Here is a 144,179-nt window from a genome sequence, read left to right as displayed (position 1 = left end):
AATGTATACTTACAAGTTATATACTCTAAAAGGGTATAGATATGCTTAGGTATAAATGTTTTTTTGTTGAAATGTCTCTGTAATCAAATGTTTAGGAAATTCCTGGTGGTTAACCCCTGTCTGCCTTTATCATGAAAAATGTTTTAAATATGAAAGATACAAAATCACTTACAATTATTGTAATCTCTAAACAAACCTATTTCTAAACTAACGAGATTTCATTTGTTAACCTGTTTGGTCTAAATATTGTCAACGTTTTAAGCAAATCACTCAACCAGGCAAGCAATAATTTTATGAATACGTAACAGAACATAAACGAAAAGGTTCGTTTATTATCTTGATGAAAAATGTTCTTTCCAAATCTGTACGTTTAGATAAATGCAGGTATTTTACCCGATTATGCAATATCGTTAGTATAGTTTGAACGTAGTTCGATAGACGGCTGTAAGTATGGTTTGAACGTAACTAAAATGACGGAATTACAGAAATAATAATCAGGTTAAATATAAATACATTTGATCAAGCGTAAATATTATCGGATGAAACAAAACAATTCTATTTAGAATTGGATACAAGTAATAGCACTGTAAATAATTATCGAAAATTGTTAGATTTGCTAACCATAATTGTAAGGAAATCTTTATCACTCTCATTTACATGGAGATACCAAATATCACCAGTCTTACAGCAACATTAGTTATGCTGTGCAGACAGCATACTATTATCTGAGATATTTGAGAGACATTTGAGCTGGCAACAGAAGGTCACGTGACGGTCCCTCTAGGGCTCTCTAGAGAGTCTGTAAAGGGGTGAGGAATGATGAAGATCTGTGGGATTGTAGAGGGGAGGGGGTAGAAGGTTGCATTGTCTGTAATGGAGGTATTAATGATTCACTCAGGGCTTCTTCCATCTGGCCAAATTCTGTTAGAGAAAGAACCATATTTTAGCAAATATATAATTTTTTTTCCAATATTTTTTAGGAATTAACATTAAATTTACCTTTTGTAATTTTGTTGCTTTTGTTTTGTATTTTCGTAAATTTTATACATCTATAGCAGTACTTTAATTCAACAAAAAATGATAAGGTAACTAAATTTGTACGGACGTCTTATTTTAGACTAAAATTACCTTTCTTTTGGATTTTATGAACTTAGAATTGCATGAATTTGTAACTTTACCTCTATTATAAGGTCTTAGGGGGTTTTGGTTACATTAGAAAGTCTTGCGATAGGATACAAGAGTATTTATATAATAGTTTACCCTGTTAAAATTGTTGTTAGGGTTAAATAAAGCAGCAATTAAATATAAAAGACAACGATGCTGATAACACAATGATTGTTATAATATATGATACAAATTAAATATTACTATGTTAAAAATATGTTTTGTTTGTTGAAAATGTTAAAATTTCCCATTAGTTATTATAAGTGGCTGTTCAGAAAACCTTTAAGTCGTAAAACTTTCACAATATTTTTACCATATGATTGCGAAATATTAGCTTCAGTTTTAGTATGATGCATGTGTCTTTACTTAGGGGAAAACCATCAAGGATATATTTCCATAAGAGATATTCTTTCATAAAGTTCCTAATGCAAGCTGGCTTACTCGCGAATAAAAGCTTGTTTTATATCTTGAGTTTATTGTTCGGAAGAGTAAAAAGGAATATTCCTGCGAGTTGGAAAATTATATTTGCTCATAAAACACGACCGTGTCTGTATTTATAGAGTCGTTTGGAAATGCTATTGTATTTTAACAAAGGTTTTTTACAGAGCACGTTATTAAAACACAATATTATACTGTATGTGTTCACAAACTCATTTAGGTTTAATTAAATGTTCCAAAAACTTTATTTAGTGTAACTAAAATGATTCTAACAAAATTGTCTTGTAACAGCTGATTTTAGTATATCACTGTTGAACTGACTCCGTTGTCAAAATTTAGGTGGTTTTGGGGGAGAAATATATTCCCTCCACGTTTTAATTAGTCAATAAGTGTATACTGTTGTTTAATTTTAATCCGATTCAACTTCTTTTGAACTGTACTTAATAATTGAGTTTTAAGAGAGTTTTATTCCTGTTGTAAATTGGTGCACGCAATATTGAAACCTATTATGCAGCAAAAACTTAATATTATCTTTTTGCAGCAATGAAAAAAAAATGAAATACGATTTCTATATTCTATGTGCGATCTCTATTTTGGTTCACAGCAGCTGTTAACCAGTTACATCTGTCTGGCTTTGGATTCTTGGGCAGCTTTATAAACTCATATGAGTAATAATTTAGGCATATTTATCTGCTTAAATAATATCTAATTTTTTTTAATTCAACTAACCACGAATTAATGTGACTGTTTTATAGAACTTTTTCATATAGAAATGTACAAACAAAATTACAACAATATACAAAGTAAACAGAAAAAGAACATTACACAATGATTCTTGACAATTGCAACGATCAAACGGAGGATCATTTAAGCGATCAGACGACACAAGCGGAAGGAAGGCGGAAGTAGAAGGAGGAGAGGATGAGATTAAAGCCATGTCCGGAACTGACAAAGACAGCAATTTGCTTAGTTACAGTTGTGCTCGTGACACCGTCGTCAACATTCAACATTCGTCTTAAGGACTTCAACTCCTCTTTGGGTTTTATTGGGCAAATATTAGTGACAATTTAACCAATCGTTGGTACAAAATAGATTCTATTTTTCTTTGTGTTTTGGGAATTGAATATCTTTAACTGGTTTTGATTGAAAAAATTCTTTTATTTTCGTTTACCTTATTTTGTTTTTATGATTACCAATAGTGATTACATGTTAACTTTATTTATGCACTTTAATCATAGTAACAGTGTACAGTTAAGACTATATTCTACTCTTTTTTAATATACGTAATAAAAGGTTTATTAGAGGCATACTAATGATAATCATGAGGCCCTTATAAAAATAGGATTGTGTTATTAGGTCTGTGGATGTTTATTTAAAAACGCATTTAAAAATGAATGAAGAGCGATATGGAAAACTAATCACGTGAATACATATAACGTTAGCAAATTTCATGATCATTATTTGTTAACAGATTAAACATAAAATTTTACTTAAAAATGTACTTAAAAAGTTTTCTTGGCTATGTTATCTCGTCTGTAAGTATAAGCTTACGATAAATACAGCTAGTTTTTGTTCACGCATAGAATTCCCTAGAACTGTCTTTGGTTTGATTGCATGAGTCTTATATAAATACAACCAAAACGTATCATGAACTGAAAACCATTAATGGCTGGGGACAGATGAATTGAATTTAGCAGTAGGTTAAGGAGTATCAGGATGGTCGTGAGGTCTACTGATTTAATCTTGCCATTTACACAACTACAACTTCATAAAATTATTCCGGCTTAAAACTGTTGGGAATTTATTACGATTAGGGACAAATGGGTTAAGTTTAGCAGTAGGTCCAAGAGTAGAAGAATAGTCTTCAGGTCTATATTGACCCTTTTCATTAAATATCAATCCACCCAACTCGACTACATAACATGATTCCAGCTGAAAGATGTTGTAACTATTATGACTAAGGACAAATGAATTGAGTTTAGCAGTAGATCCAGAAATACCAGAATTCATGTCTACCTATTTATACTTACCTCTTACTATCTATAGATCAATACACACAACTCCAAATGGTTAATTTCATACCTAGGGCCGAAAATTAGGTTTTGCCATCTCGAGATCTTTTAACTTAAAACGATCGAGAGCTGCAAAAACCTTTCAGCCCGTGGCACGAACACAATTTTTCACCACGTAATAAAAATTTAGAAAATGTATATACAATAAATGCACACTAATAGTCATCACAATTAAAACTTAAAGGTTATGTGAAGAAATATAAGAATCAGCAGAAATAATAATAAATCGTTGTTAGGCAGTGGTGACAAGAAAAAAATTATTAGTGCAATACATATAAATACTGAGATAGATTTTTGGCCCTAGGGATGTAAAAACCTGCTCGGCCCCCAAATGACGACGCCATTGGGATTTCGGCCCTGAATAGTAATGCGTAGCTTTCAGCTTTCAGCCTCCAACTAACGTGTGTAAAACAGCTAAAATATCATAGTGTGGTGAAAACATGACTGCAGCTAAATTTGGAAAACCATTATGGCCACGTACAAATCCAGCAAAATTAGAAGTAGGATCAGTGAGGTTTAAGGGTGGTTGAGGACGCTGGGTGTACGTGGTGGGGCGGGGGGGGGGGGGGGGGGATAGTCACGTCGGGGCGATAGGAACATGCGGCAAAACAGGGAGAGAGCAGGGAGTGCGACGTGATCTGACTGGCGTTGACCAGCGATAAAACTGGGAAACAATCCACTGTTGTGATAAGCTACTGATACCCACGTTCACACTTGGTCGAATTTTATGTAATTTTATATGTTTTTTTTTAGAAAGTATATGAAGTAAAATTTGTTTTAGCATTAATTGTCATAGTAAGGGTCTTGTTTTAAGGAACCAAGTGATATGATATTTGTGGCACTGATACTAATGTTTACACTAGGTAAATATTATAAAGTTTTTTTCGGTTTTTCTCAATGGGTGCTTGATTGGTTTATACAAAGTAGATTGTGTTATTGAAAGAACCGTCTTATAGACACGCGCATGGTTTGGTGGTAGATTGATGCTTTTGACAATGACACTCAAGGTTACTCATTTATGGTTAAATGTTGTTTACATTTGTATAATTTTGTTTACAAGTTCATGATTGGCTTATAAAAACACAGAAGATACGTAATAGTTTGTGATAGTTGAAGATACGTACTCTAAATAATCGTGTAGGTAGATTAGTTTGAAGTGCTGATACACACGTTTCCCTTCAGCATATAATTCTAAAGTTATTCTACTTATGACCTCATGACGTGTGTAGGGTGTATTTAATGAGGTCCAATTTTGAATAGTTGCACTGTTTTAGTATTCACCACAAAATAAATTTGTAAAATTATCCCCATAATTATACCTAAACTAAAGCAAAATAAACAAAAACATAATCACCAAGAGTAGTTTATTTCACTAAAAGACTTGCCCGAGTAAGAAGAAAGTGAGAACATTTAGTCAGAAAATCATAGCAGGAGTGACTCAAGTAGAGTTTGTTTTCATGTCTGGTGGTCCTGAATTTATAACCGTTGACATTGGTGGGGTATTGTTCCCCCCTCCCCACCCCCCACTGAACCACGCGGGAATGCTAAGGGACGTAATTACCAGTTTCCCTTGATATTCTGAGGGTGCGTCGACACGACCGTGAATTTTCCTGTTTAAAAATCACACCGTTTGTCTTCTTGACGTTTATTAAGAAGCGGGAAGAATTGCGTAAAGAACTTCGAAAACCTCGATTAACCTTTTTGCACGGGACACTTACCCCACAATGTTTTTTTAGATTCAAAAGTTTATTGTGTACTGTTAAACTCACTCTCTTGCTATTTTAAATTTCTTATTTTCTTTGGTTAGCGTTTTCTCGTATTTTGGTTAGAAATACCTTAAGCACGATTGAGTCTTCGAATGAGTATTTTGCTATACAGATAATATAGTTACGAAATGGAAAATATATTTAAAATTAAAATTATTTATTTCGATAGTACAGTAGTTCATTTAGTTTCAAAATTTCTCTTTCAAATAATCCAATCCAATATTATGAAATATAATAATTATAAATGTTTTAATGAAAGTGATTTTACGCTCATATGAATCTACGCAAGTTTGTTATTTATATTTTATCAGATTTTTTGACACAATTCTATACAATTCCATAAGTATCTGCACCATGGAAAGCATAAAAGATTTTCTTGTCATAAATATGCAAATACCAATTCCCATAGATTGCACACAACCATAAAACAAATTACCGTTTTTTAGGTGGGCTTATTCAAGATATTTCTGTTTATGTTTTGCTGTTTTGTACCTATACATTCTGCCCCATAATTATGCAAGTGAGCTGTGAGTGAGCATGTAGCCCATCTGTAGTGAACAATTAGTGTTTGATCTATGAACTGAAACCATCAGTTAACATTTGTTGTTGTTGTCCAATCTGCAGTTATTTTAAATACATTGTCTGTTGCAGGTATGATTAATTTGAAAACCCCGAACAAGTAATTAATGGTGACACGGTGAGTCTAAGTAATAGTTTACACAATTTTAGACTAACCCAAACACTGGAGACTACAGTGTAAAGGTAATTTTTCAGTTCGATTACCCGGGTCGGTAATAAATTCAAAGACCGGTTGTTCCTTCTTTTCAACACTCCCGTCACGAACCTAGGCGCGATAACTCAAGGAATGTCTGTTTTCAATTTGCCACGGTAAAAGGAAAACTCCCCTGTCTTTATAGTGTACAAAAGTAACAGAACCTTTTAAATACAATTAGGATAAATATTTTTAATTTATCACTTTTGAACATGCACTGTTATTATTTAAATTCTAGTACAGGTAGTTAAACTCGCCCACTTCTTCTGAAATAGACAATTGTTTCTCACAATTTAAATAGTATCCTCATAATTCAAAAGATAGCACAATGAATTATTTAATTAGAAATAATACATCTTAGGTAATGTTAAGATAACTTAAAAGGAATAGTGAAACAAATTTTAAATTAATACATTTCACTTTCAGACCATTCTAAAACATCATTAGTTAATTTTTATCGTATAAGGGACTACTAAACAGCGCATTCAAGTAATAAGATTTTACTCCATATACGTATGTTAAGTATCTAATCTAATAAAATACCTTAGAGGTAACCTCTAATAGTAATATCGTACATGAAATTGTCTGCTAAAATATAATTTTAATTTTAGTTTATGGACTTTTCCCACACTAAGTTTCAGGAGATGAGGAAACTCCCTCCGTTTTCAAGTGACTAGCTTACCTAACACGCTATATAACCTACCCAATGTTATTTTCTTCCACATATTGACTACGTGTGTATGGTCCCGTAGGAAAAGTTTATATAAACAAATTAGAATCGTTATCCTTCGCGATAATTGTGGCATTTAATAATACAAAAACATAAATATTGTTTACTGAATTAATGTTACGTTTACTACTTGTGTACTACTCCTGCTTCCTTCGTATCTTTAATAAATCAGTAACTTCATTGTTCCATTCAGAAGGAATACCATCAATGAACAGTTGCTTGAATAATCGATAATTTCCACAAACATCCATCACTTGTATCATTATTCAAAAATATGTTCCAGAGTTACGTTTTGTAACTATTTTACTACAGTATGGGAAATCGAATTACTTGGCAACCGTGCTGTTTATGGCTGTTTCCATATGGCTGATACTATAATGTTGGCAGTTAATTAATGGAATATATTCATAGTATGTAGGAATATATTTTAAAAGTAAGTGTGTTTTGTATATTGACAAAATAAAGTGTGAGAGTGAAATTGAATATAATTAACCCGCATTACTTGAAAAGCATTACTCTATATTTTATCCAAGATCAAACTTTTTTCGAAAAATGAAAACCCAAACGCAGTAGCAGTTTCAGAGCATCAACATGGCATTGTATATGTGACGGTGACAAATCAATATGGATGCTCATACTGTTAAGGGAGCTAAGCCTGGTAGCCTTTGATTCAAACATGTGAAACGTGGGTAGGTGGAGATTGTGTGCCTAATTCAATGCAAGGACTAAGGAAACGCCGCGTCATCAGGTCCGTGGCGTCCGTGGTCCTGCATAATGTCCTTAGCTGCAAAGTCAGTGTTGTATCTGTTAAATCCAGATTCAACACCTAACTCTCCAGTAACGAATTGAACTAAAGGAATTCCTACATCTTTTGTTAGTGAATTATCTGAAATTATCACTTCAGTGTTAGATCGGTCACTACTAGATTTAGATTAACAAGTTATTACGTTGATGTGGTAAAAGAAATCTCCCGTGGCAGCAAATCTGCAAACTAAGCAATTCCATTTGACAAATTGGACACACACAATTTTATAAAAACTGTAATGAGTATTTTTTGATTGGGGAAATCAAGATTAAAATTTAATCGGCCCCGAGTCAAGGTCTTTCCATGAGTCCTCACGTCCTCGTGAAAGGGAAATTCGCTAAAATAGGGATACAAATATATTATTCATACGTGCTTATCAATTGCACTATCACGAATTATAATTGACCAGTCAAAACTTTGTTAAAAACTTTGACATACCCCTTAAAATTTATGAATTTTGCACGTTAAGGCTAATCTCATGAAATGTTAAAAGGAGCATATTCTTCTCCAGCTCATGATCTAGAACCAATAACAACGATGTTACAAAGACTTACAATATTTAAATAGGAATTTTTGACGCAGTAACTATTAATTACCCTGCTCATTATACTGTAATCAAATTTTTTTGGCCATGCACTTTACCCCTACCTGTATTTATTTCCAAAGAGTAAAAAAATAAACATAAAACTATTTATAGTGTACTTTATAAATAGTTTTATGATTAGTTTATTTTTTTACTCTTTGGAAATAAATACAGGTAGGGGTAAAGTGCATGGCCATATTGCTATATACAGCTATATTGTGTAAACATAAATCAACATATCCAACAATTACAATTTAGCATCTTTAATCCAAAGTAGTGTCTATTATTCTTCGCCCTAGAGGGGTATCACTGTTTGTAACCTTTAGGTGTGAAAGATTGCTATATTGTCGCGCTCCCCTCCAACCCTCTATGTTACCCGATATTTGCTGGGGATTGACAATAGGGATTATACAATCACCATACACAATGAGGGGAGTGAAATGTTATTCTAAGCTCAGCTTGGTGCTGCACTTTTGATTTGTAACCTAAGAACAACGTGTAGAAGAGTGTTTTTTATATTTCTGTCTATAAAAATACACATAGTATTTAACCATAACTACAGATATTGTGTTATTACGTGATTGGACCTATAGCACACACAATTTTGGAATTAAAAATTTTGTTGATTTTTTATTAGTAAAGTATTAGAAAAAGGTATTATTTTTTCTTGAAGAATTTTCGTAAATTAACCATAAGTAGCCTAGAGTAATTTATTTAGTGGGTTAAAATTCAACATGTTTGAGTAAATGGGTCAAAATTTTAGCTGTGCTTTACATAAATTTAAGTACTTTTAAGAAATACATTTTATAGTAATTTTAAATACAGTTAGGATTAGGATGAATATTTATTCATTTTCTAATTAAATTCAACGAGATACATTATTATAATATTTAGTTTAATTAAAAAGGTTTTACTAAACAATGATCACCTTAAATTTTAAATTTCCATTTTTTTTTGTTTTTAGTTACTTGCATTGGAATATACTTCTGGTTTTATCCACAGCGAGATCAATTCTTGAACCAGAAACAATTTTTCATTGGACTAACAATATTGAATATCTTTCAAAATGTCAACGTTACATGGTATTTGGCTTTTAACCGTTCCCATGCAAACGTAAAAAAGGCAATTCCGTTGCATCTTAAACATACGGTCCCTAATTACGTGGTTTAATCGTGAAACAGAAAACATACCTTTTAGTTTTAATACAAACACACACATTTTTTTTATTTAACATAAACAATTTCCAACATAGTAGTACTGAATTTAGCCTTACTTGGTTAGTATTCATAGATAAACGTACTCAGGGGCCAAATAAACACAATCAGTGCAAAGATTATATAACCGAATATTTGGACCGTGTCGGAGTGAGGTGAGATTATTCAGAGCTGCATGGCGCTCAATGGCGACAAGGAATTCCACTTTTCATTTCACCACGAAATGGGGTTCGTCCCCTTAGTCCACTAAATATTAAAATATTTTCATCTTTCCGTTTCTATAGGTTATATAAATTCTTCAATCATGTTATGTGTAGGTTCTTAAGTGGATTAATTTTATTACAAGCAAAACAAATTGGAAATACATAAATACATAGTTTCTAGTCTTCAATTTATTGTTAAAGGTAAATTCACAAGTACTTCAACTACCAAAGAGTTAAATTGTATTTATTTGTCTAGCCTATTAAAAACTCGTGTGCCAATTGTAAAACGGTAAAACACTGTTAATTGAATTTAGTTTGATTATTAATAAAGATTTTACTTTTTTATTATTTGTATTATTTTTATGTAAAACTAGATAATCCACATATTTCTCAAGGACTAAATTGGGTAGTAATAAAATTAATTACAACGCATGAAATTAGAGTTCATATTAAAGTAATCCTAGTTTTACATCGCGTCATAATGTCCTTTGCCCTTTCCCTAATGATAATCATTAGATTGAGATAAATGTTAATGTGTTAATACTTTTATGATGTTTGTGTTGTATTTTTACCTTTAAATTGCCTGTCCATGTTGTCCTTGAAGGTCCTGGTCATGGAACTTATCAGTTGAAACAATATGTTGTCACTTTGAAGGACGGAAACCCGTGTACAGGGTAATCAAAACGTTGGTTCTATAGTCTTGGTTTCTACAGCTACTGACTGAGCCACTGAACCACAAATCAATTAAAGCTATAAACCATCTATATGTTAATCTATTTATATAAGTAATATTGACGTTAAATATATTTATATCCTAACTATCAGTTATCAATTATAAATGATTTAAGATGGGGACGCCACTATGTGTCCGTATTTTAACCCAAATATGAGTGAAGGATGAGTGAAGGATGAGTGTAGGATGAGTGTTGGATGAGTGTAGGTTGAGTGTAGGATGAGTGTAGGATGAGTGGCACGATCTTATAGTCTAATAACACTCTACGTTTCTTTAAACAGATAAAACAAAAATAAACAGTAGAAGAGGTTTTTAAGAGGCGGAGTTTGTTTTCACGTCTGGTGATTCTGCATTCATAACCATTGACGTCCCAGCGCATTGTGACTTCTGTCTCTTTTCACGTAAAACCCTCGGTAAACCTGAGAAAAGTATTGGGGGTGTTTAACTGGGGTTCTTTTTACATCTCGACTGCAAGCAATGCCGAGGCTCTGTCGAGTTTGTTTAGGTATGTAGGTTTTGGTAAAACTTCGCAAAAGTTTTGATTTTGTTTTGATTTTTTACCTCGACAGCCATAGAGTACTGATTTTTGTGGTGTTCTACAAGAAGTAAAGTATCGCTATGGTTTAAGTCAGATGGTGGTTTAGGACCAGTAGTATATCAATCAGAGGGACTATCACAGAGCAACCGTGTTTGGAAACTGTATCAAAACCATCCAAATTGTTTGTGAGAAATACCAATACTTTAAAATTATAACAGTATTTATACATTGAAACTTAAAACTACAAGTGGGCTTTGAAAACATATTTGTTATTTTTAAATCTCCTCGATTTTTTAATTTCCTTCATTTGCACGTAATTACAAACCTCGGTAAGGTTAACCTTGATAACAAATCATTTTTGTTTACCACCGTTAAAGACTTGAAATCAAGGTTCTATGCCAAAAGAGTTCTGGCAAATATAACCCAAATACATAAACGATTAAGTGAGAATTGTAAAATTAGAGTTCTTAAAGATTCTTCCACGTCTTAGACAAGAGACCTGCTTTAATTTTAACGGCTTTCTTAGGGCTGGAAAATTAAGACTGTGCTGTGTTTATTGTTATGGCGCAAGTGTCAAAAACAGTCAGGGGCGAGACGGTGTGCGTGCTTGGAGAGTAAAGTGAAAACCTCCCTTGCAACTCCAATAAACTGCGGGATTACTGCACAGCTTATCACAGAGAAAATCACGCGGTGGATTATACGTTGTGTAATGCTTAAAGTGTTTTATACATTTGTAGAAAGAAAAGTCTTAAAAATTCTGAAGTTTCAAGATCGATGATGTTTAAATTGTCTGGGTAGCCGAACACAACTACTGTAGTGCTCGCTTTTTAATCAGTGCAGTAAGTGATGAACCCAGATACCTTTCGTCATCGGATGAAAATGAATAATCTTATAAAAATTCGTTACTTAGGTTGACGTAAGATCGCATAGACTTAGACTTAGGAAGAACGTGACACGACCTAGGTTTTGTACGTCCCCTTTCAGAGCAAATAAACAAACACACACATAAACAACAAACAATAAACTGATGAGACACATAAAGTAAAAAATCATCATCTTTTGTTCAATGTGGAATTCAAGCTATTTCTAATGAGTAGTTTAAAACAAACTTAGATTTTTTGGATATTTCCAGAAACAAATGCTATAAATTAGACAAAGGCTTGTGCAAAACTATAATTACCATCAAAAATTTACACAGAATAATTATTACAAAACCAGATTTCTATCAAGTTTGCTGAGCATTTAGCTGTAGGCTCCTCCTCAACACACTTTTCAAAGGGGCACAATTTGAGTAGCATTTTTAATAAACTTTCTTTTCTACTTCTTACTAACCATTGCACTAAATCATTTAACCTCTTGCATAAAATGTATGTTAATATTCTATTCTGATAACATAGCTCGTTTGCAAGGGATTGTTTGTTCAGTTTAAAACCAGTAACTTGTTGTATCAACAATTCATCTAAAGTACGCCTCGCTGAATATATATCGTGTGGAACATGGCCTCCTGTTCTGGAAGTAGACTAATATAAAACAAACTGAATCAGGGTAAATTCTCTTGCAACAGTTGGTAGCAGTGTGCCTAAGTCACGTGCCATGAACAGCTGTTAGGTTATTGTTGAGTAGTTGAATATCCATCTGTGATACGTACCCCTCATACTCCCAACAGAACTACGTGCTGTAAACATAGTGAGACAGATGGGAAAACTGAACTTTGTGACAAAAGAAATTATCATTTATTATTAAACTCACATCTATAAAAAGGTTAAAGTTTTCATTTCGAATTGCCGAATTGCAGTTAAATACTTTAAAAATCTTCTTTTAAAGTAAGGTCTAGATAAATTTACCAAGACAGCACCGCACTCCTGGGTATTTATGAAGTCGAAATATAGTGAATGTAAGAGTTAATCAAAAGTTCTGTGTAGCTTTGTAAATGACTAAGATAATTTTATTTTTCTTAAGCCTGAATTATTTATTGAAAATCTAATTATCGTAGATATCTCGGTTCATTTTCGAGCTATCAAACGACCAGTTACTACTTTTCCTTATGGTTTGACTGGCGATTACGAGGACAACACGATATCCACCCACCCATATGGATTAGAGTTAAGTCAAATTCCCAGTTTTAATATGCATAATGGAACGATCATAATTAATACATTTTCATTCAAAAGGAGTAAAAATGTATAACGTGAAAAGCTATTTATTTTCCAAAGCAAGATTACAAAATTTAAATAATATAGAACATGAGGAATAACTGAGTGTAGATGAAATATTTCAAATTGTCGTCGACATAAAGTATGTTTTGCCAACAATCACAGCTACGACAGGGTGTAATTATTCAGAGCTGCCAACCTATTCAACGCTGACAAGGAATTCCACTTTACATTTTAATACGGAAATGGCTCTTTTAATACGCTTAAATGAACCGTTTTATTTATTTAACATGACATCAATGAGTTGATTTATAACCAATAAGTTAATGATGAATTTGCTTTTAATTTTACACAATATTATTTATTTTGCGGGTATTTTATGGTATAGAACATTGCGGATACTATGTATCATCGATGGAATATATTAAAGTTTCATAAATAATCGGTATTAGCAATCTGACACATACTTTATCCCATTAGTTTGTCAACAGTTTTCATTTGGACAAGCGGTGGATGTTAGTGTGTCATATTTTATGGGAAATATCACAAAAGCAGCTATTACTTATGAACCATAATCTTTACAGAATTGAGGGTTGTAACTTTTTTTTAGTAAAAGGGCCTTATCGTACCGAATGTTAATCCAAATCGTCCAAGAAGTTTTTATAAAATCATTTGTTCCATTATTTTGTGAGTTTGTAAGGAAATGTCACAATAAAAAATAATTAAAGACACGCTTGCAGTTTATGCCATTGATGGACTCAGCCGAAACTGTGTAAATAATTTGTGTCTGTTGTTGTGTCAGTATTTGTATTCGTGTTCATCGTCTTATTATAATATGTGGCATACATTGTCAATGTGAGCTGTTCTAACCTGTATGACGCAACTGAAGATGTGTCGAAATTGACATGAAACGCGTACTGCAGAACTCAACTGTTGACACCTTAGGCTACCAAAAAAAAGGAAACTATACTGAATAATTGATAGGTGTCTAGGCTTAAGTAACAAACAATAATCTGCCCCGGGTCTAAGTTCTACCATGAGACCTACGGTAATAGCTTAAATTTGCTATTTCGGAAATTCGCTAAAAGAAAGCCAATAATCACCTAACTTATGTATCGAGATTGGGTATTTTTGTATTGAATTTAAATGGCATCACGATCATTTAGGACCATATTTACTACAGCTCTTCATCATCACACAGTACAGATATTCTTTCATATATAAAACCTTGCTTATTAGATGAGATTGACTCATGTTTCGCAAAATAACCTATTGATCACAACTTACATGCAGTTTTAAGGCATGGATTTCTCGGGAAACAGGTTATAGACCTCAGCTTCAAGTCACATTAACTGATTTACATAAATATTAAATACAGAGCCAGGATCCGTCGACGGCAAAGTCTCGTATATCTGACAGTAACAGATTACCTCTCTAGGGTGTGATTTAAATGAAAGGCCAATCTGATAACCTTTGAATGATGAATGATGTGATACGCGTGTTAGGGGGGGGGGCTAATAGGGGAGGTTTTACGAGTCACCCTTTACTATTACTTCCGTCAGTATTTGTTACAATATGTAACTTTTCATATTGTGATTAACCTTAGGTGTTGGAGGTATTTAAATTTGTTATTTATATAAATTGTGTTTGTGATCTTAAACCAGCGAAAAGTTCAATTTTCATGAAGTTAAAATCTAGTTTAGTATTGATAACGTCACTATAAACTACAATTTAATTTTAAAGATTAGCCCAACGTGTATCGTAAGCTCCCAATTATAAAACTGAACTAATATAATAATATCTTTACTATTAAGATACTAAAAAAGTTGAAACCTCAATTAAAAAACTATCAAATAACTAATGGTTACATTTTACATGAGTACTAACTCAGTACTATAACTTGTAACAAAATAATACAATAACTAAAGGCCAACAAGATTAATGGATGTTTATGCGGTGCGAACATAATGTAAAACGCACACCTCTGCATGTATAGTAGCGGGCGGATACAGCGCTGTAAGGGAGACGTTGATATATCGTCTGGGGCGAGACTCTAATGAAAGCCAAATCTGGCAACATTTAAATGATAAATGATTCGATATGCTGAGAAAGCATAGAGCATCGTGGTAAGGTAGATAGCTTGCGATGTGTAAGGTCACATTGGTAAAAATCGAAAGAGAAACATGCGATAGTTTCAATTAATAAACATGTATACCTAGTTTAGTTTGAGTATAAACATATATGTCTTGTTGGGGTGGTAATTTAATTTTTCATTGTTATTAAGAGGTGTCCTTGCATTGGGTAATGTTCTTTTGAGATGGATGGAAAAGTACAGGCCAATATTTAGAGGCGAAACCTATTCCTCAATATTTAGTTTACCTCAGGGGCCTCTTCTTGGTCCAGCCATGTTTTTTTAAATTTTATTCATTAGCATCCAGTTATGGTAGGATTTAGTTAGATGGAGTGATGGTGCACGATTTTCTGCTGTAGTGTAAACAATCTTAAGCCACGTGAAAGCCACATGACATTATTCAACGTTGTTTTAGAAAACCACTTAGAAACATGAAATTGACCTGCCTAAAAGCAGTTCCTTGATTATGTATTTACAACATTTGCTAACAAATGTTTTTATGAATGGCCTACTTAGGCTTAATATTCAGAAGCGCAAAAGATGTTTTCAAGAGCCTTTACAATAGTGGTTAAACTGCAGACTCTTGAGGGGATGGACATCTTCAGAGATGAATCAAAGTAATCAAATGAAAAATGCTGCTTTACGGATGAAAGAGCATTATAAATGTAGGTACAGAACTAATAAGACTTCCTGCAGAACAATCTATTTTAATAATCACATTCAATACTAAAACAATAAACATTTTATAGTATTGATCATATTTCATCTTCGTACCTTTAGTAAAGAAAAATCAACTCTAAAGCCTAAGAATAATCTGTGAAATCTACCTAGTCATGGGGGTTGGTTTGATACGTAAACTAATATCACTGTCTGAAGTGTTCGAGAACTCTCTATTCTACATATCAAACACCCTTAGATGTGAGTAGGTTGGAGATCTGGTTGTTCTGCTAACATAAAGTGAGCAGCAAACGTCTGCTTCTGACTCAAGAGTGAATTGTTTTGCTTCTCTGCCGTCTTTGTACTTATGTCATGCCTAAGATTGTATTTATGTCTACTAAATCAAATCGTATTGTACAATTGTTACGTGATTCTTGTAATTTCTTAAGGGAACTCTCCAGGATGATATTTTAACTTGCGAAGTCAATAAGTAATAAAGGACGTTGAGTGTATTCTAAAATTTGTATATGATATAAATAATCAGCAGCCTTTATCAAAATTTTAAGCGATATTTGTATTGAAATTTATTTATTTGTATTAATCTTTTATTGAATAAATAACCTGGGTAATTATTATTAAGTTTTAAAATTTACTAGATGGCTCTACTAGGATTTAGTCAATACTAAATCCTAGTAGAGCCATCTAGTAAATTTTAAAACTTAATAATAATTACCCAGGTTATTTATTCAATAAAAGTTGAATACAAATAAATAAATTTCAATACAAATATCGCTTAAAATTTCGATAAAGGCTGCTGATTATTTATATCATATACAAATTTTAGAATACACTCTATACTCACGATCGTTTAATACTCACGATATTAAAAACTTTCGGCAATTTATACGTATTCATATAGAAGTATTAATTTTGTGAACAGAGTACTTACATTGCACATCCCAATCGTCAAAGACAATTCTTTGACGATTGGGATGTGCAATGTAAGTACTCTGTTCACAAAATTAATACTTCTATATAAATACGTATAAATTGCCGAAAGTTTTTAATATCGTGAGTTTTCCATTAACATATAAGTTATAAACGGAATCCTAATTTGGCAACCAATTATGCCTGTAGTAGATTTTTTTTAGTGTATTTTTCTCTGTTACTCCAAGGTAACTTTTACAGAGTGTGTTACACATTTTCTACCAGTTATATATCTGTAGTCTATAAGTTAACCATTCCATCTAGCAGTAATAGTTCCAAAGTTAGTAAACAAAAACGAGAAATATAATAGACAACATCAACACTATGTACCCAAAATTATCAAATTAAGAGGATACTGCATCAAAAAGAAAATGTTAAATCAATAGTGTTAGTTTAAATTTGGTTCTACATGTAAAACTAATAATTGGAAATCAGTAATTATTTCTATTTTACAATATACTGGGAATATAAATATGTTAAATGGTTTTTGTGCTTTTACAGTATAAATGTATCTATTTGTTCTTTACTATTTTTTAAATAACGTTTCCTTGTTAAAAAAGCTTTTCTTGAAAATAACCTAGGTACTGAAGTATCAATTTGATCATAAAAACACATAATATATAATTGTGTGCGTCTTAAAGATAAGGTATACTGCTATGATAAAAGGGGGCAATACTAATTACGTTGGTAATTAAATGAAGAATGTCTTGTAGTGCATAAGGTTCTCCTACCCTGTATAAAGCTATCAAGCCCTGAATGATTTTTGTTTGCTAAATAGCGTTACCTACATGTTAGTCTGAGGTCCATACCACTGGATAAATATAAAATATATGGCTAAAAGCCATCACCTCTGGCTGGATTAGAACCGGAACATCCAAGTAAAAGCCCCAGGTTCTTACAACTAGACTATCTCCGTCCCAAAATGTAAAATTCTTACCTAAAATAATAAACCGTGCAAGGATTATGTTGGGAAATAATTCCAAGATTATATTTTTACAAACAACATCAAACGCAGTTCTATAAATCTTGTTAAAATGAAGCAAACATATCGATAAGGACGATAGACTGTATCAAGCTACTGGACTGTTACTCAGCTACAAGGGATTCCACTTTTCTTTTTAACATCGAAAGGGAATATCTTGTTTGGTCCACTGAATATTAGGAACACTTTGTCGTTCTGGATCCGGTCACGTATAAAGTTGAGTGGATTTCTCTTTTTACTTCATTTTTCACCTCCTTCACTTACTAAAGAAATAGTTTAGTTTGTGATTATTAAAAAATATATATAGTAAATATAGATAACTGTGTGATGGATTTTAATTTATAACATTTTCCGATGTGTTAATCCTCGTATATATAAACTCCTGGTTAAATAACTATTGTTCTAATATACAATTCCTTATAATAGTAAATTTTGTAAACATTTACAAGCTTTAATATTACTTAACTAAAAAATATAAATAACAGAATGTTTTTTATGTCTGTTTTCCCATAGAGAGATCTTATTCAATAACATTGCTACACATATTATCTCACACAATTTTACACTCATCCTTCACTCATATATGGGTCAATATACGCACCTAGGTGGCGTCCGTTTCTCAATCGCTAATGAAAATGTTCTGAGTGCTAAAAATGGAAACATGTCATCCTTTCAATATCACAATCGTTTAAAACATTTGATCAGCAACAAATTATACATTTTAAACTTTTACACTGCCAAAATCTGAAAATATTAAGAGGCTAGTATGTGTTACAACAAAGGCTTTTCAACACCGTCTCCACCACGGTATGGTGTATGCTGAATTGAGTAATGCTTACACGAATAAGCTCTTAGTGCTGCATCTGTTACCCCCCTTCCCCTCATACTGTGGGAGACCAACCCTTACTTTCCGACACACGCTCCCCTTGCAACATTCATTTACACCAAATATATGCATACTGTACGCGTATTATAAATGAATACACAAACTCGTGTAGACGAATGAACACCATCAGATGTAAAAGGAACGGATGTGGTATTTCGTGTTACACATCACTAGTAGTAAAAAATATTAAATACCATTTTTGGGGGATGCTTGGGAAAATAACCACGTTAATTTATTCTCTGTGTTTATTATATAACATATCGTTTTTGTAAAAAAAAAGTATTTACATGGTTTTTATTAACTAGTTCATTGCAAGTAGTTTTTATGTTAAAATCTTTATTATTTGTATGCATAATTTTCATTTAGTGTGTTTTACTTTTAGTGTGTTTTAGCTTGGGTCGAGTTATATGATTATGGTTCGGGGGTATAGTAAATAAGAGTTTTTTAAATGTAAAATTACTGCCAATCTTGACCGTATTTAATGTTTTATCCCTTAAATTTTCCACAGGTTTTAATATTATACAAATTAGAATAGTTTTGGGTTATTTTTTTCTAGGGGAAGAGAATGCAATTTAAACAATTAAAAGACACTATGTAAAGAATATAAAATCCAATCATACTATAGGCTTTATCAAAGAAAATTACGGAAAATGGGAAATTGGGAATTTAAAATGTAGGCTAAACTATTTCAAATTGCCAAAAGGCAGGTGTAACATGTTTTATTTTTAATGTTACACAATTAGTTTTACTTTCAATTGTTTTGATTAAATTACCGAATTTTAGAAATATTTTGTGCATTCTACTATACATTGTCTAATTAAATTTTCTAATACTACTAATTGACATATTATATCCTGCCGCAGAATTTTTTATTCAGTAGCCTAATAAGTTTTACAATAATTGTTTACGTAAGTGCCTGATTGCATTAGTTGTTATTTTATTGTACTTTATTTATCGTGCAATTAATTATTATTCGTGTTCTCATTCTGCCTTTTTATTACTTAAACGTGAAATATTCTGAATCTTGCTTTAAATTAAGGAAAGGTTCAACACATGCGTTTAGTAATTTGGAACATAGTTGCCTATTTAATATTGTTTTTATTATTTTTATATTTATTTAATTTATATTTTTTTCTAATAATATGTTAAACTACAAAACTAGATCATTCAGCGGTTATCTCTTAACGAAACGCTATACAAAGGGTTGTTATTGCCCACACTGCAACGCTGCACTCTGGACTGAGACTGGTGAAATATCGGTACATCCCCTAACATTACGCTATAATATATCTCCTGCTACCTGCCGCTCCTTCCCTTCTTGTAATATGTATTTTATTTATGAGACATTCTCGAGCCTAACATGACCGTGAGTATAACACATATTCGGTCAATTATTTATACTATGTAATGTTGTTACGCAAATGTGTATATAAAGTTGAGAAATAAGTTTTTAAATGCATAATGCATAATAAATACAATGCATCATATGTGCATATATGCATAATATGGTGCAATGCATAATATGTTTAACGTTTTAATTTATAGTTTACGAGTGGTCTAATCAAAGAATAAACTTCAACACTTTTCACTTAAATGGATCAAATATTTATAACAATCATTACTATCGAGTTGAGTAATTCGGAGAACTTATATACGTTAGTAGAAGAGATAGGTAGTGTAGTGTAACAAAAAAATACTACAGAATCAATTTGCATTTAAAATCATAAGCTGTATTACTTTTTTTGTAGCTATGCCATATAAAACACTTTTTATGTACCTTAACCACGTCCTAGGATGCTAGTCCGTAACTGTTTTACACATTACTTTAGGATAGTCCTATAGAGGGATGCGGCATTACCACATAAATAAAATATATTGGTGATTGGCAAGATTTGAACCCGGTACCTTTGGCTTAGGAGCCCCCAGCTCTACCACTAGATTAGCTTGCTCCCCACAATATATTAGGAGCCAAAATTAGGTGTCAGACCCTAATTGTAATTTAAATTGTAAATGTAAATTTACTACATTTAAAATTAATTGACTCTTTTTTGCAATACTCTGGTCAATTGTCAAGTAGTTAGGCTTAAAAGTATACAGTGCAGTTTAAATAAATGTAATGTTATAAAAGCTTATGACGTTTTCAAAGGTAAAGAGTTACATGGTAGGAAATATTTAGTTTAAACTACAGTATTTACTTTCTAAAATAAATTATAAGGCTTATACTGCACCCATGGCAGAGCCTAAAACAACAGTTTTCTAGGAGAAAATTATACCTATCATGTTTCTTTAACCGTATTTTTTCATTTATATTCAATTTTTAAAAGTTCAAAAATTTGTACTTGGAGCTATCTAAGTAAACATACAATTACATTTTTACCTATATATTATTATATAAAGGTTTTTCATTGTTGTTATCCAGTTTTTAAGTCTTACATAATTAAATATTAAGCTTATACGAGTAATTTTTGAAGGGTTTTTGGGACACCCAATCGATACTCATCCACACGAAAATCAAAAACCTTTTTTATGCCTAAACAAATTGAAAATTTTTATTGATTCATAAATTCAAATAAACATAATTGAATTGACTCCGTCATTTCTCTTTTTTAGCAACGCCTCTGTGACGGATCCACATAGAAGAGAGAACAGTATTTACTTGCGATGAGCAAACGTAGCCTTGTCGCTTGACTGAAGTGTTGACTCTAGGCGCTAACGATTCTGCGAACCTTACTTCGCTTGCAGGCTAATCCATCTAACGATTTGTGCAGTTTGTTTATAAGCTACATTTATGGATGATCCTTGGCTGGGTGGTTAGTGGCTGAGTGGTTAGTGTGCTTGCCTAGCAATCAAAAAGGTTACCGGTTCGATCCTGAGAAAAATCAGCAGTTTTTTTGATAGGTCGAAACTGGACCCAAATGTCTTGGATCATTTTGACGATGAAACAGATGATCTTATTCAGTAATAAAGCTACACAGATTATCTCATTTCATTCTTCACTCATCCTGCACTTATATTTGATTTAAAATGTGCACCTAGATGGTGTCCCCCCCCATACCCGTTGATAATGATAGTGAAGAAATAACCTTATAGTGGTCAGACTGTAATTCAGTTTAACAATTTTACCATGACAGTTATCAGTTCTTAACTGAAGAAAAAGCGTTTCCTGACTCTTGCAAAATGAGTTATTAATCAGATACAAGAAGGTTTGTACTGTACCTTTATAATGTATTAATGAATATCATTGCATTGTTATAGTCCCCATTAATATGCTATGTTACAACTTTTAATTTTTTTCCTTATACTAATGCATGAATTCACTTATACACCTCCTTAGCCATCCTGTGTTTTTATAAGTCGGTTTGTTACAAGTAAAAATTGAGATGTCCATTGGAATAAACAAATAAATAATGGGCAAGCCAGATACTCCATAATTTAGACACCATGATTTTACGAATTGAGAATAATTGAGATAACTAAAAGTATAGTGGTTACAATAAACCACATATCTAACTGTTTGTCCGAGTTAAATGAAATAGAAACAAAATTTACATTCCGGTACCCCTAGATATATTACGATGAAGTTAATCTACTCAAAGTATATTTATACTACTCCCCGGCGGGGAGCGAGCTGGCGAAGTGGTTAGAGCGCGGGACTTCAGTCCCTGAGGTCCCGGGTTCGATCCCCGCCAAGTCACCAATGGATTTGATCTAAGTGATAATGCCACAACCCCTAGGTGAAAACAAACACCTAGGGACATAGCGTACCTACATAAAACACCCACACAGAACAAAAACACACACAGACAGAATACGCAAAAATACATAAAACAATTACAATTACAATTACAGTACATACAATTACAGTAAATTACAGTAAATTACAGTAAATACAGTTACAATTTGAATTTGTATAAATTTGTTTGTATTTTTTACTTTTGTTGTTTAAACATTCCTGAAGTAATGTGAAAAACGATCCCAGGCTCGTGCCTAGCGTCCTAGGGGGGAAAAAAAACTCCCCCTTAAGAAAGACTTTATCCCATAATGGTTGTTAGCCCACAAAATATTAAATAAATATTTATTTAAAAAAATTAATACAATGGGGATATATGAATGTTTAAGTTTTTAACTATAGGAAGTTGAAACGTGAAATTGAATAATGACTTGTAACAACCCTCGCTACCCATAAGTGCACCTTCCACCTTCCTCTAGAAACCCTATTAATCATTGTTCCACTATTACTCTCTAAATTCACTATGAGGTGAAACGGCAGGTGTAACGTACTCGGCAAGGGCCTAAATGAATTGAAAATGCTAGAGCAACAGTTGGCAGCATTGTAAGCGGGTCACGTGTGAAGGTTTATGTTCAGTGGTAGAATATCCTACAGTGTTACCAACTTGAGTTAAACTCTTAGACAAAACAGTACGTGCTCTAAAGGCGCTCTTTGCTGAGTACTAATATCTAGAATGGATTAGGTCTTGAAACTGCAAATAAGTTCAAGAGACCTATGACAGACGTTGTAAATTTTAAAGCCATGATGTAGAATAGTTTTGAGAATGGGATTTAAAAGTTAAAAAATATCATTGAAATAAAATTTCATAACAGCGTATACAATCACATAGTCAGTGTCAAGTAAAAACTGACTTTATTTTCTTTGAACGAAATACTAACGAAATTAAAATAAAGATTGCTAGAAGAATATACGAAATATAAAACCTATTGTGACCTGAAAAGTGACGTAAATATACTACTATATGAATGCCGTTTCTTTAATATACAGGGTGGTAAGAAACGTACCTAAATATCATATTTAAATTTTCCGGAAGTCCTCAGTTACTCACACAGCCGCCATTTTGTTTTTTCAGTTATTAATTTTTTTCTAAAGAATGGTTAAACATACAAAATGGAAATTTTGCACAAACATTTATGACAACTAGACAAAGCTACAAAAAGATTATGAAAATTTTTCAAATTCATAAAACAAAATGGCGGTCATTTAAAATTTTGTTTCTTAACCCTTTCCACTCGTATGTCGCCGCTACCGCGACATTCACGTCTGACCGTTCCACTCGTATGTCGCGGCCGCCGCGACATTTTCAGCATCGGCTTTTTATTAATAAATCCCTTTTATATAGTGTTTGCATGTTTTGAATTTGTGTTGAATACAAACTTTATGATTTCCTTATTCATTTTACATGTCTTTGGTAGCTTGAAAAAAAATAATTGTAAGTTTATTTAGTCAGCTGTGGATTAAAGAATAGAGAAGTGTACCCATGACACCATGTGTCCACCAAGTGTGCAGTAACCATGACGACCAAAATCACCAAAAAATCTAAGTTTGAAAATGCATTTTTTCATTAAAAATACACCTAATCCTTCTTGTAATGGCTGATTTGAATTGGCAACTAGATATCTAATGTTGATAAAGTGTTTTACAAATCCTGAAAATGTGTTAACGTTTTTTAAAAAGCCTCCTAAAAAATATTTTGTACATTTTATTTTGCTTTTTTTTATATTATGACCACACAAAAAATATTTTATGGGTATATTTATTTTGATATTTTGTTTTACTTGTGTACAATTTTATGCTGAATAAGAATCAAGCCCTCAAGTACAACAAATAATTTATTTTAGTCAGTATATGTACACAAAACTTAAAACATGTTTTTTTGCATGGCAATAAATGCAAGCGTATGGGACAACAAGGGGTCAACTAATCCGAGTGGAAAGGGTTAAATAACTCAAAAACCATTGATTTTACAAAAGTTTTAAATGGCCGCCATATTGTTTTATGATTTTTTAAAATCGTGATATTTTTTTGGTAGCTTTGTCTAGTTGTCATAAATGTCTGTGCAAAGTTTCCATTTCGTATGTTTAACCATTCTTTAGAAAAAAATTAATAACTGAAAAAAACAAAATGGCGGCTGTGTGAGTAACTAAGGACTTCCGGACAGTTTAAATATGATATTTAGTTATGTTGTTTACCCAGGGGAAATGCCCTAAAATATTGGTAGAGAGTTCCGGGACACCCTGTATTTAAAAAATTACTACCCACACAAAAATGTGATTTCTATGTCCATGGCTTTATATTGCATAATGTCAATTTAAAAAATATTATAAAATGCTGAAAACGGTTATGTGGTGTATAAATAGAAATTCCTTTTTATTTTAATGGTTTCTTTAAAGGGATTCGCAACTAATAATTATAAACATTTAAACAAATAACTGGGAAATCAAAATACATAATATAGAAATACACTAACAATACATATAAATAAAATTAGCCCATACAGTAATTCCTTGCTTCAGTATGCTATCTATAATGTCATCTATGCAGTTAGTCCAAGTTTTCTTTAGTAAACCTCCGTCTTGATAAATAAAATTTCCAACTTGTTCAAAACTTATTGAATTTATTAGAGCAGTTTACTTTTGATTTGAATAACCTCCTTCCTTAGTAGCACGTCATTCCCCATGGAAAACTACCTGGAATAAAATATTTTGTTCCACCAATAGAGCCAAATTTGTTTTCATATACCTCACAAACATGAAGTTATCGAGTTTATAACATTAGCTGATTAACAATGCACGTGTAGATTTAGCTTCTTAGATCATTCTTACTTAACTCGCTTAAGACTTAAAGTTATGATCTTGTACGTAATGCTACCCTAAGGTGTCTTAGACCTCCCCTCAACATAGGGTTGGCAACACGTGCAAGCATAGGCCGTGACCAGGATAGGGGCTGTAGAGGGTGACTTACCTACTCAACTGTTAAAGTGCCTAATAGAGATAAGGTACCTAATACGTCTAAACTCACACATTCATATGCTATAATTGTTTTAAATAAAATAATAATTAAGAACTTTTTTGGAAAGCTCCCAACAACTAAACTATCAAAAGGTTAAGTCCACATTGCAGTAAACCTGCAGGTTCCTGTTGATTAGGTTTGTGTTTATTGAAAATAATTCAATCACTTTTTACCTAACCCAGGTATAAACAAATTGGCTGTACGAGCTCTCATATTAATATCCAACCTGAACAGAATAACATAAATACATATTGAATATAGTCAACATATATGGCCATAATTATAACATTTATGTTATGCTTCAGTGGCTTTGTACCAATACGGTTTAATTAGGTCACAAAGCCCTTTGTACACTCCAGCCAGATTTGATTAAGCATACTGTATTGGGTTTATTAGTTTTCTGTCATGTCCATATCGATATTTTCAACATAGTTATTTTTAAATCAACCTTCATCCAATGTACACCTATAGTATCAAAAATAGTTTTATATTTTTTAAATTTTCTTGGAGAAAGTTTAATTCCCTAAATTAGATCCCTATATAACACAACAATCTGTTCTTGTTTTTATTTAAATGATAAGATAACATGAATATAATATTTATTATGTGTTTTCATTATCTACAACATTTACATGCAATTTTTACGCTTCAAATAAATGGTTGATTACGGATTATAATAGGCTGTTTACATCGTTGTCAGTTTTAACTTTTGATTTTCGACATTTTGACTAATATGGGACAGGGAGGATTACGAAAATTTTGATCAATAATATTTAAACTCTCCTTCAGTTTTTACTGTCATAAAGAGCGGGAAATGTGAAACTTTTAAGGAGTGAGATAAAAACATGAGCAATTTTTTCCTTTTCTCGAGATAAACTCGTGGTCTTCACTTCTATAACCAGTATTTGCATTCGAATATTAACATTTTTGCAGCGTGATCATATGTTAAATCCGAAATCACGTGAGTAGTCCCATAGTTGGCATTCAGCATTTAGGAAGTGTTTTTTTCTGTAAGCATAAGTATCGTTGACAAACTAAGAGTTTATTGCTGAACTAGCTGTACCCGCGGGCTTTGCCCCGTTTAACTTCATAAGTGAGCTCGTTCGCATGGCTCAATCACGTCCTGGTTGAAGTTCGTTCGCTACGCTCACTCACTTTTAGGTTGGAGCTCGTTCGCTGCGCTCACTTGCCTTCAGGTTAGCTCGTTCGCTACGCTAACTCGCCTCCAAGTTGAAGTTCGTTCGCTACGCTCACTCACCTTTTGGTTGCAAATTAGCTGTTGTCATAAATGTAAAAGAAATAATAGTGCTGCACCCTGTTGGTAATGCTTGCAACTTTTAATGCTATTGAACATCATAGAACAGAACCAACATGTTTAATTGAAACAGCTGTTAAGATTCATTAATCCCATTTCAATATGAGAACTCATAAGGTTAACATGGGAAACTCCAGAGCCACTGGGGCAGAGCCCGAGAGTCCGATCAGAATAAAAACAGCTCAGTTTTCCTATTTAATGCCTAAAGAATCAGTGTACCAAATTTCAGCCTCCTAGGTAAATGGGAAGTGGGAGAATTAGTGATGAGTGAGTGAGTCAGTGAGGGCTTTGCCTTTTATATATATACTAGCTGTAACCGCGGGCTTTGCCCCGTTTAACTTCATACGTGAGCTCGTTCGCATGGCTCAATCACGTCCTGGTTGAAGTTCGTTCGCTACGCTCACTCACCTTTAGGTTGGAGCTCGTTCGCTGCGCTCACACGTCCTGGTTGAAGTTCGTTCGCTACGCTCACTCACCTTTACGGTTGGAGCTCGTTCGCTACGCTACCTCGCCTCCGGGTTGAAGTTCGTTCGCTACGCTCACTCACCTTTTGGTTTCAAATTACCTGTTGTCAAATATTTAAAAAAATAATAGTGCTGCACTCTGTTGGTAATCCTTGTAACTTTAATGCTATTGAACATCATAGAACAGAACCAACTTGTTTAATTGAAACAGCTGTTATGATTCATTAATTCCATTTAAATATGAGTACTCATTAGGTTAACATGGGAAACTCCAGAGCCACTGGGGCGGAGCCCGAGAGTCCGATCAGAATAAAAACCACTTAGTTTTCCTATTTAATGCCTAAAGAATCAGTGTACCAAATTTCAGCCTCCTAGGTAAGTGGGAAGTGGGAGAATTAGTGATGAGTGAGTGAGTGAGTCAGTCAGTCAGTCAGTCAGTCAGTCAGTCAGTGAGGGCTTTGCCTTTTATATATATAGATTAACCATTCTCTAAGGACTAAAGATTGTAAATTTGCAGATTATCGAAAATACAGTATAATTCAATATGTACATGAAGCTGATAGAAACCCTTAATCTTTTGGATCCAATTGAATACCTCTTACCCACCTCTCTTGTATGCGAAAGGGTTTAACCGTATTTATCGTAAACAAATTTATTTATTTTTATGCATAATATTGATGCGTTAATATAATATGCATCCACTAGTAAAGTATAAACAACTTGCATTATTTTTATTTTTGTTTTTACAGTAGTCCACTGATAATACAATGGAGCAGGCAATAAATTTTCATTTTCTTTTCATGGAACCGATGTAAAGAATGCAAAGCGGATTTAGAGTACCGGGAATTACGAGGGATTTCGATTTCATAACTGTAATTTGTTTCACTGAAAACTCAATTACTGGTTTAATTTGAAAATGCCTTGAACAAATCCTGTAAAATGTTAATTTAGTGTCGAACTATGACATGTCTGTGAATAAAAATCGAAATACTTAGCAGTTTTATTTACCACGGCTCAGAAGTTGTGTTATTTCTATGCTTATAGTTTGTAGCAACAGAAAAACATTCGAGAGGAATGTATTAAATATATAATTTCTAAAACAACAGTGTTTGTTGAGTTATCCTCATCGTTCCCATTACCATTAAAATTCCCCAAGGAAGTTTAACCTATTTGATGTTGTTAGTTTTCGTTGTTGGCACTTAAGACTTTTTGTGTAGTTGTAACAAATGTCATGAGAATATTAAATCCGACGACAATTTACGTTTACCTTTTACAAACATAAAATTCCATCGAAATTTGTTTTCTATTCTGGTAAACTTCGTAAAATACAAAAAAATAAAACATCTTGGTGCTAAGTTTTTTTGTGCTGTTTTGTAAGTAGTGGCTTCTCAACCAACAGTATTTTATATTTTATCTTAAAACTAACAAAATCCAGCCCACCTACATGGTACTTCAGCTGTAGTATTGAAATTCAATGAATTTGCATAATAAACCCAAGCATATATTGTTATGTGAAACTTTTGCTGTAAAAAGTAGATTGACTGCATTGCGGTCAGGATAATATTGCTATAAAGAGGGGAGCCGAGGTAATACCTTACAGTTCCCCACACTGTTACACGTGCGAGAGTCGTTGTTCTAATGCCCCGACTAAACATAATCCACGTACAACCTAAAGAGCAATGAGGCTACTGAGTCGATTCATCAATACCTAAGAATTCCCCACAACGGTTCATTAATACCTAAGAGTTCCCCACAACGGTTCATCAATACCTTACATTTCTTCACAACTCACAACGATTCAGCTATATCTAACAGTTCCCCACAACGATTCATCAATACCTTAGAGTTCCCCACAACGGTTCATCAATACCTTACATTTCCTCACAACGATTAATCAATACCTAACAGTTCCCCACAACGATTCATCAATACCTAAGAGTTCCCCCACAACGGTTCATCAATACCTACGAGTTCCCCACAACGGTTCATCAATACCTAAGAGTTCTCCACAACGGTTCATCAATACCTAAGAGTTCCCCACAACGGTTCATCAATACCTTACATTTCATTATAACGATTCAGAAACACCTAACAGTTCCCCACAGCGATTCATCAATACCTAACTGATCCTCACAACGATTCATCAAAAACTAACAATTCGTCACAGCGATTCGTCAATACCTAACGATTTCCCACAACGATTCATCAATACCTAACAGTTAATCACAACGATTCATCAATACCTAACAGTTATAATATTAAAGACTAATCGTAGGGCATACACTGTTAAATGATATTTCATATACATAACCGACCAACCGTTATAGCACAGAGCTCAATTTAAACGAAATACTATCTTAACAAACAAGTTTAGCCTAATAAAACTCAACTGAACTCATTAAAGGCATACAGTACCTTCTTGTAACACCAAACATATTATTTTTAAGTTAGCATTTAAGTGTATACAACAAATATTTATCTGCTGCAGTTGTCATTAAATCCTAGTAAATAATGTTTAACTGGAATCGAGAACGAGTAGATAACATTAAAACACTACAGAGTGCTAACCAAACAGCAATATGTCATGGAGATTTGTTTGCTGGACAAACACTGAAACGTTTCATCGTCAGCATTAAGCTCTGTGCTCTAGTGGTGTGAATGGACTGGAAAATACTCATGTTGAACTTATAAGTATTATTGTAGTAAAATAGCCTCGTTCTATACAGTACAGAATAACGTATACTTAGGTACAATATGTTTAAATTTGAATTCGTAATTCATATTTAACCGTTTTCTTAGTACATGTAATATAGTATAACGCTTCTAGAATTTATGGAGGCAAACATTGAGTAAAATTGACGAAAATACAAACATGTTAAGACAAAGTGGTAACTTTGATGTATAAAAGATATTTTTATTTGAGATTCACGAATTAAATTTCAAAGGCACCATTTTTGTCTGATAGAAATGGTACGGCAGTGTAAAAAAATGGATCTTTTAGTTTGAGAGTGACGTGATGCTTTTGAAAATCTTAGTAATCAAAAAGTTTAGTAATCAACTATAAATGTTTAATTTTTACCAACTTGAATTTGAAGCAAATTAATTGTCCATTATAAAAAAATATATAAACTTTACATATTTACAACACTTTGCAATATTTAAAGTAATTTGTTATATAGTATTTATTTTTATGAATTATTTAAGTATTGTCAATTAGCAAATTTATTCACACAAAGTCGTATTAATTTTCCATACGTAGCATATTACTAGAGTTCAATTACATTGATGGGTCTAAAGTGACTTTGAATACATGGTGGGTTAACCTACTCGATGTCCACACACTTAACGTTGATATGTTTGAGCTACATCATTGAACGGCATAACGACACCCAGCACAGAATACTTTACTGATGTTAGCCTATTTTATTTTTTATGAGATAAATTGAAACTTGTTAACTTCTTGGATAGCTTTACAAGACATGAACTGGTAATTAATTATATATTTATCCACCATAAAAAACCTAAGTATGAATACATTTACTGTACGCTTATCAACATATACCAATTACCACCATTACATAATTTGGTAAGATTAAAAGGTTTTCAAGAGGAAAAGTAAGCAAAGATGATAAATGTATATTTGGTTGTGAAAGATTCAAAGAAACTCCCAGCTGGGGTGATCCATCTTCTTTGTCTCAGACCTCTCACCTGGCCACCCCGTTACAACTGTAGTTGAAGAGCAAACCTGTAGCAAAATTCGGTGATATAAGGAATCTAAAAAAAATAAGCATGTTACAGTATGTCACCATGGGTCGTCTTGAAGTATACTTAGTATGTCCCATACAAATTATACTAATCGGATAAAGTAGTTATAATAAACAGTCGAAAGATGTCAACTCTACGTTATAGGATCCGAATCGTCTCATAATTAATGTCCCACGCTAATAAATAAATAATAATGTGCGCGCTAATAATAATGTGTGGTTGCTAATAATTAATATATCAGACACATCGAACATGCTACCAATTATAACAAAATGATGGAACATCCAAATAAAAAGGCATTTTTGTCAACGGAATTGTATTTAAATAACAATGCATAGTTTATTCTTGATATTTTGACAGTGTTACAAGTCATTTAAACAAAATTTTGTCAGTTAAAGAAATAGGATAGTGGCAAATTTTTAATGAAATAATGTGAATTCATAACTTATTAAATTGCAATGCACTTTTTAAAACGAACTAGTATTTTTTTTTATTTTGTTGTAATATTTTGTCCTATATTCCACCATTTTAGTTCGGATTTATCATAATTAAATCGGACTTGGAGTAAAAGTTTAATTACGACTACAAAAGCCCATAGACATTCAAGTGAAATGAAATTAAATGAAAATTTAGTTAAATGGATAAAAATTCTTTATTTATACAGTATACAGGCAAAGTTAGGGCCATATTTATGAGGTGTGCACACTTGTCTGTCAATTGTTATTTAAATAGACATAATTTGTATGTGGTTCTCTTCCTACAATAAACATTTTCAGTAGATTTTATGTTTGAAAGAAAACTACTAAACTTTGGTTAGAAATATTAGTCACACAATGTTCATTTAATACAGAAATCAATTTAACGTTACTAATAGGCCATAACCACATTGGCATCCTAGTATACACAAAAGATCGCACCTTTGCTACCTCATCTACACTTCAAGTGAGTTCCAAAATTGACTCGGTTATCGCAAAACTGACAAACTTTTCAAACTTTGTCTGCACACATAAATACATAAGCAGCCCCTCCTGCCCTTACACTGTTCTATGCCTATATTCACCCCAGGGCATACAGTATTGGGGGCTTGCTATATTCCTGTTTTCACTTTCTATGGTAAGAAACTGCTACCAAATGCTTTTCAGTAGCTTACAATCAAAATACTGAATATGTAGTTGAAAAAGTCTTATTTTACTTTTTACCGCATTATATATGTTCAATCGAATAAACTTTTTATGTCTGAGATACAGTTTAAAATATTTTCTGTATACTATTTACTTCATTTCAATCGTTTTGACTGAATTTGATTTTTTTTAAACGTCGACACTGCGTCAACTATTTGTGCGGAATCTTAATATAAATACGTCCAATAACGCTCCCATGAATAATATCTCCTTACTTATATTGTTACTCAAAAGAAGTGGTTATCGATTTCGGTTGGACACTCCAGTCATCATCAGACCCGATAGGCGAATGAGTGTAAATATATGGTTAGAGAGTATTATTAAATGTATTATTTATATTAACTTTCTAAAAACTTTATAAGAAGTACAATGCTGATCAAGAAGTTATTGAACTGATTCTGGTGAACACTGTAACACTATACAATATTATTTACAAAAAACATTCAGTAATTTAAGGAATCGGGTTGTTTTGTAGCTTTGTTGCTACTTTAATCAAGTATGCAGTATATTAATTCAATTATAATTAAACGTAATAATCATATTAATTCAATTATGAGCATATTAGAATTGTCCTCGTCTAGCGGCCATAATAAGGTGAATGGTTCGAACTTCAAAATTTAAGAAAATTCTGACTGGTTATAAATTGTACCCAGCTGTCCTAAAGTACTGGGGTTTTTTACAGTCCTAACCAAAGAAACATCCAGTCCTTGTCAGAACACAACGCTTTCTCCATTATACACTCATCTTTCAGTCTTTTAGGTTAAAATATGCAGGGTTGCGTCCCCATCTAGATTGGTAATATAATAATACATCGTCAAGATATTAAATCAATATTCCATACATTTAGATTTATTACATGAACTGCTTCTTACTTAACCCTTCACCCTACTTATTCAGAAAACATGGTAATTTTCATACGTGTGTAAAGCGTCGGTAGACACCTTTACTTTATATGCCTGTGAATTATCTCGTTCCTATTTTTTAAAGGTATTTGCAATTAAAGATATCATTTATGCTCTTCATAAGCTAAAACCTCATAACTTTAGACATTTTGATTCTATATGTGCTTTTATATTTTCTCAAATAACATTCGTAATTCAAAATTTCATTACCGCTTTACGAAGGTTAAAATTTCATATCGTTGTGGGTTAAACATATTGCAGGTTAAAAATGTACTCAGATTCAAAGGGAATTGTGTTTTAATAAATGTTATATTAATATTAGAGCTAGAACAGTATGTAATGGATTTAATAACTAATAATACAACAGCCCCCATGCATATGCAGTTAAAACGATGAATTTTCGTCTGAATTACCCCAACTGGCAACTGTTTAAATGAACATCCTTAGAATGGTTCTCGCAAGAAAACTCATTATCAAGCCACATTTAATAACAGCAGTTCCCTGTTGCATTTTCACAGGCCAGAGAATACAAACACCCAGCGACAACAGTGGTAGAAGTGGTTCTGGAAGTGTCTCTAGCTTGTGATCAATCTTTCAACTTGCCCCTAGCTGTTTGCTGTTTGCCCTTTCTGCCACTACTTAATATGAGTTTCAAAATTTACTCTGTCAACGTCAAACTTCCCACCTCGACCACTTACTTGCTATGAATAACAAAATCTGTGAGGTAGCCTAGAGATCCACTTTATTGAGTACAAACTGAAGCGTTTCCATGGACCGATTTGATGTTTTAAAATTTGTATTGTGGTCAAAATTGTAGTTTTAATATTGAGAACCGATTGGTAAAATGCTTGAATAATTCTCAGTCATTAAGAATTCATCTTCCTCAGTTATTAACTATGTCAGACAAATATCACGTCTACTTTTGAAATATTCAATTATCTCTCTTGAACCAGAGTTGAATAAATTTAATGAGTAAGTTGACTTATTTAATCAAATTAAATGTTAAACGTTAGATAATGTTTTCGTGACTCAAACCCCCACTTGATTTGCTGCAGTGACGAAATGCCGAAGGAACTTTCTATGAGTTTTTATTGAGACAAGTTTTACTAATCTGTAATTTAATGTGCTCCATAGTTTAGAGTGGTAGGCTTTGGGTACTATTGAACGTGTAATGGAGGTGCATGTTATACGTCGAGGTGTTTTGAGTTCTGATCTTTTTAATTATCACAGCGTGGTTACAACATGTACAGACCACCGCTGCTCTCATAACTTTACTGGTATTCTATGACTTAATAACAAATTGTATTCTAAAAATCCGGAGCTTTTAATCAGTTGTCTGCCACACTAGTCATTATTTTCTATAATACATACAGAAATACCGTGGTACCGTAAACAAACTCACACCCAATTAATATACAAAACCAATGACAGTCCTACTAATGCATTACAAATGCCAATTTTGTAATACACTACCTATATTTTGCACTTCTGCTACAAACGGAAATGAAACATTGCAAACAAAATGCTCGATAATTTGTACACAAGGTTCAAATAAATCATTTACTGTCAATAAATAGGTTTAACTTTATTCTGAACCTTAGAAGCTATATAAATTATTATATAAATAACTTTTAGAGAAATCTTTAATTTCCATGATAGGGAATTTTTAAGATCGTTTCATTCTGTTCTGCACATTTTTAGTAAACTATTTCGTAATCACCGTAAAAAGACTGTAGACTATTATTTCCATTAACTTCCCCTCTTTTTCCTCCATCGACAATCTTTCCGAGAACATTTTTAAAGGTTATCAAACGCACCCCATACCCATTGTTGGGATAGCGATCACAACATAAAAACTTTGCCCATCACGAGAGGTGAACATTATCATCCCCGTGGGTGCGATAACTCAGAACGCACTGCAGCACTGTTAAACACATTCACTGACATCACCATCAGTTAGTTACCTGTTCCCCGTGCTGTAAAGTAGTTTACGCAACGATTGTGTGAAGATAGTTTTAACTATACAAGTAGAAACTTTAAGGTACGAGCCTTGGCGAGTGCCTTAAAAACGTCTACGAGTGTCAAACTTTACCTACGACAGTGTTTTAATTACTAAAAATTGCCACTCATAACTTCTAAGATAGGTTATGTTTTCGTTTATAACCTCTCATTGCTACTGACAGTGATGCAACGAATCATTGTACCAAACACTAATTGCACCACCAAACAATTCAATTGGGCTGAACAGCTGATTAGTTGAAGTTCCAATCATTAAAATTTTACTTCTCTCTCAATCCTTGAACCTCATTGGTCCGTTACCAAAACTGTGCATTTATGTAAGTAAACAATGTTGCTATGTGAAACTTTTCAATTATAAGAACTGAAATGAAACGGCTACTTCTATGACTACTACTAAAAACGGCCGTAGGTAAAATGTATTACCATTATATAGTCAATGGTATTACCCCCTAAAATGTAACTGATGACTGAATACACCACGCTACGTTTTTAATACAGCTATGTTTTGGACTGTGTGTCTCATTCTATTGGATCTCGCTTGACAATAGAAGATGAATCGTTATGTTATTCATTGTTACAAATATGTTTTTCGTCATACTGCAGTACAAACAGCTGTTGAGGTTGTACATTAATACATAATACAAACATGTACAGTGTACATTATACAATACATGCGTTGAGGGCGTTAAGGTGATCTTTTACACCCTAGGGAGGAAAACACGTTTTTAGTCTCTAAATGTCAGCTGCTGTTAATTCGTTTGTATACTTACTTTGATTTTAAGCATACGCATGTATCGATAGTAGACTATGTGTCGAATATTTTAATCGGCTGTAACTCATAAATATACGCACCTAATTGGCATCCCCCTCTCTATCGGTAATAATACTGTATAATACTTATAAATAATATATTACTGATCCTATTTCCCTGGCCCAGCCTTGATATTGACTATGCAACGCAAAAGTAAAAACCAATAAAATTAAAATTAATGTCCATATATGTTTTTACTTTTATTTGTTTCATGTATGCACACAGGTTATTTTGCATGCAGCACGTATTAGTTATAAAATGATTCAATGCGAGCTCGACTTTAAAAGTTAGCGCTCCACGACTTTTGCCGACGTTATTCAATTGGAAAACTTCTCTCTCGTTTTCTCCAATTTTCAAACTGTTGATCTGATTCAATACAAATTGTTGAAACTTTCAAGACTGGTATTATTAAAACATTTTAGTCTTACCAACATTTATTTTAGCGTCATAGTAGGAACAAATCATCATGCATATATTACCTATGTTAAAATAGCTTTACTTGTCAAATAAAACTACTTTTATGGAATTATACGTTTATGTGTGGCCACATGCACTAGTAAACGGTATTTTTTCTTCCATTAGTTATTAAACTTACAATTTTGTTTTTAATTATTTTTGACAGTCAATAATTATAGCCCACACAAGGCATGGTGATAATACCAAGACTAATGGACTAATGGTATGGGTTAACACTAATAGTGATTCGTCTTAAAACAAATGTCAAGCTATCAAACATCTGAATTTAAAGTTATTTTGTATTGTTTCCAAAACTTCAAAGTGATGTAGTACCTAATAAATCATAATTGAAAACACGTGGTAATTGTACGTTGATTGGGTCGAGTAGATGTTCTAAGAACATTTAATAAGTGGGTTTTAAGACATTCTACCTACTGGTATCTTGAGACAAATGTTATATCTCTGTACAGCCAATAAATATTAGGAACATCTTCAGAGCGAATAAGATATCTCTTATAACGTTTATAAACTTACATTTAAATAAAAATTTATAGAATGGGAAAACCAAGAATTATGAATTCCTTTGTTTATTTATAAAACTGTTAACTCTTAAAGCCATCTTTACCTCGAAGAACACTGTTTGTCAACTTATTGCTACAGAAATGTTTACTTCGAAGCACAAACCTAAGATTAACAATTTGCCGAGTTATTCTCTGTGTACTTCCTGATAATCCAAGACTTTAAGGAAACTAGAGGAGTTTTCTTTGGTGATAACTTAAGTTTTGACTGAAGATGAAGATAAATAACTTTGCCGGCTTGAGGTTTGTTTGTTCTCTTGCTTGGATTCAAACTTTGTATACTGTGGATTTAAATAAAAAAACTGACTACTAAAAAATTAGAAATGTATTTAAAAAATTGTTTTTGATTGTCATGTATGGGAGTAAAGTAAAAAGATTCATTAATAACTATTTCCTATAAACAAAATTGTGGTAACCAATTAATATATTCCCTTGCTGCGTCCGTTTAAAGTTACGATACAGGTTATATTTTCCAGTTATGCTCGATGCAAGAAGAAATGTAGCTGAAATAATTAAGATTCACATGCGGAAATCTTACATAAAATAACCCGTTAGGTTATTTCTTTATTTCATCTACCGATAATTTTGTACCAATTTCCTTATAATTTTACCTACTAACTACGTTAATCGACTTGATCGGTTCATTGTGCTATCGACGCTACGGACGAGCTACTAGGGGTTAAGTCCTAATGGCCGCTATTGTTTAGCATTAGAGTGAATGCAATGCTATGGTTGATTACAATCAATATATGGGTTTGAAGCTCGTATTTCTTTTTGTGGAATACTATAACTAAGAGTCGTCGAGGACCAGCCTCCTCTGGACAGTCACCTCTCAATTATTATACTGGAGCTTTACTCTAGAATGTTTACAATGATAAATGAAACATCATAAGGTACTGCATTAACAAGAAATGTTGTAACTAGTTCTGAGATATAAAAAAGGCATAACAATTTGTTTACTAAGAAATAATAGCATTTTACTGTACCTCTGACTTGTCTATACGAATTTATAATTTGACGTTGTTTGATCAATAAAAAAATTTTATTAAAAGGATCCTATATTTATTTGACATAGCTTATTATTTTGCTTGGCACATATTTTACTTAAGAGTTCAATTTAACGTTTGCTTCCACTATCGTAATTATTTTGAATACAGAGTATATGAAAGAGATTACTTTTTGTTACTTTATTTATACAATTTATCTATAAAGAATATTTCTAAGCGATGAGTTGGGCTTGAGCATATTTACTATGTAATAATGATTATGGTTTATTTTTTAAATGCAAATCAAGAAGTTGTTTTAGTTTTAATTTTACTCGAGATTACCAATTATTTAGTAAATTTATATTTTAAAGAAGATACAGTACATTTGCCTAAAACGTGTTGTAATACCAAAGGAAAAAGTGTTGATATTCATATAACATTCATAATAATAAAATAAAACTTGAATTGATCATAGCAACATTGAAGGAAAGCCAATATAATAATCCTTGTTTTCTTCAAAGAACTTTCGCAGTAGAAAGCACATTATGTTAGTCAATATTCTCTTTGTTAAGATTATTTCTTCACTTGGAAATTGTTTACTCCATTGAAGAACATGTATAGTCCATTCTTTGATAAATATATTATCCTACAATATTGTTAATGAACTAAATTAAAACATAAGCTTACTGTCAACATTTCTAGTGTAGTATCTATACTTATTTAATACGCAAGCAGGTTTTTTGTGACAATTACTCCTCCGAAACTACTGAACCAATTGACATGTTTTTGGTGTCATTGGAAAGAGCGTAACGTGAAGTTGTGCAGGAAATTTTCTTTTTAAGGAAATAATTAGAGAGTGAGGCCCTGGGGCCCTTTTAAAGTTTCGTATTTATCCATAAGATTAACATGGGAAACAAAATTTGTTATGGAACTCCAGCTGTTGTCAGAAATTAAAAGTGAAATATTTATTGATGGTATACATGGTAACAAAGAACAAACCCACAAAATTAAAAAATGTAAACAAGCAGAACCAACTGTCAAATTAATTTTGATTTCACAATTCCACACAGCTGGTTCAAACATATTAAATACTGCATGATTAATAGAACAGGAACGGTAGGGATCATAAACATTAATAAAATATGTCACTCGCCCGAATCATTTTTGTCTATGCCCGAATGTATACATTTAACATTGATTAAATGGAACTGTCAAACTATATGTTAATGTCATTAGTATGGAATTCTTTCAGTTACATCATTTGTTGATCGAGTTTGTTTCAATATTTTTGAACTGCTGTAATAATATTTTACAGGAAATAATTGTTGGATAAATTCATGGATATAACTAATAATTCGGATTCTTCAATCTTTGCTGTTATTAAAATTGTGTATCCGCAGCAAACCTTCAGACTAAGAAAATTTCCATTTACCTGGCTTAATTTATACAAAGATATTCCCTGAAAATGGTCATTTTTTCCTATTTAAATAACATTAAGTTAATTTTAATATGAGTACTTAGGTTTGCTGCTACAGGGAAGGTATGTGTGTTTTTGTTGAAATGTTGATAGCTAAGTATGATTTTATTGGTCTGCAAATCCTGTAATACTTAACAATTGCTCGAATTCGAGCAACATGTACACTAGTTTCTATAAATTATGATGAACCAACGAATTTGTTGATGTAACGATCATAATAGAACAGACTACAATAATGAGGTATAAAAAAACCGTTTCAAATTCTATTTTGCTTAAATAAACCCGAATTAACGGTCGAGAGGCTTAAAATGTTTCATCAGCGATAAAATCTAAAACAAATAAACCAATGAATGAGGAGAAAATTTAACAAAGGGTGGCCGTGATTGTAGAAATACACACACGTCATCAACGCTCTCCGTTTTCACACAATCAAACCAATAATTGGATTAAGCCTTGGATCTAATGAACCGGAAGAAACGCTGAATATATCTGAATCGACACTTTTTTCTCTTTTATTCGTTCATAGGTAACTGGGCTTATATTCCAGCCACACAATTTCAGTCAAATAAGTCATTTTTAAATGTTGTCACTGTGAGAAATTCACTTCATTATTTTGCTCAACACACTAGCTGAACTATATTGGAACCTAACTGGTTCTTTTGCATCAGATGTACGATAAGAACCGTGTATTTTATTTAAATAATTCGTGCTTGACAATTGGTATGTTAAAAATTGTGGGATTACAAAACAAAACTGCTCCCATCAACTCTACCCAAATCTAACACCAATCAACTACAAACAATACAATAATAATTTTAGTACAAATTTATTAGTTTTAGTCAGTGGGAATAATGTATCAATCACAAATGATTTTTGTTTATAAATGTGATACAACATTTATTATCAGTTAGATATCCAGTCTGTCATAGTCTACTGCAATAAATCTAAATGGCTAGGGCTCGATAAATTGTTTTTGTAATTTTTATTTTATTTTTGTAACCTAGAAGTTCATGTATTTTTATTAAAGTAACAGCTGACAACTTATGACTCTATGTTTAGGCTCTATGTTAGCACAGAGATACGAAAGTGTATTTGATTTCGATGCCGGAGTGACTGGTTAAATCTTCAAAATACTACCAAAATACCCAATGTACAATGTAACACAAACTTCAGTCTGAAAGTGGGCAACTTTCTATGCCAAACGCTAATGATGCGGACATTAACAACAAATTAAAGTGTGTTTATTTGTTACAGGAACGATTTAATATGATTCAAGCTGTGATTGCAAGAGAACTAAGGTAAGAAATTACTTCATCACTCTGAAGTTTAGTTTAAGATATGAAATATATTAAACTATTAAACCATATTCACCCAGAACATAGTTTACCCATTTTTTAAGGAGTGAACAAATATCTACAAATTTCAAACCCAATTATGCTAAACCATGTTTCTGCTATAAATTAGTTTCTCAAATATTTTGTTTCGTTTCCTCAAAATATTTCTCAAAGCACAAAAATCTAACAACTTTTTTCGTAATAGATATTCATGTCTGGTATGGGTACTTTTAGCAAAGAGATTTTATCGTTTCTATACCCCAGAAAGAAGGCGATCTTAAGAGTCGTTGGAGCCGTAACTTTCTTACTTATAAATCAATTAAAAACCCACAAAGACCATTATATTTAATCCCACAGTGCCCTAGATGTTGAAATTCCAATCACTTTGGTATTTGAAAAAAAATATTTTGGTATTTTATTAACTATCCAACAGCTATTTGAAATAAATCCAAGATGGCCGCTTGCCTCCAAGGTCTTGCAATAAAATGCTTACTGTGATAAGTTACAATCCATAAGCAATTATTCAGCATATCACCAAGCCAGAATTTCAAAGTGTGCAATCATCTGTCAAAAAATTTTAAAGGTATACAACATATGACAAATAAGTCATTCAAAAGACAAACACGCTATTTGATACAATCATTCTTAACATTACGCAATGGAACATATGCTAAGCATTCCCTGTGTGACAGGCCATGAACGTGTCACAAATGAAACATCCCCCAAAACAACACAATAGTCGTGCATTGTGGGGAGTGGGCATGTCTGTAATTAGTACTATAGGGGTGGGGATGTTCATTTGAATGAGAATGGCTACTAACACATTCGTATTAAGTGGATGGCGCGCCATGTAGGCACCCCGGGCTGGGCTTTGTCCGTCTCTTGTTTAAGGAGTACAGTAAATGTTTGCGATTGTCCGCAGCACCTGCAGTGGTTACAGTGGGCGAAGCCGACGTGCTTTGAAATTTGACTATGTTAAAGGTTATTTGTGCAGTGTTTACAAAAACGTATATTTTGATTGGTCAAGAGAATTGTTTGTGCAGCATGTTTATTTAACTATGCATACAACAGACTGTCATGTTTGTTGCAAACCCTAGGTGAGGGCTCTAATGGATAATTATATGGGTAGTTTCAGTAAATAAGTCTACTTAATGATCTTTAATTTCTTTGGAGACCAGTGGATCAATATAATAGCTTTTAGTACCTATGTTTAATGACAATTCTGTTATTACTGAATTTTAGACTTACAGTCGATGATGCTTAGGACCAAGTAACTACTTGAAATGAATCTGAAGGTACGAATGAATAAAAAATTAAACTAACGTTAAGGTATTGCTTCAAAAATATTTTTTGGAACCATAGTTTTTCAAGGAGTTTTCCATTACATAATTGTTAGTTATATCAATACAAAGGTCGAAATATACAACGCTTAGTATTTGACCTAAAAATTAATTATTTATGTTTAGAATGGATAAGAACGAATTGTTACTTTGTTACTAAACAATATATCCAGAATTTGTTTGTTATAAATTAAAATTCAGGTGGCCACCGACAGCCCGGACCAGTTTCAAATGTATAAGCAATTGATTGTAAGGCGAGCACTGTAATAAATTCACTACCCATCTAATAGATAGCTGAGAAGAAAATAGTTAAACATGCAACGAATGTAAACTTTTGTGTTTGGAAAAGGTTAAACACCGCAAAGAAGGATCATTTAAATATATCAAGGTAGCAAATGAAAACAAATCTTGAAAATAATTTCCTTGCAAAACATTTTTTTTATTTTTTAGTTTATAATATTACTACCTACCTACCAATGCCTTAGTAGAGCACCCTTGTATTCTAAAGTATCGATTCCCACTACAAACTAGACAGTACATTCTAGGATCAACAATACAACACAATCAAGGGTTAACCCTCGAGTACAAATGCAAATGCAATTGCTTTGATTGTAGGTGCACTCAAGGGTCGCAACTAAAGTAGTGATAGACAGCATACCTGCATCTTCAGGGCTAATTGATATAAGGAAATATGAAGACTATTTTTTTTAAGAGGATATAACCGCGTTGTGTTAAACATTATATTTTATTAGGCATGAAGCGACTTTTTTTAAACCAGCTGTAGCACGACTCAAACAAAGCTGAGAGAGATTAGTGAAGGTTGAAATACATTTTGATCCTAAAACTATGTTTTTGACCATGCTTTACGTCCCACCTTCACGTCCTAGGAAGCTTGGTTCTAGCCGGAACTGTTTTACACATTACTTCAGGCTAGTCCTCGTAGATTACGGCATTATCACATTGTTAAATCCACTAGTGATTGGTGGGATTTGAACCCGAGATGGTTTGCTTTGATGTCCTGCCCTCTAAACTAGACCAACTTGCTTCCCAAAGAGTCCAATGGTTCCCAAAGGGGTTTTAATTGGTTCTACATAATTAATGAATCTAGCGTATTCACAAAACTAAATGTATTTTTTGTTTGTCTCCTAAAATGCTTTACAGGAAACAGTTGTTACAGTTGTTTTGATATATTAGTTATTAAGCCAACTAGGCAAGAGAAGAATTATTCTATTCTATAAAAAAAACATTATTTATGTTACAAATTAGTTAAATATTGTTAGATTTCTATTCGTCTAAATTAACGGGATTTTTGCAATATATTCCATGCAGCTGGGTATGAATGCAAAAAGAATATACAGTATCGTATAAGAACTATGCGAAATTTATTTGATTATCGAGGAAAATTTTCTTCGGAAAAACCAGTATATGAGTTCAATGCGGTCAGAAAAACATAAACACCTAAAGGCCTGGACTACGGAGGCTTACTTATCTCTTACCCGAAAAATGACTTAAAGTCTAGTAAACCAAGGAAAAAAACATTTGTTACCACAGTAGAAAGAGGAACTCAGTCCTATATTGAAAGAAATGACATACCTCATATTATTTTACTATAAAATAAATTATAACAAGATTTTGAATGTTCAACATACATTTCGAATCGTACTAGAATCTCTTGATCGTATGTTAGGCAAGAGTTCACGTAGTTCTAATTAGATAAGTCGTAACACGGTAATCTTACTTCTCGGATGTAAATGAGAATTACGTGATCACATACTACGGATTGGTATTAATCTCTACTAGGAACATCTCTATTTCTGTCCTTAGTAAGTGTGGGTATATAAATAGTTTTAGTTATAATCTGTTTTTTAGCAGTTACTATTGGCAACACCCTTGTGATATTATTTTTTAAATAATGTTTACTAAGACTATTCATGATTTGTTGTCAGTTTGCAAGTGAGTCAAATATGTTCTGTCGTTTCTATTTGCTTATGTTTTTGGGGTCAATTTTAAGATCTATTTCACTAAATAATTCAATTCAATCTGAAGTTACTATAAATTAGCTAGTATTCCCAATTGTTGTTTTTAATTTGATTCTATAGTATATTGAATCCTTATACTAAAATTTTCAACTCACCGCAGAATAAAAAAAAAATTCCTTATTATTTGTATCACCGATGTGACGTATGCTGAAGAGCATTTTGAAAATTTAAACCCAGTGAACCCTTAAATTGTAACTTAACTCTAGTGAAAACTAATCTGTTAAGTATGACCATAAGCTTTACGAGGTACCTTTTAAAGCTGGGGGGGGGGGAGAATAGGGAGTAGAGGATAGAATAACAGAAACACAATCTTAGGCAAACCTAACAATCATAGGCATGCGATTTATGAAAGAGTATTATAAAGTTTGGAAAGCCTTACGAAGAGCATTATGAAAAAAAGCAAGCTGGCCATAGATATCAATGCTACTGGACAAATAACAATTTTACAGTTTTATGACAATTGGGTGGATGGTTTTGCAGTATAGGACTTTCGATTATAGCTAATATTATCTTAGAAAAACAATACTTTATATTTTATGTTTTTTTTTTTATTTAATCTGTTAGTATTGTCTTAATTTTTCACAGACATTAAACAGATGGGTTAATAATCAGTGCTTTGAGTGTGCTTAAGAATTTTTCCATCTCATAATATTGTGTAGGATGGAACACGCATTCAAGTACTTAAATTAACTTACATAATAATGCTATGTTTCTATATAATGGGTGATTAAGATAAACTAAAAAGTTAATTTTCAATAAACTAATACATTATTGCAACTGATAACATTATTTGTCACGGATATATAAGAATTTATGGCCTTTACAGCTGTCCTATTGGATTTCAATACGACAATTTTGGAGGGTAGATGGGCAAGCAGGGTAGTGATGTACTCAGGGGATGATAATTGATTATGGCGGGTAGACGGTCACTCTGGTCACCTGTGTGGCCAGTCTGCTCTGATCAATGTTTGTTTAGGATAAGGCGGGAGTGTGTTGCTCTCGCAGACTAACCTGCAATGGTGCTTACAACAATGCTTTATATAAGAAAAGGATTCAGAGGAATTGGTAGCCGAGTGGTTATAGTGCTCACCTAAACAATCAAAAGGTCGTCGGTTCCAGCCTAAGAAAAGTCAGTAGCTTTTTGATGGTTTGAAACTGGACCCAGCTGTTCCTGATTATTGGGCTTTAAATAAATGTTCCTGGCTAATGAAAAAGCTGATTTTAGTCAGTACCAAAACTAAAATGATTATTTCACACCAGTCTACACTCATCTTTCACTCATATTTGGGTTAAAATAAACACCTACGAGGCAATGATTGATAGTTAAATTATGTTGGTAAGTCACCATCACTTAATAGTGCGTGTTCTTATATTTTATACAGTAGCTATTTTGCAAAAAATAGTTTATACGTAACCAAGACTTTTGTGTAGTTTACGGAACTGGAGCTGTTCTAGGAGTTTGTCCTCTTCAGAATTTGGTAGGATTTGAGCTTTGACAAGTGCTGAGTTATGAATAATGGGTATTACGGATAAACACGCATCGGATTTTAGTTGACATTTGCATGGACTTCTAGAGGTTGATGTAATGTTTAATCGGGTTGTTAATTGGAGATTATGATATTTGGTTAGGTTGTTGTGAGCTTGTTTAGCTATATGGTATGTAGGTTGGGTAATTTTCTTGGGAGGTATCGAAATAAGGTTGAAAGGATTGCTGAAAAATCTGTGTGATGTCTCCGCTGTCAAATTAGCTAAGATTTAGGGGAGCCTTTGAGGTATATGGAGTAAGGTGCTCATTTACGGCTGTCCAATGTCCATTGTTTGGAGGTAATTATGGGACATGGCCAAAGTACCACTGAATGCCGAGTTGCTGGTTTTAGGAACGGTAAATAAAATACAAGTATTATACTTGTGAACCATGTTTTAGTTAGAATATGTCAATCGTTTATGTGTTGGTATACTACAACTAAGGTAAATTAACACGTGACCATGTGTCAGTAGCCTATATTAGTATTGAGGTTGTAATTAATTAATGGGCTGTAGACAACAAACCAGTAATTAATTAATGTCGTAAGCAGTTATCAATAACGTAAAAGTCTAGGATAATTATTTTATATCAATCAATCCATATTAAACGGTCTCAAAATCAGTAATAGCATTCACGAAAATATAATTTGTAATTTTCCTAATGTATACTGCACTTAGAGCTAATTCAGTACTTGCACAATTGTTTTATACATCAACGTCTAAAGTTCATAATTTTTCAATGGTTTTAAGTCCTACTTGCACATTATAAGATGGTCTCAGCCCAGAACCATTTCCTCTTCCTTCAGGCTTGGCCAGATGGTGACAGTATTGTATAGTTGTTGTATTAATAGTCAAAGGTATTATCTTTTGACTTGAAGCAGTTTATGATTTGAGGTATTTGAACCCAGTAACTAAGGAACCAAACCCCCGTGCTCTACCACTAGAACAGATCGCTACAATAAACAATGTGCCTAGCGTTCAAATATTCATTCGACTTAAGCCCCAATTACACCTTAAAATTCGTAAATAATGTTTGGAATGAAAAAAAGTGCTGATGAAATTTTTTATGACTGCTGGTTTCAAAGCTTTGTCACATACTGTTATATCGCTTCCAGGTACACAGAGTACTAAAGTAGCCACAGCTTTGAAACACACGCACTCAACATTCTCTATGGCCTACACGCTTGGAGACTTTCCTTTGAGCTCTTGATAAATGTTTGGTTATAAATACACTAACTTGATATACGTTAACTTGAATTTCAATAGGGTAATATTATCGAATTTCAATATGGTGGTCTTTTTCTGCTTAGACAAGACTCCGCTGCACTTTAGATGTTGATCTAAATAGCAGTTTTATTATAATAAACCACCTAAATACGATAAAATAATTAATTTGCCAACCGATGGATAAGGATAACACAAAATTATTATGTATAAATAGCCTACCTTGAATAAGACAGATTTGTAACAAATAACAACTCGTAATGTTTAAAGTCAAAATAAGTTATAGACGTTTTGAATTCTTGATGGAAACACAATATAATGGGGGTAACTTTATGATAGTTACAGTACGTATTTTAACGTTTCTAAACAGGAATACTGTTCTTTTATGCGGTCTTAGAATACAGTAATTTATTTAATATAGCTTTTGAATGCTATTGCCTGTCACGTAATATTAAAAACTTGCTATATTCACTACGATTTCGGTACAAAAAGCCTAATTAAATACCCTACTGTTTAAATAAAAACGTGGTAACAAAAGAGCAAACCACTAAGACTTCTGTAAAACCAATGAACAGGATTCCATATTTTTAAAGAGACATTGAAAATTTTACATTATTATAATATAAAACATTTTGTTCCTCCTTGTTGATAGGTTGTTTGATAAGTATTATTTTTTTATCACATCGACATTTTATTCTTTCGTTTAGGGAAACTAATTTACAATAACCATGCTGATACTTCATTAGCCAAGGGTTAGTGAGCTACGGCCATATATAACCTTATTCTACCCCTACGTAGGCGACTCTCCCTGATAAAGGACGTTATTAGGATCATAATGGTATAATTAATTACCGGTAGCCGGAATATGTTATTGATCGCCACCTACATCCAGTGTGTTAGTGAAACATACTGACCAGTATATCTTGCCACAGTAGCTTACTTCTTAGGCTTGGTACAATTTGGTTTTTGATATTGAATCTGTAAACAATTCAAGAAAGAAAATCAAAAAATATTTTAATCGGGAGAAGATTAATCTTGTATTTCCAGTGTAGGGTATTTAAAGCACATTAGTGTGTTTTAGTCTTGATCACATAAAAGGGCAAGAAAAAAAAATCATAAACATTAACATTTATTAAATAAACATATCTTGCCATCTCAAATATTTTTTATTCGTAGTTATTCATCGCAATGTCCTTTACTGTACTTAAAAATAAGATGCCTCGACAAACTTTAAAGTAAGAGTATTACTAGTATGGTGATTAAAATATGTTTAGCCAGTCAACTTAGTGAGTATAGTCCTCGCCTAGAAAACAACCAGTTCAATCCTGAGAAAAATATTTTTGTGGCAAAAAACCAATATCCAGCTGTTATTAGGCTTTAATAAATCAGTTTAATAAAAAACAGCTGATCTTAGTCAGTAACACAGCTGTTATCTCAATAATTTACACCCGTTCCTCACTCATCGTCCTAAAGTACCCTAAATGCACACTATCGGAGTCGTAGGGATCTAATCTAAAACACGATTACTTAAATTTTTACATAGTCAATAGTTTCTTAAAGTGTATAAGGTCTTTGGTAGTTTTGAGCCTGTTAATGTACCTAAGTATGTATCTAAATGCTATCAATAGAAGTATATAATTTTCCAGTGTTATAATCCTTCTTACGTAATTCCTTTTCCGACGAAATTCTCAGTAGAAATTGTAACGATAATTTTGAAAATGTCAAAGTTAAAAGAATTAACGGGATCATCCATTCAGACCGGATGTAAACAGTGGCAAACACGAATTGTCAGATCACACGTAACACGGCTCGTGTACCGCGTCCAATACAGATGCAAATGTAATTACTTTGATTAACCAATTATACACTGACATTTCCGACAAAGGGATCTGTAGCATTGGCCGGACTCAGTTATAGATAATTTCGAATTGTATATTGTTTGTTTATCATTCGGGAACAAATTCAGTCACTTTCAGATCTGTTTGAAATATGTTTTATTATAAAACTATCAATACCGGATTTGCAGCATTTATATGAATGTTTAAACACCTCTAAATGATCTGTGTTAAGGGAAAACTATATTTGTTTACGCACACGTATTGCATAAGCCCTCCAAAAGTAAAACACATAATTTCATTTTTTTTGTCTCTGAGCTATGGTTAAATAGTGAGCGAGCTGGTAGAGTGGTAGAACGCTGGACTTCGGTCCTAGTGTTCCCGGGTTCAAATCCCATCAAATCACAAATGAATTCCATCCAAAGCCATAATTCCGCAACCCCTAGGTCTAGCCTGTAGTAATGTGAAACGATCCTGGGCTGGAATCTAGCGACCTAGCACAAAAACCAAAATAAAAACCTATGCTTGAGAAAAAAAGATTAAAACAATCATACTTAATCTTATTTGTTAAATAGGGTATTGGACTTATACGAAAATAGGTTGTTGTAAAAATCTATTAGTACATTTGCTTCACTATTTCTCCAATACCACATACGCGCATAGCCAACTTAATACCAAAGAAAGTTCCTTTGCTTGGTGGCAAGCAGTAATTACTCTATGTTGAAATTTAAAATTTTAGTAATTGACCAGGGTTAATAATCTTTCTTAATGATGATTCATGCATAATTATTTATTAGATACGTTTAGATAATTAGAAACTCAAATGGTTTTGTACCTAATAATCAGTAGTCTCAAAAATATATAATGTATTTCTTTTACTGTTGTATTACAGGGGCTCTGTTTTATATCATTGAGGCTATGATATACTTTATAGTCTGCATTTAAACGACTTGCGCTTTCTCTTTCAAGAATTTCTTAAACTTGTGTTATTTCAGGACAATTATGATTCCATAACTACAGCTGCAAACTAATAGCAACGCAGTGGTTGGAACTATATAAATATCTGTCCGTTTTCCAAGTTAATTACTACACGGGCTTGCAACAGTATTTTCAGCCAATACAGTTAGTTAAACAAGACTTTGAAGTTTAGCTGGAATAATTGTTCAGAACTACCTGGATACTTTTTTACTACACATTGGTCTACATTTTTACTTGTTAATTCCTACCTGTATTTTGCATTTATTAAATCAGTTCACAACAATGGGTACCCTATTGAAAAGCAGTCAAATACTCACGGACTTGAACACTATATTCATTCAGTAAACCCACAATATAAAAGATGTAAAAGTGTTTAGTATACAATCCTAATTAATTGTTAACTTTTCTCCGAAAATTCATGCGAAATTCCATGTGACAAAGCTTTTGAGCTAACACAGAAGAATAATGGTCGTCCCCATAGTAAACATCTAAACATTTTCTGTTTAAAACATGCAATCACGAACCATTTTGTGAAATGTTGGAACGTAAACTGTAAATGGAGGTAAGTAAAACATGGTGGAAATTCAGTTATTTTCGCCATTTTTTATTCATTTGTTTTTAATAAACAAACATAACTGGTAGTTTACAAAAAAAAAATATTTGGTTTACTGTAACACAGATTTAGAACACTATCAATTGTAAGTAGGAAATGAAATAAGGTTTTCCACCAAAACTAACCCTAGACCAACAGTGTCTAACTAGTCTATACCAACTGAATAAATTATGAAATATGGTAAATATATATGTAAAATTATACGTACTGATGTAAACAACGTTTTCAAACAATAAGACAGTCCTATGTTGGAAAATGATTTTACCTCGAATGCATTTTCAAAACTAATAATTCAAATATCGCTTAGCTGCGGACCTGAAGAGGGTTTGATTTTATTAGGACCACATTACACCGAAGTGGCTCGGAAATTGAATTCTGCCGCCCTTGAGAACTGGACTGAACAAATGGCTTCGTTATCTAATAAATATGACGTTTCATCTTTGATAATCAACTCTTAGCGCACTCAAAGTGATATTTTTCGTGACTATAAAATTTTGGATAAAAAATTAGTTATTTTATTGTTTTTGATTTTTCCATATTTTCATTTTGTAATTTTGTATTCTATGGATAATTTTAAAATACATTACATGTGTGCTTCAACGTTTAAAAAAATCTGTACTTTTTAACAACTTCCTTTAGTTTTAAGTTTAGTATTAAATTCTATAAATTTATACAAAGCTTTATTGTAATTATTAATTAAATAATTGACTTTTCATATACTCTTAAACTATTCGAAAAGTAAATAAATGGTAAGAAAAAGCTGCAATCTAAGCCCTTAAGCACTAAGCACATAATGTTTATCACATATTAAAATTGTATGAATTAATGTCAAAGCGTGAACAGTTATCCAACTTAGTGTTGAAGCTGACCATAATGAGCTGAAAAGGCAAAATAAATGTGGACTTTTATCATATGGCGAGGGTAGGTTGGCAAAAAATTAATAATTGAGAAATATGGTTTTACTTTGCTTCATGGTAAAACTGTTGCAAGGGTTGGCTATATTAGATTCAGTATAGCGGAAGCAAACTGCGTCATACTGAGGCCATTAGGTTTACAATGACGTAATTAATGGCCACATCTCTGAATACATATTCTGTGTATATGGCAGTTATATGGACACATTACCTTCCCTTCCATGTGCTACGTACTGGAATGGAATGGAATTTGGTTCACATGTAAATATAGATATTTAAGCCTTTTCCTGGGATGTTTTAGTTTTGAGACATACGGAGGAAACCATAAGAAGATTGAGTTTTTCAATAAGGTTTGATTCTGGGGCAAAATGAATACTTTGGTACTCTTTTAAATTGTATGTTGTTTGTTTGATACAGTCATCAGACGAAGATATATATATTCATACACTATCAGTAGTTACGTTTTAGCGAATTTCCCTATAGGGAAGTAGCTATTACCGTAGGTCTCATGGTAAGACTTAGGCCCGGGACCGATTTACTTTTTCATTTTGATGTCCCCAGAGGCCAAAAACACCACTATTGTATATATGTCCGTGAACACGATAACTTGAGTAATTTTTATCCGATTTTGATGAAATTTGGTTTGAAGGTGTAAGGCAGGATAAACTTGAATGAGTTCGCGATTCAGAATGATCGGACCATGGGAACAGGGTTTTATGGGGTAAAAATTGGTTTTTCTCACTTTTGACCCTCAAAACACAAAATTTCCCATTTTTTCTCTTAAAGAGCTTAAAAAAACAAACAATTCAGTATATCAAAGTGTTTTTGTACGGTTATTGGTTACGGAGAAAACTAAAAAAAATGGTAAATTTAAAATTCCCATGTTATTTTTATGGCGAATATTGTAAAATGTTGTAGTTTGCTTGTTTATGGATATCTTTTGATCAAACTTGGCAAATATATTCATTTTATACTAAGCAATAATTATTTTACTTAAAACACACACTTTATTAGTTTCCTTGTAGCAGCAAACCTAGGTACTCGTTAAACCTAATGTTATTTAAATAGATCAATTGAAAATCAATTCAGCCAAATGGAAATTCGCTTAGGCGTCAGGTTTGCTGCGGCGGAGGTATATTGGTTATTAGATATAGTTTGGACCAGGTTTGTCCTAAAACCAGTTAGTTACTTTTTTTTTTTTTTTTTTTTTTTTTTTTTTTTTTTTTTTTTTTTTAAAAAAGAGGTTGGCGGCCTCTTTTAACCTTGCATTTGCCCGTCCACATAGACTAAGCGCCCGTGCGTGGATCGTTTACAGCAAAGCAAGGAGTGAGCCGGTACAGTACAAAGGTGAACTGTACTTAGGAACTATAAAGTTCTAGTAGTTATAGTAGTTGCATATAAAGTTCTTGGTTTTTATTTATTTATTTTACGAAATATTTGGAAAATAACTGTACTAACCGGAATCATAAAAATATTTAATTTCAGCTCAATTTCTTTGTTCAAAACTTAAAAATGTACACAGTATTGAAGAATAAAATGCACTTAAATGTTGGTCATTGGATTCATACTATTTAATAATAAAGAAATGTTATAAAGGATGGAAGAGTGCAACAAATTATTGATAAAGTCCAGCCAACGGATCGCTTGTGGACCCGAGTGGTGCAATTCAATTTATAATCCACTTCTGCCAAATGTTCTCTAATAAAATAAACGTCACTCACATACTTTTTCTTACTGCAGCTGACTCTTGCTTTGAAATTGTTCTTAGCGTTTAGTTTAAGTGCAGTTTTGGTAATGTTACACACACTATTGCATAATACAAAGAATTAAATATATGTAACAAAGAGGCTAATTTTGTTTACCCTTATTTAGAAAGATTGTTGTGGTTAAAATTTAAAAGAAAGGTAATATAGCTTTGTGTGCCAACATGTTTTTCCCACAGCAACAAATCGTAGCCATATCTCTTAAAAAAATAAAAATTTTAATACAAATAGTATATTAAAAATATAGTTATATAGTTATTTTTAAACACAGTTCAAAAATAAACACTAATACAACTTCATAATCGACAAACAAAGTGTGATTACTAGGACTGTATTAATACCTTAAATCGAAAATACATTATTAAGTCATTTGTGTAACCAAATTTAAGAATTTCATAAAGTAAAACATATAATATGTACAAATAGCAACAGACACATCATTCCTAGTTCGTGTGGAAATCTACATGTTTTTCTCCTTAAAATGGAATTTCAAACAGATATTTTTTTATTTGTAGACTTGTATTTGTTTTTATATAAAGTAAAACCGTGTCTATTACTAGTTTTTTTTTTTTTTTGCTATGCTACAAAACATAAAATCTAAACCAAGTTAACCTTGCTTCTGTATGATACGGGTTGTTCAGGGTACTTTGCTTATACTATTTAATCAATTTAAAAAGTATGCATTCAAAGTTATACTTTTTAGCCCCGGTTTCCCCAAAATGGTGTAAACTGCGTTTATAATAAACTAGTTTATTTTTAAACTCCGTTTAAAATGTGTGTTCGGTTTCTCCAAAATTTTACTGGCTTCGTTTAAGATAAACGGCAATTCGAGCGGTTGGCAATCCTGAATGTGTATTTGTAAGGAATCTTCGGTGGGCTTTGGGCTAGTGTTTCCTACTACAACCACCACAACGCTACGCTACAACTCAGTAGAGCAGACAGCAAAGTGCGAATGCAGCTAGAATAACACCACTGTTTAAGGTTATTTTATCAAGTAATTATAAGTTGTTATCAAATTCAGATTCATTCCATTTATTGAAATGGTCAATTCTGCCCTTATTTCAGTAAGCCCTCTTGTTCTAGGTACTAAAGTGTCATAATCTTCATCTTCCACTTCTTCGAAAATGTCTATTAACTCTTCCATTTGAGTTTAGGGGCAAATACTGCAATTAATAGTTGTCTAACTTGAAATAAAATCAAATGTTCAAAAAAAGAACTATCACAACACACAAATAATTATATTTTAATCACAATAAATTAAAATATAAATAAAGCTTAACTTATAAGCTAGCCCTAAACCAAGCATATTTTCGTCCAAATGAATTTGTAGTAGCTTCAATTATTATTGTTTTAACACCTACTTTTTTTTTAAGAGGTTGGCGGCCTCTTTTAACCTTGCATTTGTGGTTTAGTTTGAACTTAGATTAATACCTAGTTTAAATTTGGGGAAACACAAATCAAAGTTAAACTAAGTTTAAATCGCCGTTTAACTTAAAACTAAGTATAATGTGTTGGGGAAACCGGGCCTTTTTTATATAAAATATAGATTTCCTGTATTTATAAAATCTACTTGTTTAAATATCTTGGCGAACGGTATTTTATACTTGTTTGATGGAGAATTAATGTTTTGTAAAACATTTTACATGTAACACCATGCTTATGTGAAATATATTTTACTGAACCATAGATGGATTGTTACTTAGCACGTTCAATACCCAATAACTACATCGCAAACAAGCGAGAGTAATTCTTGAACAGTTCGAGTTTATATCATAAAATGTCAATTTCAAGTGAAATAAGGTGAGCTATCGAATTCAGAGAAATTGGAATAATATTGGCCAGAGTAGAGTGGTAGCTTCAGGGTGACACAATTCAATTCCACAGTCACTTACTGTTCTGTAGCCTTAATCAAATAGACATCTTGTATAATGTTACGAAAATTATACGGAAATGATATCGGTGAAGGGAAAATACAGGTGAAATTGTCTATAGTATGCTTGGAATTAGGTAAACTGAAATCTATCCCTAAAACTAATGAATTTGAAATGTCTTAAATGAGGTTCTACTGAAAAAACACAATATTATGTGTTAATTAAATTATTGTTATAGAGTAGTTTAGCAATGGTCACTTAATTGTTTCCTACAACAAAAAGAATATGTATAAATAAATAATAATCTTATGCCACTTTCTTTTGGATACGTAAGAACGTTATTATTTATTGCCTACAATATGAATCGAACTATTCGAGGTTGAACCCCGTACTCCAGAAGTTCCTTTTTTCTTGTGCACCAATGGTTATAAACAATACCCGTTCTCGTTTAATAGGTTTGAAAATACCGTAAGGAAGCTGCGACGCCTATTTATTTGTATAAGTGTCTGCTCCATGAAATTTTTTTATTTATATAAATAACGCTTTTAGGGATAGCGTTTTTAGAAAGCTATTTTTTATGTCAGAAATCGGACCCGCTACCTCCAAACCGTAGTCATACTTTAACTTCTAAATTATTTTTAGTTAGTGTTTCTGTATTCATGTAGGCCAGCGATTAATTCTATTCTGTATCTGTATAAGTTTGTAACTTAAAGGTTCAGTGTATATTTTCAAAATATTTCAAGCTGATTAAATTTTGTGTTCAAAAACTAATTCCAACAATGGAATAAGTAATACCTTTTTAGAAAAACGATAATGCTGTTAATGATGTTATAGGTTTCTCTACATTAAATATTTGTAAAACAATCCCTTTTTGAGAATGCCAGTTTCGGTGACCGGTGTTTTGAGGGAGATTTATTGTGAATTTTATGTATACCATAGGTAATCTTATTCAAAATTCAATATTTGCTTGTACGTATTATGTTTGGGGACACAGTATGTTAAAACACGTAAAACGGCTACATAAGCTACATAAGTTTGGTGTGATGAATATTAATTTTTAATGCCCAACTGCTGAAAAAAGTTAACTAACTTTGGTCATACAGTTAATAATCTGTACAAATATACTATGTACTTACTTAATTGCTCAGATTTTATCTCTTCGTCAAAGATTTATATTATTCTTAAACAATATATGATGTTTTCTTTTATAACGTGTCATTATTTAGTGAACCAATGAAAATCAAACAGTCTATTTAACTTACGTAATCATAGTAGTAAGTGACTAGCAGGAATAATACGCAATTGTCATTTTTACAAAATGGAAGATAAAACCTTTAATTTCATAATACGGCCATTTGTCCTGTCCGACCGGGAAGGGAGACACAATTCAATTTCCCAGCCACTTCTCTGTAATGTGGTCCTAATAAAATAAATGTCTCCTCTTATACCCCCTTCACCTTACCTAGAATATGAAACCGTTGTTATTCTGCATTATGCTTCTGAAGATCTTCTTTAAAGTACATCAAAGTATAAGTAATTGATGAATTTTCTATGAAAAGTTAGGTTAATATATTCTACATTTTTTATAAATCCTATACAAGGTGTAGCCCGGTACAATTAAACACATTAATTCAGACTTGGCCTACAGGATTGTGGTTGTATCACATTGTACAAGTGATTGGACGGGATTCGAACCCAACACCTTGAAGACTAAAGTCCCGCGCACTATTACTAGAACCGTTGGCTCTCATTTTACTTAACAGGGTAATATAATACTTATTTTAGTCTTTTTTTATTATATAACTATACGTTGATCCACGTGTTGAATGGTGACATTTTAAGCCTTTACTTCACAACTTTACAGTATGAAGAATGTGAACTATTGACAATTTTTTAATATGGTAGTCATTGTGACATTCAAATAAAATGAAACAGGTTATCCTGAATTGGGTTTTTTAAATACATGATATGGAAATCATGAGAACTTTGTTACACAATAACATCCTCGGACAAGCTGGTCTAGTGGTATAGCGGGGGGCTTCGGATCCCGAGGTTACGGGTTCAAATCCCTCCAATCACCAATGGATTTTATCCATCAGATAATGCCTTGATCCTTTACGAATAGCATGAAGTAATAGGTAAAAGAATTTCGGTCTAGAACTTAGCGTCTTAGGATGTAAATGTAAGGAAAAAACTACAAAAAATCCTGTCACCTCCCTTTTAATATTTTGAGGTTATTTTAGTGGTAGCTTCACATTAACAAAATACAATTCATCATCAAACCACATTGCACAATTTAATTAATATATAATCGAAAGACATTGGAAACTGTGTAGAACATACCATGGCCCCCCCATGTAGTTTCCCCTTATCCACCCCCCCCCCCCCCGTAAAGACCCCATGTCCCTTTGTGTGCTTCTGGTTACTGCTTGTTCAGTAATTACTAGCGACATCAACTCGTTACAATGGACGATGTCCTACACGACTACATGTTCCCTGCAAACCGCAATAAATCCCAAAAATAGTGTTGCGGTTGTAATTAATATGTTTGCTTTAAACCATTAGAAATTAGCGATACCATTGCATAAATCCGTGGTAAGGGGAGTTTCCCAGTACATTACAAACTATTTAAAAATGAATTGATATAGGTTTAGATTACCTGATTGCTGCCAAAAAGATCCTGTTAGTAGGCCTACGACATCTAAGATTTTTTTACTTTCTGACAGGACTTAACAGCTGTAATCATTTTACTAGCAATCATTGTTTTGACAACAACCAGCTAAACCTAAACATATCTACATTCAGACGATCCAGGGACCATTCCATTATTCTTTTAATAAATGGACCAAAAGATTATGGCGGGCCATAACATTGGGTCAACAGGATTGGTTTAACCGGAATACGAATCCTGGCTACAAGTACAGAGGAGTATTGTAAAACAAAAGGAGGATCCATTATTATACACATATCCAAACTTATGTAAAAAAAAAAAAACTGACAAACAAGATGACCTAGGAAATTAGAAAATATTAAATAGTTCCAAGGTGTGTTTTGATATAAAATGTATCAATCAACTCTGGAATCGGACTAGAAAAAAGTGGAAATATCCAATAAAGAAAAAAATTATTTATTGACTATAATTATTGTTTAAAAAACATTTTACCTTAGCTTTCAAAACGAATACAAAAGTTAATAACCACACGTTTTAACGATAATATTGATCAAAAGCATAAATCTGCAACAAACGTATTCATGTCAAAGGCTTACCAGAATGCAGATGACAGTCTTGGAATATTGTGATGTGACACAAAAGGTTATATTCGTCATGTAAAATTGCTTCTGACACTGTGCAAGGGATTAAATTTCTGTGACGTGGAGATGAAATATACTCTGTTGAAACATTTAATAGACTTTTAATGTTTTATGGTAGTCTACAATACTGTTTTATCCGTATCAGAATCTGTTGTCTTGCTTTTTCAAAGTGTTATATGAACGATGGATTTTATTGTATTCTTATTGCTTGGGTGATTAGCATGGCTCTTTCTTATAAATCAGCTGTTCCTGATCATTGGGCTTTAAATAAATAATTCTGGCTATTGGAACAGCTGATCTTGTTCAGTAACAAAGCTACACAAATCATCTCATTTCATTCTACAACTCATCCTTTCCTCTTATGTGGGTTAAAATCAAGAGGCCATGCTGCAGGATTCATGACGTCACAATAGTGGATAGATTTCATTGATAAATTCATTGCCATCACCATTCCCATATGTTTTAGGTAAATAAACAAGCTGGCTGTTTGTAAGATTTTAATGGTAAGAGTTTAGTACAACTTTCCACCACTGTGACGTAGTGTTGCGCTGCCCGTGCTGCAGCATGGCCTAAAATACTAACCTAGGTGGCGTCAGCAGCTCAATGATTGATAATAATAATTGTTCCCTTTTCGAACATTAGTGGTTGCATTTATTTTATATATTCAAAATATTAGGTTTGTTGTTCCTGAGGAAGATTGAAGACGCGGTAAGTTAAACAAAAGAGTTGTTAACCTAAACCCTGATAAACATCAACCGGCTTTGTAGCCAGGGTCATTTACCAACAACCCAAAGATCAAGACCGTCTAGCCTTTGTTTCATACTTTTAAAATCCTAGGAATTTTCTTAGGTTAACCATAATATTTCGATCACTAGACGAACACTTTACTAGTTTATATGTTGTATGACGCCAAAGTTTAACATTACAAGGTTTTATCAAGTTTGCTTCAGGAGCGACAATCGTTTAGTATGATGGTTCTTCCTACTAGAACTTAGAGAAGAACCTATATATCAGTTATTTTACGCAGTTCAGTTATAATATCACTAAAGCAATCGCGTAGTTTTGAAGGTGAAATTGTTACATAGGAAATATAGTGTAGTTCGAATGGAGTAAACTATTAATATACCAATACGTACGCAGAATTACACTACTAAACTATCCCAGTATTATGTTGTGTTCGATTTTCCACTATTGCTTCCCAAAAGAAAAGATGTAACTCTTAAACTTGAGCCAGTAACAACGAACATTTCTTTAATGTAGTTAAAGGTTTCTCCACATAAAATATTTGTAAAACAATCTCTTTGTAGAGACGCCAGCGCTGGTCTCCGGTGTTAATTAAATTTTCTACTCACTCTCCTCAGGTGGTGGTGGAAGGGGGTTGTTTTATCCATGACTTTATTATTTGCAACTGACCAAACCAATTATTGTGTATTTTTTATTTACAAAATAAAGTTGTGAAATACCCAAAATGATCGTCTGTTAACTTCACGATTGTTCTTAAAATACACTTCTAAAACTGCTAACGACAAATTCGTAATTACCGACCCACTCCCAATTTAAGTATGCTTATATGCGCAAATAAAGAACAGTTTTACTAAATCGTCATTATTTTCTTATATATGAGTAGAATGTGTGATTAGGTATGCGTGAAAAATTACATGTATGGTTATTCCCTGTAAGAATAAGCAAAAACCCCGTCTTGGTGCTAGAATTAGAGAAGGTGAAAAGGAAACATGCCCGTAGAAACTAAAAGAAAACATCGATACTGATAGACACAAACCAAAGGTTTTTTGTTAGGCCTACATATACAGTGTGTAAATTAAGTATGGAAACAAATCTGTATTTTTAAAACCGAAATAGATAGAAATATTCTATTTGTGGCAATAATAGTTAACAAAGATTCCGCAATTTTTCACATGAAAAATATTTTTTTACCCCCCTAACAGGGTAGGTGGTAGGGGGTGACTTATTTTTTTCAAATAGCAACCCCTATTGAGTGACCCCTCATTTTGAAGAGTTTGTCAAAAGAAACACAATGACGCAAATCCGAGGTGAATATCTCACTCCTAGCCCAAATGGCGGATATTCCAAAATTTGATTTATTGTACGTGAAAAGCACCAATTTCACAAATAATGGAAAGAAATCTGTATTTTTAAAACCGAAATAGATAGAAATATTCTGTTTGTGGAATTGATTGTTGACATAGGTTCCGCAATTTTTTTAATCAACAATATTTTTTCAACCCCTTTAACAGGGTAGGGGGTGGGAGTGACTTATTTTTTTCAACAACAACCCCTATTGAGTGACCCCTCATTTTGAAGGGTTTGTTAAAAGAAAAAGAATGACGCAAACCCGAGGTAGATATTTCACCCCTAGCCTAAATGGTGGGTAATGAAAAATTTAATTTTTGTAAAAAAAAGCCCATTTTGGAATATCCGCCATGTTAGCTAGGAGTGAGATATTCACCTCGGATTTGCGTCATTGTGTTTCTTTTGACAAACCCTTCAAAATGAGGGGTCACTCAATAGGGGTTGCTATTTGAAAAAAATAAGTCACCCCCTACCACCTACCCTGTTAGGGGGGTAAAAAAATATTTTTCATGTGAAAAATTGCGGAATCTTTGTTAACTATTATTGCCACAAATAGAATATTTCTATCTATTTCGGTTTTAAAAATACAGATTTGTTTCCATACTTAATTTACACACTGTATATATTTTTTTCCTCCGAACTTTAGATTATAGGACACTAAAGTTTGTACGATAGACTCTTTCTCCTGACCCTTCATCTAGGGACTGGCCAATAGTTTAAGGCCCGGGTCGGTCCCAGGCAAACCTTGCGTAAGAATAAAAACTCCACCATAAACACTATAGTCTCTTTAATGTTGAACTGTTTAACATAGTCTTAAAAACTCAAACTAAATAGGTTTTTCAGGTTTTACTTGCATAGACACTAAATACAAAAGCATTTACTTCAGGCTAGGCTTGAAGCTCGCGGCATTATCAATGTGAACCCGGGACCTCGGCTTCTGCAGCTCGTTCTACCACTGGGCTTACAAGCTACCACTCGTTCCTTTACTATTATTTCTCTAGGTTATAGCCAAGGATCGTTTTTCACTTTTCACTACGGTTAGGATGGTTAATTTTCGTTTATTGTTTCCAAAAATATTTTAATTCACAAATAAAAATGTGGGCTATATCTCAAACAAAACCTAACCAAACTTTGATTTAAAGTTGGGGCAGCTAACAGATTCTGACCAAATTGTCTTTTCAATTATTACAGTTTGGTCATAGAACACACATTTTGCTAGTTAAAGAAGAAAACATATCATGCTGTTACGGTTATATCCAACGTCAGTTCAGCAGAATAAGTTTGCTATTCATGTTAACAAATCGAACTAAATCTTTTATGTAAGTAATTTTATTGAAACGTAAAAAACGTTCTTAAAAATGCAAAATTAATAAGTTTTTTCAAGGTTTTACTTACATACACTAAATACAAAAGCATTTCAGAATATGATTCAACCCGATATTTGAATACTCCTCTACATGGGAGTACGAAGACATTTCATATCATGGAAGAACCGTTCCTGTACAGGAAATATTCCCTATTGTACATCATACAATGCGCTCGTCGTCTACCGCGTCACATATTGTTGGCTTTATTTCGATCTTACGCATAAGACACTAAATTAAATACCAATCTTCTTGTGTTATACTTTACAAAAATGTAATATGTATACAATATTTGTTTTGATATTTGGGAATATACAATGCGTGGTAACATTATAGTTAACTATGAAATTTTAAAGTTTTTAAACTTATACAAAATTAACTATTTAATTTTTTTTCAGGTGAGGAAAACTTGGACCAAATCATGCTGAAGTTTTATGGTACTGTGTAAGTATGTTTCAATTTTAAAACTACTCATATACAGGAAAATTCATCTAGCCTGATTATATGAAATGTTAAACAGGTTGGAATGTGATGCAATCTTTCATTTAACCATCATTTGCACACCGGAAATAGTTATTTGTGCAACTAGTGAGAAAAGTGAGCAATTGACTCACTCGAGAGAAATCCTTACTCACGAGCCGTAGGCGAGTGAGGAATGGTTTCTCGAGTGAGGCAATTGTACTTTGAACTCGAGTTGCACATTATACTTTTCCTACAGTTACCATAAAACAAATAAATTTGTGAAGAAACATAACCTATTTTTACACAGAAGTGAACTTTTAACATAACATTTAATGCGAAGTGACAAATACAACAGTACAACAGCTGACCAGCTGATTTACAGTCAGTGCTGCCAACGTATTTCGCGCGCATACGACGTTGACTGCATGTTACGCGCTCACTATTTCGTGCCTTCACGATGCAAATCTGGAGTGAGACAAAGTAATTAGAGTGAGACAATGTTAACATTGTCTCACTGATGAGCGAATTGGCCACTTTGCTTTCTCAAATCAGTGAGAGAACATGTACATTGTTAGGTAACTGTAGGAAAAATACTTTAAAGTTAATCTATATTTGTAATTTATTTAATCCTTGATAGAAGCAGGTAGTTGTGATATTTTTTAAATCAACAGTGATGAAGTTCATCTAAATAAAAAATTGTGGGAACGTAAACACTATAGCATAATATACGAACAAGGTATATATAAGAACTTTAAAGGCACATTGCCGATTATTTATAAAATAAAATTAAATAATTGTCTTTTACTCCAAATATAGATTCGTTCTTGCTATTTCTTGAATTTACAAACAGGTGTAACAAACAAATAATTTACTATTTGCAAAGTATGTGATCATTTAGGTTAAAATTCGGTTTAACCAGTGCCCTTATCAACTGCAGATTTAAACTTTGCTCTACAACAGGCAATTACATTTTAAATGCCTATGAAGGTGTGCCAGTTATGTAATTGGTCGGTTTGCGTGCTGTGCTATCAGATTTTAATCACTAGAGATGCCGACCTAGATTTAGGCTTTACCAAGGGCGGGGTCTGTTATAAAAACATCCTTCCGTGTCGCTCTTCTTCCCTTTCGTCCCTGTTATTTTCCTTATTTAGCAAATTATAATTGCGTGTTCGACTCAGTGGCAAACCATTGAAGCTAAAACAGTGCACGTCACGCTTATAGTGCTGATTATACTCAAAGCCTATGTTTGGGTGACAAGTTAATTTTGATTCTGTTGATGTTAAGTAACAATAGATTTCACTGCTTGTTAAAATGTTTTCAACTTTCAAAATGTTCAGTGATGGATTTATTGGCCTTATTTGACTACTTAGACAACAATAGGAGGTACACCTTGGGTACACCTCTATTTGCTGAAGGGGTGTACAATGGAACGTTTAGTTAAAACATATTGAGATGCCCGGTGACCCCGACCACTTAGTTTTATAGCATTGACATAAATCAAACTAATGTACCAACAGATGCTCAATACTCGTAATAGTAAAGCAACGAGTTGGAATAAAATCTATGGATTACATGATTTTAGTGTTTTCTCCAGAATAGTAATAGTATTTTAATAGCCTCAACTTGTGTAATCTAAAACAAATTAGTCGTTCATTTTGTAAAAAAAATTGTTTTTGCACTTTCCATACGGTATAACACCATATTTAAATTATTGTAAATGAGTTAATAGCAAATTTATACCAATAGAGTTTTAAAATCGAAACAATTGATCAAAACTGGATTAAATAAAGTTTGAATTTTTTATCAAAATCCAATGTGGATGTGAATATTCTATAAAGAAAATAAGAGAACATTATCATGTAATAAAACATCTAACTATATTCTTTAACAAAAGTGTATGGTGATAAATTGTTTATACGTGTATCGAACACTTATATGTTTGAAGCAGTAAAGTGTGTTAATTTAACCCAATTAAGGCGAAGGGTGGAGTTAGCAAAGTTAGCCAGCTTCCTCTTTTATATTTGTTAAGAGTGGCCACATGAGAGCGAGTGGAAAATTCAATTAAGTCTAGCGACCTGAAGCCTCTTAAGGGGAACTTCTTTTGGAAAACACTAACCAATGAAGACCCACCCTTATGATCACCCTTTTACCACAAGAACATAACAAAAGACTAAACGATTACAAGTGACACATTTAAAATACAGCTGCTGGTCCATAATAGTAATGAAAGGAGTTTCAAAAATGTCTATGACATTTTGAATTGTGTGTCGAGTCTAATACTTAAGTAAATATCTGTTTAAGCCATAATAAAGTCTTCAGATACAGAGCTGTATCTTAGTTTCTATGCATAATATTTTTATATTTTGAATCTAATTCCCTTTGGCACGAGTTTCAATTCAATCAATATTCTTTATGCTTTAGGATTTTATAAGAAAGTTATTTTAGAACTTTAAATAACAATGAAAGAAAGAAGAAGGTAAGACTTTCAAACCTGCGTAAATGTCTTTACTTAGCCAAGCACGGTACACAATTTTAAGAGTTAAAAAACCAATATAACTAGGCCAAAAATCTTGGCTACGAAAGAAATAATCATAGGTTTACAAATTAATTAAAAACAGAAATACGTCATAAGACATCCTAGCCTTAATTGTTAAAGGTATTATAATCTTAAATAAAGTTAATATTTTTTACCACACATGCAAAAACTCCTATTATTACAGCTTTTATTAATTTACCTAATTTTATCAACGAATGTTGTAAAAAGATATTTTTCGGAGATATGTATTATATATCCTATAAGCCGAGAATATGGATACATTATTTTTGTGTGCTGTTTGACATTAAATTTTGTTTGTTCTGTTTGACCTTGTTAAGACATAGTAAAGGCGATTAAGATATTAACAAAATTGTTTTACATTCAGATGACAATAATTATATTCCTATAAAAATTCTTAAGCTATAAGAAAAACTAGACTATTTCTTTTTTTAATATGATGTTGAATTGTGTTTGATTAAAAAGGTAAACGGGTCTGGTGCATTTAAACTGTCAAACACTGTAGCAGTTTATTATTAATTCACTCTATCAATAAAGGCTACAATGTCTTTTGTTGCGTGATGAAAAGAGGGAAAAGTTTTGTTCCTAATGAAAAGGTCTACCTGAATAAAACAGCACTTCTCTTTGTAAACATTTACAACAATGCATTGTAATATCAAAGAGTTGACTTAACAATGCTTATTAACAATTTTAAATTAAATTATATTAACGTTATGAATGTCATATACTTACATAATAGTTGGAGTATAACATCTTAATGATAAAATTAAAGTTATGGCAATTATATTAAATATTAACCTGCATAAAAGTATGGATACAGATTTATGTCTTGTACTTATTTTATTTTACACATTACAAGATTTTAAGTAATCGTGAGTAATCGACCTCATCTGTCGAGAAACCTGTAAAATAATTTGTAAAACCACCATGCATACTTAAGATAGGTTCTATTATGGAATGGTATTTATTACAAAAAGAATTAATATGATAAAATAAAATATTGTAGTGTAAAGGTCAAGAATAAAATCTAATTAATTAATTTACAACAAATTAATAGCAAGATGAATATAAAGTCAAAAACCTTCACCAAATATTTAACGAAAGTCCTATTCAGTACATTTATTTTCAGGTTTATGCCATTATAAACGTTTTATAACTGTTCAATGGAATTTCCGAAACAATATCCTGAAGTTATCCTTTTCATCGTAACTGCACAAACAAGATTAGTAGAAATATAGCTTTACCAGCAGTGTTAGCAGTGTTATGTATAGAATACAGACGTGTTGTGCAATACAAACAATATAACATAAGAGGTACAATACAGTTATTGCAGGCAGTGTTTATATTGTCCGTTCTCGAGTGGTACTCCAGTGTCATCCACTTCGCAACTCTAATCCAATTTCGCCCAGGAATTGTGTTTATTCTGAAGGCAAACACTCCAGCCAGTCACCAAGGAAAATATATTACATTGGTCAGCACTCAGCAGACTGATTTCAAACATTAAAATTAAACTTTGGTAGGTATTTTGAGTGATTTGTTAGGGACATTTACTAATCACCTGTTGATATACTATTTCCTAGGTGTTTAAAAGAAGTTTAAATATTTTGGAGGACAAAAGTAAAGCTGGAAAATCTTTTTTGTTTGCAAAAAACCTAAAAAATAAATTTTATTAAAAAAATGAACAAAATTAATACGTTGCCCAAACACCGCTAGAAATTTTGGATTTTTATATTTTTTAAATATTAAAACTGTATAATATTAAAATATTCAAAGATGTATGTCTACTACCTGTATGAGTTCAACCTCTTTAGGGAATTTTGAAACATCGCATTCTCAGTCAGATTTATAAGATTCAATTATGTAACAGTAGAACTTCGATAACAAGACTCTCATAGGGATTATTAAATAATACTTTTTATCAAGTAAAACTTCTTATCAAGGTTTTAATAACATGTGATCAGGGGTATAATAAATTGTAGGGGGTTTGAAAATGAACACTTGCTACCAAGGGTTACTTGTATTCGAGGGTCTTGTTATCAAGGTTCCACTTTACATTAGTTAAAGTTTCTTTTAACAGTTAAAACACACCGAGTTTGTATCTCAAAGTACCGTGATTTATTTATTTTCTACTTACAAATAAAAATTAATTTAAATTAATCCCGCGTTTTTCTGTATTCATAATGATAACATAACTAATATTTATAACCAATCACAAATTAATTGAAAATATTATGTTCAGGAAATTGAGTAGAATTTAAATTTTTTTTACTTCATATTCAGAAGTTTGAGTGGTTTATTAGTGAGAGCAGCAAACAGCGGTTTAAGCAGTTCACTAAAACATGTGGTTTATCTCCTGTCGTTAAAAAATACATTAGCTACAATTAGAAGCGAAATCGTAGCTGCAAACCCCATATAGCTTTCTTTATATATAATGTAGCCTATACTTTAAAAGACGAGTCATAAATGAAAAGCAGTTAATGGCGTTCAAAAATTTTGGAAAAAAATGTAAAAATATTTTACGAATTTAACCAGTTTTTAATTCAAATTAAATTGACAACTGAATTAACTACATAAAATTGTATTTGATCACCAAAAAATTTAACATGATGAAATTATTAGGCAAACAATGAGAAACTACTCATTGACTTGAAGTAATACAAAATCATCTTTACGGAAAGAGCCAGTTCTATTATTAAAAATAAATAATTACTAGTTCTATTAGAGTACTTATTTTAAGTATAATTTGGTGTATTTACTGTCAAAAATATAGTCAAAAACTGTTCTCTGTTTTGTAATATATTCGTGACAGTCAACGTTTAAAATTTTACATTATTAATTACTTATTAGAGCTTATAAATTACATTAGTGGTAGTTAACAACAGCAGGTATTTTATCCTCGATTTTATATCAACCATATTATTAATAAAGTTAATTGAAAATTGCCACAAGTGAAAAACCAGCAGAGGAAATGTGTTTATTCCATTACACCGGCCACGTAAAGGAAGATAATTAAATTAAGTAGGGGAAAGAACCCTTTCGCTGGGCCAACGTAAAATATCTATTTGGGCTGTTTGAAACATAAATACATCTGTTAAGCTAATTTTGCGTTCATTACGTTATTTATTCCATGCAACAAGAATGGCTGTTAAAAATAATCTTTCATAAAGACAGATTTCTTACTAGAATGGTGAATGAAATCATTAACCAAACAAATTTTATTTTGGTGTAGTGTTTGCAAAAATTATGAATGAACCAGGGGATAGTTCAGAATTCGGGGAGGAAACCAAGTAAAAGTTCCTCTAGATGGTTGTCTTCAGGTCCAGGGTTAATAATAACAATAAGTACTTACAGGATCATCCAGTGAAGCAAGTATACCTGGGTAGGACAGAACTTGTGTCAGACTAGGAGCTCTGCGCGAATTTGGAACGGTGGATAATAATTTGACAGTGTGCTGTAAAATGTCAGCAGTCACCCCTCTGCACTCTCATGAGTTATTTAACTAATTATTAGTAATATAACGAACACAATTACAAACAACTCCACAAAAACATTTAAGAAAGGAATGTAATGGACTTTTTTAACAATTTAAAGTAAAGGAAATCAGGTATGATGTTTTGCTTAGTTTTGAATACATTTTATAAACTTATTCGGACGCGTTAAAGGTAAACAAGGTACCATACACTGGGGAGAAAGTCTGGGATATTAAAGGACACTCATGTCCTGGGGTAGACGTTAAATCTGCTGTAGAACTTACTCACACACGCACGCAAACAGGCACACATCTTAGTAACTAGGCCAGGAAAGACTATGAACTAGGGCAGTTGTCGTGAATAGTAAATAAGATCCAAAAGAAACATTATGAGACACATAAAAAAATACTCAAAGGCCTGACATGTATAATGAATTATAAATTTTATAGTCACACAAGTTGCCATAAAAACACCCTTTTTTAGCCTACATCTTTTTATCATAACCTTAGTAACTTAAAAGGGCGTGAAAGATTTAGGAGTAGATGGTAGACATGAGCGAAAAGATAAGTTGAGAGGTGTTACGGAGAAAGTTTCTAATAATATAAGTAGAATGTGCAGATTAAAATGTCATAGCTTGTAAACTTGCAAGCACATTTTCTGTCGCCTTAGTCGAAGGAAATGGTTCATTAAGAAAGTGGTTCAGGGTTGTCACTCTTCTAAACCTAAGAATAATTAAGACCTGGAAGAAATTTCTCGCTAAACACTGATTGAAAAGCTCCAAAAGCTACCGCTTGTACACATTCTCTGGCATCAGATTCCATGAAAATTTGATTTTGAAAATCTTACTGGGTCCAGAAATACTTTTGGGTTGGCTTTTTTAGAAGCCTCCGTTCTTATTATATACTCCAATGTATTTTGCCAATGATTATGGCACTCTCCGTAAAGTTAACTCATTCCGTTGCGAAACAAATTGAAGTCTAGCATTTGGATATCGATAAGAACAGCCGATTTTATAAAAAAAAGTTACTTTTTTCGTAATCTTTGGCCTCTAGAAACACAACACGATTCAATTCTCAAAATAATTTATGGTAAACATTAATTCTGACTGCTTATAGGAAGGCAGGAAATACACATTACACACACACTACTTATTTTAGCCAAGGAAATTGACGACACATAATTTTTGCTCTACTGAAGCTTATGAAAATTATACTAGGAGGAGAAATTAGGAGTTAAATTTTGATGCTAGCGTTAATTACCTCGAATCTTTACTAGGTTCTGTTTCCAAAACGTGTTTAAATTGTTTGGTTGATTGGTTTCTATTACCTAACAAGCTACTTTAACCACGTCACAAAAATATATTATAGTATCACAAGTTATTTTACACTGTAGAATATCATCGTGAATTCCGTGACGTGGTTAAAGTAGCTTGATAGGAACCCAAACATTTTAAACACGTTTTGTGAACAGAATCTAGTAAAGATTCAAGGTAATTTTTACGTGGGTCATTGAACAACATTTTGGCCGAAAGCCCTCTCATAGTGTGAAAACAGCAAAGGGAAATGTGTTTATTCCATTACACTGGGCACGCAAAGGCGTGGAATCAAATTAAGAGGTGGGATGGAAACCCTTTCACTGGCTTATTTGAGAAAAAACACACTTTGTATTCACATGCTACAGTTTTTGGAAGGCGTTTCATTGAATGTAGAACCATTAAAACGTTTAAAATCTTTCTACTGAAGTGATCTAACGTCTCAAATATGTAAGAAGATCAAATGACGTAAGAAACATCGATTTTCTGTAATGTTTGTATGTTTATTGTAGGGTTTGGAAAGTAGCCATTTATTCAGTTTAAAGTAAAATTACCATTAAAAATTGTGTCGTTGAATAAGGTAAATTATATGCCAACTCTTCGGATGCCCCACAGCTTTTCATCTTCGGGTCTAACTATTCAGCCGAGCTTTAGTTTAGCTTATTTAACAACGCAGTTATCAGAAGAGCTAGAATTGACGATCTAATGTGGACGTGCAGAATTTTTATCTAGATATCAGGGAAAGAATTAACTTCAACATTTTGAAATAATGTTTATTGATTCAAACGTTAAAACATATCCTCTGTCATATTCTTGTGTACAAATCATAGCACTAATCTTCTATGAGAATAACTCATTAAATTTTCACCTAATGTGTCCGTCGTTTTTATAATAATCAGTTTTATTCTGGTTTCTTTTTAACAATTAATTGTAAATATATGACCTGTATATAAAAAAGAGTGGCGACTAAACAATGGTATGATCCAAGCGTATATTCACAATGCAAGACTTGTTATATTATACTCAGTTGACTCCGTGTCAGTAGAGCTGCACGCTACAAGTGTCTGCATCATGGAGTTTGACGTTGAGAGGGAGGTTTTCTGAGCCGGAACATCCCTTTGTGACGTCATACGCTCAGATAACCAACCTCTACAGCAAACTGAACAATGCTTGCACAATATGCGAGACAGTTCCGCTTATATAAGTACAACTTTACCTTCACGTTGTGCATTATTGTTTCAGAACATAAAATAAATAAATAATTAACCTAATTAAGAAACTACAAACAAATTATTTGGCTGTTGGAAAATTTTTTGAGATTGTTCGTTGTGATTAACATCCTATTTGGATAAAAAAATGTTTTATTATGACTACAATTAAGAAGCTCTCCTTAAAATAATTAGTAGGGATATAATATTTTATAAGTATTTTTTCCAATGTTAAAACTTGTTTATGGTAGGTCATAAAAGGGCACGGCAAGTTAAAATTAGGACTTGCCATTATCACAGCGGACCGGAGCCCCACCCATGTTAAACATTGTGTTCCTGACTGGGGCAACGCCTAACCTAAAATGTTTACGATGGTTTGGAAAATAAAATAAATAAAAATATCACAAATGACAAATGATTATAGAAAAGTACAAATGATTAATACTTCTTCTCATTTTTAAATTATATATCCTATTATTGCATTTAAAACTTAAATATCATGAAACATTAGTAGAGAGAATTCCATATGGACTGGACATATTTAAAATAAAGCATAAAGTTAAAGGGTCGATCAATAACTATTTCTCTTCTTATAATATACTCAATTTAATTTCTCAAAAGTAACGGGTAGTCAAACTTTTATTTTAAATTTTATAGGTCGCAGGAAAACCCTTGTAAACATAGTTTGTGCTGTTTTTTAGAAATATAAAAATTATTTATGCTATGCAATACATCTATTTTATATGTTCTATAATATTATACTACATTTAATATAATATTAAAAACAAACAAACATTACATACATTTACTTGGTTTCTATATGTAAATATTGTAATATACTAATTACAGCTCAATTTAATTTAACTGGAACTGCATTTAGTATTTTCTGTGCTGTAATGTACCACCCTCTCAGTATAAGTTTATAAAATATACACAATGTTTCAGTCGATTTGAAATACCCTTTGTAATTACTGTGTATTATATTATTTACTGTCTTTACCTTTTCACAAAATCTTTGTGTTAAGTAATATTATCATCCGTTAAAAGAATCAATTAATTAAAATTTAGGCGTGTAATGATACAATTTTACCAGTATTTTTTTAACGTTACTAACTGAATGTAGCATGCAATTTCAACGTTAACGTAAAACTACGTATTAACTTAAATAAACTGCCTCTGGTCGCGATAGAAAACCTTAGAGACATCTTTAACTCCACAAGGGTCAAATTCACACGCAATCCTTTTGGGAAGAAATATATTTAGTCAACGATTCATATATATATATATATATATATATATATATATATATATATATATATATATATATATATCCTGTCTGGATTGATATACTTTGGGAGAGTGAGCTTGTCTCGTGGTAGAGTGTGGGGCTTGGGGGCCTGAGGTCCCGGGATCAAATCCTGCCAGTTACCAATGTATTTTATCCACGTGATAATCCTGCAATCCTCTAGGACTAGCCTGAAGTACTGTGAAAAACAAAGTAAGGGCTATAGCTAGCGTAGGTGATGTAAAGGTTCTAGCCCGGGACAGAAAAAAATACTGTGCAAAAATATAAACACACTTGATGAGCGATACAATTTTACTCTTTAGCTCATATATGTCTTAGCAAATTAAAATAAATTTTTAGAGTTTCACTTATCCACTGGTGTGAGAACCAAAGAGTACAACTAGGGCCTAGTTTTAAAATGTACCCTAGAATAAAATATAAATATTTGGCCATCTTAAACGAATACAAATATTTGCCAAACAATATGAAACAGACCAAAGATTTCACATAGGATCGATTACAAGTCCACTTGCAGTGATCGAAATGTCGCATCATTAAGTATTTGGTCTTCAGATGATTATGAATTAGGTGTTATCAATCTTTAAGTAATTCAAATCAATTACATGATACCAGAGTTGTGCCTAAGGCACGTTGGACCTTCCCGGTCTGATAGTATCTAGGCAGTGGTGTAGTTGTTTATTGAATTATGGGTCCCGCCCGGTCAGCATCGTGATTTATATAACACAGGAGTTGAATATCCAGTGGAAAGAAAATATGACTTTAGGAGAACGAGTAACCAACAGGTTTTGCTGTTATTTGCCGTTTATTGTTTGAAATGTATGTTTGTGTTAAGATGTATTCAGTCAAAGGTACATATAAAATACTTATCACTAACTATAATATTTAGTTACGTACTCTCAGTGTTTCTATGACTTATCTCTTTTAAATAAAAATAAATAAAAAAACATTTGTTTCATATCCATCAACAACTGAACAAACAAAATTTATGCTAAATCTCTTATTGAGATATAATATACAGTAAAAAAACCGTTTGAAGATTATAATAATTATTTTAACATGCACAATTTTATTAATAAATAAGTATACGTTTGAATTAAAAAATAGAAATAGAGTATGCCTAATATATTTTACAAAATAGAATTTGTTTTAAAGTTCGCATTTAATAAACCGTTGCTTCAAAAAGAAAATCTAAATTTAATTTCTTATAAAACAATGTTACTTAGTAGTAAAAAGCTTGATAAACACGGATTTACTAGTATAGACTTCATTTGAGTATATAATTTATACAGTATTTTACTGGATGTGTAGTTCAGATTACAATGCTGAATATCCCTTCTCTGTTCTGGTGAATATTTGGCACAAAGATATTTCCCACAGGAAATGTTTAGGTTCCGCCAAGCGGTTGTCACTTTCCAGAAAGAGTTTTTCACCTTTACAGTGTTTTTATATTAACAAATAATTTTTAACAATATAGGCCAAATGGTCTTAAATACTCCTACACAAGTTAATTAGATTACTTCCCCATCTTCAATTGAATAATTATTTTCCTATTCTAATGTATTTGGCTTAGGAGGGAAAACAGTATTTACGAGATTTAACTTAAAATAGGTATATTTATTAAATGTCGCTGAGACGCGTTGAGCTATTCATGGTTTTAGCGAATTTCCTATTTATGGAATTACTGATTACCGAAGGTCTCATGGTGATACCTGAAACCTAATATAAAACTCTAAATAACTTCTTGATTAGCATCGTACGTGTTGTTAAATTACCTGAAAGCACAAAAATACGTCAAATAACACGTATAATAATATATTTACACTATACTGTTTACTCACAAGACGGTAAATACATATGAAAGATGGTAACTGGTGATAGATTTCGATTGAACACTCTAATAATCATCAGACCCCATAGGCAAAAAACCCAAGTCTAACATAAAAATCGTCCAATTTGAATAAAATGTGTTAACCTTCATTTATTCAAACAATTTTGCAAATCATAATGATCTTCTACATATAAAACGGGGGTTTATGGGGAGTTCTGTGAGGAAAAAGTTGGGATTTGGCGTTTTTTAGCTTAAATCGTATTTTTTTTTATTTATTTCTTAACCATTACGTATAGGCCTAGCTTAAAAATCGAATAATTTAGTATATTGAAGGGTTGTTATCCACTTAATGGTTAAGGAGAATATTCCAAAAAACACTGTGAAATATTAACTGTATGAAACGTAAAAGGAGTCATTTGAGTGACAATCCAATCAGGCAAATGTAGGCCTGATTTCTCTTCGTCTGCAGGTTTGCTGTAGCGGTGATATTTCAATTACCCACTAGATTCTGTCCACGTATGAAGTGCATGTTGCCCCAGAAGTAGGTGATCGATGATGTTTTCAGAACTTGCAGTAGTTCATATTCAAACGACGTATTCCTGTCATCGGAATACTGTAATACATTGTCCAGAGTTCTTGGCTTGAGAGCGTGTGGAACTTGGCCAAATAAATCTGGATAACACTGCATTATTTAGAATCTAGTACTGTCGAGTGATTCAGTATCATTATTCGTTCTTGTTTGGCTTATTTTTATTTCTATTAACGGTGGCAAATGGTTATCGTTATGATGAAAAATTTAAACATTATTTATGTTAGGATATGTGTGTCTAATCTATTTGATCAAGATTCAACATGATTGGTGCAATTAATCAAAGCTCTCATACTACACTTCTATGTGTGTTCCAAATACTCCTGAACGGCTGAAGCGGTCCTTGCGAAATTTAACACAGTTATAGTAACCTATTATGGGAAGGTATCTGAAATAGAAATCACATTACAGCGTTTCTTCCCAAGTGAATTTAAGCTTTGCGAATTTTTAAAAAGGTCATTTTGATTGGTCACCTTTGCGATATAATAATACAAACTAGTGTACCTGTTGCTCGAATTCGAGCAATTGCTAAGTATTAGAGGTGTTATTTTAAAAGGAATAACGGTCATAATTTCTGAATGTTTAGAATTAACATATGTTCTTCTTCTCACTTGTAACTTCTGACAACAGCTGGAGTTTTATAACAATTTTTGTTTCCCATGTTAATCTTATGGAGAAATACAAAACTTTAAAGGGCTCCAGGGCCTAACTCTCTAATTATTTCCCTAAAAAGAAAGTTTCCTGCACAACTTCACGTTACGCTCTTTCCAATGACACCGAAAACATGTCAATCGGTTCAGTAGTTTCGGAGGAGTAATTGTCACAAAAAACATGCTTGCGTATTAAATAAGTATAGATGTAAAAAAAGAGTCTCAGCATATGTTTGATACAAGGAATTTATACAAGCAGATTACGAATACAAAACGAAAGGAAAGAACATTCGGAATAATGCCCTTGAGGATAGTATACTACAAAATTAAAACCAATTAATTAGAGACTATGTAGCATTGACTTTAGATACTGCAAATTGACACCACTCATTTATGTAAACCACTTGTCCATAGTAACGATCTCTTAAAAATTTATACTTTTTAAAGGTTCTTAGGCTTCAAAAATGTCAATATTTTAACTCCCCTAGATTTCTATGAGAGGACTTCTAACAAAACAAATAAGGAGTGAAACGTGGAAGCTGTCTGGACCAGACGATGTAATCAATCCGTTATCGAGCTGCGGGGAATGGCCGTGGTTAGCCCTCGTTGGAAACACATTAGTTGATGTGGACCAGCTGTTCAGTGTTCACCTGCGCTTCTCAGCTGATTCATTTGTCTTGCCAGCTACAATCATCCTGCGTTAGATTTCCTAAACTATTTATCAATGTTATTGAATAAAAAAATATTGTTTATGAATGAGTTGTCGCTTTTTTAAAAGCAAATATCTATTCAAAATGGTCGTGAAATTCATTTTTATTATTTTGTGGAAATCTATGGTTAAAATAAACGGTATCAGCAATCTCATACATAATTTCTCCCATTAGCTTGTCAACAAACTTGATCATACCCAAAAAAAATAAATGTCTCGTATTCGTGTTTTATTTATTATTTTCGTGTAAACAATATGACGCTCTTCGTATGAATAAAGAAAACCGTCCTTGTACAGCCAGATGATGGTGCCACACAGGCACCGAAACTAGTTGTGTTTACAACAACGTTGGATTGCTTAATAGCAGGTATTTGAACTTTTTTTTAAGAAATATTACACTTAAGAGCTTAGTATGCTTAATTTGATGCACATGGTATTTTTGATCGTGATTTTTGTGTGTAGCGTTAAATAATGGCACTACATTGTTGTTTGAATATTATTCCACCAGATTTTCAAAGCCAAAAGAAACTTTACTCTCCTAATACAACTACCACGCCTAATTGTTAGATTGCTATTCGATATTTTCCAGCAGCATTTATGTTTATTCAAATATCAGTAATGGATCTGTGTAAAACATTCCAACAAAACTCGTTAACAGGCGTGTGCAGATCAATTTTCACCAGAGTTGTTGCGGCGGTGGTTTTTGTTCCTAATTGTTACTAATGCTTTTTTAACGGCAGCAGTTAGCCACATGTTACAAGTTACATGTTACCCGGAGCCAGGCTGGCCCTAAAATAATTTTTCTGGCCGATTTTTTACACAAAAATATTTCTATAACCCACCATTTGAAGAAGGGAAATATGATCACATAACCGAAAACAGGTACAATCTAGGTATTTTAATTAGTTTACTTAGTCAACGTTTAAAAGGTTTGTAAAATAAGGACAAGGTATGTTCCAGAAGTATGTACATTTATATACAAAAGTATCTAAGATTGGTTTGTAAAACTATTGGAAGATGTTATTTTACTATATAAAATAAATAGACCAACAGTTATAAGTTATAAGTTGGTTTTAAGTTATTTATAAGTTGGACCAACAGTCATAAGTTGGTACAAACATGCTTGTACTTTGTCAATAGGCAAAACAGTTAAGTTTTTAAAAAGTACCGTATGGCCCGTCAAAATCAATAACTTTTCATATCATTATATTATAATAGTTTTGTTTACAGCTTATCCCTACTAAAAATAAATGGGGTGTCCCACGAATATGGACAAACGAATTACAGTGATTTAACACAATTAGAAAAAGGAAACTATTCGTTATGACATACTTTTCGCAAGTCACCAACATTGCTGTCAAAGGAAGTAAAAATTTAAATTCACATGATATAATATGTAGAAAATCATATTTCTTTACCTTCTAAATTCAGTCACCAGAATATAAACAAAATATACTTTAGTTTCACTTTTTCTCAGAGGGATTAAAAGAAATTTTGACAACATTGTTTTGTATTTATTGATTTTTTTTATAAAATGAGGTTAGACATTCTTTAAGAAAATGTATTAACCTGTAGTCTGAACTGAATATTTATTACCGTCATAAATATCGTTGAATATTTGATCACCGTTAAACCTTATAAATTACCGATATCGGTAAAATGAAAATATTCTGGAAAGGTTTGTTCTCCGTTCAATTAAGAGAGCTGTTCAATTTGATTGCATACTTCAATAACTGATGCCTGGTTTTTCTCCAGTAATTGAATCAGAAGCTCGTTTAAACCTTTATTTAATTAAACTTTTTCTTTACAATATTTACCAATCCCTTTAAACCCATTTGGTACATTTCATTATTTTTCCAGACCGCAGATTACATAACATGTTTTCAATGGAATCTATTTCGTCAAGAAAACAATGTTTAATTCTTGTTGGACGTTTTAAGCTTTTTTGGTGTTTAATGTATAAACAAAACATGTATATACGATAGTGTTGTGCGTTTATGTAATTCAAAGTGAAAATGTATAATTAAAATCAACATATTGGTCATAAGTACCAGAATAACAGAGTTAGTTTTTCGTCATGAATAAACGTATGCATATGTTGTTAAACTTCCACTTAAGAATCGTAATATACTTTAAATAAATGTTACATTTTTTATAGTTAAACAGCATACACTAGTTACAATGCGAATGTCAATTTTAAGACCAATCTGTATTTCTCATATTTATAAAAAAATATGTTAATTATATGCAGTGTGAATGTATTTCCTAGACAAACAATATTCGTTTCATCTCAGGAAATTCTAAAGCGACAATATCTGGTCGAAAAATCTAAATAAATCTCATCTCAACTATTTACTAATGTACAGCTAATTTTGACCTAGCTACATTTCACATATACACTTTACATTTCACCCCCAAAGATCAATGCTAGGTCATCCGGCTGCACTCTATATTGATTTCTACTTACTACCATAAAGGAATGAGGAAGCCCTTGGGACAGGGGAGGTATCCTTTGTTACAGTTAGGACTGGACAAGCACCAGGCCTCTGGGGGTAATTTCCTCGGCTGGCGATAATATTGATAAAGATCTCCCGTGAATGCCCCTTGCCTGTTCCTTTACAACGTAGGTGTATCTTTTGTAAAAAAAAATGGGTTTGGAATAAACACGAGATTTTTTATTAGTCTCATGTATAGTTCACTACATAAATTATGTATTGATGGTGTACTTATTAACATTCAAGTGTTACTTATTTTTTTATAGTAAGTAGGTAAGAACATATTGCTTTTCGAGCAATAGAAATTGAAAGTTAATCTAATTGTTTTACCCACACAATATCTGTTTTAGAACATTTAGGAAACTGGTTTAATTTAGATGATTTTTATGCCTCCAGGTTCTAGCCCGGAATTGTTTTCCTTAATAATTAAGGTTTAGAGAGAGACTCGGAATTATAACATAAATTAAATATATTTGTGTTTGGCGGGATTTGAATACGTGACCTCGGGGACTGAAGTTCCGCACTCTACCAAAATACCAGCTTGATCTCTAAGTTAGGTGACCTTATTGTAAACATAAAACAACTATTAAATATGTGTTTTATAAGATAAAACATGTTTTTTCCCCAACTATTGACTCAATCTAGACAACTGAATTACTAATAAAAAATTTCATCTCAAATTTTTCAACAGTTTATTCATTTTACATTATATATCAATGGTAATTATCACATCTCTAATATTAAGAACTTGTTTACAATTATTAAATCTTACCGTCGAAAAGAATAAACTAATGTGGACAAAATAAAAACTCCTATCGCTAGACATCAGGTGAAGCTGACAATGAGGTATGCACTTGAAACATCTACCATTAGGACCTGTCAAACGTGTCCGGTATTGATTTACTAACTCGCCTACTAATCTACGATGTGAGGACTTCACTGTAATCAGTCTTTGGGCAATTTAAATCAATTAGTTCTCGACAGGGCAGTTAGACTAGGTAGCTTCGAGGCAGATACGTACCTCAGATTGGGCTCGATACTGACCCGATATAAAGGCGTTCTAACGTACAGTTCTCTCATGCCATTACACAATGATTATTCGTCTATTACGTATATTCTTAATCAATTGTTCCCCTGACTTTTTACTACCCTTTTACATAGTATAAGGTGAAAGTATTGTTTTACGTCAAAACCTTCGAGTTTAAGTTTTGATGTGTAATATCCGCTATGGGTGCCTCTCAACCCATAAGAGGTTTTCGAAGTGATGTCTGTGTGTGTATGTATGTGTGGATTTGTACAGAGCTACAGACTACACCTTTTGTCCGATTTTTATGACATTTGGTATGTAGGTAATCCATGGTATCTCCGGTATTTTTACAAATTTTAATATGTAATGGTTTTTCCCATAAAGCCACACGTAAAATAAATGAAAAATCTGAGTTTCTCAAAAACCGTTCTAACGAATAAAAAAATCTACATGTTACGATTATGTTAGTCAAAAATAGCGTAACTAGCAAAGCTGTAAATCTACGAATTAAATCAATAGGCCGTTATATAGGCTTTTTAATAAATTACCTTTGTGTTAAATCTTTGATTTGACATTTTACCCATCATAGCTAATGTGTTTAAACAATACTAAGACGAAATATTTATAACTATTATATATATAGATAAAATATTTCATTTCTAAACAAAATTTCTTACCCAAGTAAGCGCTTATTTATTCGTCTCAGTTTTTATCGTTGACGTTTAAATTGTTGAAATGCAATGAGTAATTGAAAAATATTTTAGCGACGAAAAGTTAATAGAATTGGCAAGGCAAATAGTATATAAGATTTACTTACTTGCAGATTTCTAGTACTCTTTACAGAAGTAGGTGAATCAAGATATATGGAGAGATCTAGCTGGCGACATGATTCATTTCTATTGGACATGTTGGTATTATTCCTTGCAATATATCTCTGGAGCTGACCCATACGGATCACGAGGATTGGCGATGGTCCAAAAACATTTAAGAGCACTTGGTGCATCCCATACTTACTGTCGAAATGTTACCGTTGTTACAAGCAATTTATTTAATTCGGTTGTTTCTCGTAACCTTGTCTTATTGGAGTTATTAATTTAAAAGTGTATTACATTTCATAATAGAAAAAAGGTAAAGAAGCTGTTAACTTGTATGGAATGTGTAGTTAGTTTTATTCTGTGGATTTCCTTATATGTAAATAAAATTACTTGTGAATTAAAAAACAATAATTACTGAAACGTTGTACCATAATTGTCTATTTCACATAAAATCACCACATTAACGTTCAAAAGTATAGTAAATTTAGTCTAAATGGCTAACGAACTCTTAGAAATAATTTCCAGTTAAAACACATCAGTTAGTTTACAACATCTATTACTGTTTAACATAGTTTAAAAACCTAAAATATTTTTTTATTTGTGATTAAGTTATGGATTCTTATTTTCTTACTATACCACTTATAAACACATGTTCCAATGCTATTCAAAGGTTTCTTAGTGTTCTCGTTTCAATCTCATATGCATTTTAATTTTCCCTCATTATTGAAAATGCAATATTTCACGATTAAAAGTATCGTAACGAAATAAAACAGAAAATGCCTTCTTTTGATCCATCTAAAGTTCAATAATGTTCAATGTCAGCTTGATTCGTTTATCACACAATTGTAAAAATTTAATGTTGTAATTGCCTACCAAACATGTGACAAGTGATGGCACTGGTTTTTCCCCTTAATTGTTACTAATGCATTTTTAACTGGCTGTTAGCCATGTGCCACACGTCGTTGCCGCTCTGACTAATTCAATAATAATTGTGTAATGAGGTTTTAATAGAAATATAAATTCTATAGCACCTTAAATTTGAAATACCCCTGCTGCAGCAAACCTACAATCTAAATGAATTTCTCATTAGATTTTCACTTAAATGTCCCCTTAAACATGTCAGATTTATTTCCTATTCAAATATCCATTGGTTGAACAAGTACAGGTTTGCTGCAACAGAAAAGGTTATCAAATTTTCTTTACTTAAATATCAATAGTTTAGGATAAAATAAAAAAAATCCAAGTTCGAACAAAATAGCCTACCTATAAACAAACAAACTACAAGAGTTGGCTTATTCTTCATAAAAATAAATGGGAATATTAAAGTTCCAGTAACAAAAATATGTTCCGCAATCATTAATCGTACAAAATACTTGAACATACTAAATGATATGTTTTTGAGTTTAATAAAATGGTTAAGAAAAAATAAGAAAATTCTTTTTTAGAGGGTCAAAAATAGAAAAAAAATCTAAAACTTTTTACTGTACACGGGTTTAATTATTAATCCTTCGATTTTTTTGGCTGTTCTTCGATTGTTTTTTGACTTTAATGATTTTATTGAAACTCATAAAGTACGAAATGACGAGGAAAAACGCCTAAACAGCTATCCAAACGACTACGTTGACATCAATCAATTGAGTCAAGCTGACATCACTGTTTTGAAGATTAAATCATAACAACTACCTGACTCGAACGAAGTAGTTTTGATAAATTTAATTGATTGAATTCTTTAGTAGTTTTGTTGAAAAGTAAAAAAATATGTCAAACAATACTGGAAACATATACTTATACTCATATTGTTTTAAAAAGACAGTAAATATAAGCAATATGAAAAGTGGTAGTGGTTATTGCTTTCGATTCGACACTCTAATCATCATCAGACCCAATTTTGTATGAATATTTTTATATTTATTTTTTCATATGAATTAATGAATACATTTGTCGCAGTCACCAAGAACCATTTAAACTATTACATCATCAACGATGATCAATGATGACACTATTTTGTGATTACGTCATAGCTGTCACTCGTGACCGTTATGGTTTTTAAATTTAAGTAGTTTTGTTCCTTCGGTCGACATGTTGTCGGATTTTTTGTATACTCACAGAACCTTTAACATCAATGACGTGGTTCAAATAGTATCCAAGAAGACCTACCGGTCCAGAATGGCGCCACTTTTTAAAGATGACGTCATTAAGTGGCGTATTTTTTGCCTCACTTTTTTTGTTTTAAGATAGTGTAGACTGTCCAAGAAGCCCTGCGGTCTGGAATGACTTCTTTGTTTTAAAATAACGTCATGAAGTGACGTAGGTTTGATCTCTTTGTTTTTTGTTTCAGGCTGTAGTGTAGACCGTTCACAAGCCTCATCACCAATGACGACGTCAACGTGACTGCCGAGCAGACATGCGGGCCAGGCTGACGTCACTCTGTTGAAGGTGACGTCACTGCTGTCACGTGACTGTGACGTCATGGCCAGGCTGCTGCTGTTGGCCATCATCCTGGTCAACTTTGTACACAGCTGCGTTGCTGCTTCCGGTAAATGTTACATTTTAAATGATAATTCAATCAAGTATAATTATCACGATAAACTATGTGTTGGTATTCATTGAAATGAATACATAATTAATCAGGGAGAAAATATATTTCACTCATTGTATTATATACAATAAGTAAATTTTCCTTCTTAATGAATCATTACATTAAAAAACATAAAACGTAATAGTTAATTAATTTTAAATAACATGTAGCTTAGTAAACTCCTTATGAGTCCATTTTACTATAAATATGTGTAAATATACGTGTAAAACATTATTTTATCGTTTCATCGTACATATAGGCACACTCTTACATTTAAGATTGTTTACTGAAAAACGTAAGTTTAAATATTAATAGAAACCCATTGAGGTTAAAATCTTTAATTTGTATACAAACCTCATATCAATTGTACGACACAAATCAAATGCAGAAGTAGGTTAAACAAGATGTATGAAGGGATTTACGTGACTACATGATTCATTTCTATTGGACATGTTGGTATTATTCCTTGCAATATATCGTCTAGAGCTGACCTCTCGAAGCAAAGTGAATTTGGTTATGGACCAAGACTTTTAAGAGATATTCCACTCCGTGCATTAAATAAGCGATTAGAGTCAAGATTGAACTATTATTAGAAACACAAATTAATCCAATTTCACACAAACACAAGTCGACAATAAACAAAGCTCTTGAAGGAAATATTAACATTACAACTTTATCATTACGTCGTTATGTAAAAATACATTAAACCATAGTAAAGGAAAGATAAAATAGTAGGCCTATTGCTAACTCAAACCCTTTTAGAGTGAGGACTTTGGTTATCTTAAGTTCATATCCCGTTAATTACCAATGATTGCATCTAATTGACCTCATTTAGACCTAGCCTAAAGTAATGAGGAAAACAAATTCCGGGATGGAACCTAGAGGAATAAAAACCAATAAAACTAAGATTCCTTAGGATTATTTATTTTTATAAAACATCCAACTGCCTAGAAACATCATTGCTTTTAAATATTTATGACTTAGATTATAATTACTTAAATATTACAAACTTATAATTTTTAGTTACGAAGTTGTCTATTTGTTAAACAATATCTATAAACATATCTACGAATAAGTCTCAATCGTGTGGAAATTAGTTGTATTAGTTGTATAATACTAAAAAATAACCTGTAATTTTGAAGAAAAAAATTTAAGGTAAAACTCTACTGGTATAACAAGTTAAGATATAGATTTTTAAATTAAACTGTATCAACAGAGGATTAATTGTGAGGTGTTACAACGTAGGCCTACCAAAAGCAAAAAGTTGATAAAACTTGTATCAAATCTAAAGAGAAGCTGATTGGTCGGATCAAGGATGATGAATCTTTTGTGGCTCCGAATGAATATTAGATCAGGCCTTGGGAAACCTTGCCAAAAGTTGAATGGAAGGCAAGTTAAACATTACCAAGCAAACTTGCTCAAAAGATACTTCACTATGTTAACCTCAATTTCGACATCACTTTCTTATGAGGGCTCTTTACAACTAATTTGATTAAAAAGTACTTTCGTTGAACCAAATGGTAGCTGAAGCGATGCTTTATAATAGGGGTAACAAATTACCATTCTTTATAAGTACGGGTTTTCTTTATAAGCTGTATCCTCTGTAAGTTTGCATCTTGTAGTTATTTACGTTAAGAATCGTTGTTCTAAAATGTGGCATATTAAACTACTTAACAATTAAAAGTACAAATTAATCTTATAAACCAAAAAACTTTTGCAAAACTTATGACGGCTGACCATACTACTGGACCAAATTACACGCTGTTGGTACCAAATGAAAGATATTTTCCTGTAGATGTGCAGAATCCCTTTATACATTAAAATACAGTAAGCTAAAAAATAAGTACAAAATATGAATTTAAATTCAAAACAATTTACATGGGCCTAATTGGTTGTCATGTTGGCAAAGAAATAACAACAAAATATAAACACAAAGTTAAAAATAATTAAAGAAATTTCAATTACATTTATTTGAATTATGGGTTGAAAATAGAGAAGTTGCACAATACAAACTTTTGGTAGAGTTTTCGACCACGGGGTGAGCCCTCGTAATATCTGCTTGATATTTTTATTTTTATTTTATATAACTATCATTTCTCTAAACCACTTACATTTTGATACAAAAGTAATGTTCCGTATGTCAAAAACTACAATAGATACAACTGAGGGAAAGGGTCACACAAATAAATCAATCTTTTGGTAGACATGGCCGTTTAGTTTTAGTGCAATAGCTTCTTTCTTAAGAACCCCACTTTTGAAACTTCTAGCTATGCAAAATATCAGAATGTCTGGTTATAGTTTTGTAAGTAAAATAGACTACGTATACGTTTTAGCATAGGTAGGACACAACATCTTTCTCTGATTGTTAATACAAAACACCCTTCTGTGCAGGTAGTGTTTTATATTTTTATAATTACATATACATTTTTGCCTTCCTCTCTATATTCATTTTTACTTATCTGTCTGTGTGTGTGCGTGTTTATGTTTTGTTTTATTATGAGACTAACAATTGATTAATGTTGTTATGGCAGGAGAGTGCCAGGCACCTTTAGGGATGGAGGAAGGCAGAATCCCAGACAACGCCATCTCTGCGTCCTCCTCTTATGAAGTGAAATCCGTTGGGCCTCAGAATGCAAGGTATGTTACATTGCTTTATCACACAATATACTGGCACTAAATGCTACTTTGGCATTGGCAACTGTTATGCAATATTTCCTAGTAGAACTTTTGAGAAAAGGTTTATACCCATCACTTGTAGCCCCTGAGCTGCAATTACGAAAAATCAGATTACCTACGTCATTAGTTTGTGAATAGAATTTTTGACAACATCCCTCGGAAAATTGAGAGCTTTTTTGCACTTTTCGATGTCTCGATGTCAATATTAGTTGTAAATGTTTCGATGTCAAGATTCATCAGAAGTTTTGTAAACTTCTTGAGTCGGTAGCGTCGTTAAATAGTCCAAATAAAATATATGTGGTACATTTACGGATGACAGAATTCACATATATAACTATACCAGCCCTTACGAAACATAATGATCACATTAAGACTCATTCAAGAAGTGTTTCACAAGTACGTACTGCAGAGTGCTGAATGTGTGTTTAAACTGAATCATGTTTGAGTTTTATTGGCATTGAGTTGTAATGGATATTTAAGCTAGTACAGTACTCTAGCCTAAGGAAATAATTCTTCCTCTCAAACCCAACATAATTTATTTTCACATTGATTTCCAAAAGATGTTATACATACAAGCAAGGTAGTAGTGGCGAACTACCGGTTTAAAGTCACTTGGGGCACGTTTTCCCATAAGAAATAACATGGGATCATTTTTTGGCCACTAAAACCAAAAATCCTGATCTTTACCTAAATATCCCAATATAATTGTCAAACCTTATTTCTTACTTATTCCCCATAAATATATTCGATATTAAGCTAAAAAAGCTATTTTTTACATTTATTGACCCTTACAAGTGTAAATGTAGAGTAGAGGCAATATGATGGTTTAACGCCACTTTAGGCACGTTTTCCCCATAAGAATAACATGGTGAGCTTTTTTTGACCACTTTTTAAAAAATCCAGCTCTCGGCCTATACAAGCCTATATAAATGTTCAATACCATTGTATAACACTATTACAATTTCAAATCCATATCTATTCACATGTATATTCTCAAAATCACCAACTTGATAGTGCGAGGTTTGTACGCGAACTCGGGCGCGCTCCCGGCTCATGGCGCGCTCCCGACTTATGGTCAGGCTTCTCGCTCCCGACTCATGGTCGGTTTTCTCGTCTCTAGTGGTAGCTCTTGATTAAGCCTTGGGTGGGTGACCTCCCGTTGAAATAATTTCTAGTTAAATTGTTTAAAAGTTTTTTAATTTCTAGCTAAAAATTTTGAAAATTTCACAATTTCTGGTTAAAAATTTTTGAAATTTTCGAAAAGTCTATAAATAGAAGTGACATTCGGGTGATATTTCATTCTGGACCATGAGGCCCACCTGTCAACACTGCTCCGTGTCGCTCTCCACCAAAAGTAACCTGATTCGCCACTACAAGGTAATTCATCAAATGAAGGTGAAACTGTGCAAGGTTTGCAATTTAATCTGTGATAATAATGTGGCTCTAAAGTCGCATATATTACAAAGACACAAGAGTTGTAATTTTTGTAAAAGAAATGTTGTTGGACATTTTAAAAGACATGCCAATTCTTGCATGAAATGTCCATACACAATGATAAAATTTGTTGGTGAATCGATTAGAGCTGACCTTGAAAGTACTCTGAAGTCTTGTCCTCTGCCAATAAAATGGACTTTAGTTAGGAGAATCAAATTTATAAAATATTCAATGGATCAAAATGGAAAATTAGTTAATGAAAAAGAATGTATTGCAGATTTTAGAAGCCTTACTACCTTAACTATTGAGAAGAGAGATTTAAAGTCTCAAATTGAAAATGCACTTTTAAAGATTGATGCTTCTATACACAAATACCAAGCCCAAGGTAGTGGATGGATATATGACTATACAAAGTATTGGCAGTTGCACGTTTACAAGTATAAGCCCTTAACTCCAAAGTCATATATTCCCACACCAAAAACTATTCAATCGAAACATGCAGTTTTAAATATAAAAAATGCTGATAATAAATGCTTCCTTTGGTCAATTTTAGCAGCTTTACATCCAAGGAATTGTATCAATGAAAATGCTGAAAGGGTCTCTCATTATCTACCCCATGAAAGTCAGTTAAATATGACAAACATAAAGTATCCCGTAAAAATATCTGATATAGATCAATTTGAAAGACAAAATAATATAAGTGTTAATGTATTTGGGGTTGAAGACCAGAAATTCATATATCCATTAAGAACAACCAAACCAAATAGTGATACTCATGTAGATCTATTGTTATTACAAGATGGTCGTAAATCACATTACTGTTTAATTCGTGATTTTGATAAGTTAATGTTCCACTCTACAAAAGATGACCATAAGAAGCATTTTTGTAAGTTGTGTTTACAACATTTTTACACTAATGATATATTAGAACGTCACATAACATATTGTAAAAATTTTGATGCTCAACGAGTGGAAATGTCTAAACAAGATACATTACAATTTAAAAATTATAAATATCAACTTAAAGCTCCATTTGTGATTTATGCAGATTTTGAATGCTTTATAAACTCTAACAATCATACTCCATCTGGATTTGCATTTGTCTTAGTGAGAGATTCTAAGATTATTTCTGAAGAGTTATATAGTGGTGCAAATGTTATGGATGTGTTTTTCAAAAGGTTATTTGAGACTTATGACTTCATTAAACGTCAAATGGCGATATATATTCCCCTAGTAATGACTCCTGAGCAAGAGGTATCTTTCCAAAACTCAACGCATTGTCACATTTGTGAAAAGCCCCTATATCTTGATAGGGTGCGAGATCATTGTCATTCATCTGGTCAATACCGTGGAGCTGCCCACAATGATTGTAATTTAAACTATAAAGTAACAAAGAAAATCCCAATATTCTTCCATAACTTGAAAAATTACGATGGACATTTAATAATGCAACACTTGGGAAAATATAATCGTAAATTAAATTGTATAGCTAAAGATATGGAAAAATATATATCATTCTCTGTAGACGATTTAGTATTTTTAGATTCATACAACTTTCTGTCCCTTCCATTGTATAAATTGGCTTCCAATTTAAATAAATTTAGATTCATACAAAATCCACTACTACAACGTAAAGGTGTATATCCCTATGAATATATGACGGGACCAGATAAGTTTGCAGAGTCTCTACCCCCAATTGAAGCATTTTACAGTACTCTAACTAAAGAACATATCTCTCCCATTGAATATGAACATGCTAAAAATGTCTGGACCCATTTTAATATAAATAATTTACAAGAATATCATGATTTATATCTTAAAACAGATGTATTGCTACTGGCTGATGTCTTTGAGACTTTTAGAGACCTGTGTTTAAAGGATTATAAACTTGACCCCGTACATATGTATTCACTTCCTGGATTAACATGGGAGGCCTGTCTTAGAATGACTGGTATAAAATTACAATTATTTCAAGATATTGACATGCATTTGTTCATAGAAAGTGCAATCAGAGGAGGAGTCAGTATGATTTCCACACGTTATGCTAAAGCCAATAATAGATATATGGGTGAACACTATGATCCCAATCAAGAGAGTGTGTATTTAATATATTTAGATTGTAACTCGCTATACTCCACAGCAATGTGCGAGCCACTGCCTGTGGATGAATTCCGTTGGACTAATGAGATAGACTACAAATACAATCAAAATTATGAGTTTGGTTACATTTTAGAAGTTGATTTAAAATATGATAAAAGCTTACATGATTTACATAATGACTATCCATTGGCACCAGAGAAAATGAATGGGAAATTAATACCAAATTTAAATGACAAAACTAAATATATTTTACATTATAAAGCATTACAAAAATATGAGGAATTGGGGTTGGTTGTTACAAAATACCATAGAATTTTAAAATTTAGACAATCAAAATGGCTTGCACCCTATATTAATTTTAATATTGAAAAACGAAAAAGTGCTAATAATGATTTCGAAAAAGACTTTTACAAATTGTTAAATAATAGTCTCTTTGGTCGAACAATTATGAATCAACGAAAGTTCCGTGACATATATCTCAAGGATGAGTCACTATTAACAAAATATGTCACTAATCCAAGGTTTGACTGTAGCAAAAAGTTCGATAACAATTTACATGCTATACATTTAAATAAATTAGTTGTAAAGTTTAATAAACCAATATATTTAGGAATGACAATTTTGGATATTAGTAAAGTAATAATGTATGATTTCCACTATAATTATATGTCAAAATTTAAGAATAAAACATTTCTAATGACATATACAGATTCATTAATGTATGCTATAGTTACAGAGGACTTTTACAAGGAAATAGAATGTGACTTGCACTATTTTGATACCTCTGGATATAGTAAAGACCATTTCTTATACTCTGATAAAAATAAAAAAGTCACTGGAAAGTTTAAAGATGAATTAGGTGGTCATATTATGTATGAATATTGTGGTTTAAGACCAAAGTTATACTCTTACATTCCTCTAAAATGGTTATATGAAGAAGACAAGCAAGCTTTAGAGGTGAAGAAAGCTAAAGGAGCTGATGGTGCCACTGTTAAACATCTCCTCAGACATCAACATTATTTGAACTGCCTTGCAACTGGGCAAGATTACTATGAGAATGTGACAAGAATTAAATCTACAAATCATCATCTTCAAACCTTGACCATGAATAAGAAAGTACTATCCTTTGACGATGACAAGAGGTTTATTCTGGAAGATGGTATCAATACTCTTGCGCTTGGTCATTATAAAATTGATCAAACATAGTTATGTTCAAATGTATGTAGATATATTTAATGTTGCAAAATAAATACAAATGTTAAAAAACTCCAGTCTTTTATTTATTTACCCTTACCATCCTCTTGATAGAATTGGTCAAACATAAATCTATATTTGCCATTATTCTTTGACCTTTCTTTGTCTATTACGAAAAAGCCATATTTAGTTTTATCCCAACATTGATGACAGAGATTTTTAAATTGGTCAAATGAAAAGTCATTACCAACATGATTGTGATATACATGTTTTAAATTTAAATCATCTTGTTTGAATAGTATTAGGAAATTTACATTATCACGTAAATGTTTGTGTACTTTGCTGTAAGATTGACACAAGTAAAAACAGTTAATATTTTTGTGTCGACCCATTGAGAAAAATTGTGTAATATTTGGACTATTTATGTCATCAAATACAACAACTGACTGTGATTTTACATCATTTGGTGTGATTTCACAGTCAGTAAACGTGTGTAATTTCACTTCGTCACACAAACTAAATATTTCAATTATTTTTTTATATTTTTCTTGTTCTAAAGATTTAGATATTAAATATAAGTTTGTAAATTTTAATCCTTCCTTTCTTACAATTAAATTGTAAATTACAACCGTCTTCCCACTTCCACTTGGACCACAAATAACACATCGAATATTGGTAGGAAATAGACCCAACTTCTTTGGTATATTTTCCTTAGTATGTACTATTTTAAATTTATGTTTTTGTTGAATAAAAGACATTTTTTATATAATAAAAATGGTAAAAAATGATAAGAAAACATGTAAAAAGGGCAAAGGTTTATTCCTAAAGCCTTATAGGGGTCGAGGGTTATTGAATACTCTTATAAATAACCTTCCATTCCCACTTCACATACCATCATATCAGTACTGTGGACCTGGAACGAATATACGTGGGAATCTAGCCAAAAATGTACCTCCAAAAAATAAACTAGACTCTTATTGTAAAGAGCATGACATATTCTACATGAATAATCCCGATACCGCTGCTCGGAACAAAGCAGACATGAGATTAGCAGACTTGGCTTGGACTAGAGTTACGGCCAAGGACGCAAGTCTTGCTGAAAAAGCTGCTGCTTATGCCGTGACAAATTTGATGAAGGCAAAAGCAAAAATGGGAATGGGATTGAAATTTAATAAAAAAGATGGACAACTACCAGCTGTTAGAGGCCGCAAAAGACGTGCCTCACTTCAGGGGGGTGTACCTAAAAAACGAGCTAAAAAATCTAAAACCAAGAGTAAAAGAATGCGGAATAGTTAATTTGGATAGCTCATCTGGCACACATTGGACAGCATATCGTAAAAATAAAGATATTGTAATTTATTTTGACCCATTTGGAATCCAACCTCCAAAAGAAGTAATTAAATATTTTGAGGGATATAAAATCTTCTATACAACCGATCAAATACAAGATTTAAATAGTTCTATTTGTGGAATTTTATGTTTATCATTCATAAAAAATTTTTGTTTATAAAAATGGATTCATTTACTATAACATTTTCGGGTACAGAGCAAGAGCTTAAGTCAGTGTTCTTTCCTCCCATAGAATTAAATGATGATTATGTAATTGGATTAGTAGATTTTCAAAGTTATAATTCTATATTTAATGTTAAAAAACCTCTAAATACTTTAACATATTATAAAGTAGAGAAAAAAACATTACCAAAAGGAGATATCTCAGTTGATGATTTAAACCAGTTATTAGATGGTAAACTTAAAGTTATAATAGATAAAAATGGAGACGCATTAATTAATACTAAATCCAAACTTTTATTCAAAGGGCTTATTCCAAAATTAAATCAACTTAAAGGCAACAAATTAACCATTGGAGAAGGTGATGATGTTTTCTATTATGATCACAATGCTCCAGTTACAATAGAAATTTCTGAAGGAACATATGAGGTGGTTGAGCTTGCAAAGGAAATTCAAAAGCAAATCCCAGACTTTTTCCTTACAGCTAATAATAAAACTATGAAAGCGACATTACTTTCTAGCCATGTGTTTGATTTTACAAAACCATGTTTAGGGTCTGTCTTATTGGGATTTAAAGGTGTTTCTACTCCTGGTGTTCAGTTTGAATCTACAAATAAAATAAACATTAATAATGTAAATGTGATTAGAGTAAAATGTAATATTGCAAACGGGTCCTATTTAAATGGCAACAAATCACACACCATACATAGCTTTTATCCAGAAGCTCCTCCTGGCTACAAAATTATTGAAGTTCCAAGAAATATTATATATTTTCCTGTAAATAAGAGAAGTTTAGATGTTGTCAGTATTACATTTGCCGATCAACACGACAAGGCAATTGACTTTAACGGAGAAGAAACTACAATTACTTGTCATATAAAAAAGACATGAGAATTTATAAGAATTTATCCATAAGTGTACAAAATGCTAGGTTCCTAAAGTCAATAGGACTAAAGTTAAAATTTTCTATTAATAAAAATGGAAGATTTTCTAGACGTTACAGGGAAATCCCAATTCGACGATAGTGTGGTTAAAATTACAAATCACTCCTATGTTCCCCACAACACTTTGGCAATAAATAATTCTGATGAAATTCGAATATGTATTAATAATCAAGATTTGCTAACTCTCCCATGTAGGAGTTATCTGTATATTAAGGGAGAAATTGAAAATCATGATAAAGGTCATTTTATAAATAATGCATTTGCGTTCTTATTTGATGAAATTAGATACGAAGTTGCAGGTAAAGAAATAGACATTGTAAGAAACCCAGGAATTTCTAGTCTTATGAAAATATTGAGCTCTTACAATAAAACTACTAAATTGTCAAATGTAGCATTTGATTCTGACACGAATTTAAAAGAGTTCCATAAAGGTGGCAAGTTCAGTACTTGTTTGCCATTAGAGTTGTTAATGGGTGTATTCGAGGATTTTAATAAGGTTTTAGTAAATGTCAAACAAGAATTGGTGTTGAAAAGATCCAAAAATGATTTGAATTGTATATTAACAACCACTAGTGCTCCAGCCAGTGGCACTGCTGATACAATTCCCAAAATTACACTTAACTCTATTCAATGGGTCATGCCACATGTGATACCATCAGATGGGGAGAAGTTACAATTACAAAAGATGTTATTGCAAAATAAAAATTTGCAAATTGCATTTAGAAGTTTAGAGTTGCATGAACTTCCATCATATCCCAATACCACAAGACATACATGGTCAGTAAAGACATCTTCAAGTTTGGAGAAGCCTAGGTATATTATATTTGGTTTCCAAACAGCTAGGGATAATAGTGCACGAAAAAGAACTGACGAATTTGATCACTGTAAATTAAAAAATCTCAAAGTATTTCTAAACTCTGAATATTATCCTTATAGTGATTTAAATCTTGACTTTGAAAATGGAGATGTCTCTAAAGCTTATGAGATGTTTATGAGGTTTAGAGAGACTTACTATAATACTATCCCAGATCCTATGATTAGTAGGGCTGAGTTTATGAAGAAATATCCACTAATTATAATAGACTGTTCTAGACAGAATGAAACAGTGAAGGAAGGAATTGTTGATATTAAATTAGAGATTGAAACTGCAGACAATGTGCCAGCAAATACATCTGCATATTGTTTGATAATACATGATAAAGTGTTTGAGTACAATCCTTTGTCAAATGAGATAAATAAAATGTAAATAAAAGATGAAAAACATTCAACAAGAATTGGTTGACTCTGCAAATCAAATACGAGAGAAATATAGAGCTTTAAAACGTGGCAAGTTTCTAGAGGCTGAAGAGAGGTTCCAAACATTCCAACCTTTAATAGAGCCATTACAAGAATTAAAAAAAATCACAGCTATTGGCAAAACAGAGAGGCCTCAAATGGAGATACTCCCAATGACTCCATCTAGAATATCAATGATACCAAGATTACAACCATTACAACCATTACAGCAATCCACTCCACAGAAATTAGATTTTGGTCTTTTAGCATCAGACTATTTAGGAAATTACCTCAGTAAAAGTAGTATGACAGACACTACATATGGTATTAGACGAGAAGCAAATAAATTTTTTATTGGAAATAAGGAAGTTGATATTGCCAATGATGATGTCACAGTTGCAAATAAAACCTACAAGGGGACAAAAGGCTTGTGGCAGTTGTTAACTTTAAAAGAACCTGAGGATTATACTCAGGTTGATTTGCAAAATTATAAAGAGATTTTGGAAGCCACAAATGGACATTTAAAGAGTTACAAAGATGGTGCACCAATTTCAAGTAATAGACATACTAAATATCTTAATATAATTAAACCTCTTTTTAAATCTGTTGGTGAAGGTTTGAGACAAGTGACTGGTAATAAAATAGACTATATTTATTGGGATGATCCTAATGAGCTTGTAGATAGGTTAAGACTTCTTTGGCTAAGTCGCCAAGCCGGTAACTCAGGAGTGGATAATGAAATAGATTCCATTATTGAGGAATTAAGAGAAAGTGGAATTATTTATTAAATAAAAATATGTTTATAGATAAATTTTATCGTTTATATAATCCATATAATAAGCCTACAGAACCCAGGGCTAGTAATGAACCTACTTTAAATTTACAAGACGATAGTTGGAATTGTTTAAACCGTAAAATTGGTAATGTTAAAGATGGGGAGTTTGTAGATGATGTATCAACTTTGGGTCAGACATTAACTAGAAAAGGTGATGTATTTTTACAAGGTAAAACTAAATATGAGTTTTTAGAATCTAAGAATAAAAATTGGAATGCTAAAAAACAGAAAATTACTAATGTGGAAAAGGGTGAAAGTTTAGATGATGTGCCCACTTTACAACAGACTTTAATACGAACAGATGGTGGTACATTTGTGCAAGACAATAAAAATTATGAATTTTTAGAATCAGAGAATGGTGTTTGGAATGCTAAGAAACGGAAAATTACTAATGTAGAAAAGGGTGAAAGTTTAAATGATGTGCCCACTTTACAACAGACTTTAATACGAAAAGAAGATGGTAAATTTGTACAAGACGATAATAATTATGAATTTTTAGAATCAGAGAATGGTGTTTGGAATGCTAAGAAACAGAAACTTAGCAATTTGATAGAAGGTACAGATAGTAAGGATGCTGTGAATGTTTCACAAGTTCCAAAAATGGAAGCAGGCTATTGGGATTTTAATAATAAAAGGTTAGTACGTGTTAAACCTGCCGTTGATGACACTGACTGTGTTACAAAAGAACAGACTATAACTTTTGATAAAAAAGAAAAATGTTGGGATGCCAAAAAACAATATATAAGAAATCTGCCAATGGGGGAATATTTAGATGATATTTGTTTAATGTCACAAGCTATGTATTATGATGGATCAAAATTTGTATATGGAGGAAGAAAATTTAATTTGATGGAATACAATCCTGATTTATTAGTTGCCGACCCCACATCTTTGAGTGGATTTAAGTATATAGATAATAGACCATATATACCAGAAAACTATGTATTTAAAAGAATGGAAGATAATCTATTGATTGGGGCTAATGGTAATATATTTACAGTACAAGGAAAGAGTGATGTTATAAAAAATGAATGAAATTGCATACGAACTTCATAAGCCTGCAAGAAAGAATTTCATTAGAAGGTCTTTTAAAGTATTAGGTATAAACGAAACTGTACAAATAGATTTAATTGATATGCAAAACTATGCTAGAGAGAATTCTGGCAATAAATATATTTTAACTTTAATAGATACATTTTCTAAAAAAGCTTATGCTGCTCCGCTAAAGAATAAGACGGGTTTGGTGGTTACAGAAGCCATTAAAACCATTCTACCAAAGGGGGTTAAAAACATTCAATCTGACAATGGAAAAGAATTTTTTAATCAATATTTTAGCAAACTAATGAAACAATTAAATATTAATCACTATCACACATTTTCTACAACTAAGGCTGCAATTGTGGAGAGGTTTCAGAGAACTTTAAAGAATTGGTTATATAGGGAATTTAGTGCTCAGGGGAGTTATAAATGGTTGGATTTACTTCCAAAGTTAATTCGAAAATATAATAATAAGGTGCATAGATCTATAGGAATGAAGCCTAACCAAGTGAATATTAAGAACAGTAAATATGTTCATGAGAGGTTGACTTCTAAAGTAGTGCAAGTTAAAAAGCCAAGATATAAGGTAGGTGATAGTGTGAGAATTTCCAAGTATAAACATGTTTTTAGTAAAGGATATACCCCGAATTGGACAGGGGAGCTATTTACAATAGCAGAAGTTAAGAATACAAAGCCTGTGACTTATATCTTGAAAGATGAAAATGGTAATATAATCAGGGGAGGCTTCTATACAGAGGAATTGTTAAAGACCAAATATAAAGACATGTATTTGATAGAAAAGGTTATTAGGAGAAAAGGTGATTTATTATATGTCAAATGGCTTGGGTTCCCAAGTAGCCAGAATTCATGGATTTCCACTAAGGATGTCCAAGGGAGCGCGCCATGAGCCGGGAGCGCGCCCGAGTTCGCGTACAAACCTCGCACTATCAAGTTGATGATTTTGAGAATATACATGTGAATAGATATGGATTTGAAATTGTAATAGTGTTATACAATGGTATTGAACATTTATATAGGCTTGTATAGGCCGAGAGCTGGATTTTTTAAAAAGTGGTCAAAAAAAGCTCACCATGTTATTCTTATGGGGAAAACGTGCCTAAAGTGGCGTTAAACCATCATATTGCCTCTACTCTACATTTACACTTGTAAGGGTCAATAAATGTAAAAAATAGCTTTTTTAGCTTAATATCGAATATATTTATGGGGAATAAGTAAGAAATAAGGTTTGACAATTATATTGGGATATTTAGGTAAAGATCAGGATTTTTGGTTTTAGTGGCCAAAAAATGATCCCATGTTATTTCTTATGGGAAAACGTGCCCCAAGTGACTTTAAACCGGTAGTTCGCCACTACTCAAGGTAACCCAAACATTTAGTAATGTTATACAACAAAAATGCAATGGATTGTCGTAGACTTATGTTAAAGAAAGTTAAAAGATTAGTTTTTGGATTTTCAATACTGTATGTATTTTCTATTACAAGTACAACAAGAACAATAAGTGGCGTTCCCATCTTGGATAATGATTGATTGATTGATTTAAGTACATTTCAAGCACCTAAGTTATTCAATCATAGTTTTTTTACCTAATATGTTGTTTTCAGAGGCTGAGGATAGGTTTTGGGAAAACCCCAAAAGATACAACTTTTTTCGTAATTTTGTATTATTTAGTGATGAGTAACATATTAATGCATAGAATAATACGAACATAGAATAATACGTTTAAAGTTTCAAAATTATTCAAGAAAGAATCCTAATACAAGTTAAAGAATAATCAAGACTCATTAATCACCAACAAATTTTCATAAAACAATATATTCAACAAATAGTAGACAACCGAATGTTTCACTTTAGACTGAACATACAAATTTTGTTTCCTCGGAACATTGAATGCCGTGAGAAATTTACACATCCTATGTTACGGCAAACATAGCTTGGGAATTAAAATACATTGCCATGGTTGATACACTTCAACTTTGACCTTTCCGAGGTTCAGGTTCTTAAATTAATTTAGTGTTCGTGGCGGGTGGTAGATTGGGTCATCAGCATTAACAAACTCGTGGCATTTTTAGCCGCAAGACGAATGATGCCATCAAAAGTGAACATGATTAATCACACCTGTTTTAAGCGTTTTCATCAATCCGTCATTGTCTCTAAAGTTTCGGTACACAGTAATGTAGTGAAATTTGGTTACAAAATTAATTTCCACCCAACTCGCTACCTCCGTAATTACAAAAATGTTGATCTTCGCAAAGTGAAATATGAGCATGTTTAGACCTTATTGTTTTATCATGTTGTACTAACATAAACGTGATGCAGTTTCACATAGTTTTACAAGCTATGTAAACATAAATAAATTAAACTTAGATATAAATGATAAAGTGTGAAGAAGGTTAATACATAAATTTGAACCATGAAATATTGGAGGCTGCTGCACCTATCCCGTAATTGAAATGGTTTCCAATTCCACAACATGAATAAAGTATAACTCCAATACTAAGATTAACACAAACAATAAATGGTCTGCAAGTTTATTTAAACATTTTTCGTTGAATGTAACCATAAATCAATGTAAGATGAAAAAATGTAAACAGACTTAAGACCTAATGAGTAATACGTTAGTAATGGTAATCCATGTATCTTTTATATATTTGATAGACCAAGATGATTTTTTGTATGATTGGTTTGAAACTGTCATGCAACCTTTTACCGTGTCCAAGGTGTCGTTGGATAGGTAAAGGAAAGTAGATTTTCCATAAAATAAAAACTGTTTGAATTCCGTCAGTGCTCTGTCATAGTGCCTTCTAAGTTCTAACGTTGTCCTTATGGACACAATATTTGTTGTAAATTCAATTTCTCGTGAGCAAAGTCACGATGATATACCTACTCGCACCTAAAAAATCACCGCTGCCCCATCACATGCAATCGCACTGAATTGCTTTAAATCCCAGCGCATTGCATATTATTGCGTTAAAGTGCATCACATTACGTAAATGTGCATACAATTATGTCGTATTCCAATGCTTTGCTTCGTTTTGCATATCAATGTGTTGATATGATTTGAATTGTATTGACGAATAAGTGTGAGTGGATTAGATTAACATTAAATTAAATCTACGCATTATAGCTATTTTATTATGATATTTTAAGCCAAAGTGCCAGCAATAGGAGTTTACGGTACGAGCATCATAGCTCGTGCGGAAGTACGAGGAAGAGACTACTAACACTTTCTCATGCGAGTCGCGTACTTTTCACTGCACTTCCAGCATCAAATATACATAGTATATAATTACACATCGTATACATATAGTCACAGCATTCTTTAATATACGCTACAATGTAACCATAGCCTCCTCTTAATACAATGTTTTAACATAATTTTGAACTCTTAATAAATGGCAACGTTCGTATATTTTTCTATTATTTATTGTGAAAATGAAATGTGACTTACAATTCTGTCTGGTCGTTATTGTGTACCTTTGTTGAGGGTCCACTGAAGTAACACATAATATAATTTTTTTTTAAGTAATTCTTAACATTTGTCATGTAAATTTACCCAACCGGGCTGATTTGACCAATCTCTTTTTGCAAATAACGACTTTCTGGTCTCAGCATGAAAAAAAAACTTGCTGTTTACAATTTATTGTGTAAAAAAATTATTTTTCCTACAGTCACCCGACAAAGTTGACTTCCTTGTACTGTTTATAGTACAGAAAGCTACTAATTGCTGCATATTTATACTTTGCCGTACGGTTTATACTTTGCCGTACGGTTTATACTTTGCCGCACATCAGGATTCCAACGAAACAACACAAAACAGCGTGGTTCTATTATGCACGTAATCCGTGTACGCTTGGAAATAGGTTGGCAACACTTAAAGATAATAATACTATGAGCAGCTGATTGACTATTATAACTACGATTTAACCTGTCATTTCGTGTTTATAGTTTCGGTATTTCTGAACTTACTGGACTTTTCTTTTAAAAGTTTTTAAAACATTCCTACGATCGTAATAAACAAGAAAATGACTTTAAAGCATTTTTTTAGGCGCGGAAACCACTTAAAATTACAACAACATACGGAACTATATTCTCAAAACGCGAAGCACTTTTCTTGCCGATGAAAAATAGCGGAGTGATACGGACCGCGGGTTCTACTTTTATTAGGGCACCATTTGTGTTGCCAGCTGAACCTAAAAACGTGTTATAGTGTTTGAAAGACTAATTATGTATATGCTTTATAGTGACTGTAGGAAACATATAATGTGTAACACGAGTGAAAAAGGCCTTTGCTGCACTCGAGATCATTCCGCACTCGCCTGCGGCTCGTGCGTAAACATTGCTCTCGTGTGCAGCAAAGTGCCACTTTCACCACTAGTTACACAAATAACTATTCCATCACTTGGGCGTAAAGTGAATCTTTTCTACCGGAGTTCAAGTTTCAGAAAATGAGTGAGGGTTGAAAGGATACTGGCAAACCAGTATGATGAAATATATTTTCGTCATATTGCAAAATTGTTCAAGAAAACTCAAGTACAAATCGAAAATACTTCTCATATAAAGTAATACTCTTAAAGCGACTTTCAACTAGTTTTTTTTTTATTTCGTTAGCAAACAAGAAGCCTTAGTAAGTGATTCATAATTTTCGTATTTTACGATTGTGTTAGTGTACATACTAATATCGATATGTCTAATTATTGACAAGAGTGTAACAATAAGCTAAAACCGATGACAATTAATGAAACCCGATACAGGCGAAGTATATGACACCCAACGTAGTTGATGATACAACTAAGTTTATGACAGGAAAATATGACAATCGATAATGTTGAGTCCTCAACTCAAACCGAATTGTTTATATCCACACCGATACAAAAGTACGCATAATCATTTATTCAAAATAGAAAAATTGACCACTAATTTAGTATTTTAGGTTAGGTTCGGACTATGTTAACGGAAAAGGTATGTAAACATAGTCCCAACCTAACCTAACCTAATAATATACTAATTAGTGGTAGTGAATTAACGGAAAAGGTCCGAGAAATCCAACAAAATATACAAGTAAACCAACGAACTCTTTCATTTGACAGTATTTCTAAACAAAAGCTTGAACAATCGCGTGGCGAGATCGTTATGAAGTGGAAGCGACAGCACTCGCTGCAGTGTATAACGATACAGACTGTGTAGTGTATAACGTGCGTCGTGTCAGGGGTTGCCTCAGAAGGGTCTCGTTAAGTCTTCTCGTGGATTTAATGAGACCAGGTGAAGATCTCTGAGAGCCGTCAACCTCTCCACTCTCCTCACTGCGGGACTTGACACTGCTAATTAAACTGTTACCTTGTACCACTCCACACGTAACACACTTGGTTTGATTGAGTTTTTGCATTTTTATATTAATATTTGGTTGGATTAAAGTTTTGAAAAAAATATTTTTTACATCGTCTAGATAGACTTAACAGCGTTAAGAGTCTTTGGAACATAGGCGATCTAACTTGCAAAACAATTAAAAAACTACAAAGACAATTTCTAATCACATAGTTTATTAGAAATTTTATTTGGAATGACTCTGGTGGTTGAGAAAATCTTTTGAGATGGTAAATAACTCTTCAGTGGCTGTTTGAAACTATCGAAATTGACATTGGTCTTATGGCAGGTCATGATGGCCATTATGACCATGATAGCAGTTAGCTTCTATAGACTCCCTTGGAGAACAAATCAAAACTTTCCAATCTAACAGTTTACTAGTTTGAACAATATAGTTTTGGACTATAAATAAATCTTCAGTGGCTGTTTGAAATTATCCAAGATAAGCTGTACTATATACTTTAGTTGAAGTTGTCGGTGTTTAGATCGTGCCACGCATCTATTTTATATCAGAACCAGTTCGCATTTCCGTAACTCTATAACGTTGCTGTAAGCCAAAAACATTAGTTACAGTAGTTATATCTTGCACTTAAATTTAAAAAAATAGGTTTACGTACCTTACTTTGTCAATCCTAATGTAATCTCGGAGACAAGTTTTGAAACAGCTGTTTCATTTTCGAACCCATTTCGTCTGACATAAAATTATTTCAATACAACTTCGTCGTAAATATACACAAATTTAATATTTCAGACACACGAAGAACACGGATACACTGGTTTACGGCTACATTACGCACGACTACGGACACGACTCAACTACTCGACGCCCGTCTAGAGACATTGAAAAAAATTAGTTTCTGCTACAAACATGATTAATTTACTTGTTAGCAATACCATGGCTTAAGTCATTCTCAAAGGCGTAAAAAACAAAATGTATACAGATAAACAATAATTTTATGTAGGTAAAAATTAACGGTTGAGTAGTACTTATAAATCGTTACTTGTTATTGTACTTTCATTGCGTTTATCAACACTACTTTAAACACCTCTTAAAGTATGCTTACATCTAAACTCTTAATTTTATTCTGTTACTTCAATTTTCCAGGATACGACAGGAGCTGAACGGCGGCGCCTGGTGCCCGAAGGCGCAGATCAGCAGCACGATCAGAGAGTACCTAGAGGTGGACCTGGTGAAGAACCATCTGATCACTTGGACAGAAACCCAGGGGAGGTTCGGGAATGGCCAGGGACAGGAATACGCGGAGGCTTACCTGGTGGAGTATTGGAGGGACTCCCTACAGCAATGGGTCGTGTACAAAGACACTAGGGGAGAAAAGGTGTGTTGCTATAGTCTGTATGATAGACCATGTCTCCTGATGTGTCTATCTGGGGACTGAACTGGGCCAACCCTAAGTAGACGAGGGTCAGTAGAAAGTGTCTACGTGTCTAATTTTTACGTGTCTCAGACTTTGGTGCATGATTTAATACTTGATATTTCCACAAAACTTTCAGGGTTCAGACTTTTTTCTCCCTTTACGGTAATTGAAATATAAATGTTACTTCCGTACACACTCATGAACAAAATGCTAGCATGCACTCCTAATATTTACATGTGCACGCTGGTTTAGTGGTAGAGCATGGGACTTCAGTCCCATAGATCATGGGTTCAATTCCTACAAATCGCCTAAGGATTTTATTTAAGTGATAATGCCGCAACCTCAATGCCTTATACGCACATTTACCGTATATAAAACCATTATAGAGAACGATATTACTAAGTTTTTTTTTTATATGAGATGCTGCTAGTTACACACAATTTAATTTCATAGTACGCGACATGACCATGTTTAATAAGTAAATCTTAGATAATAATAGTAATAGTTATAGATAGTAATTATTATTATAGTAATAGTAATAATTATTATAGTAATAGTAATAGATTAGATAGTAATAGTTAGACGTCTTAGTTTACATTCAAAACAACAGCCTTACAACGTTTAAATGTTAGCATACATTATCCAATACACTAATTTATTAAAATCCTTTCTTGTCGGGTATCAACTCAGTAAAATCATGGATCAGTTTGAATTTGTTGAAAATGGTAAGTAAATTTTAAAATGTTAACCACACTTCCATATATACTTCGGAAATCCCAAACCACCTAATGGTTTTGTGGAGTTTTTGTGTTCTGGGTTACTTAAATTATATATAAAATCTCTAATGTATCAAATAAAAACCAAACATACAGAAGAAAAGTATGTTATTAGTCAGTATTTCACAATATTTACCTCATATTGCTAGGGCTCATGTGTGCTACATTATATTATTTCATTTATTTTATTTCAAAATAAATTCCTTTCAATATTTTAATTTTGTATGAATAAAAATAAATTGCTCCTAAGTACTGTAAAGACGAACTATCCCAGCCATATTTTTTTCATTTTATCTGTTCATATAAATAAATGGTAAATGGTGGTGGTAGTGGATAAATGGTATTGATCTTAAAATCGGAATGTAAAAAACAGAAGTTTAAAAAAAGATTAGTTGTTAAATAAAGCTTCAAGTTATTTTTTGTTTATTATTTTCATGTTAAATACATACAAATTTTGGATTTTAATAGGCATGCACTGTGGATGCGATGCTCCTTGGTGTGGATGAACGTCCGCACAAGTGAGTACTACGACTATCCGCAGTACTATCCTGATTAATTAGACCAATTCGTTTATTACAAGGAAAAGATTTGGTTCGGATTCCACTATAAACTGTAGGTCCCTTAGTTGTTATTTGTTGTATGGGTATTAATGAACAGCTGTGTCTAAGGAAGATGTCGGCCTTAGTCACTAACAAGACTGCAAGATCGTTCCACTCATCCTACACTCATCCTTCACTCATATTTGGGTTAAAATACTCACATAGTTTCATTTTCAAGAGTTGTTATCCTCCGGATTACGTTTGAATATGTATAATGGTTTAAATACCTGCATTCAGTAATCCAAAATGTTGCTTGTGGCAACTATAGTTTCAATTTAAGGGAATCATCTTCAAGCCGTAAGGAGATGAATAACGACGCCTTGTACGGCCTGAAGATGATTCCCTGTGAATCGAAACTATAGTTGCCACAATCAACATTTTGGATTACTGAATGCAGGTATTTAAACCATTATAAATACTCACATAGTGGCTTCCCCATCTTAAATAATTGATATAATGGATATACTTACCTACTGCTTTTCTTTCAGGTACTGGCTGGGAACAGCAACACCTACCTGGTTGTGAAGCAGCCCCTGGAACTGCCCTTTGTCGCAAGCAGAGTCAGGTTCATCCCCTACAGTGAGCATCCTCGCACTGTCTGCATGAGGGTGGAACTGTACGGGTGTCCATGGGAACGTAAGTTGTGAATTGTGTGATTAACCACCATAGTTTTGCCCGTTTACAATCATACTCTCTGAAATATGAAATATTGCGTCATATTTGTAATAGAGCGTGGGAACTAATTGATTAGTTCAATAACGGTTTATAATATTAATGGAAAGTGATTTTATAGTTATTGAAGTATCTCAGTTCTTTCACTTCTAGCTTGTATATATTTAATAAATACCATGTAAATGGCTACGTATGTGCGTTAGTAGATATTTCCAAAATACAGTGACCTAGACACGCCTTTTACAATATAAAGATGAAACAAGTTTCAAAAACAACAAATTTAGGTCACGGAACAGCCAATGGAATATACTTGTCTGTGGCTATGGTCTTTGACAGTCTGACTAGGCTATTAATGTCCTTACACTGGCAATAGCTCAATGGTTACTATTTATAACTACCAAAAAGGGGAAAGAGATATTCAACAAAACACACTCTGCAAGATGATTCATCAACTAGTAGACTGTAAATCTAAAACCTAGTCGGCTGCAAATCTTGAACTTAGCAAGCTGCAAATCTGAAAGATAAAATATCTACCTCACTATCCAAATTGTATATCTTTGACTCTTGATGTTATTTGCAGAATCAGTAGTCAGCTACATGGCCCCCAAGGGAGACTCAGAGTTCGAAGACCTGAGCTACGACGGCTACCTAGACGGGGTGACTATGAGAGGAGGGCTGGGACAGTTGGTGGATGGCGTGTTGGGCTCTGAAGACTTCCTGGACGAAACTTCTACAGGTCAGTCGAGCAAATATGTTAAAACAAAGCATGATTGTTATATCATATGATGAAGTTAGCATCCTCTGAGTTTTTGGACGAAAATTTTATTTTCTTATTCTTCTTCAAAATTTTATAATAGAACGTTATGACTCACATACACTAGGCCCACTCAAACTAGTAGTTTATAAAATGGCCAGGATTACAATTTGGAGTGTGCGTTCAGTTGTTATATACATGATAAGTTAATTGGACGAATGATTAAACAATACTGGCATCCTATTTCCCTTTAACAATGATAGATTAAACTATCTAAGTATAAGGTTTCTGCACAAAAATATATTGTACGATTGAAAGTGTACATTTGCTTAATTTGAACTTGAAAATAAATCAAATAAAATTCTATTTATCTATTTTATCTATTATATATTATAAAAAGACAACAATATAAGTAAAACTAACAATCCCCCTGAATTACTACAGTATAAACATGTTGTGACATATGCAAGCACTATATCAATGTGTATGTACACTTTAAAAAAAGATCTTAACAACTACATTGAACGCTTCTAGACATACGATCTATTTAACCGGGACTTACTAAAATATATTGTTAAACCTAAATTTTAAATTATAAATTCAATAAATAATTCATATTTCGTGTATCCAAATGTATTACAACATGTTTAAAGCAATTTACACACAATGAGTAGTAGCTTTTACGAATATAAATTACCTATATGAATTTTACGTGATAATGTATTTTTATTTAACTAGACAATAGTTATGTATTTCTGGTGTTATCCAATTAACTGTGCATTATTATAATTTTGTATTAAACGAATTCAACAGCGATAAAAGTTTGAAAATAATATTCTAAATGTATGTATTGGTGTCTAGGCAGCAGATGGGTCGGTTGGTTGAACGATTCCCAGGACAGCGAACCATTGGAAATCATTTTTGAGTTTGACGGCGTTCGAGAGTTTTCTGCGATGCATTTACATACAAGCCACGTTGTCACTAGGGATGTACAGGTAAGCCCACAGCAAATGTTACTTTTTTCAATTAAAATAATTTTTATCATTACATAAAAAAAGAAAGTGGTTCACGAGATAAAGATTATGACTAAATGTAGTGTAAGTGGAATTGAAATTGGTGTTTAGATGCAACAAGAGTTTTCATCACTAGGGCTAAAAATGAATCTTTTTGACACGAGCTCAAATTGACCGACAGGAAAAAGCTGAGGTCGGAAAATTAGTGAGGGTTGAAAAGACACTATTTTCCCTATGATTTCTTATATAATGTTGAAGTATGACGGACCATACCACCAGTAGCTAGGGTGGAGAAAGATTTTATTACATCAATGTGACAACATTTATTTTTTCTCGGGCAATCAACTTTAATATAATATTCATGTTTTACGTATGCTGTTCTAAACGGAAAGTTACCTAAACCGGATCTACATACAACATAAATTCATAATAGCTACTTAACAGATCATGCAGAACTTTCCTCCGAAAGCCGGCTTACATGAAATCCCGAAATCCGCTTAACGTCGCTGTTCCTTATTTAGTAAAACAAAGTTAGCCGTTGTTCAGCAGTGTTTTCCTTCTGTTTGTGATCTTGAAATTTCCTCCTGTGATCAGTTGTTTACACTCATTGAGATTTGCAAACTGCATAGTATATTCTGTATAAGGAACATCAATTCGGCCTTAAAGAGTATTCCAAAAGGTTCTTGTTTTATCGAACAGTGCAAAAATGTTATAATTGTTCATTCTTGATATGCAGCCTTTTGGAAAATAGGGTTCAGGGTCTACGATTTAAAAACTGTACATCCTTCTTTTTTTTAAATTTATGTACACTATGCTAGGGTCACTATATATACACCCCTAAAATGGCTTTTAAAATGGTTTACTTTTAAAGTACGTTTTTTCTATGATGGCTCCCTCTGAATTTATTCTTTGTATAAATAAAAAGATTTTTTTCATAATTTAATATTCTTTTAAAATCATTGTTAAATATAATTTTTGTATTTATTTCAATTATTGGATTATTGTTTAGATGCTTTTATACCCTTAAGCTTTAACTATAAATTAATTCTTAGCCTCTAAATTTCATGTTCAATGCTCACGTTAGGCTAAACAATATCGTTTACAACCACAGAATCAATCTCAGGTCTTAGGAAAAGCGATTGAAAATGGTAATGTGAAGATTAGATACAATATATATATAACGTTGAGCCCAGATCATGTACATATTAATCAAAATTTAGACAAATGTTCCCTCTGAAAGGTAACATTTGTTTGAAATCGGACCAATGAAATGAAGACATAGCATTCTCAAGATACGAAATTCATTAGGCACTCTTTACAATCATAATTACATAACGGTTTATTGTACTCATCTTTCTGCCTAGTTAGTAAATCATTTTAAAAACTCAGTTTTAAGATAAAATTGATCATATTTATACCAAGTGCTGCATTGTATTTGTAGGTATTCTCGGAGGCAATGGTGTACATGAGTCTAGATGGTGAGAGGTATCAGCCAACTCCAGTCAAGTTCCACCCCTTGGTAGAACGACCCCGTGATCTGACAGCCAACATTACCATCCCCTTGCACAACAGGATCGGAAGATTCCTCAGGCTACAGCTCAGATTCTCCTCCAGATGGATCTTACTCAGCGAAGTTTCCTTCGACTCTGGTGAGTTGTTTCTGACAGCTTCGGCTCGTAATGTCAAAAAGTTTCGCCCAACTTCTGTTGAGTGGGAAGTTACAGATTCCATAAACTCTGAGGGTTATGGCACTGCAGTGTCCTTACTCTCTGTTTACAGTGTAAAATGTTATGACCCTTTTAATAAATGCTACAAAAAGGTAGTGTAAATTTATAAAATATTAAACGTAAAATGTGAAATCCTATTAAAATTGTTGTCAACATATTATTGTCATTCGACAATATCCAATCCAACCCAAATAGTAATAAGTATTAATAATCTTCAAAGCGAAGTTTTCAATCAAACTGAAAATCCAATAACCAATTAGTGGTTCTTTTCTCTTTAACTAATTATCTCACTCCAATAGAGTTTGGATTATTCCTATGGATTATTGTTTATTTAATATCACAATTTCTCTTTACATTTGTAAAAGCAATTTGTTTATTTATAATACATTATTTTGGCCAACGTTAACAAAGTTAATGCCGGGTAGTTCTCTTATGCTATCATTTTATTATTATATAATTAAAAATTAGTTTTATATTTTTAATCAGTCCTTATCTGACATCGTATATCTTTTGTTTGAATTTTAACATTTCTGGATATGATCTGAGTTATCAGCTTTATGTATCACAGCATTGATTATTTCGATATGTTTTCTATTTTCTACTCTATTTCTACAAGATAGCCTCTCATCTACAACGTACATATAATACCACTAATTAAAATCATTAGAGTACAAACCTTGCATGTGTTTTTAGCGTTCATCTTGGGCAACGTGACGGAGGAGTCGCTAGAACAGTTTTACTTGCAGCAGCAGGACAGTGTGCAAGACATAGAGCCACAGTCAGGAGTGGGGGGAGATCTGACGACGCATGCGCGGAAGGAGGTTACCCCCGCCACCAGCCCTGCTAGCAACACACAGGCGTACATCGGCCTCATCACCGGCGTGCTTGCCATGGTAGTCCTACTGGCTGCGTGCACTGTCATGATCATGGTGCGTCGTGGACGCAAGAAGGTAACCACTCTCTGAATGACGTTTGGATATTAACTAAAGGGAAGAAATCAAATTTTAGTAATTGGTTTTCATTATATACCGTATATTTTGCTTAGGACATAATTTTTACTCTGAATCAACTATTGTGATAAAATTGAATTTGTAGTCAAGTTGTTTATTAGTTGTGTATGTTTTTTGTGTTTATCGACACCATTAAAGTTTTTATTTTATTGTTGTAAGGGTTAAACCCAGCCAGTGTCCACCTTCAAATCTAAAGACTACTAATTCCAATCGGGGTCGATTCAGAACCCAGAACAAATATCTCACTAAGTAATCAATTAATGATGCGTTCTAACAGAAGGTCGATTTTGTTAAACAAGGGCGGGGTTTGAACAGTATAATTACATTAAAAGTATAAATATGTTTGTGGTGTACAAATACACACAAATAAAAATATGAAGCTAGATAGGAACAGGACTGAACATGGACTTTGCCCTATCCAGACATATAGCTTACTAAATTCGAACATGAAAACATAATAAAATACCTTTTACAATATTTGAATTTTTCAGGTTGCTCTACTTCATAAGCACACTGCCCTCGTCTCCAGCACGACCAAACCAGGGGTGACCATCAATATGAAAGATCTGAAGATGAACATGTCCACCCCCATCATCAACAACGGTGTGTCTCGGTCTAGGTTGGCCACTAAAGGCAAGACAGGGATCAAGAAGAACAGCATATACGGCCACATGGGAGGCGAAGAGAGTGAAGATAGTGAGAACTCATCTGTCTACCATGAACCGTACAAGCTATTGCCGTCAGGCAAGCAAGAATACGGCTGTCTGCTCAAGAAGGAGACCATATCCTCGAGCAAGAGTGGAGAGTATACCGGTACGTTTTCTTATGAGTTTGACAGAAAACGGTAATAGTCTTTAAGGACAACTTGTGTGTAAAAATGGAATAAATCATCCATACGGTTGGACTAGTTAAACATGTACCTTAGCTCCAAGACCTAGGTTTAAATGCTGCAGGTAAATCGTAAACAACTTCTTAGTGATTATTATTAGTTTTTTCACAACTCTCAGGAGTACAAGACGATCTGAATTTATGAAACTGCAATTCAACAGATATTAATTTCAATAAAATTGACCGTTATAGATTCTTTAGTAAAAGCAATATAATATATCTAATAATGTTTATAAGTATAACAGTAATAAGTAAAGTTAGGTTCTAATAAAATATTCATTCATTGAAAGGTTTTGTATGTTATCAGATTTATTGTCTAAAGGACATCGTTGACTTTCTATCTTTTCATAGACAGTGCTTTTGATGAGAAACTTCATACACAATTTTTAATAAATTTTTACGCACAGTAGCCTTTATATGAACAAAAGATCAATAGGTTACTTCTACAATACTGTTTACAAGACCAACACACAAAGTTGTAATGAACAGGTCTTTGTCGTTCGCTAGACTTCACCAGTGTCAACAGTTTTGCGGATGAGGTAAAGTTCTCCTCGCCCTCACTGTACAACTTGACACCCCCGCCACCACCCGCCAGCCGACCACCACCCTATGAGCTCACCACCAACTTCAACACCACCACCCTCTCCAAGTCACTCAGCCTGGGCAGTGCGCAGCAGCAACCGCTGGAGAACTACTACGCAGCCACCGACATTGTCAAGGTACTCACACTCCTATGAAGGCTAACATCTAATTATCCATTGTAAAATATGGAGACGGCACAGTAAGGTCAAGAGTTATGATCGTAAAAGGTCCGACAATACTTGGATGATGTATTTAGTTTACGATACAATACTATTGAAGGAGATTGCCCAGTGACCTTTCCTGGGTGTCTTGGGCCTGTGCACGTCAGCTTGTTTATTTTATCAAACTCATTGGTACCTTATCAAGAATTTAACTAGCTCAATTAAAAGCACTAAGATCAACACATATGACCTATTTGTCTCAAGTCCAAAGAGATATTTACACTACACATTTAATGTTTGGTTTCAGTTACCTGTTACGTTCAAACGCTCTTAGCAGCTTTGAATACGTGTCACCCATTTCAATATTGTTTGATTTCTTATGTCACGGAATACAAAATAACTTAATTCACCTTGGTTTCAAACCCATAACTATGTTTATGTTTACAAAACATATAACCCTAGGTATCCCTAGACGTGCTGGAAACTGTCCTGTATCTAATTTGTGGTTATATCATGACGAATTGTCGCGCTTGCAGACGGAGAGGAGAGAGCAGCATCTGACGACAGGCAAGTTCACTCCTATGAAGCTGCCTGAGGGCACGCCCAAAGAAAACAGCCCAATCTTAGAAATGTCCCGGCACCGTCTACGTGTCATTGAGAAGCTGGGAGAGGGACTATTTGGGATGGTAAGACTTTGATAAGCTACTTACAGTATCAAACATATTTTAGTTCGATATACATATTTTATTCGGAATATATTACGTGTTTTACCATAGGATTTGTTAATCGGTAGCTTAGTCAACTAGCGCGACGAACTTCAAACCCCAGACCTCAATGTCAACTTATCCCTTGAGAAGACTGATTCTGCATATTACTGTTGTATTGGTATGTGGTACTGCTTAAAACTTCCATAATTCTGATTCCTTTCTTTGATGCACAGAAGTTAATATCCAATATAGACGAACAAGTTCAAAGTTAAACATGACAACAAACCTCTTTATCCACAAACACCGTTGCTTGTGATTTCTTAGTCTCGACAATTTTCCATGACATTTAAACTAATTACTCATTTAATATTAATCCGTAGTCTTATTACAATTAATTTAGGACGATATATATTAGTAGCAAAGTGATAAATCCTTCAGTTAGGTTATTTATTTTTCAGATTCATTTATGTGAAAGTGATGGAGTGCCGGAGTACAACGGCGTCTCATCATATCACAAGAAGCAAGTTCTAGTCAAATCTTTGTGGAGGGGTTGTAGTGAATCGACAAAGTAAGTATCCTTAGGTTAAAGTAAATGTTTATCTTACAGTTTTTATAGACTCATGTATTATGAAGAATTACGTAATCCTGTATTCACTCAAAAAATGTACCCAAGAACTTTGTATCCATCCCCGAATAAACTAACGTCATGTATGATGTAGGAAAGAGTTCCTGAGGGAGACCGCGTGGCTGGCAAGCCTGAGGGACCCCAACCTGGTCCGGGTGGTCGGTCTCTGTAGCCAGGAAGAGCCCCTGTGTATCCTGCAGGAACATTGTGAGTTTGGAGACCTCCCTACCTTCCTACAGCTGCAGGCTGGCGCTGGAGCTCAAGACAACAATCCTGCAATTAGGTAAAGTGAAAAACTATGAATCTTCAAAGTGGATATAGCTGGTAAACATTCATGCCTACTTCAGTATCCAAACTTAATTGTTCAGTGTAGACAGCTGTAACTCAACACAGCATAACAATACCCTACAACCACCCTATCCATATGTAAGGTAATCAATAGTAAACATCATTACATTATTGCATCTCGTGGTTTACACTAATTCAGTTAACTGCTAGACAACAGGGGAGTTAACAGTGTGTTTTTTAGTTCTTCTCGACCGGTAAAATTAAAATGCATTTCCTTTTTTGCTTTTCTTTTCATTGCGCTCTTCCCTTACTGTAGGACCTACGCATTTTCTGTAAAGATTAGTTGCAAGCTTATCATACTATACCACTATTGTTTTGTATCCTAAATCTGACTATTCTTGCCCATATTGCTAATGGTAACTAACTGTTTCAGCTACGGGTGTCTCATATACCTGGCCACGCAAGTAGCTTCTGGCATGAAGTATCTAGAAGCTCTCGACATTGCCCACAGAGACTTGGCTGCCAGGTAAATACAAATAAACTTGACTGAATGTAAACCACTGCACAAGCCTTATACTTATCCACATATCCATATATTTCATCAACGATACTGGGAGCTGGAGAATATATTTATTCACGAAAAAATTCATGGTTTCTAAAAGATGTGGTTCAGTGCGTAATTTTAGCTAACCTCAACGGTTTGGATTACTTAGCACATTTTTATTCAGGGTTGGCTTTGGCATGATAACTAAGGCACGCATGTGGGATATGATTCTACGTGAGACTAATAATATTATTCAAATTTATGGATAATAACAAGTCAGCTACATCCTATTTGTTTTTCTTTGTAGGAACTGCATGGTGGGCAAGAACTACCAGCTGAAGGTGTCGGATCACGCTATGTACTGCAGCCAGTACGAGGCGGACTACTACGTTAGTGACACCAAGGCGAAGCTGCCAATCCGGTGGATGGCCTGGGAGAGCCTGCTACTGGTGAGAACCTACAAGCATCCTAAATTGATTTACAACAACCTACACCACAGCCATGAACCAAACGCCTAAAACTAACCTTTCTTGCTGTTTAAAATATAAAAATCAATCAACCTTACCCTAACCAGCAGCTGCTTTATACCAATTCGTAACTAAACCAAATTCGTAAGTACACGGAACTGTCGCAGCTGCCATTACATCCCAGACTGAAGAGAACGTACAGCATTTTTACTCCACTGGAACATCACTAAATCGACATCCTAAAAACTGTCAATCTTTTCAAAATATTAATACTATTTCTGTAGAATACAATAAGACGGAACTGTAGTCGAGTAGTTTTCTGAGTCATGAAAACTACTTTCAAATTTACAATTCATGCTAAATTCCTCATCGTATTAGAAACAACCAACTTCTGGTTCATTGACGTGGTGATTGTTACTAACTAAAGTTTGTTACAGGGGAAGCACACGCCGAAGAGTGATGTGTGGTCGTTCGCCGTCACACTGTGGGAGATCCTCATGCTGTGTGCCCAGAGGCCGTTTGCCGAGTTGACCAACGAGCAGGTAGTGGAGAACTGTAGCCACTGGTACCAAGGGAACGGTCAGCAGAGGACGGTGCCACGACCAGCCGCGTGTCCTAGGGAGATCTACGACCTGATGGGCGAGTGCTGGAAGCGGCAAGAGGAGGACAGACCGCGGTTTACCGAGATCCACCTCTTCCTACAACGCAAGAACCTCGGCTTCGTCCCCGCGATAGGATAATACCACTGTCACCACACCGCGTGTCGAACTACGTACAAATTGTTTGTTTACGTTTCCTTTCTACTCCGAGAAATAAGTAGGCCTATCTACTATTCGAAGACTTACTCACTCCGTGTCTTTCTTGAGGTGATATGTGATGGTCAGAGTGAATGGAATCGGTTTTGTAACGAGACTGTATGGGTGAATGTTTTTTAGAAACACAAATTTATTTGACTCTCGGTATTTGTGCACGAACATTTGTAAATAAGCACTTTTACTATCGAATCGACGGACCGTTTCGCGTCCGCGCGGATATTTTGTATAAAACATAAAACCTAAAAATCTATATTCGGACATCGGAATTTCTATGTAGTTCGTTACGACCCTATTTGACGTAGTTTCACCGATGACAGTGGGTATTCAGTCCGACGACAGACTGGACCGTCGTGTCGTCGGACCGGACTGTACCGTGCTCAAAATTCGTTCAGTGTTCCATTGCCGTGCAATACGGAGTGTACATACGTGTTTCTATCTTTGCCGCACACTGTATTTATATGTGACTACGAGTATTTTTTTATCTTCGGATGGTGAGCCCGATTAGTTGGATACCTCTATTTTCGTGGATCACACAATCCCGCTCTTCCTGTCTAGTTGTAAGCTGTACAATAAGAACTCGACTTACTATAGCAATCTCTGGACTGGACCGTGTGTTCGGCCCCACAACGCCTACATCTAGCTTCTAACTAAGTGATTCTAGTTTCCTATGTTTGTTAATAATTAGTTTGTTAGTAATGTTGAATGTTTAGATGAACGAGGCCACGCTTCTACGTGTATTTGCTTTTATATACTTCTTTTTACATTTTTTAAACATAGACCAATCATTTGTGAGGATCGACGGTTCTTGTTATCACTGTTACGTGTACATACATTTTAGTATTAGTCCACATATCCTCTGTTTGCATGTAGTCTGTATATATAGGGTAGTAAGGTAGTTCGGTCGGTTCTCCGGTGATATTGACTCAACGAACCTTTAGTGTTTATTATACTGGCTGGTTTCGCCGTACATTTTGTCGCGTTTCTTTTGTATGTTGTATATTTTAAGGACTAATATCATTCTAAATCGTTACACCCTTGGAAAGAAAGATAGAATTCTTCCAGTGACCAATCCTCTGTACATAATAAAATTGTTATCTATACCTTATACTTTGAAGAAGAATAAGGATCTCTTATTTCCGTAATCGTTATTAATTCTATCTAGTTTTATAGTTTATTCTATTATGTTTAGGATAACTAGAAACAGAACAGCTGTGTTAGTGATGTATGCTCGCTACAATCCTTAGATCGACTTCAAGTATATGTCACGCCTTACTAAGGGAATCCAAGAAAGCTCTTATGTTAGATGTATAGTAAATATTTGACATAAAGTTATAATACCTGCATATCATACAATCATTTATAATAATTTATCTAATACATACATATGAATAATATCTAACGATGTGTTAGTTTTGTATGATCATCCAAAAAGAATGCCTAATTTGACGAAAGGCTTTACACAGTACTATATATTTCTAAACCTTACCACATATCATAATATTTATTTAAAAACATTATTTAAACTTATTTTTTATTTCATTTTGAATTTAACAATGCTTATGTATGTTTTATTTCATTGCGTGCTAACTTGATAGTAAGACATTGTAACATCCCTAAATTATAACGAGAAACCCTTTATAGTTGAAGAGAGCAGCTTTACTCAATTATCAAGAATTGAAAATGGCTTATTTAAACATGATTTCTTCATAGAAATGTGATTCCAGTCAAGCTCCTTACATTCCTGATTACGGTTAAACTCCTTTATCCAAGCAAATCCACTTCGATTATTTTACTATCCTTTTTTTGAACATGTATAGAAAAGTATAAGGAATATTACATTATGCCAAGAAGCTCCATGTTATTTTCTTAGATTTTCTGAAGCTGGATAATAATTTTGTTCTCCATGTTATAACAGTATTATAAATTAATTAGTACAGCTGCCCTCTTCAACGACATACAGTAAGGCATACCATCACTAGTCGGCCCCGATTCTAGCTATGCTGACTCTAGGAAGCACCTCTATGGAATAACCCGAAAATCCTTTCTAGTTTATAAGCGCACACTTCTTTGCAGTTTTGTAGACTAACATGACAAGAAATGACCATTGTAAGCTTACTTTTTGGTATGGTTCAAATTAAATCTGGCTTCGTACTGATCGCTGTACCAATAAACCTTGAGGTTAATTTCACAACAGTATTCATTAATTAATTACTTCAATTTTGTTGTAAAGTCCAACTATAAATGAAATAACTTAAATTAAAATGTACAATTGATGGGTGAAAAAACACTGTGGTCGTTGGTTAAGTCTCATGAACGAAGGTTAAATAAATAATTTTGAATTTTTACTAAGCTAAACAACGAAGTACCTAAGTATTAAGTTGATAAACAGGCTCCTCATTAGTTTTATGTGAAAAAATATGGTTTACCAACATCCTTATCCGGGAGGTCATTTTTTGTCATGGCTGTTGTCTCTGAACCACTCTATTCGTTGTTAATATTAGCTAAGTCTCCTAAATTAGGTTAATATAGAACGGAGTTAAGCTGAACGAGTTTCTCCATTGCCAGTCGACAATCAGTGCGCCACGCCAGTCTGCCTCGATGCCTTCTGGATCAATTCTTCCTTCAACGCCATTTCTTGTTCGAAACTACAACTTACTCTATGACTTCCTCAGAACTATATTGCTACGAGTTCAAAAACCCTTATTAATTGCTTCCTTTCCATTACAACACATGGGGTAACAAATGGGGTTCCTTTAGTCATGGGGTAAGACTTTAGCATTAATAAAGTTTGGATGCAAAACTCGGCGTTTGACAACTATGATAGAATTAGTTTGATTTTGTGGACAGTAAAAAGTAAACAAACATTTTTTTGGACAACGTTTTTACTGAACTCGTTTTATTTTAAGTTACAAACCACGTTTAAAATAAACCAACCAGACCCTATTGAGTCCAAGGTACTTTTTTTAACTACATGCTTTAGTTTAATTTGAATTTAAAATTGTCTTTAACGAAGCCCTAGATTTAACGATGGAAATTCAATAAATGGAATTAGTAATTTATCTCTTTCAAGAAATCGTAGCAGGCATAGGCTAAATAAATGGTCAAAATAGTATTTTTAATACATCCTATACTTCCCTAATTCACGCATTTCCCATTAGCAAACCTTTTATAATTTTATTTTTATAAATATCGCATCCTTAATACTTTGCGTGGTTTAAACCTCAACTTTCTGGCCTAACTATATCTAGTTTCGTAGGGTAATCGTTAACCGGGTCCTGGTTACTGCAGGGCGCATTTCTTTCCAAAAGGCTATACACTGACTTTCAAATATGTTCACGGTTCTTAGACTTGATCATCTTGCAAGTATTGTAAATCCAACGCTTCAGCTAGTTTCTTATCTTTCGCTGAATCTGAAAGGCAAAGAGGTGGTTTAGCGTCAGTGGCGGATCGCCAGGGGTACCCAAGATAGTTCTTTTAGGTGACCTTGAGCAGCACAATGTATCTAAGTATCTTAGTTCCTCGTTCCTTTTAGTGTACTCTTAGTTCAATGTTACATGTGATGATTCTCTTTGTAATATTAATTATGTAATTATTATTAAGTATTAAAGTAAAATTTGTGATGATGGTTGTTCCAATTTCTTACGTTGGTTGTCTCCTTTTTTAGATGAAGAAATAAATGTTTCTTTTCATCACTTCTCATATTCAATTGTTTTATTTTCCTTCACCTTTATTCGTGGACTACATTTTAGGTGGAACTTAAAGGATTTTATAAGGGGCTTTTTGATTTTTTTTTTTTTAAGAGGTTGGCGGCCTCTTTTAACCTTGTATTTGCCCGTCCACATAGACTACAGATCTGTGCGTGGAACGTATCCAGCAAAGCAAGGGGTGAGCCGGTACAGTACAAAGGTGAACTGTACTGATAAAAGTTTGTGGCAGTGACCAGGATCCGAACCCACGACACTTCTGCCTTGGGCCCAAAGTCCGCGACGCTACCAACTGAGCCACCGACTCACCAATGATATTAATGAATTAATCGATGATTTCAGAAAGCCAGTAGTTAGTCTTTCTATATATTTATATAGATATAGGTATTGGTATATAGTTTTAACTTAAAATCTAAATAGATTTTAAGTTAAAACTATATACCAATACCTGTAACATCCAATTTTGACCGTACTGCTTAACCATTTTTCTTTACTAGTGTGTCATTTAAAAGCTCGTGTTCTAGCAAAGTGACGAATGATAATTTAAGGGATGTTTCCTTTAGGGCTTCGCCCCCTTATAATTATTTGATATATTTTTAGACGGTGCTTTAGTTGACTTCTTTCGTTTAAATCTCTAACCAAAGTCATATTGTAAAGAGTTTAACAAAACACTAGCTAGTTTCTTAAATGGGTTAGTCCACTTTAATTCATATTTGCACCTGATTGGAGTAGATAAATCATCACTCTTTTGGTATTGATCCACAATCGACATAATTGACATATTATAGGTTAGTAGATTTATTCACCTAAATGAACAAATACTGATGATGATATTTTATTTAATGAAACTTTTTTTCAACAAAATACACTTTAAAAGGTAAAAGTGTATTGCATCTTCAGATTTCAGATTACATAAATTTCTGACTTTCGTATTAATTAATGAATGATCTTGGAAACCTTATCATCAAAGTATAGTTCTCTAGGAATCCAAAGATATCCACTTAGCACCAATTTAACCTTTCATTATCAAGGTACTCAACTATATTGTTTCAAAAAATCTTTCACTTCAATGCGGTAAAACGTTTCAATGACCTTCCCCGACTAGCCGAACACTACCTGAGAAAATTCATTAAGTGTATTGAATCAATTTTGATAGACAAGATTTGGTAGGTCTACAGATAACGTGAATACACTGGTAGTAATAGTTAAATATTTAAATACTGCACTGCAGTTCAATTATATTAATTTGTTTATTTCATTTTGAGAAAAATGTAATTTTTAGTTAAGACTTGGGCAATGTATGATTCAGTGAACAATCCCACTTGATTCATCAGAGACGAGTCAAGAACCATTTAAAAATTAACAATTTGCGCACGGGTCCAACTTGTATTAAAATATGTTAATAATTATTTCTTGTGGTCCCAAACATTGATAAAATTATCATCACCTTCTCTTAGATCTAGTTATACGAACATAGTTAAACAATACGACAGACAACATTGATACATATGGCGCAGTCTGGGACTTATAAACTACTACTTTAGGCTGTAGTCCAATCAAAAATATGTGAAGACGATTGAATTGTGGCAAAACCGGTATTCACAATTTACATTTTTTACTTACCAAAATCAATGTCATTAATTGTTGTTAGAAACCATAATTCGTCGATTACACTTAGTCCAGTTGCAAAACTTCTCTATATCGATACCTTTTGTCGGAAGGTACTTCACCCACTCGGCTATCCGGGCGAATTATTTAATAATAGGTACATTAGTTTGAGAATTAATACAAGAATAGTATGATTCAACCAGCATACTGTGGTGGATCTCGGCTTTAAAGTGGCAAAAGCGAAATCCTAACTATTTTCTTTCCCAGGCTTAGCGGACGGTGCCATCACAAATATTTTTGTTTAATAATGAATGCTGCATAACATCTGTGTGAAAGTAAAAATCAAAATCTCTTTACCATACCACCAACAAAACGGATCCATTATCATACTAAAAATAGTTTTTGTATTTTTGTATAAGTTACATTTTTACGAGCACTAGATACTTAAATGAATTATAATTTAATACAGCTTGTACAACTTATTTCATGTTTTCGACGGCAAACGAACAAGTCCATCAACAAGTCTTAACTTTAAAATTAATCAGGAAAATTAGTTGTGGTGAGTTTTACTGCTGTTCCAAACACAAACCCGCAAGTTTACTTAATTAATCAAAGTTTGAACTTTGGTCTAGCGTTAGTCAGCGATCTCCTGCGGTGCCAGACCACGACACTGTGACACAACTGTTTCCTTCATTAATTACATCTGTTAGATTCTCAATACTCAATTAACTAGGAGTCCTTACTTAAAAGCTGTCAGTTCTATTAAAAAACTCTTTGGGGTCTTTTTAGGATAAGGAGTTGAGTGGAAGATGAGTCAAAATGGAAAGCTATATTAATTAATGGTTCAGGCGAGAATTCGTTTAGATTTTATGAACATTTTTTTTTTTTTTTTTTTTTTTAGGGAGAGGAGGGAAAATGCTTTTACGCACACAGGTAGCCAGCCTGTAGTGTGAGACTCCTGAAAATTATCAGACTACTCACTAAAAAACCCCCTCTACTCTGTTGGACACAGACCTGGAATTGTTTGTCACATTACTTCAAGTCTGGCCAACATGTGACCTAAGCCCTCAGGGCTCGCACCGTTTCTGGCATTTAGATTCTTAATGACCTACACCGCATCCCGGTCAAGGTCGATCTTCTTGGCGCGGAGAATACCCTGGATATAATGTGACACACAGGTCCAATTGTCCTCACCCTCCGTCATAATCGGTATGACCGGGTCCACCGACAGCAGTCCTATTAATTGTTGAGCCTCCAGGCGGGGCCTTTCCCAGCGCTGGCAGTGGAAAAATGTATGTTCCACGTCATCGAGAATGCCTGGGCAGTATATGCAGTCGGGTGACACGGCTTTGCCCATCCTGAACAGGTACGACCGGAAAAAACCGTGTCCCGTCAGAAATTGGGTGAGGTAGAAGTCCACCTCTCCGTACCGCCGATCAACCCAAGGTTGGACTTGCTGTATCAGTCGCCTGGTCCAAAGTCCCCGTGTCTCCTGTTCCCAGCCCTCCTGCCACAGCTGGTAGGTGCGGGTGCGTTCCTCTGTTCGTGCCTCGTCCTCCCCACGGCGCCGGTAAATTGCCTTTCTCTCCGCCGCCAAAAGTTTGACGGGGATGACTCCAGCAATCACCAGGACGGCGGGCTCGGACACTGTTCGGTAGGCAGATGCTACCCTCAGTGCTGCCTGACGCTGCACTCGGGCGAGCCGCATCCTGTATGCCTCCTTATTTAGTGCGTCTGCCCACACCTCAGCACCGTACAAGAGTATGGCTGTCAGTTCTATTAAAAAACTCTTTGGGGTCTTTTTAGGATAAGGAGTTGAGTGGAAGATGAGTCAAAATGGAAAGCTATATTAATTAATGGTTCAGGCGAGAATTCGTTTAGATTGTATGAACAGTAATGGTGAGGTAGATGTAAGTACATAGCTCAAATATTTTTCATGAATTCGATTTTTAAATATAATCCTCTTTATATTGGCAAAATATTTGACTCAAATCGCTCTTTACTAATTGGGATGAAGCTATGTACTATTTATAAATGTATGATTTATTATGTATGATTTATAAATAAATAAATAAAAATGTCTTTATTTCCGAGCGTCTCAGGTCAAATACTAACTAAAAATACAATACTACTATAATAAAAGACATCGTGTGATATAATAAAAATATTAAACATATATACAACTATTTTACGATATTAATAAGTTTTTTTAAGTTTCTTTTAAAAGCCAGGACCCCCAGCTGTTAAAGGCCTTTTCACACCGGCGTACTGGACGTACTGTACGTTTGGTACGTTTTTTTTTTCAACAAATCGCTGTCCATGTTATCATATGGGCTCGTTCACACCGCGCGTACAGAACGTACTGTACGTACAGTACGTACGCGATGGTTTTGTGAGAATCGCTCGGAGAGCGATTTTTCTAAATCGTACGAGGCGTACGCGAGCTCGCGCATGTGCAGTGGTCACACCAAAACCACGTGCTCAGCCAGTGTTACTTGTCTGACTGCAAACGAACAAGTGTACGTTTTGGAAGTTTCTGTGCGGTGTGAAAGGACCGCGTACTGTACGAACTGGCCGTACCAAACGTACAGTACGTCCAGTACGCCGGTGTGAAAAGGCCTTAAGGTCCAAGGGGAGATCATTGTAAATCTTTAGGCCAAAGTATGAAAACCCTTTCCTACCCACTTCCAGGCGCACTTTTTGAAAGTGGAGCAAGGTGTTGTGCCGGGTCTCGCGTTGCGTCACCTTACTGGTGGCATTCAAAGCTTTACAGTAGGCCTAGACGTTATGTTCCAAAATTGTATATATTATAAGTGATGCGCCCGACGTCAAATTGTACAACTTCAAACGAGTTATGAGCTTAATTAAAATCTAAAATGTTTAAAGTATTTACCAAGTATGTTCTTGTATGGACTTATAAAAGAAAAGAGGCTAAGAAAGATATAAAGAAAGTTTTCTTTTTATTTTGTATCATTATTTACCATGCGCTACCAGTAAAAACTTATTAAAAACACTTTTCTACTAGATAGGTTCACCATGGATTCAGATTCGCTATAACAAGTCTCTCGTGGGGATGACAAAATATGACTAGTTATCAAGATTGACTCCTCATAGATGTTTACAATCACATGTAACCAAGGGTATAATGTAATTCGAGGGTTTTTGAAAATGTAAATTGTTATCAAGGACCAATTGTTATTGAAGTTCTTCATACGAGATTCAATTGAATGTAGTAAACACAACAATTATATCATGGAGGCATTTGTAGAAATTCTACCTGTCTCACAATTACTTTAAGGGATGTGACACCACATAACTTAGTGGTTCGGTGCCTAATCTATGTACGATATTGTATCCCTAAACTTAAAATCACATGCCAGAAAGGTATTTGGCCTCCACACAGCGCCAGTTATAACCTATCTCGTCACTATTGTCTACCTGTATCACCCATCTCGGTCGACAGATATATAAACTTGCCTGGTGTCGGCATCAGCCACCTGTCTAGAAAAATGACACTCGTTCGAACCAATGGGGGACCTTTCCCAACCATTGCTGTTAAACAGTAAAAATATTTTATTTAAAATAAATTACAGATATATACATATTTTTAGAGTAGAAAGTTTTTTTATGTTATTTGGAAGAACTTAATGTCTATGTAGAAAATAGAAAGGATTGTAAAATTTAAAATTTTATATTTTGTTTAGGTTTACGAGTCTTAAGTATAGGGGAGTTCGAAAAAGTTATGAATGTTTAATTAAACTATAGATATTAAATTAACTATCATTGAGATTTTTTTTTAATTTTGTACGAGATACAGCTGAATAGTAACGAAAAAAAGACTAATAATTAGTTATTTTATCGTTAACCGATTTCAGTTAAATTTAGTTAAAACAATTTACATTTAACCAATCGGCTGTAAACCTTTATAGATCGAAAAAACATTAGATATTCTTAGTTTACAATGAGTCATTTTTTAAAGTAGTTTTATTGGTAAATCAGTGGCTCAGTCGGTAGCGCCACGGACTTCAGACCTTAGGCCGCGATGTCATCGTTTCAGGTCCTTGTATTTGCCATATCTATCAGTACAGTTCACCCTTGTATTGCTACCGGCTTACCCATTGTTTTTCAGGATACGTCCCACGCATATATCTCTGTGCCACCTGTGGACAGGGAAATGAAATGTTAAATAGGCCACAAAAATCTTACAAAATAAATAAATACGTTTATGAGATACTTAAATACTTTAATCTGAAATGGACCATAGAAATGTAGGTAGTTTAAACCAAGTATAAATGGAGGTGAATATAGAATGAGTGTCACGATCTTGTAGTCTTGTTAGTGGCTAAGGCCTGCATCTTCCTTGGACACAGCAGTTGATTAAAAGCTCATAAAGCCAAAGGCAAAGGACCTACAGTTTATAGTGGAATCCGTACCACATTTTTTCCTTGTAACTACGAATTAGTCTATCAGGATAGCACTGCAGATAGTCACATTACTCACTAGTGTGGTCGTTAATCCACACTAGGGGGTATCGCATCCACAGTGCATGCCTATAGATATCCACAATTCGTGACTTCCTGCTAGCTGGAAGACAGGACGACGCCACCGTCCAAGTCAGATAAGACGTGTACCAACAAAATTAGGATTTACAAAAATCCGTGTTATCTTACATAATTGATTTTGGGATTGAACAAAGTCACTGATATGATGGAATAAGTTGAGACACCTTACCATTTTCCCTCGTTTTCTCTAGTTTCACAACACCGCCTACGACAGCTGTGGTAGATCAGATACGCCACCACCTGTCTGTGGAGCCATTAGACTGGGCGATTGATTCTCCGACATGTCTGTAGTTAGTAAACATGACGCAGATAACATCCTGACTGATGTGAGACCTAAACTGTGCGGCTGGCCACAACTCACACTGATGAGAGATCATCAGCTGATACTACAACCGGGTCCTCAAGTTGTAAATCACACCACAAATCGCCAGTCGGAAAAGTGTCAATGATTTGTACATAGATATGAAAAGATGTTGTGTAGTTAAGATTATTAGTAGTTTTAGTCTATATTTGAAATTCTATGAAACATAAATCAAATAAATATACTATCCCACCATCTATCTGTATTATCATAGACAAAAAGAATCAAATATAGACCGTCAGCTGTGCTGCGGTTACCATAGGTTCTGGCGCACACCGCTGGGAGTGCCTGTAGTTACAGCATACGCGTTACGTAACTACACGGCGCTCCCAGCGGTTTGCGCCAGAATATATGGTAACCACGGTAAACCCAGCACGGCTGACAGTCTATATTTAATTCTTTTTGTCTATCGTATTTAAAAAAGAATTTGTTGGATTTTTGTGCAGCAAATCGACCCTAAATATTTATTTCATATGCATATTGGGTATCACTTTAAAGCTCTTATCCTCTATATATGCCTTTTGTGGGTTTGGATGATATCTCGTGAAAGCCCTTCTTCCTACAGGCTTTTAAAATTTCAAAGTTTGTGCTGAACTCTTTAGTCTATAATCTGTACTGTTTCAAGTTTACATTTGTTTACATCAAACGAATAATCAATTTTTTCTACATCCATACGAAAATGTGGTTATCTGTAGTTGGTGATGTTTCAGTAAATTCAAGTAAAAGTATTAAAATGCTAGATGTACAAAATTTTAAGAAGAAAATAACTTACGTTGGATTTAGTTTTGTGATAGGATATTGTATTTTCATAGTATGCTTCATTAGCATTTGTAATTTTACTAAGATGCCTTGAAGAGATCGCACACACAATAGAGCAAGAGCACACTATGCAAATAATAAAAAAAAGATGAGAAAAAATCGTTTCCTAAATATCAAATACATCGATTTTGAAGTCACAAAGTAACATAGGCTACTAAAAGCTGCAATATTCTAGTGTATTAAAAATATTATCAATGACATCAACGTGGAATAAAACAATGGCCTCCTATAATACGACACGCCACTGCAATTTATTATTGACCATTTATTTAATACTTAGCACTTTAAACTGCACTTGTAACTTTTAAAACTTTTTGTAAAGCGAAGAGCCGTTTTAATCATTCCAATTGGCACTGGTTATTTATACAGAGTATAATAACTTATTGAACGACCATCCACATGTATATTTACTATTGATCTTTAGTTGCTTTGGTAATGAATGCACTAATGATGGACTATCTATTATATTTGCACAATGATCACTCTAGTCATCACTCAATTAGTTTGTTCAATAATTACTTTTTGTTAATTAGAAATTGTATTGTAGCTTTGATCTCTTATTGTATTAGCCATATTGCACTCATGCACCATATCACTCTTATAAATCTATATTCACTGTGTTTTTTTGCTACAATTGTTGAATAAATAAATTAATAATTAAATAATTCCAGGTTCACTATTTTTCTATGTGCAGCGTAGTGTGATCTAGTAGTTTTTGTAAAGTGTAAATGTAGTACAAATCGAAAACTAGTAACCTATACATTTAAATAAACTATTTAATGAGATGGTGATAACCTTTACTAAGTCAATGTTTTTCATTTCTTTTACTTTCCTCCCTTCATAAACCCTTTAGCCATCCATATAGTCTCATGGTTTTCTTATTGGCGTTTCTACATACGGCAACAACCCGTGGCCTAGCTTAAGCCACTGAGCTTAAGTAGCCTACTCATATTTTTTATTAATAGTTGCACATTTCTCTCCTCGGACTTAAAAATAATGAATACTTTGTTTGAAGTTCATTGTTGGTGATGGTGAGTTAATGTTGTTCAAAGGTTTATTGCGGACATTTTCCATCACGAATGTAAAAAACAATACACAACGTTTCGGGATCTGGAATCTGATCCCGTCTTCAGGTGAAAAAAACTTAACTAACACATTACAACTAACAATACACAAACGCCCAACCTAAGTTGGAATACACTACCGAGGGTAGTAGTCAAAAAATATGCACTGTATAGCAGTCAAGTCATGATACAACATGCAATTAATAACAAATCACAAAACACTATAATCTATAAAAGGTTTACACCGTTATAAAACCGCCACCGTTAAAACCCGTTTTGTTAAAAGGTTTAGGTTATAAAAGGTTAAGGTTGGTGGAGTCATAGCGTACGGTGTTGTTAGTGTTCCATTGTGTGAGTTTTTTGTACGTAAACCTTTTATAGATTATAGTGTTTTGTGATTTGTTATTAATTGCATGTTGTATCATGACTTGACTGCTATACAGTGCATATTTTTTGACTACTACCCTCGGTAGTGTATTCCAACTTAGGTTGGGCGTTTGTGTATTGTTAGTTGTAATGTGTTAGTTAAGTTTTTTTCACCTGAAGACGGGATCAGATTCCAGATCCCGAAACGTTGTGTATTGTTTTTTACATTCGTGATGGAAAATGTCCGCAATAAACCTTTGAACAACAATAATGAATACCTGTACACAATTTCTTCACATGGTCAAAAAGGTTTCAAATAATGTAATCCACCTAAACACAATGACTCTCATAAACAATAGTTGTAAAGTTCAGTTGGACTCTTAATAATTTGAATATATGAACAGCCTTAACTAATTATGTTTCACTCTACATTTATATACTGAACTTTTAAAAATTGGTATATTTTCCTCAAAGCTCACTGGACTTCTTTAACAGTAAAAGGGTTTGTGGAGTCTCTAAAGGTGATAAGAAAAAAGGGTATGAACCTTTTTCAATTCCCAATTTCCTAACAGTAGTGCCAGCCACCAATGGTAGCAAAGAACCACTTGTTAATAACAAACAATGATACCCGCGTGACCACTAGGTTATAATTCATATTTAGGGCAATAAGACAAATGAAAGGAGTTGCCCTTTCATTTGACCTTATAGTAGGGCGTATTCCACCCAATAATCTACTTCTAGCTTTATTCGTGAGCTATTAGCCGATACTTCAAAGATTGCAAACTAAAGAACAAGAATTTGGAATTTCTCTAGTAAGTGGAAAAAACGTTTTACTCTAACATGCTTAACAGCAACACAATTTTAAAGTAATCTCCAAACTTATGAAGTACATTTTTTCCAACTTCATTCATCTGCATTTGTTAAAATATTATCATTTTATGTATGTTTTACATAAGAGAGTTTTTTTTAACACATTACAAAAGACATGTCACATTTTATAAATATTAAAATTTTCTCATTTCTAATATTAGTAAGGATTTTACCAACCCCTTCCTTTCATTGCGTAGCAATAAACATGCAAATAAAGGGAAACACAATTTACGTTATCACCATTGTTTGATATTATATCTGTTTTATAAATAGTCAACAACTGTTAAATATCTTTACCACAAATTTAACTACATAAAAAATAGATTAATTAAGGAAATTAAAAATATAAGTAAAGTTTGTTTACCAAATAAATAAACTAAAAAACTTAATTTAATTGGCATTGAAAACAAAATCAAAGTGCATTAGTTTTAGTCTCGACGAGATAAGTGATTAGGTATTCGTATTATTTAACAATGAAATGACTGATGGTGAATGTCAACAGAATTAAAATCAGGAGCGTGCCAGTTCTAAGAAGTCATCAAACGGTGGCCGACTTGAGCATGCTTGCGCGCGCCCACATTCCCATCCAGATTTAGTATCTCTCGACTCATTGTGTGCAAAATAGCCACACGATCTGTGTAAATTGTAGAACTAGAACTGTCGTTTGTGGCACGACCTCACGCTACTTTAAAGTCTTGGTTATGGTGGTTTCAGATTTCATTGTGTTTGTGTAAATATTTTTTTCATTTCTGAAGAAATTTACTATTTTATTTTGTGTTTTTCTCTATGACACTTGGCTCTAGCTTGGGATTTATTTTAACCTTACTTCAGGCTAGCTCTAGGTGTTGCTGCATTATCTCTCAGTTAAAATCTGGTGATTTTGCACGATTTGAACTCGGGAGCTCAGGGACAGCTCTACATGCTACCAATGAATTTACTCGCAAAATTTACCATATTAAATCATTCGATTCGTAAACATGCTTAACAGGAATCCGAAAAAAAGGTTTAGTAACTGAAGATTTCTACCAAACCCACCTACATCTACTCATCGTCAACGCTACGCTCACCCGGCTCGACCACCCGTTTTTAGTACCCTAATTGCATTGTTTAGCCTATCTCACATCTACTCTGATTTGTGAACTAGACCGGTGGCTTTTAATTCGAGCAATAAATAACCGCTCGATTCGATAAGTGATAGTTAACATCGCACCCCGCCGAAATACTCATGGGCGAGTTTGATAAAAACTTACTTTGACGCAGTTAGTATTCACTTCAACTAGTGTGCTTGAGTTATTGGTGTGAAATATATTTGTTTAGTTGGTGGCTGAAAGTTACGTTTTGCTGACCATGCCAGCTGTCATCGTCATTTGGGGACCGAGCAGGTTTTTACATCCCTAGGGCCACAAAATCAGCTGCCAGCTTACTTTCTTAAAACATGAATGCTTATTTAATACACAATCAGTATCCATAGCATTGCTATAAACTTTTTTTTATCGTCACCACTGCCTAGCAACTATTTATTATTATTTTCGCTGATTCCTCAAATTATTTCTTCACATACCATAAAGTTGTAGTTGTGGTGACTATCAGTGTGCATTATTATTGTAGTGAATAGGGGTAATAGGTTAAAGTGTTCTGAAAAATAAGCGTTCGTACCACTTACCGAAATGGTTTTGCAGCTCTCCATCGTTGTTCTCGACTTCGTCTTGAACTTAAAAATTATCTCGAGCCGGCAAATCCTCATTTTCGGCCCTAGTTACGAAATATACTATTTCTTTACTATGCACTCTCCCTAAATTATTGAATTAGGCTTTGATAGATCCAATTCAAGTACTTAAACAAAAACTTAGATTACAATTTGTTTTATGCTGTTTAATCTTGTATTTAAAACTAAGCCAGTGCATTCGATGTTTAATAACGCATTTATAAATATAAAAAAAATGTTGTGTTCAGCATTTCTAGTTAAAAGAAATTAGCAAACGTATACATTTAGAAAACAGGCATAATTCTCTGCCAACATTTTAAATTATTTGCAATCAATATAATATTTTCTTTGGTGACAAATTATACTACAATATTGTTTAAGACAATCCATCTAACCTTATAGATAAGGACACATGTAGAACACAGTCAATCAGCTGCTCATAGTATTATTATCTTTAAGTATTGCCAACCTATTTCCAAGCGTACACGGATTACGTGCATAATAGTACCACGCTTTTTTGTGTTGTTTCGTTGGAATCCTGATGTGCACCAAAGTATAAACCGTACGACAAAGTATAAACCGTACGACAAAGCATAAATATGCAGCAATTAGCAGCTTTCTGTACTATACAGTACAAGGAAGCCAACATTTTCGGGTGACTGTAGGAAAAGAGATTTTTTAACTAACTCTAGTGATTTATTTAATTTAAGATGCACATGCAATGTAGGGACCAACAAATACTTTCCAGCACTTTAATTTAAACATTCAAGTAAAACGATATTTAAGATGCAAACCAAATTAATCACCCTTTATAAAACAATATTTAAACACTTAATAGCTTGAGTGAAACCAGTATGCAGTTCAAATTAATAGAACTACTCAGTGTATTCCAAGACACATGTGCGAGAATTACAAACCTATTACAACTTATTTCTGTGACTGTTCAAAGTCAGTTAACACCCTCTAAATTATATTAGGGGCAAACAAATAATTAGTCTACTATGCACCTCGTATATTAACAGATTGTTCTCAGTGTATTATCTATGGTAAGGGAAATGTTAGCATATATTTTTTATCACATTTAATCACCTCCAAAAACCGTATAACTAAATACCAAAGAATGTGTCAGTGTAGAGTAAGGAGGGAGGGGTTTGTGTGGTGGCAAGTCCAACTCCCAGATCCAATCCTCGGTCTATTGTCCTTCGGTGTTTGTCGAGTGATTACTTTCGGAATTGGTCACGTGACGTGAAAAACAGGTCCTTTAATAGAAAACATAGCCTTGGGTGGGAATAAAAGTAACAGATAGTAAAACCTACACATTTTTCGCAAGGTTTAGAACTACAAATGACCCATCGGAAAATAAATAATAAAGCAGCTAATCTTTTAGATTTAACATACAATTCATGGTAATGTCATGTTTACAAAATAGGTTATGTCCTAATTTAATGGATAAGTATTTTTTATCGAACACTGTATGTCTGTAATTTGGATAAATTAACTAAATATTAACTAGAACCATAATACATGTAAATCACCAAAGTTTCCTTTTAATTTACCATAGCAAGCAATGAACGAAGAAATAAACTATTGGCAATACCTTAATGTTCCTAAGTTTCCTATGAGTAATCGAAACTTAAGTCCCAATTTGAGAGTAATAAATTAAATTTTTCCATAGTAGTCCATTAGTTTAAAACCCAGTTCATCGCATAATATGGTGTACCTGGGATTGGGACGGTGGCGTCGTCATGTAATCCAGCTACCGGGAGTTCACGAATTGTGGATATTCATAGGCATGCACTGTGGATTCAATGCTCGCTAGTGTGGAATAACGTCCGCACTAGTGAGTACTACGACTATCTACAGTATTATACTGATAATTAGAAAAAAATCTTTCATTACAAGGGAAAACGTGTTTCGTATTCCACGATAAACTGTTTAACAGCTGTGTCTAAGAAACATGTCGGCCTTAGTCACTAACAGGACTACAAGATTGCGCCACTCATAATACACTATCCTTCACTCATATTTGGGTTTTAATAAGCACATAGTGGCGTCACCATCTTAAATAATTGATATTGATATAATTGATACCTATCTGACATAAATATCATGTACATTTGTAAATATAACAAAAGTTGGATTAAAACTAAGCCCAGGGTGTTTCCGCATTACAAAAATCAATTACTCTCCCCTAACATCCATCACTGACCCCCTGGCTCACCGTCACCTCACGTGAGGGTTTGGGGGGGGGGGGGGGTTTGGGGGGAGGGTGTTAAAGGAAATGACCGTAGTCATCACACTAGAGAACTGCAAGCCAGAAGCATATTTGAGTGGAATCAGGTAAAGAACAAAATATATATGACGATATCTTGTAAACTTATAAAGATGTCAAAATACATTGATAGATTTGTTTTATTACCACTATACAAAAATAGAAAGAAGCAAGCAGGTCTAGAACATGGGGATTCAACCCTGAGGCCCCACATTCAAATCCAGGTTATCACCAAAGGTGGTTGGTTAGTTATGTAATACAGCTATTACCTCGGCTAGACCGACCATTGAATTGTGTTAGCCCCAGGCTAGGATGTAACGTAAGGACTATAATGTAGAACAGCTGATAAAACACTGCAATTGGTAAATTTTATATGCTTGATAACCGTCGTAGCGAAAAAACAAAAAAAAAACAAAGTTCGTTGTTGACCCACAACCAATATTCAAATGAAACATTAGTCTTAAAGTAATAAGCTCAATATCAAACATAAACCTATAGCATACCATCCTTGTAAATCGGATAGGGTTAATACAATGACAGAGTCCATATAACGAACCATTGTTCTTGAACAAAGACAACAATTTGTGGTAAGTGAGGTCCCCTAGCTGGTGACAAATTTGCAAGTTTTGTGCTCCTTTGCATTGGGATATATCCGGCTAGTAGTAAAGGAATAGTCAAAACAGTTAAAATAAGTAATACACTTAATTATTTCTTAGTCTTCCGTAACAAATATTTTGTACATTTAAGCTATTTCTTAGAAAATTGCGTTTGTTAAAAAGACAATATAAAAAAGTTTAAATTCCAGTGGTAAATGTGGTATAAAAGATAGTGGAAATATATTATACATCGTTACATAAAATTGTAGTGAACTTTGTACAAATTCATAGAGTGCATTCATATTTTAATTATAATTATGACCAATTATTATTTTGACGGTCGAAAAAAACTTTAAAAAAAAAACACTGAAAACCGTAACTTAGCATACAATTATACTAATTATGTTGGGTAAATTAGCAAAAGAAGCTTTTTTGCAGGGCTGGACTTGTTTGAATAAATAATAAATAGGCGTCAAATAGGCTTGTTTAATAGATGCATGGATGTTAAAATATACTTACATTCAAGGTGTTTCAGAATTAATTTGCAAATTAATGTTTTAAGTTATAATTTTGGCTGCTCGTTTTTTAATGAAGACATTCTATATTATTTACTAGTTTTAAATGAAATGATACTACATGTATTACCAGAGCAAAAATAGTCTGTTACTTAACCTCTTAACATCCGACTATTGTTTTACAAACTACAACATATGAAGAACATTCACTAGGACTAAACATACATAAGCATACTAAAATAAAACTAAACTAAATTATATTCTAGGATTAAACAGAATGTATAGGTATAGTTCTATTTCATACGTAATTGTTAGTTAATTCTGAACCTGTATTTAACTCCCCACCTCCACCACGTCTGCTTGAGGCAGCAAATTTGAGACAATGTATCATTAATGAGTCCGTGGTTATAGGGGGTGGTTTATTGCAAGGGGTAAAAGGGAAACCCAGCGAGGGAAAATATTTTGATTTAAACCCCTACGTATGCAAAATCGTATGTATTTTAATTTGGATTAACCAATAAAAGTTATGTTAGGCTACAAAAACCAACATAATATAAAGAAAAGTCAATTTTAAAAATCCTTAAAAGCAAGTTACCCTTAGTAAATGTCGTTTTTAATACACATTATTTCGTATAACCTTGATAGGAAGTCTACTAAGATAAAATTTATTATTTTGAAATTCCTCTGTTCTATTGTGCTTATATACACAACTAAGGTCAAAAGAAAGAGCCGAGTGAACCGCATTATATTGTTAGTAGGTGTGACATTTTTTTTCACTTTAATTTCTTAAAGCTACAAATTGTATATAGTCTTAAAAACACAATCAGAACGAGTGAAGCAATTATTTTACATGCCAACTTGATTTGCGAACTCGTAAAAAGATTAGGATTAAAGTGTTTTAAAGCTAAACAAGGTCATTATCAATATTTGAACAGCTGTGTCGCGATGTCTCTCTGTGTCGCTATAAAGGAGACAGATGAAGGGATTATTTAATCAGAGAGAGAACAAAGTACGCTAATGAGCTGTGTTTCATCCAAGGGGTTGACACACGGCTATTGGACTAGTTGGATTTATAATTCCTACAGTATTACAAATTAATCTTTTAGTAGTGTGTAGCTTAACCTTTTAATGATTCACTACAACTAGTCTTTAGAGTCGTTACTATAGTAAATATTAGTATAGAGTTATAAAAACCTAACCTAACCTAACCTAATCTAACCTAACATAATCTAACCTAACTTAACCTAACATAACATATCCTAACCGCTATCCTTCAGTGGTAATGAATTAATTAACGATAAAGTTCGCGAAAATGCAGTAAAGTAGGATTTGTGTGTACCTTTTGGGAAGTATACTTTGTTAAGGTTAAGTATAAAATCTTATCCCAAGTAATACTGTTAAAATTTTACTTGAAATTAAAGAAAATTTGGACTATTATAGTTTACGTATAGTTTTTTTGCAAAAGATACGCACTGCTGTTATATTATACATTATATTCTTCTTTGTCGTTATAGTCAATTTATATTTAAATGAACCTAGTTTCGATTGAGATTACGCAGAAAATTATATTTCTGTAAAACACATGATTTACTTCCTCGCTCTTAACAAAGTATATCGAGAAAGTACGGTTAAGAAGTTTTGAGTTTGAGTTTAGGGTGGAAATTTAAAAAAAGTTGTTTTAGAAGTGATTTCTGTGGATATGGGTGTCCGTCTACTTGCACTAAAATACAACGTAAGACGTAGATTTTACGATGCAAATCATAACTGAATAAAAATGATGAGCAAGAAATCCAAAAGTCAGCAGAATTTTAACATTTCAAGATCTCCAGCTTGTTAGCTGTACCTAAGCTGCTTGGACAGCTTAAATAGAATTATTTGTTAAGGAAAAGTTGTTACTCTACGATAATATTTGCTTGAAATATTTCTCAAAATGATTTAACTGTACATTTCAAACTCGCCTGTGTACACAAATTAAAAGGTTTTTTTTTATTTGTTATTTTTATAATAATGTCAGTTACATATTTTTTGTTTCGTAAACGTATTCTTCTATCTATTGACTAGAAGAGTCACAAATAAAATATTACCATAATACTGATTCATTGGACTTTTTACATATAATACACAATAAAATGTAAAATACACATCAATTAAGTGAAATATTGGATATGAAATCAAATATTATCGCTGTGAAGTTCTTTATGTTATGTTCGGTGACATTTCTGGTGCTGACATTTATCGGACCTCTCTTTCAAACTTAGTACGTTTTTATTTGGGTTTATAGTTAGTGCATCATACAAGTGCATCATAATAATTAGTAGTTGTTTTGTGATTTGAACAAATAACATTATAAATATGCCTACTAATATATAAATTATAAATATGTCACACTCTATTATAGAGTCATTGTTCTAGAATGAACATGACGTAATGCAAATAGTAACAAAACAATTATTCAACAATTAACAACTGATAGTCTAGGACGATTTTACAGTTCATATTAATATTTATTTATTTATTTCAACGGACATCTCCATTTTACAAATATATAATCAACAAAGTTCAAAACTCAGAATGGCTAATAATGTAACATTAACAAGAGCACGAAAAACACAGTTTTGCATTTATACAAAATGTGACATGTGTGAAAATAAGTTAAACTACTTAGCATATTACAGTTACTAAAGCAATGTAGGAACAAACAAAATCAGTGATACGTTAAGAAATAACAATACCAAATAGTCCTTATAACTAATATAATTCAATTTTACATTATAACAACAACAGAAACAATATACCAACTAAATAAAATAGACAAATTCTAAAATAGACTATATAAATAAATATTTGGTATAACAGCAACAACAACAGGAAACCTATAAGTTAGAAACAAGACAAAAGATAAATAATGACAAAAATAAGAAAGACTAGTTTAAATTGAATTGATATGACAGCAATAACAAACCTATAAACTAACTCAAGTGTAAAAATGTGAAATTGTACAGACAAAAAACTTAAATTTGAAATTTCCACAACAGAACAGATTTTTTTATATTTAAATTCATTGTTGAGCTTCTGAGCTGTAGATATTATTGTAAGAATAGATTACTTACGTCAATAGCTCATTGAATCGTGAGTTTCAATTCAGTACATGTTGCGACACATTGTCATCATCAAACATGTACTGAAGTGAAACTCACGATTTAATGAGCTATTGACGTAAGTAATCTATCCTTTCAGCTTTTCTTAACAAGAACGAGACTTGGATGGAAACTAAAACCACAAAATAAAACTGCTCATCTACTTTTTCAATGTAGTCACGCTGTCTTGAAAGAAGTCGGCTTGTCTTGCTACTTTTACTCGAACACGCTTAGCTGAGTAGGTCAATCTAGGTCAATCGGTTTTAAGCATTAATCGTTTGTAGTATAAAATTATCTTTCAATTTACTAAACGATAAAATCCTTGACAAACCTTTCTTAATTCACAGCCTTGTATATTATTGTTTGCTAGAAACATAATTGTGTAGTTATAATGATCTACACTCAACAAGAAATGTAATTTTTTACACGCCCTCAATCTTCTTGGTCTTCCGACCACCGACGGCATTGTTTAGCGTTATAACTCATCTACTGATTTGTAAACTGGTTCTGGTAGTCTTTAATTTGGGCAATAAATAACTTCTAGTTGTTATCATAAGATTCTAATCAAGCCTTATCCCTGGGAAAGCTAAAAACTGTAACAGTATAAAATTCATCAGCGTAGTAAATAAAGCTGGGGAAGTATTTATGTATTGATCAACTTTAGCATACAAAAAGTATTTATTTAGTAAAAAAAGTGCATGTCAAAGATTTTTTATGTAAGAGAATTATCTCTAGGGGATGCTGTTGAAAAAAACTTTATGGATTTGCTGATCGATTTGTCCATTAGTATAGCTAAACTAACAACAACATAGTCAATGTTAACAATCCCTAAGCATTAAAATATCACAATAGTAAAATTGAATTTTAGAATGCAACCATTTAATCTATAATTTTAGGTGATTTTCAATAGCTTTTAACTATTGTAACTGTAATGGGCTATAGCGTTTTATAATACTATTCCATAAATAAGAATGGTCTTATCCCTTTTCCCCTCTATATAGGTTTTTTTTTTTTTGACAAAAAAGTATCTCTAAGTTAGGACTTTGCGTTACTGTATTTTAAGGTGCATATTCTGATTGGGTAGAAATGTTTTACTTTCTCCTCCTACACACGTGGATAAAGTATTGTTTTCATAAACATTATCAAGTTTTAGGTGGAAATATCTGTTTTTGGTCTCCCTGTACCCAAAAAGTGGTGTCTGTGTTTGTCCATGATTATGTAAATAGCTACAAACACCTGTGGCTAAATTTTGATAAAATGTGGTCTGTAACTAATAATGTATGGTATCTACATGATATTTTTTATTATTTTTAAATGTAATAGCGATTTTACCACAAAACCATATTACATAATGGAAAATCGGATTTTAACAAAAACGGCTCAACGATTTTGATTAAAATTATGCTTTAAGGTAATTCTAACCGGAAACAAAATGGTACAAACCTTAATGCTGTGAAAACCATGGCTCAGATATTATTGCTTAGTGATTTTACCCAAACATTATAACTACTCCCACCGCTTGCCCATGATATGGGTTGACAAAATAATTTATTGAAAGTGTTTGTTAGGTTGCTGGTACCGTTCTATATTAAATCAGCTGCCTAAACCCAATTTCACAAGTGTATTTTTGTTAAAAAGTTACTCTAAATATCAAAGAACGTGGCAGTGTGGAGTGAGGAGTTAGGACTTGGTGTGTTGGCAAGTCCAACTCCCAGATCCAATCCTCGGTCTATTGTCCTTCAGTGTTTGTCGAGTGATTACTTTTGGAATTGGTCACGTGACGTGAAAAACAGGTCCTTTTTATAAGCAGACTCGTGTAAAAAATGCAATATGTAGTACATTATTAAGCTTAACACACATATTCCTCAGCAATTAGTAGTTTTTGTAGCATAATAAATCGTAGCTAAAATCTTTACACATAATTGCATCGTTATGCATTTAAATTTTTAATATATTTTTCGACGTGTGGAAGGTTAAGTGATTAAAAAGATATACTTTAGAGTTATGCAGTTACTAAATAATATGTTGTTGTACTTATATTATTAGCAATACCATGTACTGCGCTCTTACTATAAACTAAAACTGAATAATACTTCTATAAATGTATTTATTTCTTTTCTGTGGCACTAACGCTAGAGCTAGAACTAACACCAGAGTTGTCTGGATAACATAGCCACTAATTGTCATAAATCTCAATTAAAACAAGGAATTTGGCCCCATACTATTTCCGATCACTCAATTATTTGGTTTGAATTAATATTACAAAATCCCCTAAAATGCAAGTTAGATGAAATTTCCTATAGAAATCTAAAACAGATCAATTTGTTTGCAAGCTCTTTGGCCAATACTGAATGGGATGAATTGTTTTGTACTCCTGATGTCAACCTAGCGTTTAAATTATTTCTGGATAAACTCCTTTTATTGTATAACTTTTATTGCCCTAGAATAACAAAAAATGTGTACCGGGAAGTCAAAGAGTCTCGAAGCCGTGGTTTGATAGCAGTCTGAAAGAACAGAGAAACACTGTAATTTTATTAAATGACTTGTTAAAAATACCCAAATATAGAAACGGTAAGTTGAAAGCCTTTTTGTCTTAATTTTAAGAAACAATACAGGTCAGCTATCATTAAGGCTAAAATCAAATACAACGACAGTTTTGTCAGTAATGCGCCAAATAAATGCGCTGCCGCTTGGCGGCTCATAAAATTTGAATCCAACATTAACAAAACACAGAAGCTCGAGTCCCCAATTTTAGCTCAAGAGTTTAATGATCACTTCATTAAGATCGGTAGAAGGGTGGCCGAAAAGTTAATTCATCCAATTGCAATAGCGACTTTGTCAACTTTCTTCAAAAAGTAAAGCCGGTGACCAAAGAGTTCCACCTTCAGCCAATAGATAACCGGTCATTGCTATCAATTGTAAGATTATTAAAAACCTCCCGATCCGAAGATATATTTGGTTTGTCAAATAATGTCGTAAAGGAAATCATCCCTTTCATTTTAGAACCATTAGTCTATCTCATAAACTTGTCTATTTTTTCAGGTACATTTCCCCATAGCCTAAAATTTTCCAAAACACACCCAATTCATAAAAAGGGAGACAGAACAGTTATTGATAATTTAAGACCAATTTCTATAATTCCAATCTTTTCAAAGATAATTGAACATCATGTGAAATCTCAACTCTACAGTCATCTTGATAAGCACGAAATTCTGAGCCCAGCTCAATTCGGTTTCAGACCTGGTTTTTCAACAATACAGGCAGTTGACAAATTAATTTCTGAGGTATTAAAATCTTTTGAAGACAACAAATATCTTAACGTAGCTTTAATGGATCTCAGTAAAGCTTTCGATAGTACGTCACACCAAATTATTTTGCATAAATTAAAATTTTATAGAGTCCAAAAAAAATGAGCTAAATTTCTTCAATACTTATCTATGTGGCAGATTCCAACAAGTGGTTGTTGGGCAGGACTCATCTGAGTTTGAGGAAATTCTAGCGGGAGTCCCTCAAGGGTCAGTGTTAGGGCCTATTCTGTTTCTCTTAATGATTAACGACTTACCAATTAACCTATCTTGCCAATCACTCTTATATGCCGATGATACCACTTTATTTTTCCTCAAGTTGTAGTTTTACTGAGTCTGAAGCCACAGTCAACAACGCAATTACTTTATCTTCTAATTGGTTTAATGCAAACTCTCTTACCTTAAATCATGATAAAACTGAGCGGATTTGCTTTTCGCTAAAACACTTTGAAGGTTCAAATATCCCGTCAACAGTGAAACTTTTAGGCATACATTTGGATGCAAAGCTTACATGGCAACGCCACACTACGCATGTTGTGTCTAAGATCTCCCGAGTCTGCTTTTTGTTGAGAAGACTTAAGAGTTGCGTCTCGGATAGTATGCTCATTACTGCTTATTATAGTTTCTTCCACTCTCATCTTCTGTATGGAAACATTCTGTGGGGTAATAGCGCTGGAGCCAGAAAGGTTTTCTCATGGCAGAAAAAAGCACTGAGAATAATTTTTGAAATACCACGCAGAACGACCAGCAAACCTCTTTTTAGCAAACACAGAATAATGACTCTACCGTGTATATTTATTTTTCAAAATTTGCTATTTGTTAAAGAAAATCTTTCATCATTCCCAAAACGTAATGAATTTCACAGTTATAATACTAGAACAAGTAACCACCTAGATATTCCGATAGTAAGATTAACAAAATCAACTAATAGCCACAAATTCCTCCAAATACAGCTCTTTAATAAGCTACCTGTATCGTTTCAAGAGCTTAGCTTTAATAAATTTAAAAATAAATTGGCTGTTTCGCTTCTTGACAGAAGTTTTTTTTCAGTAAAAGAATTTTTAGAATACCAAATAACTAATATATAGTTCATTGTTTTTTTCTCTTTTCAATTCCTGCTGTAACTTATTTTCTTTCAACACAATTGACCTAATCCATAGAAAGTTTGTATTTATTTTGACGTTGTCTATTGTACTTTTGTTTGTATTTAATGACAATAAAAATATTCTTATTCTTATTCTTAACATACGAGGTCCTAGTTTAAAGTGAAGGCGGTAGCGAAATGAGTGCCTAATAAGGGGATCGTGGCGTTTTTACTATTGATTTAACCAGAACAGTTGATCAAAATCTTAATGGTTAGTAGCTGGGTCAAGTTTATAAGCATTATAAATACTAAAATTTACCAGGAATGTCTGAAATATCTAATCAAAACCGTAATAAATAAATCAAGAACCCAAGATTGATTAATGCTAATGTATTTTTACTTTTCTAAAAATATGTTTCATATGCAAACCACGAGTATATCCATCAATATACATTAAAAATGTGTTTAACTTTTTCATCAATGATTTTAAACATGAGCTACTGTTTTTTATTGTTTCGTACACTGCTAATCCTTCAGTTTAGCAAGAGGAGAAAAGAAGTAAAAGCCCGGTGGTATCTGTATTTGCTCAGCATTTCTATAGTGTATCTCCGCCCAGGTTTTGGAGCATTGCAACAGTTAGAAAAGATCCATCGTCACATACGTGAAGTTTCTAATATGGTTTGATTGAACAAAATGCCAACTTAAGGAATAAGCTATATGAAACCTGTGACAATTTAAATTATAAGGATTTTTTTACTTGAATAATTGCAGAATATACGTTCAATGTAGGAGTTGACTTGGGGAAAATTAAAAAAAATATCGTGTTTTTTTATATGAATATTGAATACAGCATTATTTTAAAATGCATTAGTGCATATGGAAACTTAAATTATGTTAGATTAGTTTTAGGTGAGTTTTTGACATGTTCTGACTTTCTTGCATTTTAAAGGTATTAGGGTTTTATTAGTTTGGTTAGTTTGCAAAACATCATATGAAAATCTATTCATAATCATGCAGAAATGCACACCTGGTTTTTAAGCCTCAACTTAAGCGTTATAAGGATATGGTAGGCTATTCATGGAGCTAACATCTATTGATCAACTGATTTTTACAAACAATGACGAAGTAAGGAAATATGCATCTCTAGTGAAAAAATGTTTAGGCAAGACAATAAAATTATCTACACTACAGTACTTGAAAAAAATCATTAATAACCATTTTCTATCTTTATTATTGTCTACAACTTTTTGCTTATACATTGCTTACGGAAAAAAGAATCGTTGTTAGCGAAAAGGCGTTCTTGTTCTTATTCTAAAAATTTACCGTGTTGACTTCAATGAGAAGAATTATTTTTTTCGTTCACGTTTAGTCATGTATTGTATATACAATTTCCGATATAGACTCTACATACACGGATGGATTTATCTATGGCATTTACTGTATTGTTATTTTCCTTCTTGTTATTAGTCTATTATTTTCTATGCAGAAAGCCTCTTCTAAATGCAGTTCTGTTGAAATGTATCCATATTTTAATTAGCAATAAGTTACAATCAAGGTCTACTTTATGTTACGTATTCTGTATTACAACAGTAGTATTTTTACAGAAATAGTGCGTATGGATTTGTACAACAATGAAACCCAGGGTGTTTCCGCCTTGCAAAAATCAATTATCCTCCCCTACCATCCATCACTGACCCCCTGGCTCACCGTCACCTGATGCAGGGAAGGGGAACAAGGTCCAGGGAACCTGCGAAGATACTAAGTAGACTGGAACAATAAGCATATGTACTAACTACATGCTGTAAAAAGAATTAAATATAATCTTTACGGAGACAGCTTTTGTTTTGACGATAAAAAATACATGTGTGGATATTTTTCATTAAGGTTATTAAAATCATATCTGTGAACATAAAATTATTCAGTCTCATTGCAACCATCTTGTGTACCTTTTTTTATTTGCTTCATTTGACTGTTATGTTCATTTGCATTTTGTAAAAATGTCTTTTGTTTATTTTTACACTTATACATACATATCCATGTTCTTCTCCTAATACACAACACAGTTAAATTTTTTTTTTCATCTTTGACCGAAGGAGTTTTTTCTTCTTATTTATTTATTTTTTAATGCATGCTCCATTTTTACCGGAAAAATACAAGACTTATTTTTGACAACTAGCTAGTTTAGTAGTGAAAATTTGTGAAAAAAACTAGGGACAACAATATTTGAAGAACAATACATAATAAAGATAACCTAAGAATAAGGATTCACTATAAATAACTAAAAGAAAAATAATAATGCATTAGACTTTGATAAACTAGAACAATATAACAATATTAAACAAGAAAAATAGCAACACAATAAATACGAAACAGGAGTAAATACTATAGGAAAAGCAATATTGATAAAAACATAATTTATAGTTTGTTAACTAACTGGTTTGGAGCATAGATAATGTTTTTCTTATTTTTGCGTACGGTATATCCTAGGGGTTAAATAAGATCTCATTATGCTGTGAGTTTATCATGAAAAATTCCTGCGTTAAACTATGTATAACACTAACTAAATATCACCAATGGTGGATTTAAAGGCAGAACATAACACCAACTACGACGTTATAACGTGAAAGCTAAACATAACACTTGATGCCGATATTAACAACTTTTTTCATTATGAAAAATCATTCACGATTATTTTTGTTTGTCAGAACTTCTATTTATGACGTATAGATTATTGGTAAAGTACTTTATGAAGCCCTTCAAATTACCATGTATTGGCAATACCTTTCATGGAACAGCTACTGGTTTCAATGATTTTAGAAACTAGACAATTAGGAAATTGATTTTGTATTTTGTGTATTTTTGTACACAATGACTTTCATTTACGTCTTGAAAGGGACAGTCCAAATCTGGTCATGTTACTACCTAACTTTGACCTTTTTAGTTCCATCACTCTATTCTGTGTAGTGCGCAGCTCAAGCATGAAAAAATTCAACTCTATTCTTAGTTTTTCCAAAGGAACTATATTAAAAAAAAAGGGTATTTTTTAATATACAAATTCATATTAATAATTCAACATTTACTTTTTATGAATACATATTCAGTGTTAGAAATCATTCCAATTTAATTTTTTATATAGTTATTAACAGGAAAACATGATGGCTTACAGTTTGACACATTTAAACAAAAAGCAACGTAAAAAGATACTCGAGAGAAAAATAAGATCTAAATAGTCTTTATAATACAAAAACACTTTTAGCACTCTTGAAGCACTGGTTTCCCATTATAGCCTGAATTGATTCTTTTCCCGCTCGGCGTCGAGGCCAAGAGACAATGAGTAAGGGTCGATATAACGAACCATTGTTCCTGAACAAAGCCAGCAATTGGTATCAAGTGAGGTCTCTAAATCTTCAAGTTCCACTAACGTGCGATAAACGCTATGTGGCACTTTACTCGGAATTTTGTTCTGCACTTTGAAAGGAAAACCTTTGTTAAAATTGACTGAATGAATCAATAACAAATGAAAAGCTTGGATCTACATTGTTTACAAATCGTGTTCATAAAATATAAAGGATGTCCAGTAAGTACCATAAATTTTATTATGGACCTATCAGAATGTTCTGGGTTCGTACATAAAGTAATTGGGTCCATACGGTAATTTATCTTGCTAAAAATATAGTAAAAATATTAAATTGTATAGTATAGAAACTCCTTTGAATCGAGTGTTTTCACCCATTAAATAATGAGATAGTTCAATTCGTCTCATCAGGGAACGACAAAAAATCTGTGAATAGTTTCAAAAACTCTAAAAAGTGCTAAACGATATGTGGTTCTAAAATAGTTAACCTTAATTTCTTAAAGCATTACACATTTTCTATGTTAAATGTTTATAGATTAAGGAATGCTTTTGGGTGATGTGTAAAGGTATTGAAAAAACAATAAGTTAACATTTTAAAAGTAAAACAACCAGTTTGTGTAGCAAACGACACAGTTATTGCTGACACTCCTCAATGGAATTAAAAAGCTTAGTTTCTAGTTGATTTACAT

The 144,179-nt window shown here is 33.1% G+C and overlaps 1 protein-coding gene across 2 annotated transcripts; it reads left to right on the top strand.

The window, feature by feature from the left end:
- The first annotated feature begins 40,822 nt into the window (after positions 1-40,822).
- Positions 40,823-117,868, top strand: LOC128993890 (discoidin domain-containing receptor 2-like). Of its 2 annotated transcripts, none has more exons than XM_054417960.1 (17): positions 40,823-40,868; positions 82,536-82,733; positions 85,307-85,412; positions 102,269-102,500; positions 104,403-104,550; positions 105,167-105,322; positions 106,202-106,335; positions 107,795-108,002; positions 108,774-109,030; positions 109,582-109,903; positions 110,486-110,697; positions 111,258-111,407; positions 111,887-111,996; positions 112,148-112,336; positions 112,775-112,867; positions 113,193-113,334; positions 113,790-117,868. In XM_054417960.1, the coding sequence occupies exons 2-17, from the start codon at positions 82,667-82,669 to the stop codon at positions 114,090-114,092; spliced, it is 2,829 nt and encodes a 942-aa protein (XP_054273935.1). In that variant the 5' UTR covers positions 40,823-40,868; positions 82,536-82,666; the 3' UTR covers positions 114,093-117,868. The 2 variants fall into 2 exon arrangements, with proteins under 2 accessions (XP_054273935.1, XP_054273934.1); XM_054417959.1 differs by having other exon boundaries at positions 110,468-110,697.
- Positions 117,869-144,179: the final 26,311 nt, after the last annotated feature.

This window comes from Macrosteles quadrilineatus, unplaced genomic scaffold (genome assembly GCF_028750875.1).
Source record: "Macrosteles quadrilineatus isolate MER2022 unplaced genomic scaffold, UCM_ALF_1.0 Scaffold_5__1_contigs__length_97177068, whole genome shotgun sequence".
NCBI lineage: Eukaryota > Metazoa > Arthropoda > Insecta > Hemiptera > Cicadellidae > Macrosteles > Macrosteles quadrilineatus.
Note: the sequence above shows the minus strand (reverse complement) of the source record. Positions and strands in the feature narration are given on the sequence as shown.

Excerpts from the sequence above, each read along its gene's own strand:
- LOC128993890 (XM_054417959.1), top strand. The coding sequence starts at position 82,667 with ATGGCCAGGCTGCTGCTGTTGGCCATCATCCTGGTCAACTTTGTACAC. Across the intron at positions 85,413-102,268 it reads GTTGGGCCTCAGAATGCAAG|GATACGACAGGAGCTGAACG; the intron begins GTATGTTACATT and ends TCAATTTTCCAG. Across the intron at positions 112,337-112,774 it reads GACAACAATCCTGCAATTAG|CTACGGGTGTCTCATATACC; the intron begins GTAAAGTGAAAA and ends TAACTGTTTCAG.